Source organism: Neolamprologus multifasciatus, chromosome 5, assembly GCF_963576455.1.
Source record: "Neolamprologus multifasciatus chromosome 5, fNeoMul1.2, whole genome shotgun sequence".
Lineage (NCBI taxonomy): Eukaryota > Metazoa > Chordata > Actinopteri > Cichliformes > Cichlidae > Neolamprologus > Neolamprologus multifasciatus.
The window spans coordinates 31,340,833-31,457,746 of NC_140443.1; the positions used below are offsets into that span (position 1 = coordinate 31,340,833).

The 116,914-nt window shown below is 42.1% G+C and overlaps 4 protein-coding genes across 7 annotated transcripts; 2 read left to right on the forward strand and 2 right to left on the reverse strand.

The window, feature by feature from the left end:
• Positions 1-13,071: 13,071 nt before the first annotated feature.
• Positions 13,072-16,819, reverse strand: LOC146519107 (uncharacterized). The gene is made up of 3 exons (XM_085158421.1): positions 16,313-16,819; positions 15,923-16,174; positions 13,072-15,326 (listed from the first exon to the last, which is right to left on the reverse strand). Exons 1-3 carry the CDS (start codon positions 16,440-16,442, stop codon positions 15,217-15,219), a joined length of 492 nt encoding a protein of 163 aa, XP_085014547.1. The 5' UTR covers positions 16,443-16,819; the 3' UTR covers positions 13,072-15,216.
• A 5,146-nt stretch (positions 16,820-21,965) lies between these two features.
• Positions 21,966-69,726, reverse strand: shq1 (SHQ1, H/ACA ribonucleoprotein assembly factor). Of its 4 annotated transcripts, none has more exons than XM_085158418.1 (12): positions 69,619-69,726; positions 67,311-67,477; positions 67,112-67,176; positions 61,710-61,838; positions 60,343-60,503; positions 60,156-60,268; positions 59,970-60,067; positions 52,008-52,165; positions 51,461-51,514; positions 42,449-42,572; positions 33,470-33,590; positions 21,966-23,153 (listed from the first exon to the last, which is right to left on the reverse strand). In XM_085158418.1, exons 2-12 carry the CDS (start codon positions 67,451-67,453, stop codon positions 22,514-22,516), a joined length of 1,806 nt encoding a protein of 601 aa, XP_085014544.1. In that variant the 5' UTR covers positions 67,454-67,477; positions 69,619-69,726; the 3' UTR covers positions 21,966-22,513. The 4 variants fall into 4 exon arrangements, with proteins under 4 accessions (XP_085014544.1, XP_085014543.1, XP_085014545.1 ...); XM_085158417.1 differs by lacking the exon at positions 69,619-69,726 and adding an exon at positions 68,379-68,469; XM_085158419.1 differs by lacking the exon at positions 69,619-69,726 and adding an exon at positions 51,828-51,914 and having other exon boundaries at positions 67,311-67,486.
• Positions 69,400-85,856, forward strand: gxylt2 (glucoside xylosyltransferase 2). The gene is made up of 7 exons (XM_085158420.1): positions 69,400-69,850; positions 77,899-78,097; positions 79,092-79,223; positions 81,313-81,564; positions 81,894-82,017; positions 82,861-83,033; positions 84,655-85,856. The coding sequence occupies exons 1-7, from the start codon at positions 69,564-69,566 to the stop codon at positions 84,829-84,831; spliced, it is 1,344 nt and encodes a 447-aa protein (XP_085014546.1). The 5' UTR covers positions 69,400-69,563; the 3' UTR covers positions 84,832-85,856.
• Positions 85,857-88,644: 2,788 nt separating this feature from the next.
• ppp4r2b (protein phosphatase 4, regulatory subunit 2b) lies at positions 88,645-98,790 on the forward strand. The gene is made up of 9 exons (XM_085158424.1): positions 88,645-88,817; positions 89,459-89,540; positions 90,843-91,013; positions 91,952-92,045; positions 92,123-92,160; positions 92,273-92,347; positions 92,437-92,577; positions 93,840-94,138; positions 97,358-98,790. The coding sequence occupies exons 1-9, from the start codon at positions 88,784-88,786 to the stop codon at positions 97,729-97,731; spliced, it is 1,308 nt and encodes a 435-aa protein (XP_085014550.1). The 5' UTR covers positions 88,645-88,783; the 3' UTR covers positions 97,732-98,790.
• The last annotated feature ends 18,124 nt before the right edge of the window (positions 98,791-116,914 follow it).

Consider the following 116,914-nt stretch of genomic DNA (forward strand, 5'->3'; position numbering starts at 1 on the left):
AGGTCAGATGTGCTCACTGTGAAATTATACACACATGAATTTCTCATTGACTTGTTAATACACCTGATTTCCTTGCCCAGGGTGACAGTTTGCCCTTTGCTGTCTGCCAGGGGGGAGAGGTAGTCGAGAGTGCACCACGTGGCTACTGTGGATTTGATTCAATTAAAAGGCTGCTGATAACACTCTGCGCTTGAGTTAATTGTGCATGTAAATAAAACTAGCGTCATTAACAAGCCAAGTGGCAAAAACAAATCAATATAGAGAAGATTGTAGTGCTTCAATCCCCATCGGAGGCTGCGTGTTCTTATCTGCCCTTTAGGAATTGGCTCTGCCTTGTCAGACTAATATTAGCTGTAGATTAAAATAACTAATAACTATCTTACAGTAATATTTGATGTGAACTGATACACGTTTCTTTATGTGTGCACACTCATTAAATAAATGATAAGATTTTACCAAATCCAGGCTAAGACAAACCTGTTCACTGCCGTGCAGCAGACCTCTTCAACTACTTCAACGACTCAATTGTTTGCCTACTATAAGCTATTCTGAATTGCTTGCCGGTGTATTGATTGGTAATACTAATAAAAACCTACAAGATAATACACATTTTAGGAGTTTTAGCTCAATAATCTCTTTGACAACAACAGTAGAAGCACTTTAAATCAGTGTTAGAGAACTGATCAAGACAGAAATACTGGGCCACCTACACTTCACGTCTACAAGATCTTCTCAGCCGTGAAGTCTCTGGTCCACAGTTTTATGTGCTGATTTTAATGAGGCAGTTTGGAACAATTCTTGAGTCAGCAGAGCATTGGCTTCTTTTACAGTCTGTAACTTTACTCTACTTTGTAATAATACAACTTCCAGAGGATTGTCGAATAACTGACTTTTTACAACAAACTTCATCCTATTACACTTCCATGCTCAAATTCAAAGCTCTAAAGATCGATTCAGTCTTTCACAAATGTTCATAAAGTCACATTTCATGGCTAGGTGCTTGATTTTCTACACTTGTGGCTATGGGACTGAGAGAAACTGAATTAAAAGATAACAAGGTGTGGTGTGTACCAGTATATTTGTCCATGTAGCATGTGTTCACTACGTTCTAAACAAGTAAGGCCGGCTGCACTGTAGCTGAGTTCTCATTGTTCAGTTACTCTGTGGGATCCACATGCCTAGACGTCTCCCGTTGGCATAAACCTCCTGTGACCAAGGAAGTTATGACTGGATGAAGCCTCACCGAAGCACTGGGCAGCTCAGCTTCGATTTGCCGTTCTTTCTCGAGTTATTGCTTCATGTTGTCAATGTCCAGTGTTGACAACTTGCAGTAGACTTGAGCAGTCTGAACACTCTTTAAAAAAGCTAAACTGTAAGGCCAAAAACCAAAACTGGTAACTCAGTTTCTGAGGCAGCTTCTTGACATTTTGATTCCTGAAATCACACAAGAAATGACTCGGTGAGAGGAAGCTTTGCGTTATTGGCTTTGTCACAGGTTTACGTCAAACCTAAATAACTTTAAAGAGTTAAGGTTTGGCCTAATAAAGTAAAAGATAAAACACCGATATACACCCCAGCCCCGCCAGCTCATTTTTCTTCTGTTCTTCTTCTGTTTTATTGTAATTAGAGAAGTTCATTTGGGGGGGAAGAAAATGAGAAATGTTAAATTTACAGGCTCAGAGTAGCAAGCTAGCTAACCAGTACCACCACAGTGCAACAAGACTTCTGGTTATATGGAAGCCTTTGGGAAAACAGCCCTTGGCGCCCTTGTACTGTGACCTCTGTAGACATTTTCCTAATAAGTTTATGGCTTTGACTGCTTGCTCCGGGTCATAATGAAGAAAACATGACATACATTTTGTAAATTAAGGTCCTTGGTAGAGTCAGAGAGGAGGGTTATTCAGAGTATGCTTATTGCTGACGACTAGCATCAGTCACAAGAGGTGTCCTCTGTTTCAAAGTAGTTCCCACTTTTTCCTATTTATACCTTCTTTTAAACCTTCTGTGTCTTAATCGTAGCTTAACATTTGGCTACGGACAAAAAGCCAGTGATGAATTTCAGTGGTTTTCCACTCAACAATCAAACACAACCAATGCCAGCCTCATATTCATGGTAGAGATAAGGTGATAGAATCTATCTTATGGGACCTTCACAGTCTAGAAAACCTCCATCATCCAGATCAAAGACTGGACTACAAGGATTCCCACACAGAATAGATTCTTGAGTTTTGTTTCAGGGGGAAAGACATCCATAAGCTTTTTGCACATTTCTGTACATAGTGCAAAACATATAGCTTATCACCAGAGAGGTCATTGCGGTAATTCCACATACAGTATGTGTGCATCCCTCTAATGGTCTCACATAATGCGAACAATTTGTGGTCATAACATTGTGTGAAAGGCTGTCGCGATGTGAAATGCACCATTAAGAGTCAAGCAGCTGTGTCAGATCAGACTTTTACGCTGCCCGCTGCTTTCGTGTACGAGAAGGTTGCAGCTTGTCCTTGTCCACTGAAGCGAGTGTTAGCACAGTGGAAACAGGCCTAGGGCATGCTGCGTGTGCTCCACTCATCCATGTGACTGTAACACATAAAATCCTCCACGGTGCTTCTACTTTTCTGCCCTGTGAGTAAGTGTAAAGCGTGGAGGCTCATGTGGCTGAGATGTAATCGCAGTCTCACGGTGGAACGAGATCTCTGCGTTATCGCTGCAAAGCTTGTGCCAAGCACACGAAGCGTGGCTCGTCCCGCAGACGACACAACTGTCATTTGGAAGCAAAATATGCAATGACATGAGGAAAAATCATTTGATCATTTGAAAGCACATATATATACTGCCTTACTGATGTAAATTAAATCAGACATCTCCTAGCAACTACTCTGAAGGCATCCACCAGTAAGGCTTTATGTCAGGTTAGAGTTCATTAGGGTGAAGATTACGATCTGGCAGGATGACTTTCTTATCATCAAATCCATTGTAGGCTCTGTCAAATAGGAGAGCTGCATGCATTACAGCACAGAAAGAGATGTACGGACACTATGCTCCCACTTTCTAAAACTGAATGATGCAACTGGGATGAGGTTTTAGATTCTGTGCTTCTGACATCCTTCCTGTCCAGAGGATGAAATAAAATGTACATGTTGATCCTTTGACTTTAACTCCAGTGTTACAAATGGGTCAAAGCTTTCACTTAAGCTATTGAGTGCATTCATACCAGACAAAGTCCTAAGTACTTTATCTCCAGCACACCTCAGCTACGGTCAGCCTGTTCTCACTACAAACCTGTCACACGCTGATGCCTGGTTAGGATTCACAATGTAATACAATAATACAATGTTAACAGTGTAAGCTAAAGTGCACTGCTGGTGTTGTCACTGTCACAGAATTTTGACAATCAAGGAAATGGCAAAGATGCTTGTCGCAGATGAGAGATGTTCAACTGGTAACACGTGGTTAAAGGTGTGAGGTAGTGCTCTTTTTTGTTTTTGCCCGAGCCTAAAACAAGTACTTGTTGAGCCTAACCGTCTGCTTCTGACAGTGTTGGGGAGTAACGGAATACATGTACCGCCGTTACGTATTTAAAATACAAAATATGAGTAACTGTATTCCGTTACAGGTACCGTTTAAAAAGGTGGTATTTAGAAGACAGTTACTTTGTTGAAATAAATGGATTACACGGTGGTACTTTCCTGTTTCATATTGTCGCGGGTCAGGACTGTTTGGGTTTTGCTTGACAGCTACGTTCTGTAGTTCCAGGCGGCAGTGTTGCGGTTGCCATGGTTACAGGGCGACGCTCTCGCTCTGCTGTTTCCTGGGTGAGAGAGCGCCTTCTTCTTCTTCTTGTTGTGCTAATAGGCAGAATGCAGAATGTAGCATCATGGGCAGTGTAGTCCGTGCTGCAGGGAAAACGCACTGCCATTCTCGTTATGTGTCTGTGAGCGCCAGGTGGGAGAAAAAGGAGAGTCGAAAAGTAGGAGTTGTCATCGAGCAAAAACGGGAGCTGGAAGCATGTAAATATAATAATAACCACTGCAGCCAAGAAGAGTGCCTGACTAGCCCAGTTGTAAGTAAGCTATTAAGACTCGACTGTACACCGTGTTCGTGTTGTACTCCAAAAACAATACATTCCGTTGGAGCAGCCTTTCAACGCCTCTCTCTGTCTCTCGCAAGCAGAGTTGACCCAGACAACAAAGTAAAGCTATTTTTCTGGCTACGAGCCCGACATGGAACCCGGTGTATTAGTCAGAGGTCCCTTTACTACGGTTCGGAGCCGCGGACCTTCAGTAACAGTAATAAATCACAGCAATAGTACATTCACGTAGTTGTAAAATGCATGATAATATGTTAAGTAATCCAAAGTATTCAGAACACGTTACTCTCATTGAGTAACGTAACGGAATATGTTACAGAATACATTTTAGGGCATGTATTCTGTATTCTGTAATGGAATACATTTTAAAAGTAACCTTCCCAACACTGGCTTCTGATGCCTAAACAGTAACAGACAAGTCAAAAGTAAAAATGGAAGTAGAAGGGACGCGTAAAAATAGCAGCGGGAGTTCATGTTGTTGTTCTATCTGCACTGACATCTGTTGGTATTTGACATCTTCAAAAAGTGACGCTAAAGGTTTACTAACCTGAAAGAAATAAGTATAATAAAACATGAAAAAGGGGGTTGTGAAGCATTCTCACAGATAAGTGAGAATGTGTTGTTCTGATTGATGGTTTGCCACACGTAAGATCAGCTTCGCATTGTGTTTAGTGCAAGTTAGCAAATAAACAGGTGGTGAACACACTGCTGTGACACTGTGGCATGCTCAGTGTATCGCAGTGCCTACAAACCGCTCTAGATGGCTATCGGCTTGTTTAAACATGTCCTTTGCTGTACTTGGTGGCCTCTGACAAGCTCCTGTTGGTGCCCTGAAAGCCTTTAATCATGTACCAAGTTTCAGCTAAACAACTTTATCTAAACATAAAATCAAAGTGATGGATGGGTGAAGAAACCATCCGTTCAAAGTCTGCAGACGGCTTCCGAGAGTGTTATGTTTTACTGCACGCTGCTGACACGGTTGAGTCATAATTTTAAAATGGCCAAGTCATAAAGGAAACAGCTTTTCTCGATATTGTTGCTAAGTGATGCTGTCAGGAGAAATGAACCTCCAACACAGTGGCCACACGATATGCTTATAAAGAAGTGCCCACAAGCCAAGCAGCCTACCTGCTTTCTGATAATAATCGTGCTGAACAAACACTAACAAGCTGACACGAGTACAGCGCACTTTCTCCAACAGCCTCTAAATAGAAATCTCACAGTTTGAATGACGAAAAGATGTTTCTTCTTTTTCCACTCAAAACTGTCCAAAATCAAGATCTGTTCTCAGTTAGAGGCTGTCACGATGCCTTCTGTCACATTCCTGAAACCTCCAACATACTGGATAAATTTGTCAAGATGTATGTTTCCAAGAACGATCGTGCTAGCAGTAGATTCCCCACTATATGTTGTTCTCCACCTTTCTCCTTCCTTCCCTCAGATAAATACTGAGAATCATCCACTCCCGTGTTTATTCACCGCAGCCTCTTGACCCTTCAGATTGAAGGAACGCTTCTGGTCGAGTTCAACGCTGAGCACTTATCGAACTCCCCCGCATGTACAGAGAGGAACATCACACAGGTCTTAAGATCCAAAATGGTGTGGACGGGAGAAATATCGATTTTAGTAACACTTAAAGGGCATCGTCCTCTGAGAAACACCTTTGGAGCAAGCAAGCCAGGCTAGCTGTTCCAGCCCTCCTGGCTCTAACGCTGAACAAGCAATAAAAACAAGCGTGTGTCAAACCATTCCTCAAGTGCCACCCATTAAATAAGGATAAGTATGTTGACAAGGTAGTATTTGCTCATCAGTAGGTCATTCATCAGCTTAATGATTTCATTTGCATAAGTCATTATGTTGTGGTGATTTTGCTGGTTTTTACTGCCATGGAGTTGGCAGCGCACAGTGCCTTTACTTCTGCTCAATAGCAGAAAAGGTCGCCCTGCCGCACTACGCATTTGCATGGATGAGAGAGAGCAGCGGTTTGCTCTAAATAATCAGCATTTGTCGTTAGTTCCACTTGGGGAAGTGACATATTATCTCATATTTGTGGGCTCTTGAGGGAGGTCCTGTTGTCTTCTGATAAGATTCACAGCAGAGTATGCAGTGTGTCCTGATATTACCCCCAGGCTCAGGAGAGATGTGTGAATGAAAGTGCATGGTTTGTTGGCACCCTAGTAAATCCACGAGTGACGCTAACATCCCACAATACGTGAAGGCTGGAGTCTCCTGAGCCGACGGCGGGGATGAATGGTGGGCGGGTGCCTCATTGATTTTTCTGTTGGTAAGATTAGTGCAGGTTAGCGTTACACACGAGGGCTGGGATGCATTAAAAAAGGCATGTACTTTTAGTTTGAATCCTGCACTCCCATCACCCTTCCTCTCTGTTCACTGACATCAGAGGCTGGTCTGGACCAGGCTGGGAGTAGATGGATTACCAAAAATATACTTTTGAAGTCTTTTGATCAAATAGTGAATGCTAATGTTAGAAAATGTGGGTTGAATTCTCATGTGTCTCATTTAAAATGAGATCCTTTGGGCATGATGCGTTCTCTCTGGCGTTTGCAAAGAGTGAATGTAACAAAATAGGTTAAACAAACATAGACATGATCTCATCCACTGTATATGTTGTATGTATATATGTGTTGGATGTAACACTGCATAAAATAATACATTCCCTTAACCACATTACATTTTTTCTAATCCAAGTAAGTAAACAAATAATCAATTCAGTTGCCACATTATGGTTACAACTATGAAAGAAATTAGACAATTAAAAAGGGGAAAAAAACTTTAAACATGCCTTTTATTCTTCCTGTCTACTACAATCAGCTGATCTCAATTCTCAGGAATGATGAACATTTTTTATTTCTTGTATGAAAGGACAATAATGTGATGGTAAAGTGTCAACTTTGTCCAGGAAAGAAATAACAGCATTATACTGCTAACACAATACTGGTTAATTGCAAACATCTGCACAGACAGCATGCTAGCACAGCACAGGCTGCTGTGCTGCGGTCAGCATACACTCTGCTTTATCTTCACTCAAAGAAGAGTGAAGCAGGCCGTGTTTCCAGCTTCCTAACTATAAATTTTAAATATTGTTGTATGTAAACTTATGTAAACCAGAGCTGCTGGCTGCTGTGCATGCTAACACGCAGCACAGCAGGCAGAGCCTGAACTTCAACAGGTAACAAAGGCAGTCAGGTTTGCAACACTGTTGCCTCCATTTCTTCTGTGAATGTTTCTCCAGTAGAATCGTGCTGTTGATTGTTTCATTGGGCTGGTTTTTTACTTTGTTTTGTTGTTGTTGTTGTTGTTGTTGGCTTTGTGTTCAAACTGAAACACTTACAGAAAAATCTGTGTGTGTCCTCATTAGGATAAAAAAATTTAAACTTATTTTTAAACTATGAAGCTCAGGGTTTATATTGCCAGTTGGTAATTATGTCACAGTGCATTTCAGGTCATATTAGGCAATAATGTGAAAGTAATATGACAAGTAGTGTAATAAATTACTTTCCCATGGAGTATATAGGCAATAAATACTTATTTTGGGTAATAACCCCAGTGCTGGTTGTCATGTCACCCACTGGTTTCTGGACTTTCATTGTTACTGACATGGCCATGGTGTTTTTTGAACTCTCAAGTGATAACATTTGGATACGAGTAGCAAGCTGGCTGAACAAGTCGCATCTTGTTTGGGTGCAAAACAGATATTATCACAGCTACTTAGGACACTACACTTTTACTTAGCAGTGTTCAGACCTTTCATTTTATGACCTTCATTTAGCAAACGGTCATTGAAAAGCCGATGAGCATCAGTCAGTAAAATCATATATGGGGAAAAGTTCTAACTCTGACTTGCATGGATGTTGCTTTATGTTGGGTGTGAATAATTAGGTTGTGGAGTTCTTCCTTACTAGACCTACGTTCAGCCCTAGTAAGTAGTTTTTTTTCTAAACAGGAATGGTGGTGTGTTTAACACCCGTCGCATGTTGAATCTAAACAGCTCGCGCTTCCTGGTCGTCAATGCCCTGTTAATATGCCATGGTTTCTATAGATGTTATGGATGACTGGGTAACGCAAAGCCACTTGCACCATCTCAATGAACCCCACTGTTAACCTGGAAGACTGTATGCTGTTTTCAAATGGGACATGAAACTTTTGGTTCTTACTGAAAACTAATGTTCGCTGCATTTGCTTTCTCATTCACTCTTTTGCCATGATTATAAAAATGGGGTAAAAACAAGGGGGTAAACTAGATTGTGCAGCTGCTGTGGAAATTTCAGTTAGAATTTGGTTTACACAAAATATGATGTTGCTTTTGAAGCAGAATTCTGGCATGTGAGGCAGAGCATCTGTATGACATTCATTATGCTTCAAAAGCGTACGTTTGTATGTAGTCTCTTCAAAGACATGCATGTTTTGTAGCTGCTCCACATGCCCACATTTGAACGCGGTGCAAAGAGCTCAACATCACAGATAGGTGTGCAGTGGTTCAAAGAGGAGACCCCAAACACAACACACCAGAGGGAGATTAAATACAAAAGCAAAAACTTTATTGGCCAAAGCCACAATCAAACGCAGTCGGCGAGGCAAACGTGGCAGCCAAAGAGGCAAAAACCAGAAACTGTCCAAAAGTCCAGATTAGCAAAACGCATCAAAAAATTACACGTGAAAAGTGATCGTCAGAAGAGAGTGAGGAACAAACTGAGGGTATAAACTAGGAAAATAACAAGGATTCAAACTGAGTAAGTGACTTGATTGCAACAAGTTTGATTGAACAGTAAAAGGCAAATAAGCTGAAAATACTGACTGACTAATAAAAAAAGAAAAGAAAAAAAGGTGGAAAAGACAGAAAGATGAGAATTAAAAACGAACAGTATATAGAGGTATTAGAAAAAGTGCAGGGTTGTGTGGTACCATTAACATATGGGCCAAAACATGTTACTATATCTGTATCTGCATTCATTACTTATAGAAGAAGAAGGTGTAGCTGGTGAATCCATTTCTCTGAGCATTTCTCTGAGCTCTGTAAACCCCACAGTTTAATGAGAAGTGAAGACGAGCCATCGGAGGTACAACCGTAAACTCTGCCCCCACAAACATCTGGAACATTCAACTGGAAACTGGAAACCAGGTCAGTGTGACACAAAACCGGTTTTCTTCACAGGTTTAAGGTCTGCAGTGATGAAGAAGAGTAAAGAACAGTCTTCAAGCAGCACTGGGAACAGTCTAGAGGTGCAAGAGAAGATGATCTTAAAAGGGCAACACCGAGCAACATTGAACAAGTTGAAATCAGGGAGGTTTTGAGTCTTTCAGAACCTTGTGATGACACCGTTTATGGATATTTGATACCAGTCTATCCATGTGTGCAAGAAGCCAATGGGAAGTCAGCCAGACTTGGTCATGCATGGGCTTGAGCTTTACGGCCCAAATTTGCAAAGCGTGTTGAACATCTGGGCGCCTCGTGAAGGAAGCTTTGTAAACTCTAGGGTATGTGCCAACGAGCAAGCCCTTTGAATGAATTAGAAATTACAGCATAATTTGTTTCTGCTTCTCTTTAATACGTCCATGGAGGCAAAGCAGTCATTCGAACACTTTCAGCCATTCCTCGTGCTGCCGCTCCTCGGGGGTGCAGGCGAAAGGTGACAAAATGTGAAGATGACACATGAGCTTTTCAGAGAAGCTCAACTACTGGTTACTTTTTCACTTCAACAGGCGCACACAATCTCAACATTAATTCCAACGTTGGAAAGAAATGAGGGCAATTTCAGCTGGAGCATGTACTTAAAGATTTCCAACATGATAGCGATTGTTTTATACTATCACCTTAGCTTTTATATTCTTTGTTAGAAATTCTTAAAATAAAGACGGAGATAATTCTTCATTTCAAACTCCCACAAAACCAATGCAAAAACACTCAGCTGCTATCAGATCAAATCTTTCAGCACACTTTCAGAGAGATCAAAGTCCCCACTCTGCACACACACAGGTACTCTATAATCATCCCACGCCATTTGGACTAGCTAAAGGTCATTTACAGCAGACACTCTGCCGGGGTGCAAAGGTCAACAGCCTCCTAGTGTACAAGTAAATGGAGCCTTTATCTTTTTTTAAGTGCTGAGTCACTCAGCCTGTAGGTCATTTTAACCACATTATCATTTCTTATCTGATCAGACGCTGTTCCCAGAGTTGACACAGCATTAACGTACAACACGCATATTCTGTAGCTCAACCGCAGGACAGTCCAGCAAGCTGCCACTCACACAAGTGTAGGAGGCCAGGGCCAAAGCGCCACAGTCTGCAAACCTAATGACACTTTAGTGATGCTGCTCTTTGTTAACATGCTTTCTGAAATGTTTTAGCCTCAAATCAAATCATTTGTGAGAAGCAGCGAAATTTCTCTCCAAGAAAAGTGCAGGTAAGAATCGCTTTTTTTAAGCGTGCAACCCCGACAGTGATTTCCCCCCCCCCACCTAAGCCCCCACTTTTTTTCCTACGTTGATGCCGCGTGTCAGCTGGGAGGCACGGCTCGGCACCATGACGATGTAATCGACACTTCTCCGTGCCAGAGAAACGCGGTGGGCTGCCGATCCGTGACATGCTGACAGGATCGGCACAGCAGCACATGTGGGTATCTGCTTTCATGCGACACATCCCGGGGGAGGCCAAGTCATTGCGATAGCGGTGAAAGGAAGAGGTGCTGCACAACTGGGTGGGACTGAACATGCTTCGCCTGACATCAGTGTTACAGATATTTTTAAGCGAGTTTAAGATGGGAGAGGATAAGTAAGGAGGCCATAGGCAGAGATGAAATCCATCACATTTCAGCTATAGTGAGGAAAATGCAAAAGGGCCTATTTTTACGAGTGAATCGTGGTATTAGATACATGAGTGTTTTGAGACATGTTACTATACCTATGCTACAAGTCTTTTCGGTTTCTGTTTCTCCTAATGGGCTGGATTTAAGTACATGAAATAATCCCCTGCACATTTAATATAATCAATATTAACAGGGGTCTTGTCCGGGAGTCGGCCGTGTTTATCTGCGTGAAACACTTTTGCAACCAATTGAATTGAGACCGCCAGTTTTTAATGAACAAAATATACTGTTAGAATGACTAAAGTACGTAATGTGTTGTGTAATGGGGGAGCAGAGCCTGCAGACAGCTAAGGCATACAGCAGCAGACCGAGATGTTCTGTTTTTATGAGCCGGTAACAATGAAGGCTTCAGTTTATATTACTGACAAGCTCTTAGGGTAGTGTTTACCGCAAGTTATTAAAAGCGCAATAATTGAACACAGTGTTCATGATAATTAAAAATTGGAAACGGTAATATTAACCCTCTGGGAAGGGACCCGCAACAGGAATTCAAGCAGTCCACGCAAAGCCAGTCTGACTGGTAATTCAGTAGAACTAAATCTATGCATTGATTTTACCACACAATTAATGTCGCCATAGGAAACAGCTGTATTACACTGTGAAATATCAATCACTAATCTTCACTAGTTAATAGAGCATGGCTAATATAGGATTTGTAAGGCTATTACAGATGTTTAGTGATTTAACACATTTCTCTAACAATGGTTATGTGTAGTTATAGAAAAAATCTTGAGGTTGATGCAAGACTACCTATACTTTTGTCTGCAATGTTTTGTAAGAAGAAAGTTATTCTGATTATAAAACAATAATTTGACTGACCAAGAAACCTATACGAATGCTGAATTTTCAAGGTATGCTTTAGCTATTGATCCATCCAGGGTACACGCTGGAAAGGTCGCCAGTCCGTAATTGAACCTGGAAAAAAACTTTGTTTATTAGTTATTAGACTAACATGCATAGCCTACAAGACACACAAAGCTTAAATGAGCATGACTGAGCATGAAGCAGAAGTCCAAAGAAAAACCAACTTCATAAAAACATTTCAATTAAAGCGAACATATGCCACATCATTGCAGTGGAGATAAGCATCTTGTTTTAACTACCGTTACTGATTCGGGGTTTGTAAGTCTGGAGTTTTATCCTGTGGTTTGGTTGCTTTTCACAAAGAGAAAAATCCAAGAGAACCCCAAGCAAACCAAAGTGCGTCACTACAAACCATGTGAGAACGCCCAGTCCACTCAAAGTATAAATAGGAAGAAGGCACTGTGTTCTGGACAACTGAAGAACATGGTGAACATTTACGCTTATTTCACGGCTCGTTGCTAGTCTGTACTGACCTTTCCACATCTACGGTACCCTGCAGCATCCCAGAATACAAAGCATATGTGTTTAAACCAGGAAGGTGTTTATCTGGAACTTGCAATGCGTACCAGAGTGGAAAATGAGTTTGATTTAAACGGACTAAACATAGCCGGCGTGAAAACACCCTTAGTCTCTCTTTCGCTATGGCTACGGTCCATTTCACTGCGTAACTTTCAGCAGTGAAGCTGAAGATGTCAGATGACTTGACTTGAGAGTCTCTGCTGACATCCACACCCACCTGCCATGGAGCCTATGGCAAAAGCTGACAGTGTATTGTGCTTGCTGTGTGGATTCTGGGATGTCAGTCAGCTCATTCCTGTTTGCTATTTTATTCCTGCTCAAATGGATCATTTGTCACACGTCACAGTTTGGGTCAAATTCATGTGCAGGTAATGTCACTTGGCTTTAGGGAGTTTTTTTTCTTGTCTTGCATCTGTGATGTCAATAGGAGACGCTGTCCTTAATGCAGTCATTACACAATGTGAACTGTCAGTCCAGAAGCCCCTCCTACCACAAAGTGGGATGGGCTTAGAGACAGAACTCCTAATTTAAGCCCCGTCCACCGCGCAGTGGGAGGGACTTACGGTGTGTTCACACCGAACGCGATGGACGCGAACAAAAACGCCCCAAACGCCCCTAATTTGACGCGTGCACATTCGCGTCTCAACGCGTGTCCAAGAAAAATCCAACGCGCTTCAAAATATGATATTTTGACGCGCGTGAACCGGAAATGTGGGAGGGATGTGGGAGGAAGTTGTGCCAGACCGGTATCTTTGCAAGATGGCAGCTGTCGAGTTAGCGCTTGAAGAGAGAGTCTCCCTTCTCTATGTACTGTGGAGAGCAGAGCAGCGGCGTAAAAGACGCCCTCGCCGTACCTGGGTCCATCAGGTCCTCCAGAGGCGTGAGCAGTTTGGTGAGTTTCACCATTTGCTCCAGGAGCTGCGCCTGGATGACGGCCGATTTCAGCGATATCACCGTCTTTCACTCGGCCAGTTTGAGGACCTGCTTTCCCGCGTCGGTCCCAGAATCGCCCGCCTAGACACCAACTACAGGCGCTCAATCCCACCTGCAGAGCGCCTGTCCATCTGCCTGAGGTTAGTAAAAGTATTTAATATGGTAGTCCTTTATTGATACCTGTGCTAATATATGCTAAACTATCCATTTATACACTGCTAACGTGGATGTGCTATGCTAACAGTGAATGCTCGGTTTTTACTGAAAGCAAACTGTGGTACGGAGACGACTGTTTATAATATTTCTAGTGATACTCAGAAGGTCTCATCAAGTCCCGATTTAATTCGATTTATGCTGTTATCAGTGTTTGAATGATAGCATGGCTGTGGTGTCATATCAATGTATGCGCTCGGTGTTTGCTGATATCAAACTGTAGCATTAGGACCACTGAGTTAACCTTTGTAGTGATACTCACTCCTTTTTATTTAGACGGAGCGGAGAAGTGTGTGAAGGCAACTTGTGTTCTCCACAATTTTCTGCGCTGTGTGGACGAGAGAGGGGCACCTGCTGTGGTGGAGCCGTTGCAAGGCCTGGGTCGTATGGCAGCAAACAACTCCTCCAGAGAGGCTGTCCTGGTGAGGGAGAAATTCATGGCTCACTTCTCGGCGGAGGGAGCTGTGTCTTGGCAACCAAAGGAGTAACCTGTTTGAAGTCCGAGTGACTTCCCCACAACGGCTCTTTTAAGAGCCACCCACAAACCTCTAAAGAGTGTTCCTGTCCTTTTAATTTTTTCTTAATAAATGGAGCTCTACTCCAAAATAAACTAACCTATTTTTACTCTCTTAAGTAACTTGTCTTCACTATGTTCCTATATACAGTGTGGTGCACAAGTTTGGGAAACCTTATTAATAGTCATTATTTTCCTGTATGAATCGCTGTTACAATGAAAAATGTCACTTACATATATCATATAGGAGACACACACATTGATATACACTAAATATTTATTTCATTTCTCTTTTTTTGTGTTGCCAATTTATGCACCTGCTTGATTTAAACAGTTATTGCACACTTTCTGTAAACTGCATTTCACTTCTCAAATATCACTGTGTGTGTCTCCTATATGATATTTAACTGACTATTTTTATTGTGACAACCAGTGATTTGTACAAGAAAATAATTACTTTTCACAATGTTGCCCAAACTTTTGCATCCCACTGTATTAGTATGTTTTGTCATTAGTATAATATGAAATAAATTCTACTTGTGTCAAGTCGGGTGCCAATATTTGCTGTGTAGTAGAACAGAGACATTTTGTCATTATAAATGTTTATTTGAAAAAATATAAATTCATTAACAAAAACATTTATCATAAATATATGAAATGTAACTATTTACAGAGAGACAGGAATAAAAAGGACCCAGCTTGGAGTGGAAGAGCCTCAGGGAGAAGGAGGAGAAAAATAAGAACATTGTTTCTGCCCTGGAGAGCTGCTGCCTCATCAGAAAACTACTGATCATTAGGGTCCAATGTTTCCAAATTTAACACAGCTGTGCTGTTTTCAAAAACTAATTTATAAATTTGAAATTTCACGAATTCTCGTGTCTGAGGCGGCATGCTCTCCAGAGCAGGAACAAGGCCGAGGAGGAAATGTTCAGTTGGAGACGGGCGTGGCCTCTTTAGGGACTCCAGGATGGCCAGCTCCACCGCAGATGGACCGTCCTGGGACCCGTCCCTCGCCCGCCTTCGAGCTGTCCTCCGCTGTGGGCCTGTAAAACACAGCACAAAACAACACAAAGTAATGAGAAGGCTGCTACTAGATTTTCATTTTCAAAATTGAAAAAAAAAAACAGGATATAAACTGATTGGTTGTAGATATTTAGTAAAGGTGATCACAAGGGAATCCAAGCAAGTAAAAAGCTGTCAGTGCTTGATGTTCATACCTGTGGGTGCAGCAGCAGGAGCTGAGGGACCAGGGACTGGAGAGCCAGGAGAAGAGACAGCTGAGGACTCTGCTGCATGATTACTTGACTCTATGAAGACAATATTAAATGTTAATATTATTATTAATGTTAATATAGGTTGAAGACAATAGTCATAGAGAATATTATATTATTATATACTTATATACTTATTATTATATACAGTGGTCTCTCATTTATTGCAGCACATGAACAGTAGTCACAGTTCTCACAAGTTGATTCTCAAAGTGCAAACCTTTGTCGATTTTAAAACGTAAAAGTATTATGCCGCGCTTTTTCTCCGTCTGCGGCGCCACTTTTGTGCGCCTTTTTTGCTCCCGGTGCAGGTGTCTATTTCCGAATGAGGGTCATAGTTATGAGTGTTTTTGTGCTGTTTTTTTCTATTGGACGTGATGGTTATCAAAACCAAACATGATAAGTTTGGCAAGCGCAGGAGACACGACACGGAGGAGATTTGTCATTTGGGCTGCAGAATGCAATGCGCATCGTTGAAAGCTGTATGGTGCAATAAAAAAAATCAGCGAAAAGGCGAGGCAGTGACGGATGAACAGCGGGACTACTGTATATTGTTTATTAATAAACAAAATATGTTCCTGTATGACAACACGCATAAATTAACTGCCTACATTAACTCAATGTAAACATACCTTCTGACTGACACTCCCCTGCTGCCTCTCCGGGCTGTCCCTGGTCCTCGGGGGAGAAGTTCTCCACGGTCCGCACCATATTACCGCTAGTCTCCCGCGGGGTGAGGAAGGGGTCCAGAAACCCCATGACCGCGAAGAACTTCCATTTTCTCCCCGATCCTGCTGCAGACCCACTCCTCTTCTCCTTCTCTGTCTTCTTCTCCTTATTATAAGTGTCCCTGAGGCTCTTCCACTTTCTCCTGCAGATGTCCTCTGAATAAACGCATTATCTTGTTAGCGGAAAGGTATTTGTACATCAGTGGGAAAATAGCGGGACAGTAGGCGGGCTTGCTAGCTTTTGCGCGGGTTCATCGGGTCAGTCTGAAAATTAAAAAGAAGGAATGAACTTACCAGGTTGCCCGATCTCCTCACTTATGTGTCTCCAAGCTAGGTCCTTTTTATTCCTGTCTCGGTAAAAGTAGTAGCTAGCATCGTATAGCTCCGGGTGATTAGCCACGGCACTGATTAGCTTTTCCTCCATACTGAATGAAGAATGAAGGGCTTTGGCTGGATCTGCCCCTTTGACCTAGGTCAGAGCCACGTCACCAGGCCCCTGATTGGTTGTCGCGGCGCGATTTGACGCTGGAGTTCAGATTTTTCCAACTCGAGCGGTAGACGCGAAACGCGCGTATGCACAAAATGCAACACAAAAACTCACGCGCGTGGTTTTATTCGCGAGTCAAACGCGCCAGACGCGCTACACTGACGCGCGTTTCACGAGTTTTGGCGTTTTCGCGACGCAAATCTGCTTCCGAATTTTCGCGGGACCCGCAATCGCGCGTCATCGCGCTTTTCCATTGACTTTACATGTAAACCTGACGCTCTATTCGCGTCCATCGCGTTCGGTGTGAACACACCGTAAGGCTGTGTTCACACTGCAGGCGAAAGCGCATCAAATCCGACTTTTTTGACCCTCTGCGACCCATATCCGATAATGCTATGACAGTGTGAACAGCGCAAATCCGATATTTTCAAATCCGACCCGGGTCACTTTCGTATGTGGTACTGAATCCGATACATATCTGATGTTTTAGAAAGCGACTGCTGTTTGAAGGGTCATGTCGCATTAAATCCGTCTTTTACGTCACTGACACAAGACAGACGCCAGTTATCAGTGCCGGAGAAGCGCCCGAGAAGACATCGTGAACGCTTCCTGACCATCCAGTGTAGATGTCAGTGAAACTGTTGGGAAGACAACGTTGGAGAAACGTGAACATTTTATTTGTACTGTATAATCTGCAGATTCTGACAGAAATCTGCAACTATCCTTTGAAGCACCGCTCCTCTAAAACAGCAATAAGGATCATTATTAGGCCATATGTAAAGAACAAAATAACTCTATAACTTACAGCAAAATTGGAAAACGTAAAGTCCGAAACAAGTCTTTATATTAACGACCATCAGTCAAACAATACTGTTTGCTCTGGGTCTAAACAGAGCGCGTTGTGTGTGACGTCTTCTTTTGCGCATGCGGGCCGCTTCACACTAGAGCACGTTTGCTGTCACATTTTATTTGTAGAGTGAACAAGCAGACAAAAAACAAATCAGATTTTGATCAATATCAAATACAGATTATTCTGAACTGTGAATCATGCAATTTTCAGGTGGAACAGTCTATGCATGTGTTCGCTTGGTGCATGCTAGCAGAGGCACTGGAACCAGCGGGGAATTTCTTTTTTAAAAAAAGTACCTGAGTGTGTTTCTGTGTTTACATGTAAGCAGAAGCTTTTATCTGTGTCAAGATGTTGTTGCAGGCAATAGCAGGGGAGCTTGTCTCGGAGTACAATCGTGAGAAATCTTTGTTCCTCGTCTGTTTGTCAGCGTTCTTATATCCGTGAGGCATTGTTAGTTTGGCTCCGCTCTAAAGCGGGACGGGGAAGAAACACGGACATCACAGAGAGGCCAAAGGGCACGTCCTGTGAACAGAGCAAACGCCGTCTCGTGGAAGGGGTTTCGACGGTGGGGGTGGGGTTCAGCTCAGAAGTTCTTTTTACCTCATCTCTGGAAGGAAATATCAAAGACCCTCCACCTGTGATCGTTCAATCGACAGCGTATGAAGGGATACACCTGGCTTATTCTGATTTCACATCACTTCTTCGTTCCGAGGAGGGGGTCGGGGGCGAACACATACAGCAGACAAAGCGGGAGAAGACCAGAAAGCAACAGTGTTGGTTTGTTGTTTCCAGCTCCCCTAGCACTTAGACTTTCCCTCAGGCACAGTCTCTCGCTGAAATATTAATCGTGTTTGACAGCTGTTTTAGCTCCGAAAACAAACACACTTGTTTTTTTTGGAAAGCGCAGAGACATATGCACGAGCGTGGACTGGCTCAGATAAGGAACAACTGTTGTGGACAAAAGAAGGAGCAGGCTCGAGACAGCACAATGTGGAAGCAGCCTCATTAGGAATGTGCTGTTGTTTACAAGTGTGAAATTATGACAAGCTGTACTGTCTCTCAGCTGTCATGTCCTTGGGGGGAGCATTGTAATGCAATAAGCGGAGGAGTCGAGCGTTTATGTTCACATATCAGCGGGTCGGAGTCGAGCCTCGTGCCTGGCTACTCTTCCAGATAACTCTCCTCTACCTTAACACCTTAACAACATCCCTGCAACCCCAACGCACTTAACAAGGTGGTACAACGATGAGAGGCTTTCTCGCTCTCTCACACACACACATACACAAACACACACACGGCTCTGGCGTGGTTGAGGCAATTTGCAGCATTAAGCTGCCTGATAGCACATGTCCACTGAGAGTTAGGGAGTGATTTAACGGACATTGCTCACACCAATTAGAGTGAATCAGCCAGGCAACGCTACTGACGACAAGTGGATGCCGGCGCTGTCAACACACAGCCACACACACACGTACGCTCCCACACACTGCGGAAAGGGGGGTGTTTCAATGTTTCTTTTGTGATTAAGAGCATGAAAATAGCCCATTTAGATAATCCCTCCCTGTCAGCACTGTCAGCCTGAGAGACACATCCCATGCACTCATTCCCTCATTACCATACGCCAGTCATTTTAAGAGGACCGAGCACAAAGCCGGAAGACTCAGCCGAAGGGGAAATGCTTCTCTTGCGGTAGTGTCCGGCCGCCGTTCCCGTTCTCGTCGCCTGCCAAGCCTCGGAGCGACACCAGTCAGTACGGAAGGCCACAAACGGGAGAGCTGCGGCGGGCCGGGCGAGACAGAAAGGAGACGGTACACAAAAGGGGTTTCTATTTGCACGCCCACTGGAGGAGTCAGACCCTGAGGAGCACCTGATTCATTTCTTCTAGAGGGCTATTAATCTTTTCAAGCACCAGAATCGCTTTGCCTCTCAGGAGCAGGAGTGGAGATTGAGTTTTCTATTACAATCAACCAGAGGCAGTGTGTCACGGGGAGAGGGGGGCCAGTGACAACACCGTCCTTGGCGCTGCCTTTCCCACATAAAACAAAAAGCGGGGAAGGAATCCCTACCACATTAGTGAGATTATTTTTATATCTGTATTCACAGTAAGGCCAAGCAGGGTCACTGACGACCAGCTGCTCTACAGCTTCTTTATATGAAAAGGCCACATGGTTAGTTTAATCTTCACAGATATCCAGCCCGAACGACTGCAAATTAATTCATGTGTTAGCTCTTTGTGGGCACCTAGGGCTCGCACACTTACTGTTAGCCTTTGCGTCACTTTTCATGATTGGGCATGCTCACATTGGGCATGATGTCAATGTGAGCAGGAACTAAGGTACATGATGCTGCACTTAAGTTCCACATATATCGGAGTTAAGCTCCAAACCTACCTTTGCGACTTCATCCTTAAGGGGTATTCTGGAGAAGAACTTTCAATTTCCTTTCTTGCTCTTGGAAAGATCAGTCCAACATTGTAAATCTGCCCACTAAATATAACGCTACAGCCAGGAGATGGTTAAGCATAAAGAGAACAACTACTAAGCTGATGAGTGGGTCAAAAAGGCAGGCATGTCTTTAAGTTAAAGTTAAGACAGGCACTTGATTACTGGGAAGAAAAGTCCATGAGCTTGGGAACAGGAGATCAGATGGAGGTTTTGGGAAGCTCCATCTGTACCTGCCCCTGCTGCAGCAAGAAGACACTGATATTTGCCCCTGCTACATGAGTTTTGCAATCACAAAATACTTCCTAGTTTAGGCCTCACCCCTGACACCTCCAGCTAAGTGAATCCAGGCAGCCGGCTCCAGAAGATGATGGATTTAACACCAGAGTGTTGTTATTCCCAAGTTCCGACACCTGAGGTATCTGGAACGTGATGTTATCTGCCATCCGTCTTAGACTACGTGAAAGACGAGTCATTCCCAATGAGTGCACAGGAAGGGTGTACTCGAGTAAGACATTCAATCTTTTCATTGATGGCTCAATGAACGCAATCACTGGATGGGAAGCGCTGGACAGATGAGTCAGTGTGACCCTCTAAAGCTCAGAAACAGAGTGAATAAACAGAAATAGCAATGGCTTCCTTCAAGACTATATCTGTGAGTTAGAATCAGCTCCCACTCCCATTTACTGCTCATGTTCATGTTGGCATAATAATTTAAAGCCTAGCAGGTCTGGATTGTGAACAGAGATTTTTTTTTTACTTAAAAAGATAAGTCGAGTGATAAGGGCATGAGAAATGGTGCTTGTGCAAGATCCTCTTACTTAAACTTATACTACGAGCTTTAATAGAGTTACCTTCACTATTAGTCATCCGATGTTACTAATTGGCTCTACACAGACCACCCTAATTAGTCTTGCAGTTTTTTTTAGAGCCCTGCAAGTCAAAGGGCCACACTTGCTACACTGGTAAGTGGCTGATTTATCAAATTCAAGTCCAAATAAAGCACACGTGTCACATTAATTATTGCCTTGTTTAATTAATCAGCTCCGTTCACTTAACCGCGGCCTAGCCTCTTGAAAAATGTCTGTCGGCTGAGAGTATTAATTGCAAAAAGAACCAACTGAAGTTGCGAGCTCAGCCGCAGATCTCTCAGTCAGGCTCCAGAACGGCGGCACTAATGGAGGAATACGGAGGCCACTTTAAGATGAAAAATGGCAACAGAGCCCCGTGTCACTTAATCAATATGGAAAAAGCCAGTGGGGAGAAGGAAACGACCGCCTGCAGGGGCCACGCGGTCCCAGGACTCATGTCCCCAGAATGATATGGGGTGTTTAAAATGGGCCCAATTTCACACCGTAACTCATCTCAGTCGCAGTGATGATGGCGCTCGTCCCCAAGGGGGTGGTTGCGAGGGAGGCGATGCCGTCTTGGGAGGTGCTTAACAACAGCATCCATCTCTGTAACATAATACTACAGACAGCTCCAGCCTAAGGAGCCACCATCACCGGTGGCTCTAGAGTTGCCTCCAATCACACTGGATGAGATTCCTCATGAAATCGCCTCGGGCAACGCTGCAGTTGTGCCACATCAGTCACTCTTTCTGCTCAGTTATAATCCGAAAGGATCACAAAGCCTGAGGAATTCTAACGTGGGTCATTCCTGCATTTTTTCTCCCTCAATTAAAGGAATCAAGTCCCACTCGAGGGAAATTTATTTCCACACAAAGAGCGCTAAAGCAGAGAGGATACGGCATGCGGACATCTTCAGGGCTAAGAGTCCGGAGCGTCAGTTAGTCTCCGCTGGTCCTCTGCCCCTCTATCTTGCAGCTCCCTCTGGCCCCTGGGTGCTGTTATCTCTCAAACAAACAGCTCCTGTGCCGCAGCCCCGCTCGCAGACCTCATCTATCTGCATGACATGTGCTTCCCTGTTTGTTTTGTCTCGCCTGTTAGACGCGGCCGATGATATTGAGCTGTGTCGACGGCACTCTTCCGTTCACACCAGATGAATCAATCACTCCGGCGTGCTCCGCTGCCCTGTTTAGTGCAGGCAGAGTCTTTTCCACTTCAATCAATGCCGAGGGTTTAGGAGGTTAGCGCTTTTCCTGCTATTTGTTAGGAAAAGAAAAGATCTCAAAAAGCAGCTCTGGCTGACTGACACACACACACAAAGTTTGTCAGTTTCCTGCAGTGTTTTGTTTATTCAAGCCCGACAGGAATATGCAGATTGACTGTGTAAATATGTAAATACACATGGTTAATAGAGACCACTGTTAGCAGATGTCAGCGCACTGGATTGAGCTCGCAGACGCTGTTAAATTACATGAATAATTAAAAAGAAGCAGAAATTATTCATATAAAATCACACACTATGTTCAGAGAGCACGAATGTATTTGTATAGCAAGTGTGCCGCGTGGATAGTAGACAGATAACAGGCCAAAAACAAACAAAATAAAAAGTAGGTTTGGCTGCCTGCAACTATCCTAATAAAACAAGATTATTTTGCACGTTTGCAGCATTAAAGAAGTTTTATCATTAACAAAAAACAAATACTGTACAAAAATATTCCTTTAAGAGGGTTAAGACCCTATAATTACACGACAAAAACAACACGCAGTAATTTCAAATACAGAAAAGAAATCCTTAAAAAAAAAACACTTCCTGAAATCATCTGACAAGGAGTTTAAAATGAAATCCTGGAACTTTCAAATTCCTTTCCATCAGCTGATAGAGTCCCCTTCAAGAGCATCGGGATCTTGCTGTGTTTGGACAATGAGCAGAGGGTTTCTACGAGGACTCGGCTCTAACAAAGTCCCGCCGCCGCTCCTCCCAGACGTGCCTTCAGTCTCTGTCGCAGCGCTGCTCGGCTGTCTCGCTCCTTTGTGGCTGGAATCTGGAGAGATTCTCAGCTCCTCCGCCACCCGCTCCCCCAGCACCTGAATCAGCCGTCTGGAGCCTTCTGAGGCTGAGGGAAGGGCATCCTCTCTCCTTTTTTCTGCTGAAAAGCTCGTGGGTGACTGGGGGGTGGGAGAAACGGAGGCGGAGGGTTGGGGTTCTGGAGGGTTGTCCTTGAACATCTCTCCTCCTCCTCCCTCCTTGGATTCGGTGCAGTCTTCTTCAGCCTCAGATTCCTCGCTCTCACTAGACGACTCGCTGCTGCTGTCACTGGAAGTGCTGCTGCTGTCAGAAGAGCTGCTGCTGTCGTCGCTGGATACGGGAGCCCTCTTGGAAGCTTGCTGCTCCTCTTCGACCGCCACGATCCTCGCAGCGTCCTCTAACTCGTCGATTTCCAGCTCCAAGTCGGTTTTTTGCAGGGTTGCTTTTTCCAACGTTGCTGCCAAGTCTGCCACCTTCTTGGACCTGTGAAGATGAAACAGAGGAAAAAAAGTAATTAGGAAGGCAGAAAGTTTCAACTCAATACGACACTTACACGCAGGGAAGGGAACGGGGGAAAAAAAGAGAGATCCAACTACCACTTCATCAGTGGTACCTGGGAGAGAGAGCGGCATGACAACTGACTGATCGACTGGCTCTGCGTACTAAAGACATAGCCACAGGATAACCATCTACAAATCTAATACCCATTAACCAAAGCCCATTCTCATATGAATGCTAAGTAGACCGCGATTTGCAGAGGCGACGGGGGCTCAATGAAATATGGAAATATGGATGTTTAATAATGTAGGAAGATGAGCGCTGCTGATACACGAGCCTTGGGATCTTCTCCTCCCTCCCCCAACTGCTGCGCTCTCTGGAAGAGGTGATAAGAGACCGAGAGGGATTACAGAGGGAGGCAGACCCCTCCTATTCCTCCTTCTCCACCTCAGTCCGTGCATGCAAAAATCACATGCACACACTTCCACCTATAAATATGAAATGGCTAAGTCAACCGCTGCGTATGGCACGATTAGTCGAGATGAGGTCAATATATCCTGAGTGTTTCGATGCTGGAGAGGAAAAGGAAAAAAAACAACAAAAAAACTCCAAACATCCAATAATAAAAGCTGCAGCTGGAACAAACCAGAATAAACATGAGCGCTTTGTGCATTGTGTGGAAGCAAATCAGCCCTAAGAGGCTAAAGACTGTGGAGTTGTGCTCCCAGTCACACTGCAATACAGTCAATAAAAGCGTGGATAGAGAGAGCGCGCAGGCTGAGGCCTGAACAGCTAAATGTCTCCAAAGATTAAGATGAAGAGAATGCCCTCATAAAGCAGTACATTAAACAGAGTTCCCATCCCGCCGCTTTCGTTTTATAGTTGCGACTGCTTGAAGAAAGACGCGTTTTTATTGCTGATGAATGTCCTCCTACAAGGCCCCGTTTGTGTAAAGGCATAAGATTGTGTGGAGGCCCCAGCCTGCACATTATTCACGCTGGGAAAGCATGCCATGCTGCCAAAAACTTAAGTGGTTGCCATTGGGCTCCCCGGTGCAGTTAGGGCGTGTGTGCCCCCATCCCCTGTCCCTCCTCTCATTGCCATGGTGATTACGAGCTGACCTCTGCGGGTCACTGCGATTCAGACTGTGTCCATTCAGGGTGGGAGAAACCATGTGTGTGTATGTTTAGAGGGGCTACTCTTTTTCTCACACACGGCTGCTGTTGCTCTCTCTGGCCCAATTAACCCACTGCTGAGCACCAGGATGGCTCCTCATTACCGTGCACGCCTAATGAGCTCCCCATTCTGGTGAGTAAAGTGTTTATGGAAGCAGCATGTAGGGGCTTTGCATTCATTTAGGACCTCAGGAGGAACTATGTTAACGGATCTCATAGTTGTGCTGTAGCATGAGGACACCCGTTCTCGGCACCACGACAGCCAGAAGAGAATCAACTGCAGATTGGTGGGATAAGTGATCCACTTGTTCTCAGCTGCACCTTCCCAGTCCACACTTAGGTAATGTTTAAACTGATTGTTTAAAAACAGAAGTTGTTCTAATTTCCATGGAACAAAAATCATGGTGGACAGAATCCGAGGGCTGGTGATCATTGGTGGATTTCTTGCAGTAGCCCATCCCACAGTCATTGATGTCAGTGGCTCCAACTTTGAGCCCAGCAATTATCCCCAGCTGGTGCCAGTATGTTGGCAAATGTCAAAATTCAGTGGGGCTTTCGCCAGGTGACAGTCTGGTTGAACATCAACAGTCTCTCTCACTCGTCTCACGGTCATCTCTGCAATACCTCGCAAAAATCAGTTTGCCACCGTATGCTGAGAGACTCTTCTCATAAACAGAACTTGGCTGCTTAAGAATAGAAGTGGCGTTGGCAATAAGTGTCATTTCAGATGGTTTCACTGCATCCACAAATCACAAATAAACACAGCCACACCACCCCGCATCTCTGTGGGAAGGCACCACATTGCCAGATGCGTCTCAGCTCCACCCACCAGACAGACACGGACCCACAGCTCTGCCACAGAGAGCAGAGAGACAAGACAGCAAATGTAATGCCATCGTTTCGTTTTTGTGAAGTCTCAACTCGCCTCATCTTCACAGCACCGAGGAGCCGCAGGCAAACTATCAGAAGGGTCTTTTTAGTTCATTAACAAAAGTCCCCGGAATTTCAAGATCCGGGTGCAATTAAAAAAATCGCTTAAGGAAACCATGCATGACCACCTGTCGTCTTGGCGTTAGCATGTGTAGTTGGAGTTTACAGACATCCACACACAGCCTCGCATTCACCCTCCGATGATGATGAAATCCGTCACTCAGACCTAAAACACTTGTGGATGCGGATATTGCAACTCGAGTGCAAGACAGCTGCGTGATGATCTTCACTGTCAAGAAAGCTGCATGAAAAGGAAACCCCAGCTAGGAAGTGATCCTACTAAACAAATGTCACCTGTAACATATTAAATGCTTCAGTACCCATTTAACAAACTTTCAAGGCTGATTGGGTCTAACTCACTAAAGCTGCCATCTACAGACTACAGACACGTAGAAAAGTGACGAGCTAGGAGCCAACATGCCAAACTTTAACTGTATTCTTCTGCTGTAACTAATAAATTACTTCAAATGTGAAGCGTCTGACTGAAGTCTGGTTAATGCAATTGAAGAGGATTTTCCAGTTTGGGCAGTAGCACATAAACGCATCACATGAGAAGAATTTCTAAATACATGCAAGCATTTAGAAAATTTAAAAAAAATCAAGACGAGCACCAGAAACTGTTTGTTGTGGGCACTGCTCACTCTAAGTATACGCTGTTTGAAGCTGTCACTTATGTGTGAACACAGACAACCACTGCATTCTTTGGAAAGCCGAGTTTAAAAGTCACTGTTTTTGTTTTAAACAATCACAAATAGCTTAATGTAACCTCATATAATTATGATGATGATGATGGAGCCTGTTCAGGGTCCCGGGTTCTGCAAAACCCTTCCTGTAGTGAGACTGTGGCAGAGAAGCCTCCTGCAGCACAGCCACTTCAAAGACTGCCCTGTATTCTCTTTCCCCCGTGGGAAGTCATTATTGAGTTAGCGTTGGAGAGGCGCGCTTGTTTTCTCTCCCCTCCCTTGCTCTGTGGTGGGAGAAGCTCGGCCTGCAGTGAACACAAAGGCCCTGTCCAGGAGGGGGGAGGGATAATGTTGTACACAATCCAGTCATTACTATACTGCTGTTGTGGCTTGCCTTCATTAAACTGAGGAGGGGTGGCTTTTTTCAGGGTTGGAAAACTTCTGGCGAGACAAAGACGCCTCCATCTGCCAAAGTCTTTAGATGAGAACGTGAAGGGAGAGAGTGCGTGTGTGTCTGTGCGTTGTCTGTGAAAGAGCCGAGCTAAATTACAATCTGACATTTCTTTCATCAGGCTTGTGTTCAGTGAAAGAGCAGCTCATTCAGCGTGTCTGTGCTCTTGAAAACATCTCAGATAAAGCTTGTCCTCAGACGCAGAAATCTGTGTAATATAAGCACCAGATTTCCTCAGAGTAACTCGCAAACGCATCATTCACCGGCTGAAGGGGGGGATAAAAGCCAACGCTGGGAGACGCGATCCGTCAGTGTGACTGAATGCTGAAACGGTCCGGGGCGCTGTAGCCTCTCCCGTTTCAGAAATGAGAAACACAGATGTATTTATCCAGGGAACCAGTGTTTGAGACCCCAATTACAGCTGCCTGAGGACCCTTGAAACACTGGTAGATGGTTCACACAATTGAGCAGACAAGTGTGGAGGAACTTTTTCCATTTCTTTTTTTTGTTGTTGCCTTTTTCTTTCTTTTCGGTCATATAATGGCTTAAAATGCTTATGAAGACAACATATTTGCTGCAAGGATGTGAGAAGAGCAGAGCAACAGATGCTGACATCATAAAAAGGTTCCACCGAATTGTATCAACTGGGAACAGGAAATTTCAACCCTAGACACCAGTTGCAACTGCCTGGTAACTATTTCACTGCATTTCATGACTGGTTGGCGAGTGGTTGCAGGAGGTTGCTTGTGGTTGCTATGTCAAATTGCTTGCAAACAGGTATAAGTTGCTGCCCTGAAACCCCCTTGCGATTGCCACAGTTGCCCATAGTTGGTAGGAAAGTCACCAACGTTTCTGCAAAAACCAGAAAAAGAGACTGTTTGTCTTCAAAGTAAAAGTTGCACCTTCTGAAACATGTTGGTGTCAGTGACAGAACTTTGACTTGTGGTCTCCGTTTCTGGTATGAGTCTTTCAGGTGTTACTCATCAAGAGTCATGCTGGCATCTTCCATGCAAATTACAGCCAACTGTAGCAATCTGCTAACAACTAAAGCAATCTCAAGGAGGACAATAGGAATGCTTGCCAGGAATGTGAAAGTATTGATGGTTGGTGTCACAGATGTTGTAGCCCAAGGAGGCAATTTCACCAAGTGTGAGTCAGCAACCACTCAACAACTGGTCAGGGTATACGCATTTTTCCTCTAACCGACCGTGGTTGCGAGGGTTGGTCTCCATGTCACAGTCTGAGAGCAAACATCAGTCGATTAGTGGGAGAGCCCCCAGCGTCCGAGCCCGAAGGTGGTGCATCACATCCCTCAGGTCACGAGTGTGATCAGAAGCATGCTTGTAGTTTCTTTTCCAACATCAATGAAGATTCTGTGCAAATAATCCATTTACATCATGTTCCCAAAACTGAAATTCATATTGGAAAATCATTGGTTTGACACATTCGTGATAGATTCTATCCTGTTCTAAATCCAGCTGGAAAATTATTTCCTGCTCTGTTCTGACCACTTGGTCAAGAGCACAGGAAGGGGTTTAAAAAAAACGAAAAAACAAAAACCGCAGGATCGTTGGGAGTGGTGTAGTACTGCATAGGTGTCAAACTCTGGCCCGCAACCTAATTACATTTGGCCCGCGAAGCCATACCATTACTATTAGAGCTGGGCTACTGGTATTACACAGCTAATATATATATATTTTTTTTAGGTTTGGGGAAACCTGCAGTCAGCTGAGACTGAAGAAGTCACTTGGATGAATGACAAAACGTTTCTCCCAGAAAACGCTACGTCCAGATGAACAGAATCAACTTTTGGAGAGTAATATATATATTGTTTAGTATTAAGCTTTGCTTGTTCCATATTCAGTTTTTCAGCAAAACGTGTTTGAGTCCATAAGAAAAGATTCATTCTTATATCTGGAGGAATAAATATATTTCAATAAACGTTAGCTCGCGACTTTGTTCCAGTTTTGAATTTTGGCCCACTGTGTATTAGAGTTTGACACCCCTGTAGAACTGCAAGACTCCATTTTGAAAGGGAGATCAGCCAATGATGAAACTATTTTGTGAAGGTTTTGGGGGTTGTCATTAGGGATGGCAATCAAGAACCAGTTCCCAGTAGTTGAATTCCTTAGAGTTGTTGGCCTGCTAACCTATCAATCCAGCTTATTGGCTCCACTTGTACTACTATCAGCTGATTTCATCTGATATGGACATTACATCTATTTTTATTCCACAAGAAGATGACAGCACAATGGTAAAGTAGAAACTGCATCCAGGAACAGGATGCAGAAACAATACACTAGTAAAGTAACTTCAGCTCTTTGCAAGCACCTGGATGGACAGCATGCTAACGCTAAGCTATCCAAGACCCATGAGTGACATCAAAGCCGACTGAATGCTGACCAAACCCAGCAGCCAGAGCCTGAACTTCAACATGTAACAAACTGAGTAACAGTCGGGCTGCAGCCTCCATTTCTGTCTGTTCATGTTTCTAAAGTCGAAATCGCCATGACGATCACTTTAAATAGTCTTTGTGCTGGTTTGCATCTTTGCTTGTACTGTTGGCTTTGTGTTCAGGATACTAAAGGAGAGATCGTGTGTCCTCACTTGGGTAGGGATTTGTGTTGGTGTGTCGGACTGTAGCCTCATGTTAAATGGTGTTAAATATTACTTTTTTTGAGTAATGACACCAAAAGTGATCACAACGAAAAGGTTAAATAGCATCAACATGCACAAACATTAGACCACGCAGGATGTAATTAATTTGTCTGTGATCTACTGCTTAGAGATGGTGGTGACTCTTAAAGCGGAACCAGTTAGAATCCATAAGGATTCTCATGGGTTGTCATGTTCCCAAATCTCAAAAATTAATCTATCACAAGACACAGATTTAGAAAAAGCATTATTTTACTCTTTCTTAGTCCTTTGTGGATTTGGTGGCAAATAAAAAGAAGCGTCTCAAGTGACAAGTTTCTATTCCTACATCATCACTTAGGTTTAAGAGGAGGATTTAAAAAAAAAAAGCTCCAAGTATTGCAGGCTTTAGTTTGGTCTGAGCTCAAAGAAGTTAAAGTCCTCAGGATTGACTTTGAAACTTTTTGTCAGAATGTTCCAGTTGGATTTACTCTCTACTTTTGGGATTATGGGATCTTTACTACAAATGCTCAGCTCTTTACTTTTTCTCTGCTTTTACTGCCTCCTCACTCACCATGTGACTTGTGTAATCACAAAAAACCTTCAAGTCCTCTACTTCTCCAGCCTGTCTGCTTCATATCCCACTGCTAACATCTCTTTCTAGTATCTCACAATGTGACACAATTCAGTGTTAGACACCCTTTTCTGATACGCCTGTAGAAAACAAAATACAACAATCAATTGAATTAACTGGAGTGAACACTCCACACGAGGGTTTAGGAAATTATTCAAGCACAGTACTCTGTGTTTATGATGAGCTGTGTACTCAAGACAAAAATCTGGAGTGGACTCCTGCTGAGAGGAAATCTGTACTACTTATCCCTGTTAGCTGGGAGACATTGGTGTCTTTGTTCTGCCCGGTGGGGCCTCTAAGGATCTCGTTCAGTGATGCGGCTAACGGCAGATAGAGCAGCTCCATTATCTGTTTCAAAGCTTTCAGGACAGCTGTTTGACAGTTGTGTGGTGCTGTCTGCTGGAAGTCCCTTCCCAACAAACATTTAGGTGTCAGATCAGCTGGGAGATTGACACATGAGCTGTGTTAATGTGACCAGAAAAGCTTTGAGCACAAGTGAAACAAAAACATCTGTAAGTGCCAAAGGCTGAAGGGGAAACCTGGGTAGTATTTGACTTGTGTGTTACAATAACACAGAGTTACGCTGAGGCAAAAACCACCAGTCGTCCTAGGCAGCGTGGGGAGAAAGTGTTGACACTGAGCACAAGGGCACTTTCAAGGTGTTTGACCCACACGCCTCAGCTGACACACTGACCCCACGCTTGACCTCTTTGCCCTGAGACACTTGCAGTTGTTAGAGCTCCCGAAACTCCCCCACCCCACCCGCGGGGGAGCTTTTGTCAGAGCTGCTGACAAATGTCCCCGACGGCCGCCGCCAAGGACACAACGCTGAGGTTGAACAAGGTGAGGGAGGCAGGGCGAGGGAGGCATTGCGAGCGCGTAGAGCCAGCGAGGGGCTGCTCCGCTGTCCAAAAATAAATAAAAGACTGGTCTCAGGAAAGAATGCCTACAACTTCATTTTTCGACAGTTGCCCGTTGTTGCTTTTCTGTGATGCACTCTCTTTTCTACAGTTGAGAACAAAACCCATTGTGTCTCTGAGGACTGCTCACTTCACACCTACCATTCACAGTTATTTGAGTCTGTCCATTCAGCTGCTGTGGTGCGAGGCTCGGCCCATCCTTAAGCCGCTTCTTGTCAATTTTCCAGTTTTTGCAGCAATGTGTCAATGTCCATTTCACACATCTCAGAGGCAATTCACACATTTGCTCCACAAAAGAAAAAGCAGACTAAATTTTCTTGCTAATCACTTCATCCTCTCCTCAGACTAACCCTGAAGCGCTTGTAGTCTGTATTCTCCGCGTTTTTCTTTTTTTTGTCCTGCTAGACTATAATTGACCCAATTAATAAGGGTGGGTGGGTGGCTGCGAGAGAAACTTGTGTGGTAAAAGGAAGCTGCGGCCCTTCTGATTCTCTGAGGTACTGTAACACAACAACAGGCTTATAAAGCTTCGTGTGCGCTGGCTGCCGTGGATCTGTGTTGGCCTGTCTCCAAGCTTTTTGATAAAGGCAGGCAAAACAAAGAAAGTGAGGCGACTCGCTTATTTCCCCCCTCTTTTTTTTCCTGTGCAGTCCAGCATCTCTGTGGGGGTTTTGGCAGCTGAAGACCTTCAAAAGCATACAGTGAAACTAATGGACTGGAGAGGCTGCTGCTCCATTTGAAATAATACTGTCTGCTAACAATTCAGAGATAATTAGGATTGGACGGACGTGCGAGGGCGGATTAAAAACCATACCCAACAAAAGGATGTTTGTGTGTGTTTGTGTGAAATGGTGACCGCTCCAGTGAGGGGGAAAAATATAACCCAAAACAAAAAAAGTTCCTCATTATTGAAACAACGGGAAGCGCAATTTGCTTTGAGGTTGCGCGCTTGATCTCAGCGCAAAGGGGTTCTGCTCCGAGTGTCTGAGAGCGTAGAGGAGAGCGCCTGCCCCGTGGCTTAAATCATGATGAAGTCTTTACGAGGTTGTAAATCTGAGACCGATGTCTCAGCAGTCAGATGAACTTTAGAAGTAGAAACGCATGTGGGACACAGTGAGGAGATTAAATAAATCAACCACCCCCCCCCTGCAGCCAGCAAACATCCATTAATCGCCGTGTCCATCACGTATAGCTGATCGCATATGCCTCGGCAGCAGCAGCGGAGAGAGAGTGACAGGATACGGGGATTGCACCGGGGGGGTTGGGGGGTATATAGATTACATCTCATCTAACCGCCTGGGCTCCCAGAGACGACTCACTTAGCGGAGGATGACAAATCCTGCGCGGGGGAATATCTCGCACTGTGGGAAAACAATGCCTACACGATCTGTCATCAAACCTGTCAGATGATACAAAGGGGGCCGCCACAACAAACCGCATGTGTGATAGAGGAGGTTGGTCTGTGGAAATCACCGCTGCCGCCTCGCTCTCCTGCGCTGCTGCTTTGCATTCTGACTGCAGGCTCCTTTTAATATTACACTGCAAACATGGGAACATAGTTTCATAAACCGCGAGAGAAGGCTGTAAGAGGTTTCTATTGAGTGTGAGCCAGCGTGCTCATACATAAAGAACGACAACAACAAAAATCTGTTCACGCTTGGTTGCTCTCTCAAGTGGCAGGAGGTGATAGAAGTGCTTCTACTGTTTTTTTCACATCATGACAGCCTATGGGAGGTTGTAAAAAAAAAAACAAAAAAAAACTGTACACTTTTATTTAGACAGGAGAAATGTAATGATTCAATCACAGGTCAGTGCTAAGAGATCACGGGGCCAATCCGTTTAATGATCGATGAAGGGTGTAGTGGCAGCCAGCACGTTTGGTCAAGCTGACATTTAGTTCCAAAGCAGAGCAGGGAGGGAAGGGAGGAGGAGCAGTGCGCCGGTGTGCCTCGGAAGAGACTGATCGACTTTCTCTGTGAGTTGACAAGAGCTTCAGAAGCTCCGTGCGCTTACAGACTAAGATCGAGTGCGCGTCTTCTCTCTGCTCTGTGTCTCAAACAGCCCTGAACCCGACTCCTTATTCCTCCCACCCTTTACGAACGCAGCATCCGCTGCATTTTCTATTTCTTTTAAAGAGCAGCATTCAAGACTTGTGCTGGAAAAATGTAGAAATGAGAATGTGAGGAAGGAAGGTAGAGACCGCTAAATCCCTGCAGACCTTTTATCGTGTCTGCATCTGGGCGCTGAGCCTACAACATCAGGCGCGCATTTTTCAACTGGGCTTTTTCCAGACGAGCACACCACTTTGCTGAACCTTGGCCAGGAGTAAAGCTGAGCTCATTACTCTGTAATGTGCTCGCGGGCTCGCATTTAAAATGTTACTAATTGTTAAATATGAACTAGGAGGGGGGAGGGGAGGAGGAGGAGAGAGCCATCAGACCTGTGGCATTTGGGAAGAAAGTGCAGATCTGGCATCTTTGGGCTTGCAGTTCTAGGAAAAGGTCGCATCCGCCATAGATTGGAGAAGCCCACGCAGACGCGCATGAGCTCCTAAAAGTTTCATACAGAGTGAATCCGCTGAGTGCAGCTGGCTCTTTTAACACCCACTGATGGTACTTTGACCACATAAACTGCATCTTTCGCAGGCTTGGTCGTGCGATTGGCCCTGCTGTGACAAAATGACACTGAAGGGTCGCGGGAGGGGGCAGTCTGAATGGCACAGTGCATGGCTCTGAAGGTAATTCTATCTAGATTGAGGCCTCTGAGGTGTCTGCATGTGTGTGTGAATGGATTTGTGTGTGCTGGTTGACTTACTTGACTCTCTGGATCCAGATGCAGTAGTCTGTGATGTACAGATCGTTCAATATGTATGCCGGCTCGTTCTCTCTGAAGACTCTGTGAATATCCAGCAGGCATTTGAGGACGCAGGCTTTCCCTGGGCACGGCAACACAGCCGGGGTAGGCAAATGGAAAAACAGTGTTATTCGTGCTCACTATTAAGGATGACGATGCACTCCAGCTGCTGGCAGATGCAGCATGTGTCTTAAGGCTTGCAGTTATTGTTCCATACATAAAAGCCAAGATACAGGATCAGAGAGAAATCCCAGCGAGCGGCAGAGTAATTTCATCCATATGGGTTTTTTGTTTTTTAGGAAAAAGAGAAGTGGTTCATCTGAGACAAAGATGACAACTCTATTTCTGGAGTCTGTCAAATTAATAGCGTTTCTGCTCAAACTCTGTCAAACACTGCTTTGCCTTGATTTATCAAAAATAGCTCTGAATGTTTCTGATGATTTTCCACTTGACATAAATCTTAAGCCTGCCTGTTCTGCTACTGCGCTGCATCCTTATCTGTATCCATTTTGCTTCTGATTTGATGTTTCATCAATAAATTAGACGTAGCATGTAAAAGCTGAATTTTTTAGAAATTTGCATCTTGTTGATTCCCCTCCCCCCCCCCTTTTTTTTTCCTCCACAGCGCTCAAAAACTATTTCTGCCCAAGAAATCCCGCCTGGTCCTAAAGGACTTCTCACTTTCTCAAAGTCTTTCTTTGGCAGTTGGCAGTACATTTGGTTTGATTTACATTTCTAACCTTAGAAATGCTATAACTTCCAAAAGTGACATTTCTCATACTGAAAACTACAACAAGCCCGAGGGCCTGGGGGGAGGCGGAGTTGCACGGGGAGACACTGGCATTGCGTCTATGCAGCTCTTCATGCACACAGCAGATGTGGTCGTTCATTTCCTTCTAATCCTGTTTGTTTCTTATTTTTCTCTCCTAATTTCTTTCATAAAAATCTGCCTTTGCAAAACTTTAGAAATGTCAAGCTTATGCTTAATTAGATTTTAAAATTAGGCACAATAATAATTTATTGCACTAATGACTTGTGGTGTTTTCAGTAACACTGAGCGGCAACAACATTAAAGTTGCAGTGATGCCAGTAGATTCCAGATGCAAGTCCGTAATCCCAGCTTTGGTGGTCATTATTGCACAAACAACTCTAAACGCCGTTCATCTGTAATGAGTGTAGGCTGCCAGTGCGCTGTTTATCTCAGCTGGTGTCCACGTCTATTTACTCCAATATGTCCAATATGCATCGATAAATCAGTGAAGCTCGCTTCTGTCCGATGAAAGGTGAGTTGGTGAGAATGAATGAACTGTTGTTTTTGCCCGTGTTAGCCGCTGTAAGCAGAACTGTCTTAAAAGTGGACCTAATATTGTTGGACTCTGATGCTTAGTGCTAATAAGCTCTCATATGTTCTTGTTATTTGAGGGGGGGGATCTCATCAGCTGGCATATTGTTAGCTTATAACCAGCTGTTATTGTTATTTGGCCATTGTCAACTGTCTGGAGATGGAGGGTCGCACGTCCAGTCTGCTGACAATAACTGTCACAATACTGTTAATAAATAACAATGTTTATTCAGTTTATGAGATGAAGCTCAAGGTGAGGAAGAGCATGATGTTTTATCCAGATGCCGGTCGTGTTGGTCCTTTTGCCTTTGTCAAGGGGAGCCCTAACCAGATGATATAACAAAAGGCATGAGCTTTCATGTTTTCAGTCTAAAGGTGAAGAGACAAATTAAAACACGTCTCAGCAGCATGTGAATGGCTCCTAGCTTTCTTCTTTTCCACCTTTGATGTATTACGGATGTGACCGGTCTCTAGCCACATATATAAAAGTCCATCTTGGTCACTGTTCATGATTACAGGGTAACATGCCGGCTTCACAAACTCTGCATTTTTAATGGTTTAATGTGGTCAGACGCCGCAACACACTGTAAAAAAGTTTAATATTGTGGCTGTTCTCCGTGCGTAAATATACTGATTTTTATATTCTTGGTTTATTTTGGGAGGAGACAGAAGAGGAGGTGACTGGATTGAGGTACCCACAAACAATAAGCCAATCAGCGACAAGGACAGAGATTTAAGTGATTGATTTAATGTTGGAGAGAAGGACTGTGTGTCATTATGACTGCAGAGTTCATCCCAAGAGGCTGCTTGGAAAAATGTGTGCTCTCATCTATCAAAGCAAGAGCACAGAAGATGTATGTTTACAGCCACCAGAAATATCCACCAGGAAGCCACCAGAGCTGCAAAGTCCCAATATGCAGTTGATGTCTAAGAATAGCAGCACCTCATAGCTCTTCATTTGCCTTCATACACTTAACTGTATAACTATTGCCACAACACATTAAATGTCTTATTTTAATTTAATATAAAACTTTTTAAGTGTTCATTTGTTAATTTTAAGCCAATAGGATAGAATGTGCTTTATTTAATGCAAATGATAAAACATACAGATGGTGACAGAAAATGTATGTCTACTGTCAAACTATCTACTAAAGAATGTGTACCTTTCAGTCCTTATTGACATTTTTGACAGTGTGTTTTGAAATTGTTTTAGAAAGACCGTTTCTTCTTTCAACACCCCAACTGCATCACACACAGAACCACAATGAATATGTTCATCTGGACGTAGCGTTTTAAGTGGGAGAAACGTTTCGTCACTCTAACAAGTGACTTCTTCAGTCTCAGCTGACGGCAGGTTTCCCCAACCTTACAGACAGTCCATTGCATAATGACTGAAACTAGCACCACTGAAGGAACAATGGGATGTGAGGTTAGTTCCTTGATTCCTTCCTTATTTTGCAAATTGCCATGGCCGTTGATCAACAACCACTGATCAAAGACCATGAGTACCATCCAGAGTGAGCTGATAGAAAAAGACGTACCCTTAGGCCCCCTCCTCGATTCAGAGATAGTCTTTCCCTTTTCACGTAAATGGCCCCCTTGACTCCGCGCTCAAACCAGCGTTCCTCCCTGTCCAGGATGTGTCCAGAGGTTGTTTGGTTTCCCCAATGTATAAGTCATGGCAACCCTCCTGGCACTTAACAGTACCTACATTGCTCTGTTTGTGTCAAGGGATCATTGGCGTGGACCATTTTTGGCCGAGTGTGTTTTGGCGTTTGAAAGCCACGCAGTCTTTGGAGAAAATGTGTCTCAACTGTTCCAATACTCCTGACACATACGGAATCACTAAGGGTTTTCGCTTAGGCAGCAGTTGTCCTTCTCTCCTGGATCTTGACCTCACAGCCCATTGTTTATTCACTGTGCTGGTTTCAGTCATTGTGCAAAGATACTGTTTATAAGGTTGGGGAAACCTGCAGTCAGCTGAGACTGAAAAAGTTGCATGGACGAGTGACGAAATGTTTCTCCCACTGAAAACGTCCAGATGAACAGAACCAAATTTTTGGATTTAATTACCTGCATGATTGAGCATGCATCAAGACGATACACTGAACACGTGTGTTATTCTGAAAGGAATTTTCTCCTGAAGCACAGAGCTAGTTAAAGTGCTGCAGCACTTATCCTTCAATCAGGCATATAAATAGCCATATGATGTGGCCAACAATCCGCTGAGGGCAAGAGAAAATGCTCCTCTCCACCTCCAGAGAGCTTGTTGGCATTGTCCAGAGACATTCCAGACCAATCAAAATAAACAGCGTACTCACAGCGAGGAAAACCTTGAACAAACATTTGGTGCTCATTTAAAGCATGGCATTGTATACAGGGAACTGTGGCCTTAGGAAAAAACATAAAAGAAATATTTTTTTTTTCTTTTTTAAAGAAAAAAAAAAATCAAGGCTTGGATTGTGTGAAGCAAAAAAAAAAAAAGGTCTTGCTTCCAAGATTTTTTTTCTTTTCCAGAGAGAAGCTTTCTAAGTTGTTTGGAGAAAACTGGAGCAAAGGTTGAGTTTAACATACTGATTGTTGGTGAAGGGTTTAGCACAAGTGAGCAAGGCATTTCAATTAGGTTTCATTGGGTTATCCAATGAGTGGGGAGGGAGACGCATTCAAAATGTAGAGCAGTAATTCCTTCATGGCTGCAGACTGGGCAGGCATGCAGTGTGGTGGTGGGTGTGAAGTGGACCAAAAACAAAAGCCTGCTGTGTTTTCTAGACACTGCAGCAGCAAAGTAATCTTTTCTTTTTTTTTTTAAACAGTTTTTATGTTTTTTACATAAACACTTAATGATGTATGTGAGAAACACAACCTCAGCCATCTTTGTCACAGCCTTTTCTAATGAGCAATTTAAAGTATTCTTATTTTCAAATATCTTGAAGGACACTACTGACATCCCACAGCATTTTTTTTAATCTATTGCTTAAAACATGTTGAGTTAAACTTCACAAAGACCAGTAAAACCACTGCGTGATAACCTAAAAATGGTTCTCGCCACCTTGTCTTCAACTAAAAACAAAGCAGCTTCATATCTAAAGGAAAATGAGTGCAATTTCAGCACCATGTCTCACTTTTGTTTTGTTTTTTGCATTATAAAGAAGCACTAATGTCTAAAGTCAGTGGCAAATTGGTGCAGCACCTTAACTTAACCACCTTACTCTGCAGTCTTATGGCAGCTACAGAGGATGTCATAGCCAGTACGAAAGTTGAAAAACTAGACTGTGTCGAAAGACTCAGACCTGTGGCTTGGAACAAACACTCATTACATTAAACATTTTAACTTTGCAACACAATGGTTCCCAGTGTATTTTCCACTGGGAAAGTCCAAAAAGTATTCCCTCCTCCTCAGCAATTTTCACACTAAAAAGCCATCCAGTGGTTCCTTATGCAGGTGTGCTGTGAAAAAGTAAAATGACTTTACAAGGGAGGCAATTACTTGCTCCCTAAATAGAGCCAGGTAGATTTGGACAATGGTTTCCCTTTATACAGTCAGAGGAAAAAAATCATTTTAACCCTTGCTTAAGTTTTTTGGGGTTTGAACAGTGAGAGACAGAACAATAACAAAAAAAATCCTGATAAATGCATTTCAAAAAAGTTATAAATTAAGTCACATTTTCATGAAAGAAATAAGTATTTGATCTCTTTCAAAACACGCTTTTGTACTTTTTGTAACCTTTGTTGGCATTCACAGAGGTCAGCTGTATCTTGTAGTTGACAAAAGTTTTGCGTACATCTCAGGAGGGATTTTGTCCCATTCCTCTTCGCAGATCCTCTCCAACTCATTAATGTTTCGTGGCTGATATTTGGTAACTTGAACTTTCAGCTCCCTCCACAGATTTTCTATTGGATTAATATGCTTCCTCTTGAGCCAATCTTTTGTTGCCTTGACCATGTGTTTTAGATCACGGATTGTCATGCTGGAATATCCACCCACGATCCATTTCAATGCCCTGGCTGAGAGAACAAGCTTCTCACCCAAGATCTGATGGTACATTGCCCCATCCATCCTCCCTTGATGTGGTGCAGTTGTCCCATCCCTTTGCAGAAAAACACGACTAAAGCATAAGGCTTCCACCTCCATGTTTGACAGTGGGGATGGTGTTCTTGCAGTCATAGGCAGCATTCCTCCTCCTCCTCCAAACACAGCGAGTTCAGTTGATGCCAGATTTTGGTCTAATCTGACCACAACACCTTCACCCAGTCCCCTGAATCATTGAGATATTCAGTGGCAAACTTCAAACAGGCCAGTACTTAGCAGGGGGACCTTGCGGGCACTGCAGGTGTAGTGTGTTACCATACATTTTCTTGGTGACTATAGTCCCAGCTGTCTTGAGATCACTGACAAGTTCCTCCTGAGTAGTTCTGGGCTGGTTCCACACCGTTCTCATTGTCATTGAAACTCCACGAGGTGAGATCGTGCACGGAGCTGCAGACCGAGGGAGATTGGCAGATAATTTATGGGTCTTCCATTTGTGACTAATCGCACCAACTTTTGTCACCTTCTCACCCAGCTGCTTGGTGATGGTCTTGTAGCCCATTCCAGCCTTGTGTAGGTCCACAATCTTGTCCCTCATATCCTTGGAAAACTCTTTGGTCTTGGCCATGCAGAAATTAATTGCTCCAATGGACAGCATTCTTTTATACGCATAACAAGTTGCGAAGGCTCCCAATGGCAGCTCGTTGTCTGTATAAGACAGACCTGGGGGCTAGAAGTCCTACTGATTGATAAAAATGTGAATTAATTTCTAACTTTTCTGAAATGCATTTTTCTGGATTTTTTTGTTATTGTTCTGAATCTCAATGTTCAAATAAACCAACCATTAAAATGACAGAATGACCATTTCTTTGTCAGTGGGCAAACTTACAGAATCAGCAGGGGTTCAAATAATTTTTTCCCTGACTGTAAATCAAGTCAACATTTAAACACTGCATTTGTAATTACTCAGGGAAACTTTGTCAAATATGAAAATTTGTTTAATTATATGAAAAATGCAAGTGTGACAAGATAAATAAATAAATAAATAATAATGATGAGGAAGGGGGTAAATACTTTCTCTGTTTGACAGCCCTGCCACCATGAATGACTTGGGGAACAGGAAATCTACTAAAAGTTCTTTAACTCATATCAATAACATTTAAATGATATTATCTCTTTTGCTTCTAACTTTTCAGAGTAAGAGCAGAGGCAACAGGAAAAGCAGCAAAAGCAGCCAGAAGCATTCTGCCTTTGTCAGATTTTACCACTAATGATGATATGCTAGAAAGGCTTCACCCTGTGGCAGGTCTAATGTGCTGGGACAATTCATCCTTGATGGCACTTTTCCTCCCACAGCCACATGCGCATATCCACTTCTTGTGGCTACGTCCACACTAGCCCGGATAGATTTGAAAACGGCGTTTTCGTCTGATAACGCTCCGTGTCCACACTGGCGTTTTCAGTCGGTTTTACAGAGTTGTGCGTCCACATTGAAACGTCCGAAAACGCTTACGTTCCAGTCCTGCGCATGCGCAAAAGCGAGTGAGAATTAAAGAATTGGAAGAAAAGCTATCTGGAGCATGTACAAACTGATATTCATCTTTTTTTTTGGGCTGTCAAAATTGAGAGCAATCAAAACAACTGCTGTATAATGCACTCCGCTATCTTTGTTTAATTGGTCACATAACTGCATCACATGACTAAAATGCGTCATCGTTTTAGATGACGCATTTTAACGCAGTGCGTTTTCGAGTGTCTGCACTGCAATGGAACAGCTCCGTTTTGAAATGTATTCGTTTTTGAGAGCGTTTTTCCTTGGGGAAAACGGCATCTCAGTGTGGACGGGAGGCCAAAACGGAGAGAAAACGATGCGTTGGTGTGGACATAGCCTGAATCTCATCCAATAAAATATCACCCTGGCCTGAATGTAAAATTTCATTACTCAGACCAGAGCACCTTACTCGACCTAAAACTTGACCTTCCACAAATGTAAAACTTTCCCAAAAAATTCCAAAGAAACGTTGGCTGTAAAGGTGCTGTTGTGAATGAACAACACAGGAACATGGCGGACCTTTATCGAAGGACACATCTGACATTTCCTGTACCGTCCTTTCTGTTTGATCACGACAGCAGCGCGACAGTGGTGCCCACCTCGACACTTCCTAACTCCGACTGGTTTTCTGCTCTTCTCTACCTGCCCGGTGGCTCTTTAGTTACAGCCTCTTAGGAAGCAGGTGGAGGAGCTCCTTGAGAATGCTCACCAAACTGCCAGAAGGTTGTTCAAATATTTACCCCTGGATAACATTTCCTCTGAGGCCTTAATCTGCTCGCTGCCATTAATGGGTTTGTTTTGCTAATATGAATGTTTGCTTGTACAGACAGTTAAATGAAGTACCTCGAAAATGGAACGTGCATTTCCATTCGCCTTATCCTGACAAATTAATTAGTGTCTAAAGTAATGCTGGGAGGAAAGGCAGCCTCACACATGCAACAGAACGAATTTCTGTAGTGTTACAGTTGATTAAGGAGAAGCCCTTTTACTTATTCTTCATAATTCTTGTAAATAATGAAGGTTATGAGCCGGGAGGGAACATTATTACATATTAAAAAATTAAGTCCCTCTAAATTTAAACAAATAAACAGACGCTTTGGCTTCTTATTATGCACAGAGTGGAGTTGGAATAAGATGTTCTTTGAGGTGTAAGAAGATGGAACAATTTCCAGGTTTGGGCTCAACAAGAGAAATCTCTGCTCTGAGGTAAAAGACAGAAAGGAAAGAGCGAGTCTAACTGCTGTTTCCCTGCCTCTCCTGATCAACTCATCTTCCTACTTAATGAGGCGAGGAAATGCTAATCTGGGGCTTAAAAGGCCTTTAATTTTCTGTCGTTTGCTAGTGTTAAAATCATCACAAGCTGGATAATCTTAGCCCTCACACATCCTGAGTATGTTTACACTGCTGACTCTCAGCTGTCTGCGGGGGCTTTTGATTTAAAGATTACGTGGAGCTTTGAGATATCAAAGTCAACAGTCCGTTTTCCTCTAATCCACATTTCGCTCCCTGAGGGGGTGGGGAGCCCGGCCACTCTCGCTCTCTCGCGTAGCTGGAGGAATATCATTTTCAAACACTCGCTGCTGTCTTCTCATGGGCCATTTTCCATCAGTGGCAGGCTGCTTCTGCTAAACAATACTCCATGCAAAGCACGCTGGCTATCAGGCTGCCTTTTCAGCAGCACGCACTCTCGATCGAGCAGCATCCTACAGGCTACGGACGCGCAGCAGACTCACATGCTAAAACCCATTTACATATGAAAGCGCTGCTCTGCAGAAACCACGGGGTGGGCAGAATCAATTACCACTAATTAGCCAAGATCCCGTGTTCACAGTGGAAAGAAATTAGAGTCGATTTAGCTTCTAGTTTGAACTCAAAACCACAAAACCCACAAAGAACACTGCAGATCATGTGGCAGATGTCAAAGGGTCACTACCAGTCTGCAGAGGTAATAATGGTCTTTATGAGCTTTTGTGCATATGTGTGCGTGTTGCCGTTGTAGGTCTGGTAAGCGTGTCTCACCTGAATGCAGAATTTTAGCCGTGTCATGAATCGCAAGAGAGACCAACGAAAAGTGTCTGTAGAGCGGGTAGCACAAAACCCTCCGTCCAAATGACACCAGGACCTCTTGCAGGGAGCCGTATGTCTGCAGGAAAGAGAACAAGACATTTGTAAGAGTATCCTGCACAGAGCCAGAGCACAGAAAGGGAAACACAAAGATGCAGCTGGCTGAAAGGGCTTGAGGTTTATCCATCCCCTCTTATTCTTAGACTGAACACTGGCCCTTGTTGGTGAGAACTGCAGTTGATGGTTCTGTAATTACTCCTAACAACTACTCATTTATAGAGCTGGCAAAATAGAGGCTTGCAACTCTTAAACACCTCCACAGCCCTGGACTGTTAATTGTTGCCTCTCTTTAATCACTGCTATCACTCTCTGATGTTCTCTGCACTAATGGACATGGCCTGGAGACAGAACGAGAGATTTTTATCACCCCCCTCACCCTCAAATTCCCTCGTTTTTTTCTTCTTCTTTGTGGCTTGTTAAGGTTGTATTGCAAGCTTGCAAGTGCATGTCATTGGGGATCATGCTTTCCCTTGGGCTTGTTTAGCAAGAGTGTAAATAAGGTCTGCTGCTCCCGCGGGTGGGGGGGGGGGGGGGGGGGGGGAACTCACAGTCACACCAGCACAGTCGACTGAGGACAAGTAAACAAGCAGCAGATGGGGGGTGGGGAGGTGGGATAAGGTGGCAGGGAAAGAGGAATGTTTGGCATAAGAGAGGAAAGAGAGAGCGAGTCAAGTCAGAGCATTAAAAACAGATAGCAGACAGCAGAATGGAGCGAGGCAGCAGAGCTGTATCAGCAGTGACACACAGATAGACAGGCAGTCAGAGACGGAGAGGAATCCATTGTAGAGCAGAACAGAGCGAGGAGGTGGTGGAGGAGGGGGAGACTGAGTGAGGTGGCCCCTCAATGGGAGCTGACAGCTCTACTGACTGACTGACGAGCAGCAAAGGGCTGCCGTGCAGGTGAAGACTGTTCTGCGCTTCCCTGTCAGCACAACAGGGAAACTACTTCCTCTCAAACCATGGTCTAGGTCTAGGCTCCCAAACGCCTCCAAGAACCCCCACAAGACTTGTTTAGAACAGCATTTTGATCACAAGTGGTAATCATGTGTGCGTGCCTAAAACCTAATGAGGACGCTCTGGGATCCCGTCACTCACTAAACAGTCAAATGCCCTCTGGGACCCTTTAACCACATGTGCAGTGTAGTGTGTCCCTAGCGTTAATGAAGGATCGTATATTCAAGTGCATCATCTGTTTTGGCAGATGTAGGATAGAAGCATGTTACCCTAAGTGCGAGACAACTGGCAAGAACAACCCACAGCCCCTATGCGCAATAACAATGACTGAGCAGCTCTCGGGGTGTGTAGCAGCAACTGTCGGTCGAGGTTTAAGCTTGATTTATAGCTGTGTGTGAAGGGATAACAGTGGAGCAGATGTGCACCTCCTCAAAAATGCGACTTTATCTCTGTAGTGTTGGACAACTGAGATAACATCCTTCCACTCTGTAACTTTATTTTAAAGTTGCATTTGTCTTCCCTCCTTTGGCAATGTAAGTGACAATTTAGGAGTTCTGATTGTTGATTAGTGGTGGGAAAATTTTAAGAGCTCAAAAGAAAATAATCCAAAGAGCAGCTGGACGATATGAGGAAAATCTAATATGATGATATTTTTTGGCTATATCGCGATACATGAAATCTATCACAGTATGTTTAAATAACCTCCCAATCTGGTAGTATATACACACAGATGCTCAGGTGATTAATGATGCATTAATGTGGGAGAAAATAAAACCTCACAGTGAATTACATGGAGACAGCTTAATACTGCCATGGCAATTTATACTCGATGGTTACGGTAAAGCCATTTTGACCATCATATGTGGAAAAACCTGTGATACATCGAGTATTTTTGATATATCGCCCACCTCTAATCCAAAGTACAAACCAACTACAATTTAGAGTGGACTTCAACAACGTTTCAGCAAGAAACAGAGTCCCGTCTTTAAATCTAGTCATGTGTCATGAGGGGTGTACTGTGAGGTCAGATTACGCTTTTTGTGAGCTACGCTGAGTTTAAAGCCAGTCTTTTAATAGAATGGCTCTCTATTCATCTGGTTAAATCACCACGGTGAGGATATAACCAGGTCAGCACCAGGTTATGTTCTGAGTTTTAGTTAAAACAGTCTTAAACGTATCCCGTTGTCACTGATTCTTTTATTTACAGCAGGTTTTAAGTGTGTTACAGATTATCTGCAGGGGGAATGTGTTTTATATGTGCAAGCTGTTAAGCCATAACTTACTAAAAAATACTGAGTGAAGTGTCACATTGTTGTGGGAAAGCATAAATCTACTCTAATCTGCTGGAACTGAAGTGTATTTTTCCATTATACTTTTTACATTCTTTAGAGATTTTCAATCATCATTTTCTTATCATTGTCATATGATCATACATCATCATAACTTGTCTGAGTGGGCTGCAATTATAGGGACCATTTTTATATGGAAGAAGAGTTTTTTTTTTTTTTTATGTGAGTGCACACAGAGCCAGAACCAAGGAGCCAGACTTAACATTGATAACCACTGTTGTGGTAGCATTCATCTCCACCTGGGGTTTTAGGATTTGTCAAACCAGCTAATGCAAAGAAAACCTGGCTGTGTAGAACTTATATTATACACCTCTTTGGTGTTGTTGTTTTTTTGTTCTCAAATGTAATGACAAACTTTTAAATTGACTCTGTGTGGCAACAATAAGAAGTGGCTTGTGGGTATTTAGTAGGGCTGGATATTACCACTGATTTCTAAAACTCAATTCTGATTCACAAGGTCCCGATTTAATTCGTTTCAGTTTTGACTCAGACAGTCAGAAATATTATAATTCTGATCATTTCTCGGTACATATCCATATTTTCATATCTATGTACAAAAACAAAGCTGACACAATCTGACCTTGTGAGACTTCATCAGAGGTGTGAGCATCACAGCAGATGTCTTTGTGTCAAAGTAACTGAGGATAAAACACGAAGGAGATTTTTCTGGCCTGGCTTTTTATAACAGATAACCACCTTAAAAATATTCTGCAGTAGATCAAAAACTATGAATCAACATTACCTGATGCTGCTGAAATGAAGCAGAGCAAAGTTACAAAGGTTTATTAGAGACACAGCCAAGTGTTTTGTAATTTGGCAAAATTTTAAAAAGTTTACATTTCTTCAGTATTGAACAGCAGAAACTGTTTTCTTTTAAGGAGTAATTTTGTAAAAAAAAAACAAAAAAAAAACGGTGCGGCCAACACAGCTGTACACAACGGTAGATTGGTGCGTAATAAGCAAATAATGCAGAAAACAGATTTTTGATTGGAAACTGCTCTTGACGTACAGAGAGAGCAAGAGAGCTGTGCAGGAAGTGTGATTTTATCATGGTGGAAACAAAACAGCAAAAGTCAGAAGGAACTAATGAAGATGTTTCTCAAATGTGAAGCGTAGTTTTGATTTTCTTTTGCTGCTGGTTCAGTCAATTTTGGTTGGAGAGAGACAACCTTTCATCCCTGACGGCATGTCCATGTGCACGCCGTGGGGCTTTTTGTGTCTATTTTTATGTCTTTTTGTGAGTTTAACCTGAGATTCTGGTGTTTCTGGCAAAATACATTTGTAAAAAAATCGATTCAGGATTTACTGAATGTGAGGTGTGAATGTGGGAGTGAATGTGAGTTCGAATTGTTGTCTGTCCCTGTGTGTTAGCCCTGCGACAGACTGGCGAACCTGTCCACGGTGTACCCCGCCTCTCGCCCTATGACAGCTGAGATAGGCTCCAGCACCCCCCGCCACCCTGAAAAGGATAAACGGAAGCGGATGGATGGATGGATGGATGGATATCGCTTTATTCAAACCAAAATGCCAAACAAAGCTAACACAATAACAACTGATGGTAATCTAACTAATAATTTACCAGTCTCGACAAACATTTATTCAATCTACTTCAAACTTGGCTCATGTGTTGCTGAGTGAGAGTGGGCATTTCCCCTAGAGTGTCTTTCTGAGGGCACTGACTGATGAATCTCTCGCCCCCATGTAACAACGTTTAAACCTAACCCTACTTTGGCCCATACAAAGTTTGAAACAACACACCTAAACGGATGCAAAAAAAAAAAATTCCAACTTTTTCCAAAAACATGACCGCTGTGATGATCTAAAAATTCAAACTGGTTCTTGTAAAGTCAACGGAACAGGTTTCCATTTTACTTTTTGTTTTTGTTTCTAGTTTCCTGTGGCGAGTGACTTCAGTCATTTGTGTTATTTGGAAGAACTGTTGCAAGAAAGCTGCAACCCGCAATCTTCTCGTTATGCACAACAGCCATGTTTTAAACAGGAACACAGTCTCAGAAACACTACTGCATCCTTCTAGACGTCCTCTTTGGAACACAGTAATGTTTTGATTACCTGCATTTAAAGCATATCTGCAGCTGCAAAGACACTGGTTAGTGTCTCCTTGAATGGGCTCTACTAGTAAAATAGTTGCTGGTTGTTAATAAGAAGCCAGTTCATGGTTTGTGTTAGTGATGTTGTAATAATGTTGTAATAAACAAATGAACTTCAGCACTGCCCACATCTAACTCTAAGCCAAACAACCACAATTTGCCGCCTGTTTGCAGTCACACTCATGTTAAGTGCGCTGAAAAAAAAGAGTAAGTAATCTTCCCTTTTCCGTGCCATGATCTCTGCCATCTCAGCACAATGGTTTCTTTGCATTTCAGTGAATGAATAAACCTATCACTGAAACTGCAAAGGAATAGTCTCACGTTGAGTAATGAGATGAGGTGAAACAAGGTAGCTGCATGCAGCAATATAAGTGTGTCCACAGTCTCTCTGTGTCATTGTTAAGCGCCTTCCTTCACGTGGCATCGGTGTCTAATCTAAAGCTAGTTCAACACACAGACAAGAAACTGGTCCTATAATCATGGGAGGCGTATGCTCTAGCAGTTTATTAATATGACCTGAAATGCTTTTTGACTTTCATTTCTTAAAATTTCAAAAAAGCAGGTCGCTTATGAAAAGGTGTCAAAGCCGAACTAGCTGTGCCTTCCTTATTTCCTCTTCCTCTTGGCTGCCTTCAGCCACATCCAGTAGCACTGTTTCCAGCAGAACCTACCAAGCTTCAATCAATCCGGTATTGAAATCTCGTTTCAGATGATCCACATGCTTGATTCAGCAAAGATCTCACACCAAATGCTGTTCCTGAAACAACCTCCCCTATTTATCCAGGCACTAGGAGTACACTAACTTGTGTGCACCCATAACTATAACTTCAAAATGACTCCTCGCAGAAATAAGAGGCTTTTTGGTCACTTCCACCTCTTCCCATTTGACAATATATTGCACAACAAAATACTTGATCTTGTTCCAAGAAGCGGCGTTAATGTGTAATCTGGATAACAGTGCTGAGTAAAATGTGAAAGCTCTGAAGCAAGCATATCTGTTTCAGGTCAGGATTTACTCAGCAAATCTATGCACACTTCTCAGTGAACCGGTTCCTTTAAGCAAGCCAAATGAGTCAAAACCATTTTGCATTTCTCTAATGACTTTATCAGTCTGATCAAGAATCAGTGGTTAACAGAGTATTGTACTATATCATACTTGTGAAGTCTAAACCGCACACTGACAAAGACATCTAGAATTTGCACAATTTCACAGAAATACTTTATATGATAATGTAGCCCAGAAAGCAACACAACTAACTGTGGTGTAACTGGATGACACAAAATACAGCAAATGGAATTTCTGCCCAAACATGGCCGAGCTGGGTTGTCAGGGACCATGCACTCACTGCTGTTTGTGGTGTCAATGTGAAAAACAAACTTCTCAGAAAACAACAGACTGGATGGAGATTTTAGACAAGACTCCTGTGTCTGATGCTGTTCAAACACACTCTATACACTAAAGCGATGGTCTCATGGCAGGTTGTGAGAGCAGACAGTAGAAGACAGATCACACACACTCAGAATTTCAGCTGGGAGCGCCTGTTGCTGCTGTAGTAAATGCCTCTGGTTTGACAGATAGATGGAGCCTGGGCCCGCTCTGTTTACTTCAGTGCAAATATCAGTAACGGAAAAGGCAAAAGAAAAGAAAAAGAAAGAAAAAAAAATCAGCCAGGGTATCGATATATTTACACAAAGTGAAACTTTATATGCAACAGACTCGCAGATGCATTTGAAAACCTTTTGACATTCCCCTCAACAGTCTAATTACTTTTTACCACATCCAGCCTACCCGCCAGACAGTAGCTGCTGCGGAGCTACAAACTTGAGAGGATAACAAGAGGAGCTAAACTTTTATATTTATTTATAGCGTTCTTGGTTATATCCAAATTGTGTTATTTCAAAAACAGCCTGTGGTTCAATACAGGCACAGCATTTTGTTCATTTATTTAATAATTTTACAACGACTGCAGAAAATGCCAGACAAGGTTGGCCTGTCACTTCTTTTTTCTTAACACTTGACTTTCCAGAAGGAGGGTTTGCAAGCAAACTTCAATGCCATTAGTAACTTACGTTACCATAGCGACTACGGATGGGTATTGATAAGATTTTCACGATTCCGATTCCATTTTGGATTCTGTTTAACGATTCGATTCTTTATCGATTCTTTTTAAAAAAGGAGAACACTAAGGTCGATTAGCTTAGAACTTTGTTTTATATCTTCTCTTTGAACAAGATAGAAATTTAGGAGTAACATGGCCTTACAAACCCAGCAGTGTGATCTTAAGAGATCCACAGCCTACGGCTCTTCAATGGGGTGTCACAGGATCCCCAGGAAAAAAAATTGTAAATGTAAAATAATAAAATAAATATTCTTCTGTAGCAATAACAAAGTATAACATAAATTATTCTGTAGCAATTACACAAGACTATCCAGTAATGTCCCTGCCTGCAATTAAACACATTCACCTACTGAAAATTGAGGGTATCTGCTGTGGCAAATGGGTGCAAACCTTTGACCACAAACTTAGTCACTGCTCGGTGACATTCGTCTATCCTGGCCTGAAAGGAGACGCTACAGGTAGACTGCAGCGAGAACTGCCAGCATCTGAGCCAGACTCTGTCTGTCTCATCATGGTCACCTAAATGCACAGTAATGGCAGGTTTTGTAATAAGGCAGATCGCGCTAACATAATATGCACTGTTAGTTGATTATTTACCTGCTGCATTAACGGGAGAGGACGTACAAACGTTAGCGCTGCTGCTGGGTCGAGATTCACGAGTCCGGAGCGGAATTAAAAACACGACATTCATTTAAGGTCATCGCATGTTTTGTGAGCAAATGCTTTTGCATATTCGTAGTGTTTCCTCCTTTAAATGAAATATCTACTTTGCAAGTATTGCAGGTTGCCCTGTTGTCATCCGTTCTCGTAAAGTATAATCAAACTTTTGAGCGTTAGGCGCCGTGTTTCCTGTCAGGTAAATGACGCTCCGCAACATGGTGACGTCATTCGGGGCGACCGGAATCGATAAGGGAATCGTTTGCAAAAATGGCAAACAATTCCAAGGAATTGAAACAGCGGGAACCGGTTCTCAACAAGAACCGGTTTTCGATACCCATCCCTAATAGCGACCAGAGAGCATTATGGGGCAGAGAGGAGGATGTTACTCTCGCATTTCAGGAGGACTCTGCTGATAAAAGTTACCAGCGGTCCCGAACCTTTATTGTGCCATGGACCGGTTACACAGTGAATTCACGTTTATTATTATATTTACAAATATATAATAATAAACCAAGACAAAGTTTTTGTCTTGGTCGTATCATTTTATTTTGCTGTATTTATCCACGACACCTTAAAGGACCGGTCTGTGAAAATATTGTCTGACATTAAACCGGTCCATGGCCCAATACAGGTTGGGGACCGCTGGTCAAAGACACAGCTACAAATAGCAGCTGAAATACAGTTGTGCCATGATTTCTGCCGCTTTGTTCTTGGACTGTGGGCTTACTTAAGTTTTAAAGTAGAATGGGAGTCAGAGCCTTTAGCTTTCAGGCCCCTCTTCTGGTTCTGCTAGTGTGTCTTCCTGTTAAAAGGGAGTTTTTCCTTTCCACTGTCGCCAAGTGCTTGCTCGTTTTAGGTTGTCTGATGATTGGGCTTTTCTCTGTATTATTGTCAGGTCTTTACTTACAACATACAGCACCTTGAAGCAACTCTTGCTGTGATTTGGTGCTATATAAAGAAAACTGAATTGAATTTGCTACAGACAGTCGTTGTATAACAAATGCATGCCATGCTTCTCGAGGGTGTGGGTAGCACAGAGGCGCAGCATACTGGGGATGAGTCCAGCGGTCGGTTGAAGGTTGCACCGCATACATCTCAAAACCAATCGTTCTGTCTGTGAACACGACAGCTCAAAAGGTTTTGAATGAACTCTGATGCAACTTTATAGTGGAGTCATGTCAGCAACCCAACAAAATTTAGCTTACAGCAACAGAGGTCTTCAAGGTCAACTTCATGATTTATTGGTGGAAAATTGACAAAAGGCCTTATAAATCAGAAGTGTGGTGTGGTATTGTCAACATATAGAGCGTGACCTCTGACCTCTCCTTCAAGGTCAAGGTGTGATCTGAAGGTCAAAGTGATAATAACGCTACATAGAGCTATATAAAACTATTCCTACTGCCATTGTTTGCATTGAGAGCATATAGAGAATGATATACGGGGATTCTACATATCACATTAACCTTTGAGCTCATTTTCAACATTTCACATCTGCCAACTTCATCAAATATATAAAATGGGTTTCAACAGGCTAACAAAAGCCCTGCTCTGGTTTTTACTGCACTGCAAACTTCTTAAAGTGCATTTAAAGAAAAATAAACAAAGAAAACAAAATAAATACTGTTCTCTCAAAAATGAATACAGTCCAGAGAGTGAGTTGTCTTGACGAAGGTTTGCGCTCTTGAAGTGCTTCTTGCTGCGTTATAATTCACTCACCTCCAGCCAGCACAGAGTCCCACTGAGTTTTCTGATAGTCCACGGTGTTTCCACCTGCAGGGAAGAAGAGAGAAACTTGTCATCTGTGCAATAACAGACAGGAAACGCTACAAGAACATACACTGAAATAAAGTGAAAGCACCACAGCGAAGCAGATGCTCAGAGTTCTGTAAAGAGCAGGCTACGAGCCATTGGAAATAAAGTGGGGGGAGCCTCCACATTATAATACCGAGTGGAATTAAAATATTCACCTATGACAGATTTTGTTTTCATAGCTGAGATTTAATTCAACATTAAGGCTGTATCAAATATTTACCACATGGTTTAACAAGGCAATCAGATTTGTTCCTCTCGCTGCAGCAGCTACCTTTAGTGAAGTGACACAGGGAGACCTGGACTGAGCTTTAGGATCTGCTGGTAATCTCTTAAGGCTCTGAACAAAATGGAAGGCGGTCTAAAGGATGTGAGGATAGAGGGCTTTGTTATCCAAGGATAAGTGCTGCTCAGGAGGAGTTTCCTCTTCACACATATCTACACACACACTCACATTGTGTTCCCCCTCCGTCGAGCGCACTTCGTAGGTGTAAGCCAGCAGGATGTCCAGGAGGCTTAGCCACGCTTGGTAACGAGACGCCTTGTCCAGCAGGTAGGAGCGGTTGGTGAATTTCCTCAGCTGCTCTTTCTCATCATCAGTGAACGGTACAGCTGCACGAGACCAACGATTAGACAGTCAAAACACACGAAGCAGTCTAGTTTTTAATGCGCACACAAAAAGAATCCAGCTGTGGGTGTGAGAAGAGGTCACAGTGGTTAGGCTCCTTCTCACAGGTAAGCTCCCTGCAACGTACTGTCAGTAAATGACTTTACAAACAGTCGACAGACACATCATTTAAGAAAGCTCCTCGGCCACAAGTCAAAGACGCAAATTAACGATTTTTCACATCAAATACATACTGAAACCAGCACGCATCGAGGTGAGGAACATAGTCTCACTGCAGGGATAAACAGCTTAATAAAAATAGGTTTAGTGCAGTAAGTCTTTAAGATTATGTCCACACTAAGCCGGATAAATATGAGCTGCGTGCCATTTTGCTAACCTCGTGTTGTAGTCGTGTTGAACAGACAAAAGAGAGCCTTTGAATTACAATGAGACGTGAGGTAGGGTTAAATATGGACAGATCTGTGACCGATCCTGATGCATTTTAAGGGAAAATAAAATACACACACTACCGCATGTCCGTGATAGACATAGCACGTCGCCGAAATACTGAAGATTACAGTCCAGCTGTGTGTGAAAATATGTCAATGAAAACTAAAACACCCGTCTTATTTATTCTTATTCAGATGATGCTGGATTAGATATCCATTTTTATTACAAATAAAAGATCACAGTGTAGTGTGCCACTCAATAAGATCGCACAGCAAGAGCAAATGATAGTCTTAACAAGCAGGAACCATTGTCCACCTCCTCAAATCCCAGAATCCACACAACAAAACGACTGCATCAAATGGATTTTCCTCTCCCTGTCTTACTACATCCACTGTGTCAGGGCAAGAAAAGTCATTGTCTTCTTACCGCAAACTGATATACAGTTATGTCTTGTTGCATAAACGCTGTGCGCACAATTATAAGGCAAGTAAGTATTTTGACTACATCATCAGTTTCAATGTGTAGTTTCCAAATCCCAACAATATAAACAGCAGTGGCTCGTGGTGTGAATTGGTCAGCTCTAGTTCATGTCCAAGACTGAAACCTTACCACCACTGACCAAGTTAAGTTAAAATATCAAGACTGCGCCAAGAAATATCTGAAGACAGATTTTTGTAAAGGGTTTTATGGACTAAAGAAATGAGAATAATTCTTGAAAGGCCAGATCAGTATCAGTAACAGGCACAGAGCTCCGCCAGATGCCAGCAAGGTGGAGGTAGGGTACTGGTACATCTTGGTGTTATTAAAATCGACCTTTTGGATTAAAGATCGCCTCAAAATCAGCTCGCAAACTACTGCCAGTTTTTAGAAGACACCGTCTTCAAGCAGGTGCAGGAAAAGATCTGAATCTGTCAAGAAGAGAGTGGTTTTTATGGAGGACAATGCTCCATCGCAAAAAGATGAAAGAATAATGACACAGTCCCCTGCCTCACCTCACCTAAAATCCTATCGAGAACTGACAGGCTTTATGAATGGAAGGCTGATGACTGGAAAAAAACAGGGGAAAAAAGGGTTTCTATACTGGTCACAGATGTTGTTTTAAATGTTTATTTGTAAGTTTAGAGTCAACGCGGGCGTTCACACCAACCACGTTTTTCACAGTAAAATAACTATTTTACCTCAAGCACATGGCTAGACGCTGCTCCGGGTCAATCTCTTTCTCTCTGAACGCATTTCTCCACTTCCACAAATGTGGTCCCAACTCTACCAGCGAGAGCTCAGACTGACATCCTGAAATATGCACGAAAGCTTCAACTCCTGGATCAAACGGTGAAATTCTCCATGCTGCTGCTTTCTTGCGACAAATAAATGAATCCAGAATCTCTATTTCTTCCTTTTTTCCTTCGGAAACATCAGGACCAGCTCACGATGGCTTGATGTCGACTTCGTTTTTTTCTCATGCATTTTCTGAGGATACAATTTTCGCAAAATTGCAATGCTATATGACAATTTCACATCCAACATATTCAAAATCTCATGTCCTTTTTTTGTGGAATGTAGTTGTAAAATGTAATTTAGTTGCACAATAATTCTAAACACCAATAACTGCCCAACATTCACGTTAGCGCTGCACGATTTTACATAAAATGAGAATCACGATTTTTTTTGCTTAGAATTGAGATCACGATTCTCTCACGATTTTCTTTTCCAATATAAATATTTATTGCACTTATTAACTGCACATCAACTTCGTAACAGTTGAGACTGAACATAAAAACAATAAATAAACATAAAAACAACAAATGTCTCACATTTTGTCGTTGCCGCAAAATGTTGTACTGCTTGAAATTCCGTCTCCACCGTTGCTCGACACTGCGTGTATAGAGCAGGTAGTGCAACAATAGAAAAATAGTTGCGGGACGGCACTGTGTAGCGTTTGTCTAGGATGTTGATCATTTTCCTAAATCCCTCGTTTTGCACAGTGTTGATGGAGCCATATCTTTGGTCAGGTGATAAGTAACAGCCTCCGTAATTTCTTTGTGCCTGCGGGAGTTCGACGTGTATCGGGAAGCGCTGTATAAGGTTCCCGTTATTGATGTTTGGGTGGTTGACCGGGACGGATTTTCTCCAGTCACTTTCTCGTCATCCCTGTCGTGCTCTCCGTTGTTTTTTCCCTGCTAATTTTAGCAGCCAGCTTCTGTATCACGTGGTATAAGGCGCCGCCCTTGTCATCTGTTGAGCAGGAAGAGTGAGCGCTTGTTTTCATGCAGATTACGTCCCGGATCAAAATGCGGTACAATCGTCATCTTGTTTTTTTGTTTTTTTTAAATCGTTGTCATTTGGAAATGAGATCGCACATAAGTATGAATTGAGATCGCGATTTTCTAACGATTAATCGTGCAGCCCTAATTCACGTACACAGATATTCTCTACAAAAGCCAAAACTTTTACTGTCTTAAATAATCAGGTTTGACTTTATGTAACGTTTTGGATTGATCGCGAGCGCTGTAGTTGCTGATAATCAAATTAATCCCCCAAAATACGACATGCCTAATAATTGTGCACAGGTTATACAAGAGAAAAAGAATCCGTCATCTGTGACGGTGTCTTCAGATGAAACCCAGACTGAAGGTTTGCACGCTGTTTTCTCACACACACATTTTGACTGTTGCCCAGTCCATGGCTGTGGTGTGATTGCTGATTAGATTCTGTGTTAAAGAGCAGAAGCAAAATATGACAAATAGGCCCACATTAAATAAGCTAAATTAGCAGAGCTGATGTTATTAGTACTGTGCGTGTTTCAAAGCGGCTTTGCATTAAGAAAAATTGGAGCTCTGTAACATGAAAATCTCCAAACCTCGGCTTCCTTTCTCTCTGCAAATTCGCTAACTGTTGTCTTTTGAAAGAGACATCTGCTTAATGGGGATCTGTGGCAAGCCTAATGGGGCGACACAAACAGACTTCAATCCCATTTTAAGCGATCTGCGATCATTCGGTATTGAAAGGCATGCTGAATGTCTGCGGCAACATGCTGTAACTCCAACTCCCCCCACCAAGCAGCTTATTAAACAGCTGAAAGCAATCCCCCTCTCTGCATGAGAAAAAGAGAGTCCCTGCTCCGAGCCCTTGGTGTGCAAGGTGTGTGCTGGCTGGAGCAAATGCACACACGCAAACACATTTGATATACACAGACACACAGACACACAGACACACACAGACACACACACAAGCAGCGCTTCAGAGTGATCTCCTTGGCTGCAGTGGGAACTTGGCTGTGCTGCGAAGGAGATTCCTGCTGCATTACGTCAGGTTTCAGCTCCCTGCAGACACTACCTGAGCCCCTCGTCAGTGTAGCTGCAGAGGGAGAGCTCAGACACAAAGATCTGCGTGCATGTGCACTTTCAACGTAACGGTACAGGCACCGAGATAAGGGGAGAAGCTATAAATATGAAACACCAAAGTGACTCACTAGCTTAAGTAACAGCTATCTAAGTGAATGTGCATCTGTGTCGCTCAAACACATGCGTGCGTGCAAATGCAAGGATGCATGAGCACTTGAGGAAAAACAAAGCAGCCTCTCTCTCCTTCAGCACAGACCCAGCAGCTTCGTGCTGCTGATATATTTTCTATTAACTCCGCGTACCCGATTTACCCACCGCCACGTTCATTCATCTCCACTACGGAGCCAGTCGATTCTAGTGGGCATTAGCACACAGCCTATGAGGGCCTCTGCTGATTGCAAATTAATTTCTGACCTAAATCCTCCTGTTGGAACGGAAGCCTGGCTCGTCACTGCTCTCTACAGGTCCAGATGGCCGGATGGCATGGAGCAAATATGCCTGGTCAAAACACTGCTGAGGGCTGGAAAACGCTCAGAATCACACAAATGCTAGAGGTCAAAGTTTGACCGTGCATACGAGAGTCGGTTAATTTTGCGCACTCACACTGTGATGATGTCAAAGATCGAATCAAAGGGACATTTAATGATCAGTCTGTTCAGACGTGAGCAATGTTGCGGCCTAAATCAGCAGAAGACCATCTAAGCTGGTCACAGGTCCGGTTTCTACATCCAGCCATAACAAAGACACAAAGAGTGTCAGGTAGAGAGAGAGGCCAAGCTGTCAGGAGCATTTAAGCTGGACCAGTGCGTTAATACAGGCCTCCAGTGGACAGCTGTGGCCTGTCAGCGCGCTGGCCCTGACACTGGAGAGCACAAAGGGGCCGGTTTTCTTGTTTTCTACTTCATTAGCACTTGGGTCCACATCCATCTGTCAGGTGACATATATATCAGGCTTAGCAGAAGCGAGGGGGGGGTAGGGGGGTGTCTAGTAAACCCAGATAGAGGAATTGGAGATCTCCGTTTGAAAAATATGGCAAACAGTTAAAATCATGAGCACGCTTTCAAGATTTGACGGCAAGCCGCTTAAATCTCCTGACTGACGCCATTCTTCACACTCGGCTGAGGCTAATGCTATTCGAGCTGTCAATCAAGCCATTAAGTTTAATTTGGCCCATTTATCTACGCCCAGGCTCCCGACTGAGCCACTCTGTCTTAGAATGCAGAATGAGGAGAGGGAGCCGGCGGAGCTACAGTGAACCGTAATGTTCATCGGAGGCTAAACTCCAAGATGAGGCTAATGGCTTTTGCTGCGCTGACTGATGGCTGCTCGTCAGCGCTGGTAAAAGCACGGCCGGCAGCACTCCCTCCAGCAACGCTGCTATCTGTTTAATCTAAATCCTCCCTTAAGCGTACAACATCCATTCACTGCACACAGGCTGTAGCTGTGAGCCGCAGTGAAAGGTCTGGAATTAGCAGACTGTTAGGGAGGCTGGATGGCACAATTACACGGTCTCTCAGAGTGCTAGGGTTCACAAGCTATCACTCCCGTGGAAGTGGCTGAACAAAGAGAGGAAACCGGGAGCCCTCCGGACAACAAGCAACTCTTCTCAAACTAAATTCATAGACTATTAATGTAAGCAGACGGGAAAAAAATGATAGTTTAAATTAGTCAGCAGGCAGCAGACGGATGGAGAGATTAGGGAAAGTCCAAGTTCAATCCTTCATAATGACAAGTGTCTTTCCTGTTCAAGTGCCCCGAGGCACTTTTAGCAGGGAGCACAAGCTGAGGTCTGTCCTTCTGTTAGAAGGGCCCACTGCAGAGACTTGTGCGTCCTTTAGGATTTCATATACTGTCAGTGTCTGACAAGCTCAGCAGTAACAATCTTTTTCGCTCTGATTCAATCCGCAGAAGTACTGGGGAGACGATTTAAAATACAGTGAATGGGAAAATGATCAGTGAGAGGTTAAACTTATATAATAAACAATGCATGATTGCTCTCTTTATTTTTGAAACGTCATGCCACCTCCTGGTAGCATTCAGTAATTACTTTGCTGCTGTTCTAATAGCTTGATGAATGATCCGCATTTAGGTCACAGAATGTGTGTGACATTGTTTTAAGTAATTGGACATAAAGGATGCAGACTGAGGGCGGTAAAGCATGCACTGCATATGTAAAAATGCAGATGTGAGTTGCTCATGTTTACTTTGCAAACATTACAGCACATTAAACTACTACAAAACTTGGGTATCAGGTCTGAGTGTTTCTAGATCAGTGATGGAAAGTAACTGAAAACATTAACGTGATACTTTCAGCACTTATTTAAAATGCACATGCAGGTTCAGTTTTAAAGTACTCAGATTTTACTATGCAGAGTATTTCAGTTTAATGTTTTTTTACCTTTCCACTCTACTACATCTCCTAGAGCAGGGGTCTCACACTGTGATTCAAACTCGTCTGTGACCTTTAGTCAACATACCTATGGTATCAGCTTCAAACTCCTATGTTCCTCGTTCTTGAGTTATCGCATTCACAAACTTATGCGTCCACCCGCTCTGCAGGGTGATGACTAGGGCTGTGCGATATGACCAAGATCTCATATCCTGATATTAAGACATCTATCGTCCCAATAACAATATAAATCACAAAAATTTAACATTTTCTGACATCTGACATTTTCACAAATTCTGTGAGTCTCGTGCAGCTCGACTTGCGGGAAGTGTTTCCAGCTGCGTGTCATGTAGCTGGAGTCGAGTGTTTTAACAGATGCATGAAACTATACATTTTTAGACATAAGTTGTAACGGCCGCCGTTTTCTTTGTGAGTATTTATTACACGGCGTGCTGCGGGGAAAAGCCTGTTCTAACGTTTGAGTCTAAGGTTTATTTTTAGCACCTGGCGGCTCTTTTTGACTTCTCATCCGTAAATAATCTGCTCTTTCACGTGATTCAGTTTATTTTGAAAAGTCTCAACAGGATCTTGAGCTTTATTGTGAAAGGTTTATGTGGAACATAAACAAGCGGACACGGGATGGTGTTACCATTGTTGTTGCTAACGACAACGCATAAAACCAGGCGCTTGTCTGTCCGTAGTGTGGTTATATTACATATAAGAGAAAGAGAGAACTTTAAGAAATTAAAGCCACTACAGTGACCATCAAAACGATGAAAAAATATTGCCGTAAACAGTTTATTTTGCGACACCACGAAACAAACGATAGCGTAAAATGAAACGATAGACGTTTTTATATCATCATCCGATATATATCCTTATATCGAACAGCCCTAGTGATGACAATACCCCATCAGCATCGTGTGGCTGAGTGATAGAAACTGTTAAAACTCCACCTCTGTTCCTTGCCTTAAGATATCTCAAGTATTAAATATGTAGTTAAGCTTCCGTACAGTGACAAAACTGGGACTTTTACTGGTTTATTTTCCAACTTTGTTTCCTTTCACAACATGTAAAAATGAAATTTGTGACTTTGGACCAATCACAGAAAAATGTCCAATGTGGGCCAATCACAACAGATCTGCAGGATTTGTAAGTGGGATTATTGATCCTGATTCAACTAAAAACTCTGGTTTTGTCATATTTTACAATAAATCTAACATTAAAAAGACAAATGTAAACAAATCTGTGTTGCAGGACTTTCTCTACAGTAGACAAAAAACACTGTGTGTCATCCAGCTACAACCCTGAAACGCTGCTGACACATCTTTATGTATCAGTAAGAACATTTTAACATTTTCCATAACAGTATCATGCCATGTTCTCAAGAGCAAGTCATCTTTCTTTAATACTTTTAAGTGCATTTAGTGAGTAATGCACTTGTTCCTTTACTTTAGTTTGATTCAAAGGCAGGAGATTTACTTGCTGACATGAGTACTTTGTCACCCAATGTTTCTTATTACAGCACATTTATCTTATTAATTTATGTCTCCTTTTTAGAAACAGCCAAAGCAGAGACTTATCTCAACAACAGTAATTAAACAGATTTAGATGATGACATAAACTCACCAGATTCGCCCTCTTGCTCTGAAGAAGGGCTCAGCTTTGTCCACCATGGCCTAAACTTCAGCAGCCCCTTTATCTCACCATCCTCAAACCAATCAGCCCTGCAATTACACGCAGCTATAACTGAGTAAAAACAGAAGAGGATTAAAGATGCTTTACCTGAGAGGTTTTTAGCCTTGTTAAACTTACAGGTAATGGTCAGTAGAGAAGGCTGATGCTTCTGCCTCCAGCCGAGCCTGCCTCCTCTCTGCTGCTGATGTTCCTTCTGGGTTCTTGATGTCGATCACGTCACTGAGCTCTTTCTGAAGAACATTTACAGCACGGGTGAGTTAAAGTCCAAATCTGTAATGCACCTTCATCTATCCATGGATCTTACCTGCAGTCGGGCAAATACTCCACACCTCTGATTGCCGAAGCCATATTTCTGCAGGGCTCTCAGCTCTTCCTCAGACTTCTCCGTGTAAATCTCCTGCTCAACCTGCCAATCAAAGTCTTCTTCATCTTCGTCTTCATTATCTCCCACCCTTTCACTGCACTCTTTAGAAATGATAAAAAGCCACCATTAGGACTGGGCAATATATCGAGTTTTGGTTTTTTTTTTTAAATATCGATATATATTTTCATACGAGATATAAGATGTGACAATATCGTTTATATCGATATAGTCTATGTTATAATATAATAGTATACGTTATAATTATACTTGTGGAGCCGCAAGTTTGCCTCTTTCGTCCACTTTTGTCTCTATGCAACGTTACTGGGCCTCGCCTCTCCTTCACTGAACACAACTCCCCCTCCTCCCCCATCGCTTCACCTGCAGGCAACGACAAGATGGACACGGAAAATCTCCGTTAACGAGTTACCGCGGATCGCCCCGTGCGTCGGGCTGGACGGCGTCAACGTGTTAGCGAGCTAACCGCGCTAACGAGCTAACCGTGCTAACGACATGCATGGCCTAAAATCCTTTCATTTTCTGAAAAATCGATAGTGCGCCTTATGTATGAATTCTGGTTGTGCTTACTGACCGCGAACCGTTTTTATGTGGTACACAGCGCTCAGCAATCTGTCAATAAATGTTTTAGTTCGACTTTGGTAAGCTACGGAGCTGCACCGCTTCATGGAATTGTCTGAGCATTACGGCTAACGGCTATAGCGGAGTGATACGTACTGTGCTTCAACGTAATATTACCGTACTGTGTGTGTATAAGGACCATAAATGGCACCTGTTAAGAGACACGGTTACGAAGCAGATTTCAAACTCCAGGCTGTCAGTCACGCAGTAGAACTTGGGAACAGAGCAGCTGTGAAATCTGTCTCTTTGTTATTATGCTCAGCGTCTGTTAGTTTACATTTTGACTGCACAATTGTGAGCTTTTTGTTATGCACAGAACCAACATTGTTTTCTTTTATTTATGGAGCATTATTATTTAATAAATGCTCATAATTTATTTTTGAGTAATTTCTTCATGTACATCTACGCTGCATGTTAATAAAAGTGCCTGTGTGACATCTGGGACACAGCTTTGACTAAGAACTCTCTTTTTGTTCTTACCTTATGGCTTAAAAAAATATTGAGATATATATCTTATATCGCCATCCAGCTAAAAATATCGAGATATGAATTTTGGGTCATATCGCCCAGCCCTAGCCACCATTGTAGAGTGTATGCCATCTTTTCCACCCGTGTGCACAAACTTAACACTGTCTGGACAAGCGAGGTAAGCAAATGAGTAAATGTCTTACCAGTACTCACTTCTTCCACCAATGGTTTGGCTGAACGGGAGCCCTTTGGGGCGAGGAGACTTGTTAGCATCTGAAGACCTTCAAAGTGCTCTCCCGGTGTCTCCTTAGGGACCCAAAGAGTGAAAAGACCTATAGCAACATAGCACGTGTAAGAGATCACATGTTTAATGTACTGTGTGTGTCTTTGTCATGAAATGTACTTGAAAATGAGGGCGGGAAGCAGCAATAACCCCCCAGGAGCCAGAGGCAGACAGAAATGGATCTGGGAAGACTGCACCATCCATGATGCAAGAGGACTGGAGACCTAAGACCACACATCTCTGCGATATCTGTGCACCCATCCCACCAGGAGAAGGAGGGAGGCCCTAAAAGGGCGCCAAGAGATGGAAGTCCCAGAGGCAATGTGCAGCCGACTCCATTAGGGGCCTCCCTCCCTGGTGTGAACAGAGATCAGGGTCCAAGGGCTCCAGGTACCCAAGAACCACCCAATACCCAAAACACAAAGATGCACCTGCACATACATTGACCTCACGACCCTCCTGGCGAGCAGACCCCCCTTTCACACACTGGCAGAGTGTGTGAAAGGGCTTGAACTGCCGCTGTAGGAAAAAGCACCTACTGTGGAGTATGTACTTGTGAGCATGCCTGAAAAACCTACTGAGTAGGGCTCCACAGTCGCAACAAGCAGACTGTTTTTCCCACCCTGCAGTGGAAAGGCAGCCACTGCCCACACAGTCCAATGTCTCCATACTTTAGATCACAAGAAGTACACAACATCTAAACAGCCTCCAGCCAGACACAGAAACTGTTTTCCAACCGACACTACTCCCTACCCAGGGTGAGAGAGACTGTTCTGTACCTTAATTCAATGTTTTTTTTAAAGATTTTTCAAAACCTGCAGTTTCCTTTGGGGAAGAAAAATCATAATAAGGAATGATTAAAATTGTAGCTATGATTAGCTGACCCGCAAAGCTAGATAATTAGCATTCCTCAAATGAGTATTTACTTGCTTTCCTGCATTTCATAACATTTTAGACTGAGTGCGTGTGACTGTTGATGAGCCAAACAAAGCTGCTTTTAGACTTCACACTGCGCTGAGGTAACTTTTAGATGAGAATTTAGATCACAGACATTTTAAAAGAGACACCACAATAAATATCAGAGAAGATCTTAAGTCCTGCCTAACAACATGACAAATACCTGACACCATCCAGCATCAAATCCAACTCAAATCATGGATTACTGAAGTCACTGATTCCCATGCATGTTTCTACAACAAACCATTGCTGATCAACCAGGCCATCTGTCCGCACCGTGCCTCATACTCCAGGAGCTGCTTCACAGAACCGCTATTAAAACTAAATAGGCAACACATGATTGATGATTTGAACGGCTTGGCAACGACGCAGAGATAATCTGATGGTTGCCTAAAGACCTCATAAACTTTCAATGCACCCAAGCGTTAGGGCTTTGAAGTGCTTTACAATGGGAGATGACTAATTGCTCGAGTTGCAGGCCTTGCAGAATGGAGAGCCCGGAAGAGGGATCTTAATGATTGCTCATTATAAGTCTAAACAAGGACACTCATTAGCGGAGCTTTATTAGCAGATGTTACAGGCTTATTTAGACGCTGCGTGTTAACTGGGGCCATGCTGACAGACAGGCAACGAGGTGTCAGAGTCCATAAGGCAGATGTCTGCGTAAAGACGGCTTCATTATGACTGATTATGGGCAAAGGAACGTCAAAGACAGACCACAGTGATGGGAAGTAGTCAACATCACACTCATAAGCATTATGATTTGCTCATTAAAGAGTTAAAGAAAATCCCACATGAGCTGTCACAGTCAATGCAACAGAGCTTCCTGCACTCTGTAATCATTATGACATTAAACATGGCTCCAGCATCCATTTAAATGGGATAAAATAACATGACCAGCTAAGGCTAATTTACCATTTATTGAATGACTGAAGCATAAAGGGGAGATGCCCCGAGGTACAATCGGTGACTGCTACTGGAACTGTGACAGTGCAACATCATCACCAACATCATGTGAAGCAAACACAGCCAGAATTTTGTCACAATATGCCATGAAGTCTAAATACAATCAAACATAAACAAAATTGGTTTTCTAAAGTATGAAAAAAAAATGTATTTTTGATATCCACTTAACACCCTTCTTCACCCAATCTGGAGTCATTAAAAGGAGAGGCAGAGAGGAGAAGGTCAGAGCCTATCTCAGCTGTCACAGCACAAGATGTGAGGTCTGTCTGCTCGGTCATCACAAGGCTAACACAGAGAGGCGGACTCATGGCCACACCTACAGCCAATTTAGACTCACCGACTAAACTAGCATGCATGTCTTTGGGCTGTGGGAGGAAGCCCAAGAGGGACAAGACTCAAGCTCCACACAGCAAAGTCCTCAGAGAGCCAGCAGGTTTAAAGCAAGAACATTTATACTGTGAATCTCATTTTTTCCACCTAAAAAGATTACCAAGGTAACGTGTGCTGAACACAGAGGTTCGGTTTAAAATCTACAGGAAGTGCCACATTGTCATAGAATCACATGTTCTAAAAGTGATCTAGATCTCAGCTGACAGGAAAAATTGCATATTCATAACATGTTTAAATGAGGCTTTCTGAGCTCTAATGCATGAAACACCACTGCTCAAGCAATAAAACCAAAACATTTCCCTGGGAACATTAAGACAATCGCTCCCACGTTTTCCATGTTAAATTAGAACTGAGTCTGTGATTATATGTTGAATCCAGCCTCTTCTTCTGCTCAAATTTCTGAGTTATCCTTAAAAAAAAACAATCACACTAAAGGGGTAAAGCAAATATATGACAGAAGGGTCAAACGATGTGACAAAAAACCCTCAAGTGCGCTCACACTCTGAAGCAGAAACAAAGAAATCACATCACATCCTGAATTAACAAAAGACGTCGTGTTACCAACTGTCTCCAATAAAAAAAATCGTAAGACCACTACTTCTGTGTCAAGCTGACCTTGTTGAATGAAAAGCTCCATACTGCCTTATTCTGTCTCCACGTTATCTTTCAGATACATCACACATTTTCTGAGAGTTATCTTTTGTACACGACGTTCTGAATGTATTCTGTGACCATGGCAGACAGATAGCTTGTGACAACAAATATTCTACGGTTACAATCCCTCTTTGTCAGAAACATGCAGACTGCTGTCATGCTGTCTGTACTTTTGTCTAACCCCTTTGCAAAGGTAAACAAAACTCACACAGACAACCAGGATGTGTGCACCTCAATTTATTTCAGATTTCCACAAGTCTTGATTAGGGTCTAATGCTCTGTAAAGCCAGTAAATGCAAAGAAAGCATGGCTGTAGTAAACTATGTACATACATAATACAGTCTACAACCTTAGCATTTACCAAAAGTACCACTTGTAAGTTGTGTTCACATAGACACCTCAAACAGACATTTCATAGCATGCTGCTGCCACATTTTTGCTTTGACATTTCATTCCCCCATGGTGAATATCTTAAAGGTACAGTAAGTTTTCTTTGGTTTTTTATACATTGATTCGTGCATTATTACATCTTCCAGCAAACTGATGCCTTCTAATAAATTTAGAAAGAATCCATAAAGCTAACGTGTTAATCGCATTTTATGTATGTGGCTATACACTGGCCACAGTCATAGTATGACTCAGAAGTTATTTGTGATCTTTAAATGAAAAGTATCCATTTCAAGCTATACATGACCATTTAACATCTATCTGTGCATATTTTCATCATCTCTTTCTCATCATGTCTCTCTCATTCATCTCTACCACAGCCTCTTCCTCCTCACCTCAAGCCTCATGTCCTGAACGGAAGTCGGGCTGAAAAACACAAAACCGTGCTTATGTATTCCCAATATTATTGCAGTTTTGCGATCAGCTGAGCGCACCATCCGCTCCGAGCTCCCTGACCTGCACTCAATCTACAGCAGGCGGTGCTGGACCAAGGCCAGGAAGATCGTGAAGGACCTCAGTCATCCCAACAACGGACTCTTCTCTCTGTTGAGGTCAGGAAAGCGATTCCGCTCCTTGAAGACCAACACAGAGAGACTGAGGAGGAGCTTCTTCCCGCAGGCGATATGGTCTCTCAATCACACCACCGCACAGTACTGACCCACACATATGGTTCGTACACACACACTGGACATTCTGGACATTGTTTTCACTTCATCACTTAAATCACTTTAAGCATATTTGCACTGCACAAGACACTTAATGTGGATTACACAACACTAGACATTATATTTCTTCATTTCCATTTAATACTTGTACAGCTGCTGTTATTGTGTGTGTGAATATATATATATATATATATATATATATATATATATATATATATATATATATATATATATATATATATTTCTCATACATTCTTATATATTTCTATACTGTGTATTGTGTATTTTGTTGCACAGTTATTTTATTTTCAACTTTAATTTATATATTTTATCTTATTCTTTCCCAGTTAAATTTACCCTTCATTCTAATTTGTGTTGTACAGTTATTTCATTTTTAACTTAAATTTTTATATTTTATTTTATTCCTTCCTAGTTAAATTTACCCTTTTTAATTTTCATATTTATTTCCTATCTTATTCATAGCCTTTTCTTTTTTCTTTAGGTCACGAGCAGTTGTGTAAGCATTTCACTGCATATCGTACTGTGTATGTGACAAATAAAATTTGAATTTGTTTTTTTTATCGTCAGCAGATTAGACGTGCGACCCTCCTGTCTCCAGACAGCTGACAACGAGCCGGCTAAACAACAACAGCTGGTTATGAGCTAACATCATCTCAGCTAAACTTGGAAAGCAGTTAATTGGTCACAAATAAAATCTGCAGCCTGACAAAGCACCCAAACACACAGCCAGGCTCCTACAAAAAGAAAAACGGGGCCATACAACAAGTGAATATGTGCAACGGGACAGTGACAGGTTCTCCCAAGTACTTGAAACACTCTGTGTATCCCTCCACACAGGGACACTGTGTTTCATACCAGAGGTCTTGTGTCTGAATCGTCATTCAGTCTACGAAGCCTCCTCGCAGCTCCTATTCAGTTTCTGGATTATTGGAAATTATGGTATAATTCAGTGGTTAATATCATCAGATTAGATGTTTGATACTGAAAAGAAATGTTGCATGTTTTTTTTTTTTAACAAGAAGCTTTTTTTTAAACAATGGAAAAGACAACAGTTGCTTTTTCCCCCTCTTGCCTCATCAAGTGCTGATATTTTATTCATTGCAGAGTGAGAGACATTCACAAGCAGGAACTTTACAAAGGGGGAGGTGGTCCTCTGGTACCCAATTAAAGCACCCAAGCAAGCTTTTGATTTGCGTCATGCTGTTAATGCCGTGCGACCTACCTTTATCTATGTCAAACTTTGCCTTTTCCCTTCCATCCTCTATAATTCTTCCAGGAAGAGTTAGCCTGAAAATCAAATATTACATCCCTTTTAAGTTCAACATTGCGATTAAAAAAACAAACAAACATTCTGAAGATTAATTTAGGCCCGGTGTAGGTGGTGCCATTTGAAACAATTAACTGCACATTGCTTAACTCACCTCAGAAAGTAGGGCTTTGCAAAAAACTTTAAATCTGTTCCATCAATGTAAAGGTCAAAGTCTGACGTTCTGGTGTAGGGCACACGGATGCTGAGGATCAGGTGGTCAGGCTCTTGGCTCAGGTCAAACGCAGGCGTTATCATCTTGAATGATGATGTAATACTGCTCTGTAGCATAAATTACAGAAATGACATAAGCGTCAATTTCACTGTATAGGAATGCATGCCCGACCGTGTTAACACGGGGCAGCTGATTATAGCATGCCACCTGGTGGATAACTCTATTAAATGTTGCTGACCACGTGACCAGACCACGTACGTCCCACTGACAGTGAAAACTGTCAACACAGGTCACGTCAAACATAACGGGCAGCTTCTTGTATCTTTAGTAACTTACAAAAGGGGTCTTTATGGTGGCTTAATGCTAGCTTTTAAGTCCTCCTTCATGTTTTCGGTCGCCTAGACGCAGTATCACACCAAACTACGTTAAAGAAATCTGGACATTTAAACTGGTACTGCTTTTTGTCAAACACGTGAGATCTCTCAATTTTGCCTTATCATGTTCTTGAAGCTGCAACGAAAAACTTGTCTCCGGTGTGACAGCTGAAATTCATTTCTTAATAATCTGTAAGCAATTCATTAACGTAACATTACCGCAGTCTAAGAGCGAAATACGAATTGGGTATGTACATACACAGTGCATAAACAATAAACATTTTTTTATTCAAAAACTTGTTGTTTATTAGCTTTCTAACAGCCCGAATTTAACCTCACACCATAACAATTACGCGACATTAAGTGCTAGTCAATGAGGCGAGTGCGGTGTTGATAACCTTTATGCCAAACAATTTTGACAAATTTTTAAACGAAGTTCCGCTCGTGGTTAGCATGCTACTAGCCTGTATAGCAAGCTAACACATGTCTGGGGCTGATGTAGCACGCAGTAGTACTAGCCGCTACAACACGACTTTTAATCTGCTGTATTTATTGAAAACTGACTGGCGAATACGTTCAAGTAAATCGCTGAAACAACGCATGTTGAAAAAAGTTAACACGCAGCCACACTCACCCCAAATACTGTGACTTATCCCAAAAAGCAGTGCTGGCTGCTCTTTGATGTGGCGTCCATCTTTTACCGTAATACAGAGTTGAAAACGGCAGTTAAAAAGTGCTGATTTAAAAAAATCATTACTGTCAACAATTGAAATGAAAAATCTAAGGTTTTGTCAGAAGATGACATAATAATCAATTTATTTAAAATCATTTATAACTTATATATTAGTAGATATATGCTGAAATTGGGGACAATGAAGACATTTAGCCACCCTTGATACTTTAATTAATATTATTATTTCAAATATTAAAATAAATAAATAAATAATAATAATAATAATAATAATAATAATAATAATAATAATAATAATAATAATAATAATTTAACTGCTTAAGTGACGCACATGTTTATCTATTTTTCATTCCCTTAATTTTGGACATGATGAAAGCACCTCCACTGTAGGTGGTGTGACACAAAGAGAAACACTCCCTTGTCAATGCAAACTTATTATTCTAGCAGATCATTTTTGTTTGTCCTCTTCTATCCCCAGTCATCTGAAGCACTTTTAGCTAAGCGTGGTTTTAAATACAGGATCTGTGAAACCCAAAGTCAGAGCTGATTTAACTTTCATTAATGGTTTTACATTAAATGTCTATGTAAAATAAATACATAAATAAGGAACACAAAGACAGGGATTCTGCCGATCATACACAAGAAAGAAAGCACCACGAATATTTACATTGAATATTTAACCCTCAGTTCTAGTGTAGCACCGCGAGTTAAATTCGCTGAAAATTCGCATCCCCTGAATGAAATTACTCCCATGGCCAAATCAGCAGCTAGTCTGACACCATCGTTAATCTATTGCATTCATTAAGATTTAAGCATAAGCATAAGCATTGCCTCAGGAAGGTAAGCTGTGGCGTAATAAAACAGACAGACATTTCAGATACTTTAGGTCTGGTCGAAATATCGTGTGGCGCTATTACTTCAATCATTACGGCAAGGCTGGGGAAGCCACGCCTCCGCCGTATAATCCTCTATGGACGATGAGAAGCAGCACTCCGCTCTCCATCATCATCTGCGGAAAAATGCGAGCGGGGAGCGGTAAGAAAATGTCAGCTCGCGCTGCCCTCCCTCCGCCGCAGACATGAGCGCAGTCCCGACCGCCTCTTCCAACCGCAACAAGTTGCTCTCACCATGCGGATCCACTGCAAAGTAGTTGTGATCGCCGTGTGTTTTGGAGTTTTCTTACTTTTGTACTTTTTGGGGGGCAACGCCGCGGATGATCCGCTGTTGAAAGAAGTTGGAGAGGAGCCGGAGGAGGACAGCAGCTCTTCCCAGTCGCCCTCCCAGCTCGAGCACAATGTTGTTGCAAAGTTTCCGAGGAAATCGCCCGCAGGAGTCGGCGTGCGTCCGGAAGAGCCTCTTAAGGGACGAAAACAGGGGAGACCAATTAGTAGAGGGGCCAGCGTGAATGTAAAGAGGTGAGGAGTGAGGGGGGTGGGGGGTGTTTCCGTTTAAGAGCCGATTTCCTCAAGGCTCTCCCTAAATGAACGTCTCCGCTTTCTCATCCCCATCTTTCCTAGCCTCGGGGAAGTTTCAAAGTGAGGGTGTCGGGTTATAATCGTGCTTTGAGTGAGCCTTATCCTCATCTATCAAACTGCCTACGTTGTGCTCAAGGACGCAGGCTTCACAAAAGCCAGATCTTTTAAAGGACACCCCATCATGCATCTGCTGGGCTGCTTTAATGTTCTCTTTTTTCGCTGTTGCAGACACGAGTTTCTAAAGTATGTGGCTGAAATATGGCCAGAGAGCTTGACTGATGTGGTTAGGTGGAAGTGTTTTCAAAGAGGAGATCAAACACAAAGCACAACAGGGTGATGAACTGTCACGTGAGCTCAACATCTCGATCATTTGTGCCTTATTATGTGTGAAAGCGGCGCATGGTCTCAGTCCTCTGTTGGTGTTAAATGGGGTAAAAGGTCACCTTGAAAGACACAAAGTGCACTTCATAAAGGCTTCTACTGTGTACGGAGCAGCCTGGGCTCCCATTTGGTTTCACTTGAACATGAGTCAGACATTATGGGAAGTAGTCTGCTAGAACTATTTACAGAAAAGCTTATCAGGTGTGATTTTTATTTTCGTTTGTTACAAAGAAGCTGCCACAAAGACAGATGACCTGAATAAATCAGCACCGTGGCAGTATCTCAGATATCGTCAGCTGCTATTTGTGTTTAAGATTGAGGGCATGTTGTCTTCCAGCTTTCTAATTTCAGCCTTGCATTTCCTCCTGTCTTGCATGCCAGCTGTGCCATAATGGCCACTATGTGACTGTGGAGATTACCCACGCCGGCAGGTTGCTGTAATATGTATTCCACTCCATAGCCGTACTCAAGGTTGGGGACACTGTTCGGCAGATAAAAGCCATCAAGGCGTTACGCCGTGAAAGGACCTTTGCGTCTTTGCAGAAACCACGCTCCTCCATGTGTGCTGCACGCTGATAAGGAAGATGGGGTGGAAGGGGTCACCGGTGGCCATTAAACAAACACGAACAGGTTGGAAAATGCTCAAGACTGACTGCTGCGATTAGGGGAAGAGCACTGAGCATCTTTGCCAGAACCTCTAAAAAACAACTTTGTTTTGTCTCATTGCTCAAGCTGAGAGTATCGGGCCAGAGGACTGGGAACATTTGGGAGTAGTTTTCAGGTCTGCAGACGCACTTTGCAGACTGTAAAGCTCTGATAGAGAATCATAACGACACAAACGGAGAGTTAAGTTAACACTCTCTTTTATTACAACTGTCTGTTCAATCCATGCTTCATAACTTGTATCTCTCCCTTTGTTTGCGAATCTGAAGCGCTGAACAGATTTCCTGTGCAGCTTTCTTATTAGACAAACATGCCTTTTTTTTTTCCCTAATCATATAATTTCCTCTTGACACATCACACCGTTTCCTGTGGCCAAAAATAGCGAAGAACGTCCTCTATGTCGTCCCAACCCACACGTACTGGAGGCTATAATGCGTTGTTGTCTTTATCACTTCAAACGCCCAACGCTTGCGAGGTCCACACGCCCAAAATGTGAAGTGTTTTTCCTTTTTTTACGATTTTTAAACAGAGCGTGATTGGTTAATGTGCCCCCCGCCCTCAGCTTAATTAAAAACAGAATTAGGGTTTAGTTCCAGGCTCTGTGACTCACGATCCTTACCTGTAACTTTCCCGTTCCTTCACTCTGACGTCTTCATTACTTTCAGTGTGTGTTCCAGATGCTTTGTTGCACTGCGTTAAAGCGTGAATCTGCAGGGTGAGACTGGTGTTGATACTCTGTGTCGAAACAAATCCCCTGCCCTGTCACTTCAGATATAGCTAAGCAGCATTCTTCCCAGTAAAGAAGTCACTGCCTCGCGGTGGCATTATGCATAGCTATAAAAATGTCATCTTGCATGACTGAGCACTCACTCAGCTCGGAGAGGTTTTTGAAATCTCCCTGCTTGCCTGTGCAGCCCGACGTGGCTGGAGAGGGTGCTTGTGTTTTGCCTCTCTTTTAGTTTGGCTAACTCACTTTTAAATTGCCAGTAAATGAGTCATTCTGAGGCAGAAAGATAGCGTGGGGCTGGGTAAAATCCCTCATCTGTAAAGAGCTGGGTTTGAAAGTCATAGCTTTGAACTTGACAACAACGACAAAAATAAAGATAATAAATGATTAATAATAGAAGCATTTACTGAGCACTAAGCTGATTCATTGATCAGCCAAGCCGCGAAAACTTTGATCTACTGGGATGAGTAGGACTCAGAGATGCCAGATGTTTGCTTTGTACTCGTTTCTGGCAGTTTGACATTATAGGGAAAAAAATCTTTTAAACTTTTGGACAACTCAATAAAGCTATTTGAAGATGTCCCTGTGGGCTCAGGGAGGTGCTGATTGGTGTATTCAACTCATTTTTGGAAGTTTTCTTGCGCACATTCCAGCTTTCGCAGAAAGTCCTTTATCTTTTAACGTCAACTCCGCATTTGCATTTATTTTCATGACTGACTATGCTGTTAATCGCATTTACGCATGCCAAAGTTAGAAAAACTTTCACTTCATTTCTAAAGTGTCTTTGAGCTGCAATGGTGTATGATACACAGGCAGTCATGGCATAGGAACTCACCATGCTGGTGTTTGATGGTTGTTATCACTGTAAAAGAGGTGTTTGCGTGGTGCTTTTTTGGTTCTTATATACCATTGGTTTCTCTTACTGGTAAAAGTTCATATATGCTTAAAGATCTGGGATGTTCTGATATGAGATGGAGATACCTACTGTAAACATCTCACCAAACACGCATTTGCTAAACTCTCCACTAACATCCATCAGCCGTATCACTCTGCTGAAGGAAGCAGCAGCATACCCATGACATATCTATCACTACCACCTCATCTCATGAAGCTATAGGCCAGGGACAAGATGTGTATTTCCAATGTTTAGAATGTCAAAACTTTGAAAAATCAATTTAAAAGTGCAGTGTGGAAAATCTCCATAGATTACAGAGCGTAGTCGTAGCTACAGTAGGATCAGCATTACTCTTTAGTGAGCCCTTTTAGTCTGGAGGAGGTAAAAGGAGTCGAGGAGTCAGTGAAGCTCGCTTCTGTGCACTGACAGATATACTGATGTTGAGGATATCCTCAACGTTTTCTGTCAGTAAGCGCTGGTGTTTTTGTCAGTGTTAGCTGCTGTTAGCTGGCGTTAGCGGGTTTAACATTGCTGGACTTGGAAGCTTCAAGAACTCACACAGTATGAGAATGTAATCAAACAGTTGTAATCAAGCTGTTTTTGTTATTTAGCCGACTTAACGTCAGCTGCTCGGAGATGGCAAGGTCACATGTCACATCTGCTGACAATAACTGTCACAATATCGTGAATAAATAAGAATGTTGCATGTAGGCGCGTATAGAAAACATGATTAGGCAGAATGGCAGTGTACTTTTAGTACCAGTCCAAAGCAGAGATAAATGGAGAGGGTTGTGTCATGTGATTCATAAAATATGAAGAAGACGATTCAGTATGGCATGAAATAAGCGACTTACTGTTTACAGACATCAATCCGAGGGCCATTTTCCCATAGACATTTATAGGACCCCAAGTTCTTTTGCAACCATCTTTTGCAACCATCTTGCCATTTTGGTTATTAGACATTTGTAAGGTGGCTTCAGTTTTCAGACCCAGAAGCCGTTTCCTTCTTTTTAACCGTCTATGTGTGGGAATCAAGTTGGACCACTGTCCCAATGTCCCACTTTTTAAAAAAAAATCTATTAGAAATGTCCATATTTAGTACCAGTGCATCCTACTGCTGTATAATACTTTGATTTGCATTTAATATGTAGAGAACTTGGTCAAGGTTTGTGGTGGACACAGAAAAGAGGATATGATAATGGCAGCAGTGCGTGCCTGCCGCTCTCTGTTCAGGTTTCTTTGCATCGGCCTCTCTGATGAATCTCTTACTGGGTTTTAGAGTTTGTGAAAGTGAATATCTCCGGCCTGAGTCAGCGCGTTTTGGTCGTTTAAGAACTGCGCTGACACGTTTAATGTTTATTTTAGCACGGTCTGCTCAGCATGCTGATGAATGCAAATGTTCTGAGAGGGCAGCTGAAATGAACACATAAAACCAGATTCTTTTGGCAGCTGCGTCGGTGATCGTTCATGAGTGGTCACATGCGATCTGAGGTTTTCTTCTGTTTTCTCTTGTGCCCCAGCTGAATAAAATTCAAGCAAAGAATCCAGCGGATCAGCCCCGAGAAGTAGCTCTGGCACTCTCTGTCGTATAGTCTCAACTTTAATCAGCTGAATTCTGTTTAACCGCTTTGAGACGGGCTTCTTCAAACCAATGTGAACACATCGGTCAGAAGTCCAGAACAGAGTTACATTCGGATTAATTAAATGTCTTCAAGGTGTTCTCTGGGACAGGCTTTACTCTGCGCTTGTACATTTTTCTTTTATCTGTAGAGGTGCTGCCTTTTTCCTCTCCTTGCATGCTGTGAAAGGGTCGGTGGTGGTGCTTCTGTAGGCGAAGGGTTCCTCTTGTGCCTGCTATGCAGCTGATAAGGAATTCAAGTCCTTTTGTACCTCGTCTGTGCTTTTTGACTGCTTCCAGATGTGAGGAGCGGTGCCATGACACAAACCATTATGTGAGCAGCCCATGCTTAATGTGGCAAACACATTATTTATGTATTTTTTATGTCGTTTTTTTTTTGTCTTTGTCATTCAGGTTTATGCAAAAAAGCCTTTATTTATTTTGCATGACTAAGTGCAACGTGATTGCATCCTTGCAGGGGATAGGGAATGCATTTTTCTGTGGGGAAATGGGTTGTGTGTTCAACAACCTTGACAGAACATCAGCCCCTGAAGCGTGGCGGACAGATTTCTCAGCACCTTCTCGTTCATCCTAATCTGCAGTTCATCATTGTCCCGCACCCATGCAGAAAACGAAGTGTCACGCTTGAGGACTGCCCTGCAACCCACCTGTCGAGTTTCACTCTTCTCCCTTCCTATCCATTTTATGCTAGGTTCCCGCTTGTTTCAGACGCAGAGGAAATGCATGTCTTCTACAACTGTCTTCTCCTTTTTGCCTTCCCCAGCTCTCCTCCTCAAAGAAAAAAAAAGCAAAAAAAGCTATATGTTGAAACAAAAGGTTCTTTGTTCTTTTTTGGTGCCAAGCTTTTTCCTCTTTGGCTATGTCGACATTCATGTTGAAGGTATTGTTATCACAAGCGGCCCCATGTAGTGCTTACACAGAAGAAAAATAGATGATGTTGACCTTAACTTTAGGCTGCCCCATCACATAAATGTTTCCCTATCATAGAGCGGGCTAGGCCGCGCTGCTCTGCAGAGAGAGCGCTTAAACCCGATAAAGAACCCCCTTCCCTTTGAACATGGAAGAGCAAAGTCCAGTGGGAACTCGCAGAGGTAGACGTGTGTGAAGGTGTTTGTTAAATGATATACTGAGGCGCACATGTAACATGACTGAGAAAAATAGTTGACCTTTCATTTCAATAGGAGGATAGCTGCTTGTTATTTTTTTAAATTCTTCACTTCCTCCTGTTGTCATCCATATAAATCCCAAATGATGTTTTTGTTGTTGAAGTAAGAAGCCGGTACTATTAATACTGACATCCATACAAGTGGCAAAAAGAGCTTAAGGCTGAATGCATTTGTTTTTTAACAGATATAATTATTCCCAGTGTGGACTCCTGGAAAGGTTGTGCCATTGTTTTAACACACATCTGAATGTTTGCTCCCAGCAAGCTGTCAAAACTTGTGCTTTTATAGAGGCGCTCACCGCGCTATGTATTTGATTAGCAGCACCTGCTAATCAAATGTAAACAACTCCGATGTAAGCAGTGAGGGTATACTTAGTTTTCTTTATAACAGGACTACACAGTACATCTTTTGAAAACGCTGTTTTTCACTTGACTGTGGGTCTCTCAAAATTTCTTCCAAGTTTTTTTTTGGTGTGGTTTGTGTGCAGCTAGCTTGGTAGCCGTTGAGTGTGGTAGAAAATAAACGGTAATATCTTCAGTAAAAACCTTTAGCTGAATAAATAAATGACAGAATGAATCTAAAAATCTCAAATTGGGTTGATATTTTACATATGCAGTGTTTTGTTGTTGTTGGTTTTTTTTAATTAGTTTTTTTCTATAACATAAAGGACATTTTTAAATAGTGTGGCTAAATCAAACTGCTGAAGCAGCCGTCATGCTAAACACTGGAGCTAAGAGGAGGTCACGCTAAAGCTCGAGGTTAGCATTTTATTTCTGGCATTTGCATACTTTCATTGAAAATTTAACATTTTTACTTTAATTTATATAGCACCAAATCACAACGTTTGCTTTAAGGCATAAATGTGAATATTATCTTGCTGAACAAAAACCTAGCATCAAATTGTCTTGGTGATGAACTATGTTCCAGCAGTACAATTACGTAGGGTTTATAAGGTTAAAAAACTTAGAATTATCTTAATAATTATTATCTATTTATTCACTTATGGGCTTCCCCACCAAGTAAAAAGTTAAAGGGGTCGTGCTTAAGTATCATATTATTTTGGGGTATTTTTGTAAATGGTGTTCATGGGGATATATGTGTAGTTATAACCAAAAGCCATCAGTTTATGTTGGCTTACAAGAAATATAAATATAGGTGTCAGCTTTCCAAAGACCATATGGGTTGGAGCTCTTGTGGAAGTCTGAAATTATGGCGTCCGTTTCAGTAATTTCATTTTTCTGTGTATGTTTCGGTTCCACTGTGCTGTGGTCCATCTGTTGAGCACAAATTGCTCTTCACAAGCTCTGCAGCTTGCAGGCCAATTTGCAGGCGATGAGTGAGGGGAACAAGGTTTGTGATTGTCAGCACATACACCCCCACCCCGCCCAAACGTGTGGCCTTGGCCCATTGAAATCTAAAACGGACAGCTAGGTGGAGGAAAAACTCGACATCCGGCACATCTTTTGTTGCAATTACTGCCAGCTTTTGATCTCGATATAGTAATTTCATTATACTGAGGTGTTATTGTTTTTCTTTTATACAAGACTGTCTCAGAGTGACGCTGAAAAACTAGTTCATGCATTTATTACTTCCAGGCTGGACTACTGCAATTCATTATTATCAGGATGTCCAAAAAACTCACTGAAAAGCCTTCAGCTAATCCAAAATGCTGCAGCAAGAGTACTGACAGGGACTAGAAAGAGAGAGCATATTTCTCCTGTTTTGGCTTCCCTTCATTGGCTTCCTGTTAAATCCAGAATTGAATTCAAAATCCTGCTCCTCACATACAAGGTCTTAAATAATCAGGCCCCATCTTATCTTAATGACCTTGTAGTACCATATCACCCTATTAGAGCACTTCGCTCTCGCTCTGCAGGCCTACTTGTTGTTCCTAGAGTATTTAAAAGTAGAATGGGAGGGAGAGCCTTCAGTTTTCAGGCCCCTCTTCTGTGGAACCAGCTTCCAGTTTGGATTCGGGAGACAGACACTATCTCTACTTTTAAGATTAGGCTTAAAACTTTCCTTTTTGCTAAAGCATATAGTTAGGGCTGGACCAGGTGACCCTGAATCCTCCCTTAGTTATGCTGCAATAGATGTAGGCTGCCGGGGGATTCCCATGATGCATTGAGTTTTTCCTTTCCAGTCACCTTTCTCACTCACTATGTATTAACAGACCTCTCTGTATTGAATCGTATCTGTTATTAATCTCTGTCTCTCTTCCACAGCATGTCTTTATCCTGTCTTCCTTCTCTCACCCCAACCGGTCACAGCAGATGGCCGCCCCTCCCTGAGCCTGGTTCTGCCGGAGGTTTCTTCCTGTTAAAAGGGAGTTTTTCCTTCCCACTGTCGCCAAAGTGCTTGCTCATAGGGGGTCATATGATTGTTGGGCTTTTCTCTGTATCTATGAAGCGCCTTGAGGCGACATTTGTTGTGATTTGGCGCTATATAAATAAAATTGAATTGAATTGAATTGAATTGACTGCCAGTGCTTCATCTTCTACATTTACTCTTTTCTAGTAAACCACGGAGTAATGTAGCCCGACCCGTAACCAGGCGCACCAAGGCGGAGGACGTCATGCATTTGGCTGTGGTGGCTTGTGGGAACCGTCTGGACGAGACCCTCACCATGGTAAAATCAGCCCTCCTGTTCAGCTTAAAGAAGATCAAGTTTCACATTTTTGCTGAGGACCCCTTGGCCCTGCAGTTTAAAGAAAGGGTAAGAACCCCGTAATGTGTTTTGAGCCAAAAACCTGTATTTTCAATGCACCTTGCTGTCTGCTTTGCTGTTCAGGATCTTACTCTGATTTGTGAGTTACCACAGCACATGTTAAACACTCCTCCTTTCTTTGTAATAGATGACACCGAGATCACAGCAGTTCTAACTCGGAGCCTCTCTTACTCACTCTTGTACCCTTTTATCTCAAGGCCGGGGCGTAATATATCACCGAGACACGCTGCGTTATTCCGCCTCCCCCGCCTCAAAGTCACCTTTGCAGAGGTGCGTTGGCGTGACTTTGATTAGTTCCACTGATACTGTAACTAACAGCCTTTTAACATTGCTTCAATTGATGGGCCACAAATATCAGCAGAAGTACCTTTTAAACAGCTTTGAATCTTAATCCTAAAAGCCCCGTGAGCCAGCGTTCCTGTGTGCGGTGAATCACTGCCATGTGTTGAAAATTCTCATGAGGGGGGAGTCGTGGTAGCTGAGGCCTGTAATAATGTGACACATATGCCAGGTTTGAGCAGAAAGGAGCCACAGGAAAGGTTAGTCTCACCTCCCTTGATCTCTTATCCTCCTCCTGCTTGTGGCGCTCTCTCTGTCTCGCTCGCTCTTCTCAGGGCCAAACTGTTGAACTGGTGATTATGGAGAGATTTAACGCCTAACTGGTCGGATAACGCGAGCTTCAGCGAACCTCGCCATGCTTTAAGATGGTGCCTTCCCTTGTTTAGATGATTGCGTTTTAATAAAATAGCAGCTGGCTGCTGCACGCGTACCGAAAAGAGCCAATCAGCAGCCGGAGACGTGACTTCATTGTTTGAAATGGCCACCTGCACAAGCTGATAAGTCTGTGAAAAGAGCGAAAGGGAGATTAGCTTTCAGTCTAATTGTTGTTTATCCTGACTCTTTCTCACGCAGCCTGCCTTACTCAAAGTCAGTTAGACCCCTTTTTTTTGGCATAACACACCGCATGTTGCTTTACTTTCAGCTGAACCAGTGGCCTCGCTCTGTCGCAGCCAAGTTCCAGTACAGAATCTACTCCATCTCCTTCTCGGTGGGAAACGCTGACGAGTGGAAGAAGCTCTTCAAGCCCTGCGCTGCTCAGAGACTCTTCCTCCCCGTAAGCCTGCCACACTTATCTCACCTAATATCCCCACCATGCTTAATGTCATTAGCCGGTGTTAAGAAAAAAATGTTAATCCATCTTTTTTCTACTTAAACAATCTTATTATCCTCTTCACTGGATGATTACAGCTAGATACTGGCTTGTTTATTGATGATTTCATACCTTCTCAGCAGCAATTATGTAACAAATAAGAATTCCCCAGAGAACAAATCCAGTAATTCCATCAAGTGAGACTCATACCCGCCTATTGATTTCCTTTTTCTGACACGGTTCATTGCAGTAACAGCCAGCGTTCTTACCATGTAATGAACATGTGGCAGATCAATAGGTGGGTTTTTTTTCTCTTGCTGCAAGGCAATCAATAGACATTCACTATTCACTTTATTAGGCTTTATTTTCAGGCGTAACTTACCATATCTGGACTTCACCCGCCAACGCTGTATAATCCTCTAGTAGGTTTTGCTGGAACACACAGCAAACTGTACTATTTGTCAATTAATTGTGCTCAAAAGTACAGTGGCCCTGAGAGGTCAAATGCATTAAAACAAATAGAAAAGGCTGCAAAAAAGGACTCAAAAGCACATTGGAAGTTCAATATAAAAACCTCACAATTGAAGCAATTTTGGCATGTGAAGGATGGCACTGTGACGTGCTTAGAATAAGCAGTGGACTCACTGATATTGTTGGGGAGAAAAAGATGCGTTTTTTCAGCATCTTTCTCTTTATTGACATTTTCTTAAGTTGCAGTCCGTTTGACCGCTCAGGGTCGCCGTGCAAAAAGGTTCAAAAGGCAGCAACATAAAAAACATTGTTGAGAGCTCTGGTTCAAGTCTAACCACAACTACAGCATCCTCTTTAAGCACATGTGTCAGTCAAAGCAGCTACATATCTTTACCAGTATCCAAATGGGTGAGGTATTTAAAGGAAAAAACATATTTACAGTTTCTCTCCGTATATGAACAGCAGGTTCTGTGTTTTGTTTCATTTATCCTTCCATGTATGTTTGTACAGATTGGATTGGTGCTGGTTAATTGTTTTTCCAAGTAGCGTTGTTTGACTTCGTAAAGTCACGCAACATTCCTGTAGCAGTGTAATGAAACCCAGATTTCCTCTTGAAGAACTAAAACTTGTGCACTGCATCCTCCACTTTGTTCTTTAGCGTTCTTCCTCTGCATCTTCCTGTCAGCTGAGCCAGGAAAAAATAAAGCAGTAGCCTGTGTTGCTGCTACAGAACAGATACTACAGTATGTTTTGAAGGAAATAGCTAGCTTCACGTGTTGGTTGGGATAGTTGGGGTTCATTAATACTGACATTCATTTATATGTGCTTTGCCGTCTGATGATACTGCCTAAGAGAAGCCTGTATAATGTAAACAGAAGTGGTCCTAGCACAGAACCCTGTGGTACTCCATATTTAACTTCAGTGTTTGAAGAGGACTCTCCATTTACATAAACAAATTGGAGACTATTAGATATACATGATACAAACCACTGCACCGGAGTACCTGTAAGGACCCGAAGTCTTTTTGCAACCGCTCTAACAGTAACTTTCCTCCAGCCCAACTGGACAAACGAACAAACTGTATTATTGTAGGGTCTGTAACTTAAAATATAAAGTGCTTTGAGGCAACTGCTGTTAGCATTTGGTACTATATAAATAAAATTGAATTGAATTTGGGGGTTAATTTTCCCTGTATTCTTTTTTTAGTACATATTGATAATGTGTGGCATAAACCAGCGGTCCTCAACCCCCGGGCCACGGACCGGTACGGGTCCATGAGTCGTTTGGTACTGGGCCGTGAGAGTTGAGGCTCAGGTGTGACATTTATGGTTTTCAGGGTTTTTATCAGTTTTTATTGTTATTTTTCATCGTTTTTATCGTTAACTCGGTTACCCTGGGTCTTTTTCCGTGTGTTATGAATAAATCTTTTTTGGGGGTACTGGTTTTATTTTGTTGTATTTATCCGCGACACCTTAAAGGCCGGTCCGTGAAAATATTGTCGGACATAAACTGGTCCGTTGGCGCAAAAAAGGTTGGACCGCTGGCATAAATATTGTATTCACGTCTAAAATTGTACTTCCAGGTCATCTTGAAGGACGTGGACTCTTTACTCTACGTGGACACTGATGTGCTGTTTCTGCGCCCTATGGATGATATCTGGAATCTACTGAAGTCCTTCAACAGGACGCAGCTGGCAGCGATGGCCCCAGAGCACGAGGTACCCAAGATTGGCTGGTACAGCCGGTTTGCCCGTCACCCTTTCTACGGAGTCACGGGCGTCAACTCTGGTGTCATGCTGATGAATCTCACACGGATCCGCAGCACGCTGTTCAAAGTAAGGTCAAAACAGTACTATTTCCCCACACTCTGATCGGTAGAAAGCTAAAGTGGGCTGCAATTTCCTATTTGCATTCTGAAGGGCTGTTTCCTTGAGCTCAAGTGACAGGCAGAGTGCTATGAGTGGGCTGTGATTAAAGCTTTCCAGATTACCATGACAGCATCACAGTCTTCTGCCCTCAGAACTCAATTTAACAGCTCTAATACTGGCAGCAGATTGCACATGGAAGCGGGAATGTAAATGTGCTCCGCCTTTGATGATTTTTTTATTTATTTTTTGTTAATGCTCCTCTTAAGCTGTTCTTTTTATTAATCCTTGTATTTCAGAACAGCATGATCCCTACTGGCCTGTCTTGGGAGGATCTTCTTCATCCACTCTACCAGAAATACAAGAACCATATCACCTGGGGAGATCAGGACCTCCTCAATATCATCTTCCACTACAACCCAGGTACAAGCTCTTTTTTCAAGTGTGTGTGTGTGTGTGTGTGTGTGTGTGTGTGTGTGTGTTTGTCTGTATACATAAGAAATGCATTAATTGCACTATGTTACGTTATGTTTAAGGCCTAATCCAAACTGCTTATCCATGCATATGAGTGCACTTTGAAATACCAGTCTGCAGACAGCCCAAACCACAGCTTCTCACCATCAACATGTTTCCAAAAATTGCATCTTATTTTCACTTTTGCTAAAGTCTGCTTCATGAATCTGGCTGTGTAAACACCAAGGCTGTGGCTGCAGGCGAAAGCAGACTGAGATCCAGCTGCAGTCGCCAGATGTAGGCATCAAATGCTCAGAGCCGTCAACAGAGCTGGCATCATTCGCATTTGCTCAGAGCCAAATGGAGTGTTTTGTTTTTGTATATTAAGCGCTTTGTGTTCTCTGCTGTCTGAGTATATTCATATATTCATGTTGGTCCATCAGCGTTTGTCTGATCTGTGTTTTTCTTGGTGAGGAAACTTTTTCTCCTGGTAGTAGCGTACATATCAATCAAGGACCTCATGTTCCTTAAGCTAATGCACCACTATTGAGGGTTCAGAACAAATAAGTTAATCAATATTTGTGTTTCTTTTTCTATTGATCTTTATCATGCAATTCAATGATCAGCTCCTCTATTACAGCAGAAGCAGGTTTCTTGTTCTCTGTGCTGACATTAAAACGATCTATTTTCCCAACTCTGTTTATTCTATAATCTTCTGGTATGTCTGGATGCATATTTAGTTTCCCCGTCAAGAAACACATTGATGCAATTGCCTGATAAAAAATGAAACCATTTCATCGTTCCCCCCTCCAGAGCGTCTCTTCATCTTTCCATGCCAGTGGAACTACAGACCTGACCACTGTATGTACGGTAGTAACTGCAAAGGGGCTGAAGAGGAAGGCGTGTCCATCCTCCATGGCAACCGTGGCGTATATCATGATGACAAGCAGCCAGCGTTTAAAGTAGTCTATGATGCAATCCATAATGTGAGTATCCCAGGAGGATCTGAAAGTTATGTGTGAATTATGCTTCTTACATTTATCCCTACGCCACAACCTCTTACGTAACGTTTATAATCAGTTCAGTTTTGTGCCAAATCGCAACAGCAGTTGCCTCAAGGTGCTTTATATTGTACGGTAAACACCCTACAATAATACAAAGAAAACCAGAAAAATAAAAAAACAACAATCAACAACAACAACAATGACCCACTGTGAGCAAGAGCTTTAGCAACAGTGGGAAGAAAAAACTCCCTTTTAACAGGAAGACACCTCCAGCAGAATTTGGCTAAGGGAGAAGCGGCCATCTGCCGCGCCCGGTTGGGGTGAGGGGAGGAAGATGGAATAAAGACACACCGTGGAAGAGAGCCAGAGATGATTAATAACTAATAAATAACTGATAACTAATAAAATAATTAATGGTAGGTCTTTTTTAGCAGTCTTGTAGGACTGGGACATGTTGATGTTTTGAAGGAACCTGACGTGCACCTCCTGAGAAATGCAGCTACACATCAGGTTGTAGCATACCACAATGGTTTGAATATCATGGAAGGTTGCGGTGCGGGGATTGAAAGGAGTTTCCAGTTACTAGTTAGTTAGGATGTTGATTTCACACATATAAAATCAAGCTTTACTGACTCAGTATGGCAGTGATGCACAGTTGGAACACTACTACTGGACATAGTGAATCGCAGGGCTAACACATAGACACAGACAACCATTCGCACTCACATTTACACCTTTGGGCAATTTACACTTTCCAATTAACCTATCCCCACTAACTACATGTCTTTGGACTGTGGGAGGAAGCCAGAGTACCAGGAAAGAACCCATGCAAACTCCACCCCGGCCTGATGGTGGAATTGAACTCAGGACCTTCTTGCTGTGAGGCAACGGTGCAGGCAATCAGCTGACCTCATTTTTGGGGCAAATAATGTTGCTGAATCTGATCAAGTGAAGCAATGATAGGTCATAGCACTTCCACCACAGGCTCATGTGGTAGTTGTTGGAAAATACCTCAAATTCAGTGGAGCAAAACACACATTCAGGTAGATGCACTTGCTCAGTACAAATTTCCATTGTGCTACAATAAGGCCTGAAAGCTGTAGCATAGCTTGGCGTCACGATTGGAGGAATACTTGCTTAGCTCTGATAAAGCTGCTAAAATACAGAGTGGAAGTCATGCAAATGAAAATGTGTCCCAACAAGGTACTAAAGGAGCAATCCTACATATAAGTGTACGTAGACCTGTTTCTGTAGCAGCATTGTTTAGCTCAGAAAAAAAGAACAGCTATGACTATTTATTTTGTGATTTCAAATTCTCTCCCCTTGCACTCATGAAACAATCTGGGTCAGTTTAAAATTAGAATTTGTTTTCTCCGGCAGCAGAGTCGGTTCCCCCCCTGCTCTGCTGAGATAAGCCTCTTAAAGACGAGCGGGGTCGTAATTTATGATTAATACCGAGGCTCGCCCCACCCCTGCCAACCGAATGCGTAAATATCATTTAGCCTGTGATATGTTCTAGATCAAACCAAAACAAAACAAAACGCACAAACGCACAAAACTTTGGGTTTGAAACTGACATGGGCCGATGTCTCCGTCTCTGCAGTTTCCCTTTGAGGACAACATGTTCCAGTCGCTCTTCTACCCCATCCAGACCAAGTTCCTGGACACGGTCAACACGCTCTGTGGTCGGATTCCCCAAGTCTTCCTCAAGCAGATCGAAAAGACAATGAGGAAGGTGTTTGAGGACAAAGTGGTCCGCCAGGTCAGGCCACATAAATAACTGATGGAGAAAGTGGGTGTCCCTGTGGATTCTCAGATCAAACTGGTGGCTCTGCATTTGCAGTGTTCAGCGCATGACACTTTCTGGAATAAGGGTCTCATGAACATTATGAGCCCCTGGTGATGAGTAATCACCCTATGCATACAGTGCTGGTCAGTGACGTCGCCGAATAGGTTTGCCTTATAACCGTCTTTATTTTGACATCGCAAGTGATGTAACGTATAAGAATGTTGGAAAACTAGAAAGTATCAGCTCATCTCAAGTGTGTAAGAAAAATTTAAGCTGTTTTTTCTCAAGATTTGTACAAAGGTGTCTTGTCTTTTTTTACTTTTCCTCTCAAGCATTTGAAGTACTCCTCCTAACCATTAGGGAGATGTGTATGTGCTACACAGAGTCAACGTTGGACAGCTTTACTACCTTGAAGTAGTAGATTTATAAACCACTCCTCTAAAATTGTGAATGTTTTATTAGCAAATAACTTGAAGTGTGAATGTGTGTATTTGAGTTTGTGGTCTGTTTTGCAGTTGCCAAATGCCGCTGACAGTATTACACACAGCACAGCAGAAGAAATGTAGACTTTTGTGTTGAATACTGAATGTCACAATGCACTTTGACATTAGGACTGGAAGGTTGTTGTTGTTGCACATATGTCTCCATTAGATACAACACGACTCGACTGAAATCAAAACCAAAAGTGCTAGATTTTGAAAAAAAGGAAGGAAAAAAAAAGGTGTCAAACCACAGCAGATGATGTACCGTATAAATATTCATGTCTGACGTTTTTTTTTTTCCTGGCAGAAGAAAATAAGTGCTGTAGATTTGTGTGTTTGAGAGAGTCTCCGAGCCTGTAATCTGATGTGTGGTGTACGTACCATGTGATCAATGGTGAACGCATGGGCTGTATATTTTAAAGTTGCTTTTAAAGGGGTATAAAGAGCCAAATGTATCAAATCATTCAACCTGGAAACTGAAAATAGCTGTACACTCAGCGTGTGTTTCTTAATAAAACAATGCAATGTCCTGAGTTTACCGTAGTCTCATTTATGCTCATATAGTCTTGGTGAAAAGAACGTACCACATCTGTCAGTTCTGAGGTTTTACACATCACAACATCATAAAAGAAAAAAGTATCTAATTCTGAGCAGGTCTTAAAGTAAGGACAGGAACATGTGACACATCACTGTGTTGTTTATTTAACAAAAATGAAGCCAAAAGGCAGAAGCCGTGTGTGAAAAATTGAGTAGCAGTAATAACTTCCTGTGCGACTCCGACATCGTTGTGGAGGACTTATGGCCCAGTTTTCATTACAGCGTTGCTTCAGTTCATTGAGGTTTGCACACTTCTGTTAATTTCAGTACGTTTCAGGTCTGAACTTTGACTTGGCCATTAAAACACCTTGATTCTTTTCTCTTTCAGCCATTCTCTGATCCAGTTTGGGCTAAGCTTTAGTTGTTGGAGATGGTCTTGACTCTGTAATACTTCGGTATGCAGAGGAGTTCACAGTCTGCTCAATGACTGGGACTTCAAAACAACCCCAAATCATCACCCCTCCACCAACATGCTTGAGAGCTGGTATTAGGTGCTTTGTTTGGTGTTTGCTGTACCTTGTGGTCAAAAATCTCCACTTTGGTCTCATCTGTCTAAGAGACAGTGTTCAAGAAGTCTTATAGTTTGTTCAGATACAATCTTCCAAACATCAGCTGTGCTGCCTTGTTTTTCTTTGGGTTTTTTTTTATTGAGAGGAGACTTTCTCCTGCCAATCATTCCAAACAAACTCATTGCAGAACAATTAGAAAAAAACTAAACAAGTGTCTTTTTCTAATTGTACTGCAATGAGCTTTAGTATTTAACATGCTAACTGAGGCCTGTAGAGATACAGCTTGGGGTTTTTTTTTAACTTCCTCCAAGTATTGCACATTCAGTTTTGGGGTGAATTTGGGATGTGCACTTAGTGGAAGACTGTTAGCTGTAATGAATGTTTTCCACTGGTAAATAATCTTTCTTACAATTATTTGTAAATGGCCCCTTCCAAGACTGATGGAGAGCACCAATTACTACTATAAGAACATTGCTGATCTCAGACCAGCAAACTGCCAAAACTTTTATAGAGGTTCTCACTGTTGCTGATGATCAATGATCAAATGCATTTCATTAGCAGCACCTGGCCACTAGAAAGCAGTAAGGGTGTCCTTAGTTTTTATACAGTTAATAACATGTTTTGTTAATAACACGGTATAATAATATGTCATGTGTTGTTGTTCATCTCATTTTAAGACCTATTAAAGACCAGGTAGTTTTAATTATGTCCTAATACAAATGTTTGTTGTTGCTTTTTTGTGTGTGTTTGTTTGTTTTCACCATGACTGCATAATAATCAATTGTGTTTTAATATGTTTGAAACAATAAACGGGGATGACAGAGAGAGTACAGACAATGGTTACTGAAGATTTGTTTCAACAAGATCAGTAAGTATCTGATGTCAGTATATTTTGATCCAAATATGATTTGAAAAGTGAAGCTAACACTCACCTAACTCTCTATCGTGTGTGTCAAACTCAAAGCCCGGGGACCTTTTGACCCACTTATCAGGGCTCCAGAAACCTGGAAAAAGTAGATTGTGGTTTGTTGCTTATCATGTGCCTTTTTTCACACTTGAAGGCTATATAGAATATGTAAACAAGCGTCTACACGATGAAATATCTTTTTTCTTTTCCTTTTTAAAGGGCAGTTTCTCTTAAGATTTGACATGCCATGTCTGGGCCCTTAACAAATATGTAAAGAAATAAAGATTGATTATTTTGTATTTACATGAGGATATATTTCTTTACCTCCCATACTTTGTAAATGGTAACTGGTATTCTTGAATAAATCATATAATGGTAAGCAATATGTTGAAAATTATTTACAGAGGCCATTGTGTGCATAGACCAATTGGATGTAGGAAGAATATATGAGACAATAAACAATATTATCAAGGATTTCTTATGGACATTTTCCCAGTCAGAGTATTGTTTCAAACCTTCCAGTGACTTATGAATCAGTAATCATCCAAGACCTCCCAGAATATGCAAAACATATTGCTGGAATATATTGTCATTGGCAGGGATGGTGTTAATTAAAGAATGTCAGCTGTCAAACTCGTGTGTTCACAGCTTCCCAGTGGATAAACCTAAATTTGACACCCCTCCTAAATTTAGTCTAAATGTAACTTATGATACAAAATCTATATTTAGAATAGACATTTTAAATTGTCAGGTATCATAACTAATGATTCAGAAAAATATCTTTGTAAATATTCTCTGTATGCAAATGGTGATGAGTGCCTCTCAGTCCCAGATTGTATCTGTGCATAGCATCTTAATGTATCGATATTTCACATGCAGCATCTTTTTATGTTCAGTGTACTTTTATAGAAATCATTCTGATTCACTTGTTATTAAAACATCATACAGCTGAGCTTGAATTTCCCACATCTATATGTGTATATCATAATGTTACATAACGAAAATAGATTGGCATTCAGCCAACCATGCATTTTTCCACGTTTAAATAGAAATGCACATGCATTGTATTGGATAGCATAAATCCAAAACTTGTGCTGATGAATACATTTACATTACTAGTTTGGTTCACATTTTTCTGATATACTTTTTTATGTTTAAGATGAATTTGTTTTGCTATAAATTCTGTTTTAAGTCGATATTGTGTTAAAAGAATGTCGCCCCTTAAAACACTGTCTCGTTTTCTCCGTCTGTTTGTGTAAATCCACATTCATTCATAAGTGGAGTGCTTCTCTCCCCCCGTGTGTTTCAGCGAACAGGCAGTGACCTCACGGCGCCATATTAAAATGCTTCCTCCTCTTTGCCTGTCTGTGAGGTTGTAGCTTAGCAGCCGCAGCTAGCCGCCAGTCTGCTTTTTTACATCTACAAGACTGACAGAGGGCAACGACGTGATGGAAATTGATTCGCTTCAAGAAGCTCTCAGAGGTTATACTCAGTTTATTCCTCTTGTTCTTTCATCGGCCGAGACCACACGATATTTGTGTCCGCCCCAGATTACTCTTTTGTAACAAATGATCGGATTGTATCTCTCACGCTAATGGCGCTAGCTAGCTGATACTCGAGGCTAGCGTTAGCTAAGGCTAGCATTATAAGCGGTTTCACGGAAATGGTTTAGTCATGAAAGAACGACGAGAAAATACAACTTATTCCTTTGGATTTACTGTAAAGTTCTTATGTATTTGCCCTCAGTAACCGATAATATGCTCACAGATATGTGTTAAGTATATGACGACTGTCACCGGCTTTTTGTACAGTTATTTGCCGGCTATGGTCTTCTGGCTAACTTAACATGCTAAACTTAGGCTAGCCAGCGAATTAGCAACACTGGTTATGTAAATAGATAACTTTAACGAGACAGGGTGATTCCCCAGGGATCTGCTGCCAGCTTTTTATGTGTCGGCTAGAGTAGATTATAACTGAAAGTAAACAAAATATCCAGGTTTATTGGCAGAGTTATCAAAACTGTTGGGAAAGCTGAGGTAAATCAAAGCCTGTGCACCTCCACTAGTTAAATGGTCATGTTGAGCCACTCAGGGATTTTTTAATTTTATTTTTCATCTTAACAGATTTCGACAAGAAAGGAAAGAAGGAGCCATCTCCTCTACTGGAACAGTTTCTATGCCATATCGCCAAAACTGGCGATACCATGTAGGTGAAACTACAGACCTATTTATTTTATCCCTTTGCTCTCTCTCTCACTTATACACACACACTCTCTCTCACTCTCTCTCTCTCACACACACACACACACACACACAAATAAAACTGTTATCATTTTAAATAGGCCCTGTATGATGACATTTTATAGACTTTTTGGACTTGAGATAACAGCCTAAAGTATGTGTGGCTCAAAGCTTTCATGACTATAAGTCAATTCAATTTGCTGTTATATTAGTTAACATGTGTTTTTATAATGGGATCATTTAAAATCATAAGGGTTTCTTACTGCAGTATCCTGTAGTAAGTACTGTTGAAATTTAAGTGCGTTATTCTTACATAAGGCGTAAGATTAAAGAAAATGGGCCAAATAAACACGTGGGGTTGGGTGATTAAAAAGGAAATGGTAAACAGAACAATTATTAAAATATTGTAATGAGAAAAGTTTAAGGTACTAACAAAGACATATGATGGGCATTCACCTGTATTTTGGGGATAGGAAGTGAGTTAGTTTGTAGTGGGTCAGCATTGACCTAGCTATCAGAAATTCCACAATTCCACATGCTGGTGCAGACAGCAGCCCCTCAAGCCAGCAGGAGGAAATGGTGAAAGAGGTGTACACAAAATGACCACTAGCTTTCTTTTTGTAAGTGTTGTAAGAGCTTTTTCAAACTGAGGTGTCAGATGTCCAGGGCCCTCTGCAGGGATTTGAAGCAGCTAGTCAGTGTGTGTGGTTGTAGTTTTGGTGTCGAGCTAAAGATGTTTTGGAGTATCTAACTTTCATACATTTATGGTTAGTACAAACTGATTTGACACAACAGACAAACATCAACCACAGTGTTTGCCTAACGCCATTTTTTTTGCAGCTAGACCTAACCCTGGTAAAATTTTACTACACACGGTAACACATATTCAGTCTAGGTGTGACATGTTTTTTGCCATGATAAAATTGCTCTTTTCACAGAATAATCAATAATAATCAATGAAGATTTTTTTTAAAACATTTTTTAAAATTGTTTATTTGACCATTTTTTTTATATTGCATTTGATTTCCAAAATGATTTGTGGTATCTGACATTACCTGGGGTAGATTTCAGACTGTAAAAATACAGTGGAAGGGTCCATTTCTTATATATAGCATAGGTCTGTTAACTTTAGCAACATTGCAGTTGCTAATTTATGTGCCATTTGTCACAATGATGGAAATGCTGAACTTTGAATTGTTTTAAGCTTCTAACATGTCTTCTGCCAGTGTGTTGACCTGTTTCTAATTATTCACTGTATTTCCTTTAGGGTTCAATGGTCTCAATTTAAGAACTACTTTCTGTTTAAATTGGAGAAAGTGATGGATGACTTCAGAGCCTCAGCACCTGAGCAAAGAGGTCCTGCGAATCCCAATGTGGAGTCAGTTCCATTTGAAGATATGAAGGAGAGAATTCTGAAGATTGTGAACGGATACAATGGGTGAGTACTGAGCTGAAGTGGAACACGTGAGTCAGAAGTGGTATCAATAGAGAAGCCAAGCAAGGTTGCCCTGTGTGTTATATGTGCACATATACACTTTTTCTTTTTGCTTGTTGTGAAAGCATTTCCTATTGCCCTAGTCTTTTCAGGCCAGTCAGTTTGCACTTTCTTTCAGAATTTTGCATAATGTGTGTCAACAGTACTTTTATTCATCAATTTTAGATACATTTCAAGTTAATTTTTGGTTGGCAGCGTTAAATAAATGAGTGTACTGAGCAACTAGTTCAGTTATTTGCACAATTTTGCTGTTAAACCTATAGTTAAAGGAACCATGCTACTATTTATAACCTACTTTCAGAGTTGGGATTTAGCCCACCTCCAACCCTTCAGCACCATCTAGACCACATAAGACCAGTTCTAGATGAAAGCCATGCTGTAAAACTAGATTAAATTAGCAGAGTACAAAGATTGTTCAAAACCTGATTCAACTGAGTTGTACCCAACTAAGTTTGTTTCTCTTGATCTCATCCTCAACTGGTTGTCCAACTGGACCCTCTCTTAGCCTGGTTCTGCCACAGGTTTCTTCCTGTTTAAAGGGAGCTTTTCCTTCCCACTGTTGCCATAAAACTTGCTCGTAAGGGGTTGCCTGATTGCTGGGGTTTTCTCTGTATTAGTCTAGGGTCTTTACTCTACAGTATGAAGCACCTTGTTGTGATTTTTGGGGGTATATCAATCAACACCGAGTTGAATCTCATTTCTTAAAGGGAGACTATTAGAGCTCAGAACAGTGTTTCTCAATATTATCTGTCCTTCCCTGTTGATTTTTATAACTGGTGACTTCCCACTTACGAACCACATAAAATAGATTCATGGACCTTCTGAAGGACACTTGTCCTGGTCACTGTATGGTGAATCTGTTTCTCTGCTTCCATTTGTAGAATCCCGTTCACGATCCAGCGCCTGTGTGAGCTACTTACAGAACCTAAGAGGAACTATACAGGAACAGATAAGTTTCTTCGGGGGGTGGAGAAGGTAAGACGTGAACAGAAAAGTTAGGTATTTTTCAACTAATAACGTCTGTGATTAACTTAAATTTTATTTCCCTCTAGAATGTAATGGTGGTAAGCTGTGTCCATCCAATCTCAGAGTAAGTGATGTGTTCAAGTTTAGAGTTTAATAGAATATTTATCTGCATTCAGTGTCCATGCAGAGGGTTTTAATAATGCATTAATATTTTTTTCTCTTTCATGCTTTTGCAGGAAAAATGGATGCAGTGCTGTGAATAGAATGAATGGAGTAATGCCTCCTGGAAGCACATCTGCGTTTACAGAGAGGTTGTGTTGAGGACAGATTATTGACCTGATTTAAAAAAATAAATATGTATTTTCATTTATTTATTTGTTTTGGTTTGCTTCTTTGATAGGAAAGTGAATGGTCCAGGAACTCCACGACCACTGAACAGACCGAAAGTTTCTCTGGCCAGCTCACTAACAGCTAATGGTCTGCCAGACAGCACAGACAACAAAGACACTGACACGGACCCAGATGGCGACAAAGATTCCAGGTATGTCTGAATTCTTAACACACCAGGAGCACACCCTGTCGAGTAGTGATGGGATTTCCGGCTCTTTTTAGAGATCCGGCTCTTTCGGCTCGGCTCACTAAAAAGAGCCGGTTCTTTCGGCTCCGAACCGGCTCTTCAGGTTGTTTTGTTGCTTTAATTATTCAATCATTAACAATAATATAAAATTACGCAGAAAAGGAATTACTAATGTAAAAAAAAGTGGTTTTATTTATATATGTTTATATATGGCCCCTAGAGACAAAGCACGTACAAACTCTAAAGCATATACAAACTGCAAAACACATTTCTAGCGTTTACTGAACTTCCAAAACAGAGCTACCCAGATCACTTAAATTACACAATTGAAAGTATGTGTGTATTGTTTGTGTATTTATAGACAAGCACTCATATTTATTCAAATAATAAAATAAAAAAGTTCATTTACCTGTTACTACCACACACCAAATCCGGTTGTTGATACTTCCTGGCTTGTGTAGCCACGAGGTAACAAAAGCTCAACACTGCGCCCTAGCATCCTGGAGCACTTCTGTTGTCTTTTGTACGTGTTTTGAGTTTGTACGTGTTTTGAGTTTGTACGTGTTTTGAGTTTGTACGTGCTTTGTCTCTAAGGGCCACCATAAATATACTTTATTTATTCACTCCACATAAAATGTAATAAATAAATCACATAATACAAAAAACAACTATTTACATTTTAAACTTTTAACTATTTAAATTTTCAGCTTTTTCCTTTCAAACAAATTTGACGTGAAACAACACAAAACACTGCAAACCACAACACAATTAAATATAAATTAAAATATTAAAACAAAAAGAAGATGCACATTCTCTGTCATATGGGCCTGTATGATTTCTGAATCCTTTATCATCTGCATCTGAAAATAGTGGATGATTACTATACCTTTCTAATGTGACGTTGTTGTTCCTCGCTCTCTTTCTCTCTGGCTCTGTTCCTGTGCTGCTGCCAGTGTAACTAACGCCCCTCCCCCCTCTGCCCAGCGCAAAGTACAGGCCGCGCATGCAGAGTTTAGTGGGAAAAAGGGCGAGAGAGAGGGTGAGAGAAAGGGGGGGAAAAAAAACAAACAAAACTCACGGCTCCCAATAAGGAGCCGGCTCGCGTCGTTCACTTCAAAGACCCGGCTCTAAGAGCCATTTCGTTCGCGAACGACCCATCACTACTGTCGAGTGCAATCAAAGCTGCTGGTCTCATGTGTATCTCTGGTTTCTTATTTCATTGTTAGTGAGGTTTCGGCATCAGGCGGATCCCCGGGAAGCTCGGTAAAGAACAAGCACGATGAAACAGAAGAGGACATGGAAGCTGAACAGCAAGAGGTGAAGAGACTTAAGTTCAGCAAGGATGAAGAGGAAGAAGATGAGGAGGAGGATGAAGAGGAGGAGCATGGGGTGGATGCATTGAGGCCTTCAGATGCCACCTGCCACTCAAAAGAAGCAGAAGCCATGGTCCAAGAAGAGGAAGAAGAAAAGGTTGCATATAAGGAGGATGAAGCCTCTAGCAGTGCTGCTGCCACTGAAGACCAAGGTAGGTGTTCTTAAGTGCTGTTTGTTCATTGGTTGTGGACGTTAAGGCAATAAATTTAGTACTGAGCAGATTGAGGCTACAAAGTCGAGCTGACTCTACAAACGTAGATAATGAAAAATGCAAGCGATCGTGCAAATGTGCTGGCTGTATTGGCTGTTCAGGTTTCTAGCGCACTAAACCAACCCCAGTTAACAGAAACAGAAACAGCTCAGATGCTTTGTGATAGTTTTCCTTGTTCAAAAACATGCTTCAGAACTAGGGATGCACCAATACCACTTTTTTGGAAACGAGTAGAAGTACGAGTACTTGCATTTCAGTACTCACCGATACCGAGTACTTAATAAAAACATGATTTAAATTTACAGGTAACAGCTTTATTCCTATAATTTAACAAAAAAAAAAACCCCAAAAACAAGGGACTGGTTTGGAATTAAGAACATTTATTTAAAATGAAAAGCATGTTGTATGCAACATATTACAGAATAAATAATTATGGAAAAAAAATTTAAACAGTGACAGTGCAACTCTAGTATTGTTTTCAGTTTATTGTAAACTCTGCCGCTTTGAACAACACAAGGGGCATTAATAAACATCTTTGCTATTTAGTGCACAATATTTGAATAAACTAACAACATCCACCAACATAGAACTGTGGCAGTCAGTGCAGCTGAGGTAGGTATTAACATCAAGTCTAAGATGATTCACTTAATGGAGAGAAAAAGTGAGTGGCAGGGTTTCTTTTTAAAGAAAAGTAGCTTTTCTGCATTATCAGCAGTCAGACTGTTTCTGTTTTCATCTATAATGTGTGACACTGAGCTAAAAAGCCTTTCACTTTCCACACTGCTACATGGGGCTGAGAGGTATTTACTCGTCTGTTTCTCTGTTTAGACGTCTCACTAGCACAGTCACAGCTGGGATGACATCAGAGGCTAGTGCGTCGTAGCTGCTCACCTTTTTAGTTAGTTCCTCAAAGGGATGGCAACAGTCGTCTCCATAAGAGCCCATTGGTGAGCGGTGAGATAGTCAGGGAGTTCATGCTCTGACACATACACGCCCAGCACTCGCTTTTGCTCAATGAGGGACTGGAGCATGTAATACGTGCTGTTCCAGCGCGTCTGTACGTCCTGCTTCAGTCTCTTTATTGGCTGGTTGAGCTGTCCCTGAATGTCCTCGAGGCGGGAGTAGGCTAAGGCGGAATGTTTAAAATGCCCAACTATTTTCCGTCCCACTGCTATAGCATCAGCTATGCTCCTCTGTGCTAATAAGCATGGGTAAATAAGCGTGGGTAAACTCTTTGGGAGCTTGATTAAATTGCTTGTGTTAAATGCGCTACCTTTTGAGCCTCCTCTGGACAATTTCGCTGAGCACAATTTGCAGTCTGTCTTTGTTTTCGCGCCTTCATTCACTTTGAAATAGTTCCACACGGCTGACTTGTCTCGCCTGCCCTTCTCTCAGCTCTGAGCTGCAGCCGGGGCCTGGGGGCGGGCACTCGGGGCCTGGGGGCGGGCACTCGGGGCCTGGGGGCGGGCACTCGGGGCCTGGGGGCGGGCACTCGGGGCGGGCACTCGGCGCCTGTGATTAACCCCTTACATGCTGCTCAAACATAGACAGGTCTCAGACCGTGGTATCGGGGGACTTTTAACTAGTACGAGTACTTTAGAAAATGCGGTATCGAGGCCGATACCGGTATCGGTGCATCCCTATTCAGAACTTTACCATAGGGAACCTGGAGAACAAGTCGTGGTACGGCAAAACAGCTTGTCACTATTTTGGTTAAAAAGTAATTGTTTTTATGTGGAAAAAAAAAGAAAAGAAAAGCGAGTTCAATGTAACTTCCTCTGTTAAAGTAGTAACCACAGTTGTTTCCGCGCTGTGGTTGTGGGAAATATTTATGAAGTTAACTAGTCATTCATCTGTTTGAACATTTTTTGGAAACTGTTTGGTAAGTTGCAAATACGCTGTTTTTTTCCCACTCCTTCAACCGTGGATTTCATGTTGTCACCGTTCTTCTCAGCAGCGCCTTCACTTGTGACAACTTGGTGAACCAAACAAGTTCAAAGATGCATATTAGAAATTACTCCATGTCTATATCCTCACAATTTGTTTGTTTTTTGTGTCATTTAAATGAGTGAGTTACATCCAGACTACTGATGTGAAAATGTTCTCTGTCTTATTAAGGTAAAAATGCTCTCAGACCAAATAATCAGAGCAGGCTACACAATTGTCTTTATAAAGTCTTTTTTTGGAGGGGGGGGTGCGCTGTGGCTTTTCTGCCCAGTATTCAACATCATGACTGAGGAATTGATGTCGATTGTAACCAGTTTCCAGTCCAGTTTCATAAATTGTTGCTACATACAGTACATCAAGTTATTGATGTAAGCTGCAGCTTAACTAGTTAACTAAGGAATAGCGTTGAAAATAAAACTGTACCCCATGTCCTATTAATACCATATAATTTGATGCACAGTGTGTGTAATTTGGGCAGCTGGCAGAAGAGAGGGACAGCCGAGCTGAGGGCCGAGTGGTGCTGGATTTGTTAACGATGAAGCAAGGATTACTCTGCACCCGCAAGTCTGCGAGTTCCACTGGTGTAAATGTCGTCATTACGCAGTTAGCAAAAGGATTCATGCAGACGTCTCTGTGCCTGTTGTTGTTGTTTTTTGTTTGTTTGTTTGTTTGTGGTGAACTTGCATTACAATCCAGGCATCGGACTTCAAGCGGATATCAAACAAGTATAATGCGAATGACTACTTGGCCGTTGGGTCTCCAGCTGTATTCTCAGCACAATATAATCCAGGTTTAAGAGGCCAGGTCTGGTGATACCTGAAGATCCTGTCAGTACCTTTTGCTGCAATGACAATGTGGTGGCTGTGGTTCTCGCATTAAGTAGTTTAGACCAGAATACCTCTGCATGTGTACTCGTAGTGCAAGACCTGAACAGATGGTTAAGTAAAGTAAAAAGGAATTATTTGTAGGCACGAAAGGATAGTTTTAAATGACGTAAACCACATAAAGAGTTCATTTACTGATACAAAAGGTAACATTTCATTTATTATAATGCAGAAGCATTATTGGAGGTGAGAGTGAATTCTCAAGAATATATAATTTTCTTTCTGTAAATATCTTCATACTGTACTCCCCAGTGTAATGTTGGGATCCCCCTTCTGGAACTACTTTTGATTTAGTTTTTCCTCTGCTCTTTTGCACTTTTCTTTACAGAACCAACTAGCAGCACGGCGGCCGATGCATGTGCAGACTCGGGCCAGGAGGTCGAGCAGGCCGAGAGGGAAGTGCCGTGCGGCTCGGAGGACGAGGGCAGCGACATGGATCAGACAGAGCAGCAGGCACCCACAGGCGACCTGGAAAGCCCCGAGACCAGCAGAGACAGTGAGGAGAGCAACAGTGACCCAGTCATCAGCAGCAGCAGTAGCAGCAGCGATAGCAGCTGTAGCATAGAGGAGAGAGCAGAAGCGGCCAGTGAAGATGTAGCTCTCACTCCCTCCAGCAGTACAAGTGAACCTCCTACAGAGGGCGATATGGGAAGTGCCATCTTAAACACTGGGAACACAGAGGAGCCTATGGAGCAGGACTAGACTGAGAGCCTCCCCCTCCCTTTGCAGCCATGTGTGACCATAAACCAGCTTGTCCTTGACTCCAGCTTGACTGTCACTGGGAACGAGGACAGCACCTCAAACACAAGAAGAACGCCTCGTTACGCTTTGGACACTTCTCCAAAATGGCTACCTGGCACTGATGTGGGCATCCCAAAAATTTTTTCTTTTCCTTCTTTTTAACTGGAATATTTTATTGATCTTCCTCTCTTCTGTTTTTAAGTTTGCTTTTAAGTTTCCCTTAAAAGGGGGTTGGTTTCTGCAGCTGTGTTTTTGTTTTTGTCTCTTTCACTGGGGTTGTTTGAGTTCTGTGGTGGTCTGGTTGTTTAATGCCACTCACTCCAGCCATTTTGACATTATTACAGGATTGGTAGTCTTTAACCGTAGTGTAGCACACTGCCAGGGTCAGAACAGAGCTGCATCAGATCGTCATTATTTAAGAATTTCACATGTAAGCTAAACAAACCAGCAAATCTGTTCCTGACCTAAACTATGGCAACCAACTAACCAACGTGTGTTCCACCAGAGATGTGAGATCCCCCCCGTGTCCTGTTTAACCCACCCCACATTGATACACTACCAATCCTACTGAACAGTACTATGACGGTCTACCTTGTAGAGGCGTCCTTTGTAAAATGATATTTCGGATGCATAAAACCAACATAATTTATGATCATTTCAATGAGTTATTTTGACATATATTTGTTTTTTGTTTAGTTTCGTCTGCCAGTTGTAGTTTCCAAATACCAGCTGTAAGTACAAAGATCAGATGCTTTCTTTGTATTGTGATGTCACCATGTTGTTTCACCAACCGATATCCAGAGCAGTTTTCTGGATCCAGTTCTACACTTGTTTCTGCAGCTGTACTTTTTGATATTTAGAATTTTAAATTTCTGTAAAGTAGATTTTTTTGTAGATTGTAATACAGTATGTGTTCACTGCCTTTGTGAAACCATATCTAATTGTACAATTTCTGTGTATACTCTGAATGCTTTTGCTTTCAATGGGGTATTCAGAAACAGCAATAAATGTTAACATTTTTATGGTTGGTGGTCTTGCTCACTTAACCATTCATGTTGTGCATTAATTATTTAGGAATATGTAGATGATGTGAACAACAAGCATATATTTGATGGCTTTAGTTAATTTAGGGGCGAGTTCTTTCCAGGGTCCAGTTTGGGTGTGTGTGCGTGCTCATTTGTGAATGAGCAGGAAGTCCAGCTCACTAAATGGTTGTGTAATATTTGGACTTGACACTGTCCGTATATTATTTCTGTCTGAATCCTTGTCGGCTTTACAGCCCTTTTTAATAATGAAGTTGCTACCTATGGCTTAGATTGCCACAGAGTTTTGGTGATAAATTGGTTAAGCAAATCCTGGCACATAGTTTTCTTTTTCCAAGCCTAGTTTTACTGGACATTTCTTCCTGGTAAAAGGGAGTTTTTCCTTCCCACAGTCACCAAGTGTTAGTCATGTGATTGCTGGTTTTTCCTTTCCAATACTGTAGGTCAGGGGTGGGGGAACTCAAGCCTCAAGGGCTGGTGTCCTGCAGGTTTTAGATATGTCCCTGATCCAACACAGCTGATTTAAATGGCTAAATCAACTCTTCAACATGTCTTGAAGTTCACCAGAAGCCTGGTAATGAGCTAATCATCTGATTCCGGTGTCTTGATCCATGGTGAGATCTAAACCCTGCAGGACACCGGCCCTTGAGGCCTGGAGTTCCCCCACCCCTGCTGTAGGGTATTTTCAATTTTTTTCATACATAATATAAAAACACTTGATGAGTGTGGCCCTCGAACCAAAATGAGTGATGCACATGGATGCCTGGTTTTACAGTAGTTTCTGATTTGGAAATGATTTTCGTAACCTGGTTTTTCGTAGCCATACAAAGTTCTGCTGTACTCTAATTCTGCATCACACACACAATGGCATATCATAGTTTTAACAGTAAAGGTAGGTGGATCAGTCCAGATGTTGATAGTTGATTCCAACGGTGGTATTTGTATCAGATCGAGACTTTCATTCTGTCCTCTTATTTTATTTATAGCCTATATCACATTTAAATAACACAATGATCCAAACTGCTTTGGATCAGAACCCAGTTTTCAAAATGCGTGAAAAGCTGAAAGGTGTGTTTTGTTGCGTTAACTAATTATTGAGGAAAGTCAAATTCATAAATCACGACACACTGCTCTCCTCTACATAAGCTGCAATACTGGCCCTGTATTTACTTTGTATCAGATCAATACTAACTAAAGTATTACACAGCACTACTTAGTATTAAAGATAGTAAATGGACTGGTTCTTATATAGCGCTTTTCTACTCTGTCCGAGCACTCAAAGCGCTTTATACAGCTAATTCATTCACCCAATCACACAAGCACTTCTAAGTTTAAGTGCTGAGTATCTAACATTCGTACACATTCACACTCCGATGGATGCATCGGAGAGCAACATGGGGTTAGTATCTTGCCCAAGGATATTTGGCATGCAGACTGGAGCAGACTGGGGATCGAACCACCGACCTTCTGGTTAGTGGCTGATCCGCTCTGCCACCTGAGCTACAGCCACCCCATAGTAATGTAATGATAACTTATGTAAATTCATCAGAACAAACGAGAAGAAAAAATCAAAATTGTTGTTTACCCTGCATTGTGACACAACTCTGTTCCAAGTATTGCATGTTGACTGATGCAATTCAGCCTCAACACTGGCTGCACTGCAATAACATGCTGGGATCATGAAAAACAGCTGGTGCTAAGAACTTTAACAGAGCTTCTAATCCTTTTATGAGCCGAGGTAAAACGTGCCACGTAGCCTGCATGACAACAACCTGTAATGAAATGCAGCTGTTCTGTCTCTCCAGCAGTTGCTTTGTTAGGTTTATTCCTCCGTTACATGTGTAGCGGTCGACTTTAATGTCCAGCTTTGATGCCATCATACGCACATGGTGTACGAAGTGCAGTTTGTAGTTCTGTTAGGTTCCTCATAGGCCAATTACAAGAATCATGTTCTCTGTTCACAGGTGTACCCTTCCTCTTTACCCTGTGGGAGCAGGGAGAGACTCCTGCCCCCACTGTAACGCTGAATTGGATAATGATGTTAAAAAATGGATGGAATTTTTCATTTTACATAAAAGAGGAAAAAAAAATGATCTGTTTGACTTTGGAGATATTAAAGACATGTTTTCTGTTAAAGCTCACAAGCATTTCTGGGCCTATGGCTACAATGGAAATATAAAAAGGAGTAAACCTTTGACTTTTAAATAAAGATGACCTTTCACCTCTCTTTCTTCGGTAAACCCATAAGCATAAGAGATGCTTCTGCCTGTATGTTCACATTATCATCTTTTGCCGCTGCCTTCACTGCTGAAATTTACCCAGGCTCACAGAGGAAATAAAGAGCGGACTGCATTAATCTGTGCAGCTCTGATTAAACGGTGGGCTTTGAAGTCTAGTCTCCAGGGAGACAAATGCCAGATCCGGAGGGATATTAAACACAGCTTTGACCCAAGATGATTTTTAATCTGACCCGAGATTCATGAATGGCAGGTGCTGTCCACAGAGGAAGATGGCAGTTTTCATAGGTTGTGTGGTTTTCATAGCTACTCTTTAGTGCATATGTTATTCCCATAGACTGTATATAAATGTTGGAATAACCACCGTCATGTAACCCATTGGTTGTTGACAGTTTGAGAGTTTGGGAGCTAAAAGTGAGACTGGTGCCTTTTATTGTTAGCAAATGCTGGTATTAGCGAAATGCATCAGTATTTATCTGGTAATTAATGTTAAGCAAAACACTAATACAATACTTGAATTTTACTCACCCCAAATGGCAACCTGCCCTTGAGCTCAGATATTAAAGGAATTAAAGGAAATTTCATGACAGTACAGAAAAATACAAAACAAGTACGGCTGCCAAGGGTTGCCAGCAGGAAGCGTCTTCTCTCCAGAGAATTTGGTCGCATGGTTTAAGCTGGCAAACTTGCATCTGAACAAGCCACAAGACCTCTGGAACAATATTGGCCGACCGTTGAGACTGAAGTGAAGCTGTTTGGTCACAATGAACAGCATCACATTTAGGGTAAACCAAAAGCATATCAATACAAAGACCTCACACCAACTGTCCTGCACGGTGGCGGAGGCTTGATGATTTGGGTTCATTTACTTGGGCGACTTGCAGTCATCGACTCAAACAAGAACTCCTCTGTATAACAAAGTATTCAAGTCAAATGTGAGGCCAAAAAAAGATGAATGAAGGTATAGCAGTGCAGACCTTACTCTCAAATACTAGTGCTTCTACAGGCTATTGATTCATTTTATATGAATCACAGAGCTCCTGTAAAAACTTTGTCTCACATAATCAGCAATAATAGTCATAATAACAACAATAGTAGTAGTATTACCATTAGTGTTAGCATTATTTAAACTGCTGGAATAAAAGAAAAGAAAACACCTTTCAGATAAAAAATATATATTTCGAAACCCTTCACATGGTGTAAATTGTCTCACTGCCGGTAGACATGTTGTTAGCAAGTAATTATAAGAGTTTATGTAGAGGTTGGAGTGATAGGTGGAGCGAATAAAGTGGAGCCTTTGATCAAAGTCCTCAGTAAAATAACTATGAAATTAAAATCCAACCCACTCTGCACCCCACTGGGGATTGGGGGTGTCTTTGGAAGTTTTTGTCAAATCATAATCGTTCCCCTGAGTCGTCGTGTTAAGTGGAAGGAGTTCAGCGTTGGATACAGTCAGCGACAGTGACAGGATTAAAAGAAGAAATATACCGAGTCTTTTGAAAGTCATTATAACAGATTGGAGCATGCGAGTGGCTCAATAGGATTGAAAGTTCACAGATGGAGCAGCAGCAGTGTCAGCATCACTACATCCTCCCTGACCAGTAAGAGACCGGCAGACGCAATCTCTGTGTCATCCAATAGAGGGTACTGTTTAGTTTCGCAGGCAGACCAAACATGCTTATATCCTCCTCTAAGATCAGAATGCAGCCCAGGTTTTCTTTCTCCCCCTCCTCCGCCTCGTCCTCTCGCTGCTGCTGCTCATGGTGACATATTCAGTATGCCTCCTAATACACTGCCTTGAATCATCATGACCCCTTTCGGTTCCATCCAGCGCTGTCCGCACAATGAACCCTCGCCCGTCTAATTTTCTTTCTGTGGGTGCTCAGTCTGCGATTGCTTGTGAATGAAGATGACACAGCTGTCTTTTTCTTCACCGTCTAACAGCCAGACACGCCTGTTTGAGAACCGCATCCGATCAACTCCCACGTGTGTCGTTTCTCACGGGACAAAAATATTTTATTTGAATATGCTGCTTGTATCTGGTAGCTAGTTCGGTGTCTTTTTGACTTTCTGTAAACAGTTAGTGTCCCCGCTGGATTTCTTCTGGTCTGCAGCTTGGTGTCAATGTCAGGTTGCATTATTTGATGCACAGCAGGGTTTAACATTCTGAACCCCTCTGTCAAAACGGCGTGCAGCAGCAGTGGGTGGGACTCTGTTCAGTGTGTTGGCAGACGAGACAAGTCGCTGGGGAAAAAAAACATAAAGTCTCTCCGTATTTCAAGAACATGAGGCGTATCTAAAAATGGATTTGGTTCAACCACAGGAGGCCTCCAGACAGACTTCACAAGAAGCGCTTCGCAAAGTGCGGACACTGAGAAATACTATGTAATGTCCTGAATGGGTGTGCTGAAAAAGGTAGGGATTGATGCCCAGACTGGGGGTTTTTGCGGAGTGGAGTTTTATGCAGCTCCTCGTGGAGGCGGCGCACTCTGAGGGCACCGTCCTCAGGTGGCTGCTGTTTGAATTTCCACTTTGCTGTCAGAATGGCATCATCACAAAGAGACAGTATATTGGGTTAATGCTTTGATCTAGCCAGTCTATTTGTGTCAGCGCCTTTCAGCATCATCCTTCTGATCGGCTTCAAGTCCTGTCAAGAACGCCAAGGCAGGAAATTGTAGGACATTACACATTATGTGACATTTATGGCTGGTGATAAAATGCTGGCAGTGAGCCTGGCTGGGGAAAATCAGGTCAGTGTTAAAAAAGAGATTGTCGATTTGACTTGTACTGAAGCGCTTAACCTTACCTTTGAAAGCTGTGCATCTTAGTCCCATAGACACAGCAATATTGAGAAAATAAGAAATGAGCAACCAAGGGATGCGGCTTCACAAATCTTTTATGTAACACTTAAAACAGCCTGAAGGCCTGAGCTGTCTTCTACAATATTTGATAAGCAGTCCAGAGAGGCACTGCAGAGTAATGTCACATGGGGTGTTATTGGCAAAAAGTCATAGAAACAAAACTGAAAACAATTTGTTCCAGTTGTTTAACTAAAGGGGCCCTAGAGTGGCACAACCCCACAAAAAGACAGAAACGTGGTGTGATGTATGGAAGTATGGATGGGAAAAACGTTGGTCGTACACCGCAAGCTCATGAGAAGTCTACATAGAGTGGGCAACCCCCAAAACAGGAAGGGTTTTACAAGTGGAGGCCACTGACATGTCTTTGAATTCTGCCCTCTGTAGGTCAATCATTTTATTTTCTATTAAACAATATGACATTTGTTTGTTCCTAACACATTACTTAGTCTATATATCAGTATATATATATATATATATATAGATATATATATATATATATATATATATATATATATATATATATATATATATATATATATATATATATAGATATATATCCAGCATGACGTTTTTCCTCATTCAGAGTGGATGTTTTCAAAGTTTTCCTTCACTTGCAACCAGACTGTATTTTGTTAACGCCATAACTACAAATCTATCATATGCTTCTGTGCAGCCACCATATTTGCTATGGGGCACCCATGTCTTGTATGCATGTTTATAGAAGTGGAGGTTTGCCCACAATTAAAATCATCATCTAGGATGTGCTACATCCTTCTTAGATGGACATAGATAGAATTTTATGATTTTCTTATGACCCTGATGGCTTCTCAGTCCAATCTGTAGCACTTCAGCTAAGATGCCACCAGCTGACATCCAGGTCTTTACCTTAAAAAAGCATCACGGGCCATCCAGTGTAATAGAAAAAAGTTTCCTTGATAGCCTTTCTGCATGTGACACTCCTGTGAAGTACACTAACTGACTTTACTCACTATGCTGGCAGCATAGGGCCTGCCTGCTTCCCTGAGCCACTCAGCCTAATGGCACTGGAGGGTCTTGTTTATAACAGTCCCGTGCTTTTAGAGGCCATTTCCAGAGATGCGACCTGCTCTTTGCGCCGGGTTGTAAAAAGTGTGAATGGGAGACTAATAAAGGTGCAATTATAGCGATTGTGTGTGTGTATGCGGTGATACGGCCTCTGAGTGGGTCTGTGCATGTGTGCGTCCTGTGGCTGAGGAGGCAGGTTGCCTGGATGCTTTATGATGATGATAATGGATTGTTTGGCCACAGTGAAGAGGCACATGGGAGAGGATCTGCCTGAGATACCTGTCCATGCAAAAAACAGACATATAGTTATTATTCTAATGGGCAAAAGCAAAAATAAGCAACAAACTGAGTGCGCGCTTCACTTCAGCTCTGAAAAATAAATGCATTCAGCATTTCTTTGTCTGAAGCCTTCAAAAACAGCTAAATAACACAAGCTCCTCTGTTGTGGCCACTTAAGCTTTATTGATTTAAGCTTCAGCTGGAAGAACATAAAGTTGAAATGTAGCTTGAGAGAACATGCTATGCATGGCTGAAAGCTGCTGCTGTGGGAGGCCAGAAAAAAACAAAAATCCCATGCCACAAGCAGCGTGCTTTCAACACAACAATAGACCTCCTGTCACTATTTTAAATCAACAGGCAGGACTCGCTGAGCTTGCTGGAAAGGTCTAGAGAGCTGCATTCTAACGTGTACGGGACATGAATTACTGAGACATGGCATATACATTATAAATGAATGCAGAAGATGGAGGCTGTAAATATTAAAAGAATCAAACCTTTCTAAAGATGTGAACTTCAGGTTTACCTCATGGTCTCAGAGGAGATTAATAAAAGCTAACGGCCTATATAAGCAAACCACACACACACACACACACACACACACACTTCTCTTTTTAGCTTATTTTCTGTTTGAGGTTGAGTTCAAAATGTAAACTCAACAGTCTGAATTTAAAGTGATGTCTCGTCTCCCAATAACCGCTCGTACCATGCTGAAATTCTTACTTGTTTTACTGCAGTGCTTCTTAATGTGGGAGGGGAAATGCTTTGAAAATGAAGAACAGATTCATTTTATTTTTTCCCGCCATTTCATTTAGTACAATGGCGCTGTTGATTTAGCTCGCAGATGTGCAGAATCAAAGCCAAATGCTAGCATAGTTCCTAAGAGAACAGAAACAACAGTGTTTAACGATGGAGAGTGGGGTGGATTTTAATTCCATCATTATTTCATCAATTTCATTTTGGGAGTTTGGAATATTTAAGGCTTTGTTTATTCAAAGCTGTATGGTACTTGTGACTAAATTTTCTTTTGGCAAGACAAAGTAACTGTATCTAAATGATACCTGTGGACTCCTTCAAAGTGCACTTTCTGAACTGACCTGATCAAACAATGTTATTTGACATAACAAGACTGAAATTCTAAAGGCTTGCTAACAGCCTCTACAGACTACACTGGCAAGACTGTGACACTGGAGCATTGGGGGTTTACTTTTCTACTTTTTAGTACAATAGACAGTGAAGTGGTTGCACATCGATACCTACCCTGCTGAGCAATAGTTTGTACAGGGACAAACGTTTAGACAAACCTCCACCTGTAACCTGCATCAAACTGCTCGACCCAGGAGTAATATGAGGGCAGTTAGCTTAGCTAGCTTTATGAATAGCTGTTAGCTTAGCTAGCTTCATGAATAGCTGTTAGCTTAGCTAGCTTCATGAATCAGATTTGCTAATTTCTATTTCAGGGGGGTTGGGGTCGTATCTGAAGCTTTATAGCGCTCCAGAATAGCTGTTTAAGTTAAATTTGGTTTTAAGGAAAATTGAAAAAGAGTTTGCTGACTTTTGATAAATGCTTTTAGTTGCTTTTTTTTTTGGTTTATTAGGATGAGATGAAACGTTAAAGCCTCGGTATCAAGTACAGAACTGCAGGGAGGTGGAACTGAGCCTAATCAGCTAGGTCAAGTTAAAAAAATACACTTACTGGCATCTCCAAACCTCACTAATTTGCACGTTCTTCCTTTTTTTCATATCATTCAGGGCTAATCAGGTGTTCAATGTCAACATTTCTCTATTGCAAATATAACTATTCCTAACTTCCTAACTATCACACAAAGTTTTTTGAACATCTAGAATGGAGTGGGGAGCATTAACACTTTACTCACTGGACATTATACCCGCTTGTCCCGCATATAACATCAAGAACCACTGAAGAAACTCCAGGGTCATGAAGAACCCCGGAGCTGCTGATGAATGATCTTGCATTTGTTACTACAATGTGCATGAAGATGATATCAGTAATGTTAGTGGGTGGTAGAAGAAAAACACAAGTAGAGATTCTCTAACAAGTATGACTCAGGCAATGATCAAAAGCTTTGATTCCTTCCAAAGCCAAAACCTCACTGGCTGAGCCTGCAAACATCAGGCCCTGCTCAGGGGTGAGATGAGTCCTTCGGATCCAGTGGGTAATGTGGTGGACAGCTCGTCTTTCCCGTTCTTTCTCTTGATCCTTGCTCTTTTGCCGCCATCCTGTTGACCGAAGCCTATAATTTGGAATGTGTATAATGGATAAATTAGCTGTCAACCAATAAATCTGCAGAAAAGGGAACCACAGAGGTTCATGCGATCTGACCCAGGAAACTGTGCGGAGAGAATAGTTTAGCGGCTATGGGAGGACGGGCTGCAGTGAGTTACGGCTCTGCTGGGCCATAAACAAAACACAGGAAAAGGGGCCTTTGAAGCTAACAAGACCACGCAAGGGTCAAAAACGTACTCAGAGGCATTTAATGTGTCTTTAGTATTCAAAGAGTTGGCCCACATTTTGTATTCATTCAAAGGACAGAAGAGGAACGGCTGTTAGATGGAAAGCAAAGATACATTTCACATTATAAAGCTCTCATTTGGCCAAAATATATAATACAGTGTTTCATTCTAAGTTCTGGATTTCTTCTTAAATGAAGAAATTATATTTCTAGGTTCATTGGCAACCCCTGATAGTAGATGTCACTTCTGAAAGTCAGTCCTGTTTCTGCCGGCCGTCTGTCTAATTAAAGAGAAGATTAGGTGGCACACCAGCTTTAGCAGACAGGGAACTTGCTGCCTTATTGCCCGTCCTGACCTTTTAGTAAAGGTGCAAAGAAATGACTTGAAGACAGAAGCAGGAGCACTGCCTGCTGCTCCTGCTCTGTCTTCAAGTCATTTCTTGGTGCCACGGTGCAGCTGTATCAAACCCCGGTGAAGGTTTCTTAGAGTTAATTAAGAACCTTTCAAAATATTCTTCCTTCCCTCTTTGACTCAAACCATACAACTTACTTTTTATCTTTTCCTGTTCCTCTGCGAGTCTCTTGACAGCCCTGTCTTGCTGCTGGATTTTTTGATTCGAATCCAGGGTTTTGCAAAATATTGCCTTCCATTCTCGTCAGCCTCTTTGACTTACTGTGTGAGTAAGTTAGTTTTCATTCCAAGCATGTAAAATGTATGGCTTTAAGTAATAGCAAGAGGATCTGTCACTCCTAAATTGTTACATATGAACACTTGTTAATATACTTGTTTTTGGTAACACATTGGGTTAGTGTAATCTTTCCACGTCTCTTCGTGCTGAGAAAGGAGCATATTTCAACCCAAACCACAATGTTTTCCTAAAGCTAACCAAGTAAAGTAAGAATTTGTTGAGGATTTTATACTAAACTAACATAATTTATATGTACAGACTTGGATGAAATTCCTTTGTCTTCACTGATGAACGCCTGAAGTCTGGAACACATGGACATCCCAAAATGCTCTGTTTCCGTCCCTTGAGATGACCTGCTAAGGCTTTACTGTAGCCACCGTCAGTTGCTGCTTGTTTATGGGACTTACTGCATTGATTTTTGTCTTCAGTAGCTGGAAAGCATGCTGTACTGGGTTGAGATCAGGCGTCTGATTTGGTCATTGATGAAATCCCATTTGTTTGCCTTGAGAAACTCCAGGTTGCTTTTACAGATTGCTTTGAATCAATATCCATCTACACTGTGACGCTGTGGCTCATCTGTTCTGCAGCATTTGGCTGAATCTGAGAAGAGTATAACTCATCAGAATTCATCCTTCGATCTCCGTCATCAATAAAAACTAGACACCCAGTTCCACTGGCAGCCATACATGACCATTCCATTAGAGTTTATTAACACCATGTTTGACAGATCATGTGTTGGGCCGTGAGTTGTTCCTTTCCTTTTTTAAACATTTTTCCCATCATTCTGGTACAAGATGACCACGGTTTCATCCGAACATATTTTTTTCATGACTGGATGGATTTGGTTTTCTGGCAAGATCTGATCTCATTTCTTAATCTTGAGTGTAACCAGCGGTTTGCACCTTGTTGCTCTTTTTAAGAAAGTACAACATTGCTGATTTGGCCACTTCTAACATTTTTGCTTTCTCTTTAGTAGGTTTACATTTTATTGTCTTATATTTTCAGTCTAATAACGTCCTCCCTCAGTACAGAGACAATTCTTTAGAGTTTCATATGTAAAATAACACAAATTCAACAATTTGAACCAACTCCAGATTTATTATCTGCCCAGTTTGCCACTGAATAATGAGGGAGCTGGTCTCACCTGACCATGGAACTGCTTCTCTGTCAATTATCCAGGTCCCTTTGAGCCTCTAAAAATGGGGGACTGCGATTCTTACTGCAGTGCCTTTCAACAGAGGTGGGTGGATCAATAAAACAAATATAGATAGATAATAAAATATAGATATGCATAGATAGGTTTATACTTTTTGTATGAGCTTTTAGACACATTCTTTTGAACAAAATGAACATTTTATGTCACTTTAATGTAAATTTATTTTTTAAAGTCAAATAATAAGAGATAAACCAACGATTACACTGGAAATAGATGATGTTTCTTCCAAATTCCCTACAAATGTCATTAGCATGGAGAACAAAAAGTGCATGTGTGTGTGGGAGTGATGGGGCGACTCACCTCACAGCTAGAAAATCCCGCAGTTTATTGGTTTTCTCTGGGTGCTCCAGTTTGTTAGGTTAATTGGTGACTCTAAATTGGCCATCAGTGTGGCTGTGAGCGTAAATGTTTGCCTATTTGCGTTTCCCCTGCAATGGATTGGCGACCTCTCCAGGGTGTCTTATAATTCAGTTTAATGAACTCATTATGAATTAACTTCACGCCTATGTTTGTAGTTAATAAAATGTAGGTGTTACTGCTTTGTGAGCACACATTCTAACATCCGTTCCCATATTTCAGCTCAGTCCCATTCAGTTTTATTCATATAGCGCCAGATCACAACAACACTGACCTCAAAGCACTTTATATTGTAAAGTAAAGACCCTACACCATTACAGAGAAAACACAAGAATCAGACAGCTCTCTATGGCCAAGCTCTTGGCAACAGTGGGAAGGAAAAACTCCCTTTTAACCAGAACCAGGCTCGGAGAGGGGGATGCATCTGCTGCCACCGGTTAGATACACTGTGGAAAAGAGCTCGAAATCAAACTGTCAGGTTCCTGGATGTTGTCTGAGCTCTCCTGACTGTCTCATACTGCATGATTTTACAGCAGATGTGTTGAAGTGATAAAATGCATTTAAAAGCAACACACAAACACATGTCATTCGCAATTCCCCAGCTCACTCAATAAATTATGGTTATAGTTTTTACACAGAAAAAATCCACTCGTGTGTGTGTTCTTCTTATTTTTGGCTTCCAGGACCTGTTTAAAAAACTACATACGAGTTAATGGTAAAACAGGTCATTCCATCAAAGTACATAGTAGCAATAACTAAAAAAGAACCACATGAAACCATAAATCCACTTTTCTTAATATCCACCAGGGTTAGCGCGGTAATCTTAATGATCTGTCATGCAAGTCAAGGTCAGAACAATCGCTCTCAGTACGGATGCCTACTTAAAAGAAAAGCACCAAAAAATGTTGCTGGGCTCCAGTTTCACATCTGCAGTACTTTTGGGGTTTTAGTTTTAAGTTTTATTGTGAAAAATCAAAGTCCCAGAGGGCACGATTCGACAATTGAGCGTTCTCTTTTTTCCACTGATGTTGAGACACAAACATGCGGTTCAGCGATTCTTCCTGTTTATCCAGCAGCTTGTTCTCTTTAATCCAACATGTGCAAACACAGTCTCAGCACATGCTGAACTCGCTGGAGCGATGCCGTGCCTCCGAGGATCGTCACACCGAGCAAAAAAGATGGAAAAAGTTGGCCATGTTAATGTAGGTCAAGTACATGGTTTTTGTGTGTGTGTGTGTGTTCTTTTTTGGCAAGACGTGAATGAGATGAATTCTATTGTTATGTGTCAAATCTCATATAGAGGCAGTAACAGTCTGCTTGTAAATACTGGCAAGCTGAGGTGGAGTTTCCAGACTTATCGAGCAGGTATGACCATTTTCGTCTCCATAGTGAGACAGCATTGGGATCGGCAGCGCTCGCAGGAAGCAGAGGAGCCGCCTCCTTATCAGTTAATGGGTAAGTGCACCGGAATGTCGGCCTCTTCTCCACGCTGACATTTAAACTGATGAGTCCCTCAGTCCAAGCCAAACACTGAACTGTCAAACCATGTGGGGAAGGGAAGAGCAACACTTTCATCCCAACGATAATAAAAACACACGGAGGTAGCAAAACAGGTACGTGATCAAATAATCTCCAAGGAGTCTGTGATGCTGCTGGTGGGGCAACCCAGAATTGATGCTATATCTTATAGTTTGCCTTGCATGGCACATTGTTATCTCCTATTAAAAGAGTGTGCACGGAGATTTGTACCCAGACATAAATCACGAGGCTTGGGTTCGGTCAAGCGTAAAGAGCTTGGAGTCATCAATTATACTCTACCAGACACAGAGGGAGAGGCTGAGCTTGCACCTCTCATTATCATAATCATCCCTCATAAGTGATGCAGACCCAAGAATGGAGACGAGAGGGATTCATGAACTATCCAGACTGACTAATAATACAAACTGAAGACGCACTGCCAGTTCATAAAGGAATTTTAAGTTAGTCTTTTTGTGATAGGCTACAGAAGGGAGGAACATGTACACCGATAAGGCGCAACATTATGACCGCCTGTCTGCCCGCCCCTTTTTGCTGCCAAAACAACCCTGTAGCTGGCCTCCAAGATGATAGCAGTAAATCCTGTAAGTTGTGAGATCCTCTATGGATCGGACTCGTTCGTCCATCCCATCCCACAGATGCTTGACTTGATTGAGATCTGGGGAATTTGGAGGCCAAGTCAACACCTCAGGGTGAACTATCCTGCTGAAAGAGGCCACAACCATCAGGGAGTACCAATGGTAAATAGACTTGTTCCTTTATACTGCTTTTCTACTGTTCTCGAGCATTTCATACAAGCTTCATTCGCCCAATCCCTCCAAGCAATTTGTCCTCACACACATTGACGCCTCCAATGAATGCATCAGAGAGCAACTAGTAGTTCGGTATCTTGCCCAAGGATAGTTTGGCGCTACTTTGGAGCTGCCAAGAAGTGAACCACCAACCTTTGGTCCTTGTCAAACTTGTTCAAATCCTCACGCCTGCACATTTTTCTTGCTTTTAACTAGAGATGGCACGATACCGCTTTTTTATGTCCGATATCGATATCATAAATTTGGATATCTGCCGATACCGATATGAATCCGATATAGTGTGTTTTTAATCAATAAAACTGTTTTTTATGCTGCATTTTGTATAAGTTCATACTCAAGTTTAAATAAACAACACTAAAACTATTCTGTTATACCTGTATGTAAAAAATACACTGCACCCAAATATTTCATAGTTCATACTGATCAATCTAATAAACTTAAACCTACTCCATCCTTCCTATTCCGGTATTTTACAGAGTACTTAGCAGAAATATTAAGCAACCTAACTAATAGGGTTGCAAACTCCCAGCAAAAACAAATAGGGAACCACCCTCCACCTCATGATGCTTAATCGACATAATCAACTTTAATTTGATGCAGTGTGAAAAAAATACACAGAAATCAATTATTTTTCAAGAATAATTAAATAGATTCAACATCTTTCTTCAGCAGAACTGCAGACTACAAGATGGTATCTTCCCAAAAGAAAAAGTACTATAGCTTACTAGGGTATATTAGACTTAACAGTTACTATATACAGTAATGGACTTCTATACATTTTACATCAGATTAAAACTTTGGGTGTAAGATTCAGATAATTATTTATTAAAAGCTAGACATTTTAAATGAGAATAAGAAAGAAAAGTATGTCTTTGTGCCCCCTTTTCCCTGTTAATGCCCTATCGGCCCCCCTGGCTAAACTTCGCTAGACCCGCCCCTGCACAGTTACCAGCCGTCAGCTGCATAGAAAAAGATCCTGGTGTAGAAAGTAATATTAAATAAATTATAACAACAGCTTATCAAGCTTAAACGTGCTGCTGTTGTTCAGCCGCTGGTTTCCTCTTTCTAGTGCAAAGTGGGCCAAAAACAAACAAGAGAAACGGGAGTCGCGACAGAAAAGCTGATCGGTGCTACGGTTATGAGCCGAGATACGCCGTGTGGCAAGTTTTGTGAGGTGCTTTTTTTTTGATATTTAATGGATCGGATTACATTTTTTATTTCTCTCCGATATCCGATCCAGTAATTTACGTCAGTATCGGACCGATACCGATACGTAATATTGGATCGGTCCATCTCTGTTTTTAACATGAGATTTGAGGACAAAATGTTCATTTGCTCCCCCATATATTCCCCCACCTCCACCAACAGGGGTCATGATGTAGAGATAATCAGTATCATTAGGTTGTATCAGTATCACCATGATGTGCATGTTTCTGTTAGGTGACTATTAGCTTGACACACCGACTAAGCAGAGTTTGGCATGACGTACTATGGGGTATATATGAAGTTTTGGAGCTTGACGAATCCCCTAACAAAAAGAAGATATTACAACCTTTGTTTGCAGTTTTGAGCACTCTTTTATAAATCTTTGTTAAATCTCTCGGGGCCAGCACAACAAGCTGAATGTTTGCATATCTAAACCCAATTTCTTTAAGTTATTGTTTAGATGAAGTCTCCTCCAGCTGCTTTAACTGTGCCAGAGGTGTCATAGCTTTGGAAGAAACAGTGGAGAAAACACACATACTCAGTATGTTTTGTAAATCATGTAGTCTACGTTCATCAGACAAGACCGTATGTTTATTAGATACTTGCTGCACAAAACAGCTTACACTAAAAAGACACAACTGAATAAATATCTACATTTTAACAAAGTAAATAGAGTTCAAATGGCAGGAAAATGGGCTCTAGTATTCACTTTCAGACCCTACACAATAATTAATTGACCTGCTAAAGTAAAAATATCTACATATTGAATATCCAAACCCTCAAATTGATCAATCTTTAAATGGACTCATCTGTGAGTAAACACGTTAAATGCATGTCACTCCTGCCCTTGTTAATGTCGTCTCATTAAAAAACAAAGGTGCACTGAACAACTAAGGTGACGACAAAGTGGATCAGCAGAGGGTGAGCTGCTTTTGTCCTCAGTAACGAGGCGCTGAGCCGATAATTGAAGGATCATACGGGACTGAGGCGACAAGGTCTCTGTAACAGATGGTAGGAGTCCGGCGTCAGATAAATAAACCATCAGCCCAGCATGGGGACATCACCATAAGACAAAGCTTATTGCCAGCATTACAGACAGCGTGAAACGACCCATCAGATCTGAGCTACGAGCTGATGGACCACTTTTTTTTGGCTGAGGAAAAGATAATGGAGGGAAGCCACTGTGAGATATGTAGAAAAGGCTGTCAGTATGTAAATCTTTGTTGTCAACCTTGAGCCCCGTCAGACTTGGACAGCAGGGATCTCTACTGACTGGACTGTTTTATGTTAATGCCAGCCTGTCATGCTGTTGCCCTACTTGGGTTCTGATATGAAACGCAGACACAGCCAAAACACTTTTTGCCTCAGGACTTCTGCTATCATTACTACTGGCTGGCAGATGAATGGATGCTTCTGTGATACCAGTAAGACTTCATCCTAGACTGAAAAAAAAAATGTATTCCAAGAGAGGGAAGGTGCCTTTGATACCACATGCTAAAATCAAAAAAGTGTTACTCGAGATATTGAAACGGACTAAGCAGCACAGCAAAGAAATCTATTTAATGTTTGATTTGAACTGAATGAAATTCAGCAGCGTTGCAGCCCGAGAGATCTGATGGATTATTAAGCTCTCCAGCCTAAATGCACTGCTGTGTGCTGTGAAGTTGAAATGTCTTTGACACTCTTTGTATAAATATCAAAATGCTATCACTATCATCGCTAATATCACAAGGAAAAATTTAAAAAATGTAAATTACAGTTACTGACTAATAGACGCGTTGTTCACAAATCATTAACAACTTTAGTGAAATAGCTACTCAAGCTTTTAGGAGATGATTTGTAGCAACATCACTCTGTACTGGTGGGAAATTAGGTTGGGTTGAGATGTTTTAAATAAAACTCTTGTGCTGTTTAAACAAACTATTGTAGCCTTCGTAGGTTACAGTCTCCAAACCAAAAAACTCAACTAAACAAAGAACAAACGTAGAGCTGCCAGTCAGGCTTCTAGCCAATGCATGTGTGGTATAAATCTGAAAATCCTATGTGACTTCCTTTAACACGATTTTTGGAAAATGCAACCTCAGACCTTGACGTCACCGAGATTCAAACCTGAGATTTTTAGTAGACGGATCTATGGTAGGAATTTCAAAATCCTACATCACCTTTTGTTGAGTTATCGTTTTCGCAAACTTTGATCTCCACACCACCAACCTGTCCGCCCGTGTGGTGGGGTAACGACAATACCCCATCAGTAAAAACCTCAAAAACTAAAAAACAAATGAATAAAATTAACAAAACATTTCTTGTCAGAGTGTTTTTGCTATTCGTTATTAATTAGTGGACCTTTTAATAAAGAATATTACCAAAACAAAAATTCATACAACTACGCGTACTACACAAAGAGAGCTGTGTAAAGAACTGGCTCTACACAGGAAAAGAAAGAGAGGGAGACAAAAACGAGCATGAGGACGGGAACATCCAGGCTGTAGTTTGAGAAAAAAGATGCCTCGTTAATTTTTCCAAACTTTTTATTGAAAGGCACCTGTAAGAGCCAGAAAGGGAGTAGCACGTACTGTTGTGTGGAAATGTCCCGTTTTCTTTCATGTCTTTGAACAAAAACACTTTTTCTGTGCATTTTCAAACTTGGTTCAAATACCTTAATCCAGCGGTCCCCAAACCCCCAGGCCTCGGGCCGGTACCGGTCCGTGAGTCGTTTGGTACCGGCAGTGTTGGGGAGTAACGGAATACATGTACCGCCGTTACGTATTTAAAATACAAAATATGAGTAACTGTATTCCGTTACAGGTACCGTTTAAAAAGGTGGTATTTAGAATACAGTTACTTTGTTGAAATAAATGGATTACACGGCGGTACTTTCCTGTTTCATATTGTCGCGGGTCAGGACTGTTTCGGTTTTGCTTGACAGCTACGTTCTGTTGTTCCAGGCGGCAGTGTTGCGGTTGCCATGGTTACAGGGCGACGCTCTGCGTGTTTCCTGGGTGAGAGAGCGCCTTCTTGTTGTTGTGCTAATAGGCAGAATGCAGAATGTAGCATCATGGGCAGTGTAGTCCGTGCTGCAGGGAGAATGCACTGCCATACTCGTTATGTGTCTGTGAGCGCCAGGTGGGAGAAAAAAGAGAGTCGAAAAGTACGAGCTGTCATCGAGCAAAAACGGGAGCTGGAAGCATGTAAATATAATAATAACCACTGCAGCCGAGAAGAGTGCCTGACTAGCCCAGTTGTAAGTAAGCTATTAAGACTCGACTGTACACCGTGTTCGTGTTTTCCTCCAAAAACAATAAGTTCCGTTGGAGCAGCCTTTCAACGCCTCTCTCTGTCTCTCCCTAGCAAAGTTGACCCAGACAACAAAGTAAAGCTAGTTTTCGGCTACGA

What these genes read in the sequence shown, in the direction of transcription:
- shq1 (XM_085158419.1), bottom strand. Translation starts at nt 67,486, where the DNA reads ATGCTACAGAGCAGTATTACATCATCATTCAAGATGATAACGCCTGCG. An exon ending in AGAGCAAGAGGGCGAATCTG is followed by an intron (nt 52,166 to 59,969) that starts GTGAGTTTATGT and finishes GGTCTCGTGCAG; the next exon opens with CTGTACCGTTCACTGATGAT. An exon ending in CGACGGAGGGGGAACACAAT is followed by an intron (nt 51,915 to 52,007) that starts GTGAGTGTGTGT and finishes CACATCCTTTAG; the next exon opens with ACCGCCTTCCATTTTGTTCA.
- ppp4r2b (XM_085158424.1), top strand. Translation starts at nt 88,784, where the DNA reads ATGGAAATTGATTCGCTTCAAGAAGCTCTCAGAG. An exon ending in GCCAAAACTGGCGATACCAT is followed by an intron (nt 89,541 to 90,842) that starts GTAGGTGAAACT and finishes TATTTCCTTTAG; the next exon opens with GGTTCAATGGTCTCAATTTA. An exon ending in GATGGCGACAAAGATTCCAG is followed by an intron (nt 92,578 to 93,839) that starts GTATGTCTGAAT and finishes TTTCATTGTTAG; the next exon opens with TGAGGTTTCGGCATCAGGCG.
- gxylt2 (XM_085158420.1), top strand. Translation starts at nt 69,564, where the DNA reads ATGCGGATCCACTGCAAAGTAGTTGTGATCGCCGTGTGTTTTGGAGTT. An exon ending in CATCTTCCACTACAACCCAG is followed by an intron (nt 82,018 to 82,860) that starts GTACAAGCTCTT and finishes TCCCCCCTCCAG; the next exon opens with AGCGTCTCTTCATCTTTCCA. An exon ending in TCTATGATGCAATCCATAAT is followed by an intron (nt 83,034 to 84,654) that starts GTGAGTATCCCA and finishes CCGTCTCTGCAG; the next exon opens with TTTCCCTTTGAGGACAACAT.
- LOC146519107 (XM_085158421.1), bottom strand. Translation starts at nt 16,442, where the DNA reads ATGGAGGAAAAGCTAATCAGTGCCGTGGCTAATCACCCGGAGCTATAC. An exon ending in TGAGGAGATCGGGCAACCTG is followed by an intron (nt 16,175 to 16,312) that starts GTAAGTTCATTC and finishes GCGTTTATTCAG; the next exon opens with AGGACATCTGCAGGAGAAAG. An exon ending in AGGGGAGTGTCAGTCAGAAG is followed by an intron (nt 15,327 to 15,922) that starts GTATGTTTACAT and finishes TTGTCTTCATAG; the next exon opens with AGTCAAGTAATCATGCAGCA.